Source organism: Perognathus longimembris, chromosome 16 (assembly GCF_023159225.1).
Source record: "Perognathus longimembris pacificus isolate PPM17 chromosome 16, ASM2315922v1, whole genome shotgun sequence".
NCBI classification, from domain to species: domain Eukaryota; kingdom Metazoa; phylum Chordata; class Mammalia; order Rodentia; family Heteromyidae; genus Perognathus; species Perognathus longimembris.
Window position 1 is genome coordinate 14771815 of NC_063176.1, and position 144179 is coordinate 14915993.

Consider the following 144179-nt stretch of genomic DNA (forward strand, 5'->3'; position numbering starts at 1 on the left):
ACTCCCAAGTGGAAAGCTTAAAAGAGAACACAGAAGAGGCATGCTATGGAAGTAAGGCCTAATTCTAATAATAAACCTATTTCTGTTAAGTAGATTCAGGATAAAAGTAAGATTTATTCTAATAATTCTGGGGTTTTTAGCCTCCCGCGCTCTCCTGACCTGCGGGAGAGACAGGAAAACATGCCCCAACCCGACAAGCCAAAAAGAGGGAAGGGCAGACAGACTGCCCACACCCAGCCCACCTTTCACCGGAGGACAGACAGTCCGGGAGCCAAGTCAGTGCTAAGACTCACTTTATTGGGAGAAGGGAGCAGCTCTAAAAACGGGTCAGAGAGCAGTGGAAGGGGAGGGGTATGTGCACCTATGTAGGGGCTGTGAAGGGAGGCCTGAGCTGTCCAACAAGGGCGGAGGGCCGAGGGACCAATCCTAAGAGGCGGCCTAATTCTACATCACAGCCCACAGGACTGCCTCCGGTTTTACCGCCAGGTGCCATTTTGGCCATGCTGGTCCCAAGGCGTGGGGGCGGGGCCAGCCAGGACTTCCTTCAAGGATGCAGCTTAATGGCCACATGTGACCCCAGTCCTGGGAAAACAGGCAGGGCCAACTAATTGCCTCTTAATGCAAGGCATCCGGGCGGGCATGCCCCACAATAATGAGCACAGAGTCAAATGTGAATTTTCATAATGTGATAATTACCAAATTTAGGGAACCGAAAGGAATAAGTAAATGTCTGAAAATTTTATCTGTGTTTTTCAAATCCTGGAATTCTGACGATGAAAAAATATGAAGAAAGCTGTCAGTCAACCCTTGCCTTCAGAGTTGTTCTACCAAACTCTCCATGATCAAAACCAAGTTGCTTTTCCTCCCACAAAAGCCACCTTCATGCTGCCTCCCCCTTTTTCCACCACTTACCCTTCAAAATAGAAATAGAGCATAACCTCGCATATCTGAACCAGAAGCTCACAAAGGGGAAACTAGTCACTCAATATGGAAACATGTCAAGAAAGAAATCTTGAGCCAAATCTAGATGGCAGCATGCCAGGAAAGACTAGCAGAACTCTTCATTTTCCACAGAGAGCAAGAACAGGCAGTGTTTCTAATGACGTGCTAACATCTGTCTGTGGATATCATCACCATGGCACCAAAGTGCCTCACCCAAACAAAGAAATCCACAGTGAAGGCAGAACTGTACCTTTTTTCCCCTTTACCTTAAGGAAGTAATTTGTGTTGAAACTGTCAAGGAATTACCATATACTTGACAGGCCTAATTACTGAACAGAGATGGGGTGACTTCCACACCATATTAGACATAAAATAGCAAAGAAGACACTGTGGAAGTTTTACTAAAGATTCTGTCTGACAGCCCACACTGGTTGGTGATAGGGGAAGGCAAGTACTTACTTGGATATTATATTTACAGAAGGTTTATCTTATATCCATCATTTCTTAGCCAAGCACTCCTGAGCAATTTATTCACCTTCTTTCAGCTTTCAAGTTCCTCTATACAATTGGAGAGTAATAAGCAACTCATTATAAGAATTAATAAAATCTGAAAGACTCCAGGCAAATTATTTACCTATTATGGGTATCTGTTAATAAATATTACTTTTCTTTCTGCTTTCCTTATAAATATTCCTTATTTTGTGGCCCTGACTTTGTAATTATTTGCCCATTCTAAATACTCCCCAGACAGTGGCCTTTTATGTCAGTCATATTCATAGGAATCCACTTTCCTATGTTTGATTTATCTTGGGCAGAACTCATAATTGCAGCAATATTCTTGTTGTTATTAGAATTGAATCCAGCCCAAGTTCAAATAGCTCTCTCATACCTGGCTCAATCTGTCCCTTCTGGGGACAGCTGTGCTTGTGAAATGACCTAAGGAACGAGACCAGGTCCTGCTCTTTGTCTTCCTAAGCGGTTGCAAACTTTATACACAGACCGATCATGACTCGGAGATGGGTTGGGGGAAGGGGAAGATGTCACCGTGATTTTCCACGGCTGCTGCTGGTCCTCGAGCTGACTCAACTGTCCGCCAGGCCTTCTACAAGCAGACACCTGCGCTGGCAAGGACACAGAACAACACATGCGAGATGCCCCAAGGGGCCCTCCACATGCTTCGTGCACAGTAGTCTGAAAGGTAGTACTCTGCCACTAGGCACCATCAGGGAGTGCAAACTCCTCTGGGACGTTTCCATTGGATTAAAGACAGACACACCTTCTGGCCATTCTAAACTAATGGATGTGGCCAGCCCTATTCTCCATTCTCTGTATCTTTTCTTTCTTGTGATGGGGATTAGAAATTAGAAAGGCAGTATTCCAAGAACATGCAACCAAACACAGATAAGAATGAAAGGTCCCCTTTAGGTTTCAGACAGCTTCTCCATCTTTAAAGCCCTCTGTTAATCCTGCTATTGTAACAAGCTGGAGGACTGGGACTGGAGTATAGTCTCTGCCACTGAGAACGGAGTTGGTTACAAACACTGCACTTCCCTGCAGGCTCCTGACTCGTCCCCTCCTCAGGCAGCTCCTCAGACACCAAAAGGGCAGGGTCCTCATCTCCACGCCACTGGGCCCTGGGTGTCTGACCATCATGATTCACTGGGCTCTTTCTAGTGTAGAAGATGCTTTTGTTAGGTTTTAGGCATGAATATGTGGCACCAGCTCTGGGGTAAAGGGAAAAGTAATGGTCGATGTGGGAGTATAGTAGCATCACATTGTAAAGTATGAGAAAGAAAGTCTAAGAAATGCTAAGAAACACAAATGTATACAGGTTGCTTTACCCTCTGGTGTGGTTACAGATTTCATCCTATCCCTGATTACTGATGTGTCATTCTCATTCTCTCTCTTCTCTCTCTGCCTCTGTCTGTTTGTCTGTCTGTCTTGTTTATGTTCAGGAAAGTGGAGTTTGAACTCAGGGCCTCGCATTCGTTACACAGGCATGCTCCCACTGAGCCATGCGCCCAGTCATGATCTAATGCTCTCCACAAGCTTCTGGGCAGGGAGGCAGCAGGAGCGCCATCTGCTCCTCAGGCTCCCACATCTGCGACTCTCGCACGGCCAGGGGACTTTCTGGAACAGTCAATGGGTTTAAAGTCTGTGCTCCATTCTCTTCAGGGCGCACAGACACTGCCTTCATCTCTGAGAATCAGGCTTGCATCTGTGGCACCTCAACGGTTTGCTAATCGGAGCTGTGTTAACCGTTGGCCCATTTGAGACCATCTACTTCTCCCTGCACTCTGCCTCTCCTTGCTATGCGTAGTAGTAGATCGCCCACATCCTCTCCTAGGTCCCCTGCCCCTGACAGCCTGGGGGGGGGGGGGGAGGGCAAGTTTACCTCTTTTTTACCTTGGTGGCTGCCATCAATGGATCAATTGTCACCATCCTAATTGTCACAGCCTCTCTGTCTTTTGTGGGATGCTTTTAAACAACAACGTGCTACTTATCCTTGTAAGGAATCTCTGTAGGTATACACTGTAGGACTTTACAGAAAATAAAAATGGTTTTCTTTAGTCTCTACAGGAAAATAAATTTTCTTTCACAGTTTATATTATTCTGTTCTTCTTTGGGGACAGGAACATTAATATCATTTAGATTCTGCAAATACATGGTCTGTAATTTGATAGCTGAAAAATGCAGTGGTCTTTAGCATGTAGGAATTGACACAGTTGAGCTGATGAAATTTCTTAAAGAAATTAAATTTCATCTATCATATAAATTAGTTTTACAGCTCTACTGCCATTATCTACACAGCCTTTTTCAATGATACTAATCATAAACACTGTAGTATAATTTTGAGAAGCCTCAGAACCAATACTTCAAAGTGGCAGCTGGATTAAATTTAAGAGAAACTTATTTCCTAGACTATCTTTGAAAGTACGTTTTTGTTTATAGCTAATTTGCTTTTCTTTGCAGGTCCCAAGGATTAAATTCAGAGCCTCAAGCTCACCCTGGGTTTTTCCACTCCAATTTAGTGTTCTAGCACTTGAGCCACACCTTCACTTCCAACCTCATGCTGCATAATTAGAGATGAAGTCTCACAGACATTTCTGCCCTGACTGGCTTCAAAACATGACCCTCAGATCTAAACTTCTTAAGTAACTAGGATTACAGTTGTGAGCTACTAGTCCCCATTATTTTTAATGTCACCTGATTATTATTTTTTTTTATTTTTTTTATTTTATTTTATTTTTTTTTTTTTTTGCCAGTCCTGGGCCTTGGACTCAGGGCCTGAGCACTGTCCCTGGCTTCTTCCCGCTCAAGGCTAGCACTCTGCCACTTGAGCCACAGCGCCGCTTCTGGCCGTTTGCTTTTTTTTTCTGTATATGTGGTGCTGGGGAATCGAACCTAGGGCCTCGTGTATCCGAGGCAGGCACTCTTGCCACTAGGCTATATCCCCAGCCCTCACCTGATTATTTTTAATGTCACTAACACTATTTTCAGGTTTGTGACAGTGAAAGTATATGAATAAGTTTTGTTTGACCAATTATTGATATGAGACAACATTACCTAGTAAGGCAATCTTATGAAGATGTCTCAGAATCTAGATGTTCTGAATATTCTCAGCAGTAAAATAATTTGTGTCTAATTCTGATGTCCTAGGTATTTTTTGTTGTTTTGTTTTTGCATGTTCCAGATAAAGCTTTCTTCAAAGTGTGATGTATACTCACTGCTTGTTTTAAACAGCAGTATTCACTAAGTCAAAACAATGATTATTCACTGGAAAAAATGAGAATTATTTGAAGAACCATTGGCTAGATCTATAATAGCACGGGAAGTGGAGAGAACAGGCAATTAGCAATTACTGAGTTCTCACTTTCCACAAACCTTCCTCAGATGTCCCACAGATAACATTAAAGAGATCAACGGTGTCTCACCTCAAGGTGTTGAAATTTGAAGAAGAAATTTAATGAAAAGCATCTATAGATGTGAACAAAAATCATAGAATTTGAAAACCATGACCATCCAAGCAGTTACAGCTTTTATCAACAGAACATTTATTTATAGAGATCAGACTACTACTGCCATTCTATTCTTGTTTGGAATAGACACAGACCGAGAATATAGTAGAAATAAAAACACCATTCTATGACAATACAGTATAATGACAAGCTTTCCACGTTAGAGGAATCAGCAGTTCCTTACCTATTTTGCACATAGGATACATGGGTGAGTTTCCCTGGAAAGACTGAGCTCTTTGAAAAAAACTCACTGGGAAAATTCAGCTTTATAATCACAATTTACAGGACTGGCACCCTGATATAATCAAATGATCTGCCCTTTCCTGATACAGAATCTCACCCCAAAATTGCTTTCTCATGAAGAAATGGAAGAGCATCACCAAGGCCAGCGTTGCCTGTTCAACTTGAGTTGTTTTTATACATTGTCCACATGGTCATCATATGCAGATCTTGCAGGCTGTTTACAATATACAGTGATATCTGTCATTTTCTAGTACTGGGAATCCAGGACCTGAACGTGTTAGGCAAGTACTCTAACAACTAAATTCATTTTATCCCCAGAACAGTGCAGGGTGTTTTTTAGATACATTGATGTTGTTTTCAATTCCTACAAGTATTTTTTTCCTATTAAGTCTTTTATCATCTGTTCAACGCCTTCAATGGTTTTTTTTAAATACGCAAGCATCCTTTTTCAATGTTTGCCTCACTTTAGTATACAGAACTTTCAGAAAGAAATTCCTAAATTTTCTAGAAAGATACCAAAAAATAACAGATAATGCATCTACTTTTGTGCATTAATGGATTCTTACATATATATATCTTAAAATTCCATATTAAAATAGGCTGATAATACAGCTTAGAGGTAGAGTGCCTGTTTAGCATGCATAAAGCCCTAGCTTCACAACCTAGTACTACTAAACAAATAAGCCTTCTGACAAATAAGCCTACAAATAAACTTCTAACAAATAAACCTACTTCAAATCAACTTACTTTCGAGAATTCCTCCCTCTTTTTATCTTGGTTCTGCTACTGGGATTTGAACTCAGGGCCTTGTACTACAGATTGGCACTTTTTGTCTATGCTACACTTCCACTGCCACACTTTGCTGGTTAATTGGAGGTATGAGTCTTACAGATCTATCTAGGCTAGCTTCAACTTGGAAGCCTCAGATATCAGCCACCTGAATAACTAAGATTACTAGCATGAGTCACCAGCACCCAGCCTTTGTTTTGTCTTTTTTACTTTAGTATCTCAGTTCTCAATGGTATTTATATATGAGTGAATCAATCAGGTTTCTTTTATAACATTACTGGGTAACTTACACCCATCCAAGTTCCATGGATCTGCAAACCACCTTTCCCATCCTGATGTTGGTGAGAAACCTCAAGCAGCTGAAGTGGGGTTGTTTGGGGCCTTCATTTCAGTATCCAAGCTGAAGAGGCTCTCTGGGGCTTCTTTCATGGTAAATGGCATAAGTTCCAGTCATCACAGCAATCACTGTAAGTCAGTACACTTTCCAGGCTTCTCTTTGGAACATGTATATCATCATTTCTGCCTACTATTTCACCACTTAAACCAAACACCAATGGAAGGAATGGGAGAGCAAGAAGAGTCATGGTCTCATTGCAATCTTAACCCCGTAATGAGTGAAAAGATGGATAATACACCTATCAGGGGATACTCTACAAAGAGTATCATGATTGCCAAAGAGGATGGGATGGAGCAAGTCTGCCCAGAACCAACTCCACCCCTTCCCCATCACCTCCTCTAGGCCCTGCGGGGAGATGCGGCCTTGACTTGGGTACATAGCACCTCTTTGGGGCTTTCATTTGCTTTGGATTTGCTAAACTTTTTGTGAGACCATCTCTGGCTTCTGTTTCACCTATTCCATCTTATCCACTTCTTTCCTTTTACTTATTCTTTCTCTTATTTCTTCAACCAGAATTGGGGTTCTAAGTATACTCAATTGGTACTAAGATCCTGAAAACTTGGATCTGCTTTGTACAATTAAATGATCCAAATTCTTAAGGATAATAACACAATTCTCAAAAAGACCAAAGTTACAAGTGAATGGGAAAGTTACAAATGTGGATTATTAATTCACTTAAGAAAAATAGAATTAGTCTTTAAATACTGCATTTGTGTGTCTGTGTGCATGTATGTATAAACTGGGGCTTGAATGCAAGGTCTCACATTCTTGATTTGCTTTTTCACTCAAAGTCAGTGCTCTACCACTTAACCAACATCTCAACTTCTGACTTTTTTTGGCAAATTAACTGGAGATAAGAATCTCCTTGATTTGTCTAGTATGGACAGCTTTGGATTGCAGCCCTGAATAGCTAAGATTACAGGTGTGTGCCACCAACTGTTCACTGCATTTTTATTTCAAACAAAAAGTGAACATAAGCTGGTAGTCTCCATAAATAACAGGAGAGTCATGAAATATAATAGATAAGCTTGCTGAAGCTTCCCTGACCATCATCAAGTTTGGCCATTTCCTTTCACATGACATGTGGCTTTGAATCTTATCTCAAAGTAACCTCATTCAAATGATTAACAGCATGAACTTTAAAGGTCTTATAGAATCCTTTTTGACTGCTACTAAATATTAGGAATAGCATCGCAATTTTTCCTTTGGAAATTCAAGACCTATATACTTTCATACAAAAGGGATCTCCATGTATTACATTCCCCACTTTTCCCGTTTGAAGGTATACACGTTTGCTACCAATGCAATAAATTTCAAGAACAATTCCAGTTTAGAAAGCACTAAAAAAAAAAATAGCCTCCGAAGTTTTCTAGTATTATTTGATCCTGAATCACATTTTCAGATGAGCCTAGCTCTTTCATATGCACGCACTGGGTCTTCAACTTCTTTTTTTTTTTTAAGTTTTTATTATCAAACTGATGTACAGAGAGGTTGGTCTTCAACTTCTTTAGTGCAGCAGCCAATCACTTCAGCCAACAATTCATCAGCTACTGTAAAAGAGACATTGGATTCAACAAGCACCAAGAATATAGACAACTTACATCTTGAATTCTCTAGTGTCATTTGCCACAGATACAGAAAAAAGAGCAAAATAAATTAGAAGAAAATACATGTTAAAATAAAAAACATTTAGGAAGAAACAGGAAAATAGGAAAGAAAATGAGTCACGGTGCATGGGCTAGTTGAAAGACAGATGATGGGAAAGATAACGGAAGCAAAGGGAGACAAAAAGTGCAGCAAAATGAAGGTGTGGGAGGAAAAAGTCTCCATACATGGCAGTAATACAAGAGAGGCTCTTCCATGGGAACGAATGTGTGGTGTTCTCTAAGCAATGGTGGAGCTAGTGGCACATGGCTCAGGCCTGTAATTCTAGCTTCTCACTGGACTGAAATCTGAGGATTAAAGTTCAAAGCCAGCCAGGGAAAGAAAATCCATGAGACTCTTATTTCCAATTAACCACCAACAAAGCTGGAAATGGAGCTGTGGCTCAAGTGCTAGAGTGCTAACATTGAGCTAAAAACCTAAGACATGGTGTCAAGCTTCTGAAGGGGGAGAGATAAAGAAGAGAGAAAGAAAATGGAAAGGAGAGACAGGACAATTATGCCCAGTGATCAATGCAAAGCGTGGTACTTGATGGATCTTGAACTGTACCAGACAGGGACGCATCCGTGGTGAAGCCCCAGTGGTGTCCAGCTGTGTTGTGTTTCCAGTTCCAGCTGTGAAATAAGGCACTTTGCCTTGAAGGAAGCAGTAGCCAGGACTGGTTTCTGCTGATCACTGTTCTAGTGGCTGAATGCAAATCTGTCAAACAAACCCGCCTTGCGGATCTCAGTTTTTCAATCTGCAAAATGTAAAAGTCTCTAATGTCAAAGGACTAGACTCTAATAGATTGAATTAAACAAAGAAAAAAACTTTTTGAGTGGAAAAATTCCTTCATGACTGAATACGTTAACGAAATACTAGCATTTACATTAAACCTTGTTATTTTAGGTTAATCATATTTGGGATCTGCTTCATCCTGTGACCTAAAATTACAATATATAGCTGGACCAAGTGGTATCCTAGCAACAAAATGATAAGCACTTTTTTTACAGTAAGCTAATAATCTTAATATGCTCACTCTTAGAGGAAAAGAATGGTGCCGGCACTCTGATAGGAACGAGAATTCTTTCACAAGTCAACTGAAAGAAATGATGTGTCCACACATTCAGCACAAACTTATTAGATGCTGAGCCCAACGAGGACCCTGAAGGACTCCATCTCAATGTCCCCTGGGAGGCTGAAGTTCCATATCTATTACATTATTTGTTAAAGGTAGATGTACTCAATTAATAAATTATTATAGTGATGAAACTGTGCTGTCAACTGAAAATCTTGAGGAAAATTTGAGTGTGTATTAGAGGTCTCTAGAGGAACAGGAATAGTAAGCTGTAGATACCCAGATCTATGTTTTAAAGGAACTATATAACTAGGAAAGCCAGCAAGTCAGCTGTGCTGGGAGAGGCAGTGGATAGAGACCCAGAAGAGCCCAGGATTTAGCCCAGTCAAAATTAAAAAGCCAGCAAACTGAAGACCTGGGGATAGAAGACCCTTTGCATCTGAGGGTAGGAATAAAAGCCAGTGTCCTTATTCCTAGACAATGAACCAGAACAAACTCTCTCATCTGGGGATAGGTCAGCCTTCTGTTTTATTTAGATCTTCCTGTGACTGCACAGAGCCTGCCAGAGTGTAGAGAGCCACCAATGGTCTTTATTCATTCTACCAGTGCGACCATCTTGTCCTAAGAGAGCCATACAGAAACACCTAGAATAATTTCTGACCAGTCTTCTTGGCATTACACGACCCAGTCCAGTTCCCACATGAACTGATCACCACAGGCCTGTTTTCCAAGGTTGATGGAGTGGTAGGGGTGAGTAATCACCACGGCAGACGACAAGGAAAGAACGGCAAGGAAGCAGAGTACATTGGACGAGGTACATTATATGGTAAACATTTCCTAACTTATGACTGAGACGTCTGGAAAAGGTGTCTAAGGAAAACTGGTAAAGTGCAGGCATCCCCTCCCCAAGCGGTCCTGCTCTGGTGTTGCTGTAGGTGAGCGGGCATTTATATGCAGAAAGCTGTGCATGAAAGCATTGGTGAGCTGTCTAATAGGGGTCTGGGTGATAAGAAAAACCAGTTTTTTTTAAAAAATGGGTAGAGGTGCTAACCTCTAACTTCTCTAATCTGAGTTACTCAGAAGCCTGAGATCTGAGAATCACAGGTCAAAACCAGGCCAGGTCAAAATGGCCATGAGAATCTTATACTCCACTTAATCATCAAAAAGCCAAAAGTGGAACTGGGATTTAAGTAGTATATACAAGCATTAAGCAAAAAAACATAAGGGACAGTGCCAGGTCCTGAGTTCAATCCCTACTACTGGAGGAAAGAAAGGCAGAGAGACAGGAAGGAAGGAACGAAGGAAGGAAGGAAGGAAGGGAGGGAGGGAGGGAAGGGAAGGAGGGAGGGAGGGAGGGAGGGAGGGAGGGAGGGAGGGAGGGAGGGAGGGAGGGAGGGAGGGAGGGAGAGAAAGAGATTAAATAAACAAGGGAAGAATGGATGGAAAGAGGGAGAGAGAAAAAGAAAGAAAGGAAGAGGGAGATAGAAAGGGACAAAAAGAGAGAAAGAAAGGAAAGAAAGAGAGAAATGTAAATTTCTAGGCAAAGTGATGACAAACCCTTCCCATCTGCTGATGTCTCTTGGAGATTGAAGACTGGAGGCAGCTCACATACAGTTGTGAAAAATATGAATGACAACCTTGAGAAGTCATACAATTAAGTCTTCTGCCTTCAAGGACTCTATGAAGTCTTTCCATAAATGAGATTTTATCATTTACTTTCTTTGCTTCTCCAGCAATGCACAGCTAATTCATTATTAGAAATATTCAATTTCATCCAAGATTTTGTCACACAAAATACTGACGCAGTTAAAAAAAAAGTCCCAATTAAAACACCTAGGCACTTCAGTAATGTAATCATTATTGCTGCTCTTAATATGGAATGGTTCTTGCTCTGTTCTTCAAGAGACATCTACTGTGTGACTGGATTTGCTAATTGGCCTCCTTGGACCTCAGTTCTTTCATTTGGAAAGTGAAAATTTGGCTAAGAGCATCATTATGGAGTCTTGTAGTTTTAATTTTGTATCCCTGATTTTTATGTGGCTTTAATAATACCAGATTGTCACACATACCAGATGTCATTTGTCTTTGAAAGTGCAACATTGCTCTCTTGTGGTCAGACTTGAAATTACATACAAATGTCACCACTAGTGAACACAGGTTTTGTTATATTTGAAGGAACAGTGAGTGATACTTCATAAATGGTAAATAATCAAATCAATCTGAAACATCTATCCAAAAATGCCAACATATTGTCTATTCTCAATGAAGAAAATGTTTTTCAGATAAATGCAATACAAATACAGATTTTAATAGTCATTAAAATTACGGAGCTCTATCTGTTATGTACTATAAGCATTTTACATATTTTGTTAACTTTTATTCCTTTTTCCACAACTACTGCTTTACAGGCAAGCAAATTAAACCACATCCAGGGAATGGATTCAGACGTCATAATAAATGGATGATGAGGCCCTCGGGCCGCAAGCCCACATATTATGACTCCATAGTTCCCAGTATGTTCACTAGATACTCAGCCATTCCAAATCGATCAGATCTCCTCATCCAACACATTTTCTTTTCTAGAAGATATTGATAATTAAATGCATATAAAATGCTTGAAAAGTTAAACGTGTGGCAATAATAGATGGGTAAACTATAACAACATAATGTCTATTACAAAAATATAGAGCACAACCATGCACACTTACGTTTTAATGTACTTGTTACTTTATTTTTATTATTAAATAATTTAACTTACTTTTAAGTTGATTTCATTATTGAGTAGTTAGCAGTTCTGAAGATGGAGCCCAGGGCATTAAGCATGCTGGTTAAGTGCTCTACCAGTGAGCTACATTCCTAGTCCCTTTCTGTGAAATGTTGAAAAAGTTTGTAATCAGGGGGAATAATTGTTTCACTTTTATAGCTATGTGGTATGATTTTATAAAACAGATGAACTGTAGATATGTGTTAAATTGCATAAAGAGTCTGAGGGTGTAGAGAAGAGGTGAGATGGATAGGAGAGAGAGATGGGAGGCATGAGTCTGATTAAGAATCACTGGAAACTTAAATGAACATGCTAAACTTGTAACCACCTTACACAGCCTTGTGTGAACAATTCAGGGAAAAAAATAATAGGAAGCTAAGTCAATTTTGGATGTCCAAACAAGATGGGCTTATCCACTCCCTGAGATGTTGGCATAAAGAATAAACAGAGGACCACATCAGTCCCTGGCTTTCCAGGTGGTGATTTGAGGAGCTCACCTTGCTGGAAAAATGCTCATCCAAATTGGGACTGGAGACTACAGGATTACATGTGTTCTGTTAGTTTCCACCTTATTTTCTCTGCAGTGGGTCTAAGTCCTGGATTCAGAACCACGTGCCTTCCTTGGTCCAGTTTCTTTAATCGTATCATGGCCACTGCCTGGCGGTGTGGGTTATGTTACAGAAAGCCCCCCGGTGGAGGGTATGTGTTTGGTTAAACTTTTGTTAAGTTTACTTTTGCCATATCTCCTCATCTCTGTGGGACTCGGTATTAAATACCTTATTACCTCTTTGCCCATAATAATGACTGAATGAAATTGCTCTCAGAGCCGTCATAAAGGATCCCAGAGACACAAGAAGCTAGCAGTTCAGTTCCCTCTCCTCAGACTTCACAACAGAAATCTCCCTTCCTACTCGGTTCTCCCTTCTGTTTCAAACCCTAAGATTTTATATACTTAAATATTTCAAATTGGAGAAATGGAAGCACAAACAAACCTTCTGTGACTTTGCTGAATCCGTGAGAATATCCAAGAGGAAATCATGGATGGGGAAGAATGACTGTATTTATAAAGCTTAAGTAATTTAAAGTCATTGGAAAATTGCCTTACTTCCTATTACTAAGAATAACTGGCCCTTACAATATATGCCTAGCAAGGCAGGGTTGGCACTAGCAAAGAAGATCATTACATTCAAAAGACAGGGAAAGGAGGGTTATAATCTTCAAATTTAAAATTCCCTTTGTCCAAGAACTTAAAAATAAAGGAAGTAAAGTATAATGTTAGCTCTGAATCTGGTTCCTCCCCAAAAATGTAGGCAAATGATGATTCTCCTACCATGAGCCAACGCTTCCGATTCACTTATAAGGATGGGCTCTGTCTACTACGGTATGCTGTTCATCACCTGGGTTCCAGGGAGCAACAATTGCCTTAGAATTGGTATGCAATCTGTGATGTTGAAAATAGTGATCAAAGAAGCCAGGTATTTACACCTGTAGTCCCAGCTACTCAGAAGGCTGGGAACTCACAAGCTGGGAGAACTATAGCTGTGGTTATCTCATCAGCAGAGAGCCTGTGCATGAGAATGTTTGCATTCAGGAGAGACCTTAAGATAAAACCACCTAGAGAAGCTGTTCCCAGTCTCTCTGCCCAGAGAAAATGTGGGAGCCAACAGCTAGTAGCATTGGAAGCCACTAAGTTTGAAGCTTACTTGTTTGTGCAGCAGCATACAACTAATTCAAACTTGAGGGAAGTGTATTGGGGCTTGAACTCAGGGCTTGAACACCTCTTCATCTTCTTCCCTCAAGACTAGCAAAAGGCCACTTGGGCCTCATTTTCACTTCTGTTTTTTTTTTGGGGGGGGGGTTGCTCTTTAATTGGAGATAAGTTTCACAGATTTTTCTGCCCAGATTCACACTGAACTGCAATCCTAAGAGCTCCGTCTCCTGGCATCCTAGCTAGGTGTGAGCCACTTGAGCTTGGCTATTTTGCAAATTGGGTGGACAAAATTACATCCTCCCTTGTAAGAATACATATAGTATTTCAGAATAAGCAGACACCTGTCATTTCTACTTTTGCACATGAACGCCTTTTCAAGGCACAATTTTAAATTGTGGGTGTTTCTATTACCTAATAACTAGTTCTGATATTCCTTTTCCATGACTCATAAAGACCTTTATGATGTGTGTGCTTGTTATCTCAGCTCCCATGACTCTTTTCCCTCCCCATCTCCATATTTGATTTCTCTTTTTTTCATGAGGTACTAAGTACACTTGCATTGCAAGGATATTGGCCACCATTCCTTCTCCAGGAGATTGCCATCTGCAGATATCTGCATATGCATGGTACTCGCTGTCTTCTCCCTGAAATCTGCTCCTCTGTGGCTAAGACCTACCCTGCGACTCCCACCACACTCTCACATTCCTGAGGCTCCTTATCCTCAACAGTATCCATTTCCAGGAATGCCAGCTTTGGGAGCATAAATCACGGCATCTCTAGCCCCTCATGAACCCATGACACATGAGGGACTCAGTATATATTGGGTTTGGTTGGTTGGTTTTGATTTTCTTTCTACTGAGGCTTGAACTCATGGCTTCATGCTTGGCTTTTTGATCAAGGTGACTGCTCTGAAACTTGAGCCATACTTCCACTTCTGGCTTTTTGTTGTTGTTCATTGGAGATAAGGATATTATCAATTTGTCTGCCTGGGCTCGGTTTGAATCACTGAACCTCTAGAGTAGCTAGTAGTAATGTTGAAATCACCAGTAGCCCACAGAATAAATATTGTTTATATGCATTTATGAGGAAAGTTAAGTTCAAATGGCTTTTGGAGTTTACCATACCATACCAATGATCATTACAAAAGAATGACTATGTTTGAATGTTCCCACTGATGAGCAAGAAACAGGAACCTGGAGAACAGTATGGAAGTTCCTCAAGAAACTCAGCATAGACATACCCTATGACCCAGCCATACCACTCCTAGGCACCTATCCTGAACAACAGGTCTCATGATATCAAAAAGACATCTGCACATCCATGGTTATCACTGCACAATTCACAATAGCCAAAATATGGAAACATCCCAGATGCCCCTCTTCAGATGAATGGATCCAAAAATTGTGGTACCTATACACAATGGAATATTATGTAGCTATTAGAAATGGTGAAATATTGGTATTCACAGGGAAATAGTCAGAACTTGAACAAATAATGTTGAGCGAGACAAGCCTAGAACACAGAGAACAAAGAGGCATGGTCTCCTTGATATATGACTGTTGGTGGGGGGTAGGGGGTAGGGGCGGGGGGGGGGGGGGACAGTAGAGACCAGGTCTGTGAAACAAAAATCTTCTTGTCAAATGGTATTTCCACAGGTTTGGGTCAGCAACCTTACATTGTGTATCTCAAACCAAACAACTACTAAACATAAGAAGGTCTAGAATAGACCTATCAGTGGATCACAATAGCTCAACAACTATGTACATATGATCATATAAGACAAGGATAAGCAAAAACAACTCCAAGAGAAGGACACAGGAGGACTCTATTGTTGATGTTACATTTAAAGTTCTAGGTGAATTTCCTTTTGGCGTACACTACATGGTTACTGTATATGATTTTGCTACACTGGGTGTTGTATATATGCCTACCTGATCTAAGGAAGGGAAATAAAAATGAGGGTGTAAGATATCACAAGATATCTCACTGCCTTCTTATGTAACTGTACCCCTTTTGCAAAACGCCTTGTCAATAAATTTTAATTTTAAAAAAAGAAACAGGAACAGTGATCTGATGGCCAATCTTTGTCTATAAAAAAGAATAAATGGTGCAAAAGTCTTGTTGTCTTGTTGATGTGAACTTGAAGAGGGTCTGTGTGGTTACATAAATAAAATCCATGTCACTGTACTTTCTGAGAGCAGTATGTCTCAAGGATGCATATAAACAAACTCCCATTTTCCATCACTATTCAGAGCAGACATGCATGCCATTTTTCCTGCAAATTTTGCGTCAGAACTAGTTATGTACTTCTCCTAGTAAAAATGGAGATATAAGTTGATGTTGGCTCCAAAAATCTAAGACATCAATTGTAAAGCTATCTGGAAGCCTTAGTTAAAATACACTGTAATAGAGAGAGACAGCCGACATGGCATCTGATCAGGATCAGGGGATTAGAAAGGCCCATCGTGTTGCATTAAAGCTTTTCTGTTGCCATCTTGGAACTCTTAATACTTTAGGGACAAGCGGCCTCTATTTCATTTTGCAGAGTCCCTGCAAATAATGTAGCCAGCCCTGAGGCTCAGAGAAGATAAGATCACTGCTCCATTTCACTTGAGTTCCTCTCACGGCCCAAGGACAAACAGATTTTTCTCTCAGATGGGTGACCAAGGTGTATGGCTGGCTTATCCACTCCTAGAACAAATATCCAAGGCAATTAACGTACAAAAACAAAAGATTCCTTTTGGCTCATGTTTCTGAACAAATTGTGATAGCCCCATTATTTTGCATTTTAGGTGGGAACAGAACACCATGTGAAGTGTGGAGCCGAGCAAACTTTGAGCCAGGAAGCTGGGAGCACCAGCTGAGGTCACCCAACACTGGTGCAATCACCTCACGTTGGGCTAGCTTTCCAAAGGTCCCTCCACCCCCAGCACTAGACTCCCACTTTTGAACACACATACCCTTTCAGAGATTCCCATATCCCCACTACCAAAGCAGAAAATGAGCTTCCAGTGCACACTTCAGCGTGAGAAGTAGCTGCATCTTGGGAGAGTCACCCATGATGTAAGGGTATGTAACATCAACCCTGGTTGAAAAGCTTCATCTGCTGCCTGGTCCACCAGAACATCCTTAACCTAAGATACTGGCAGGCTAGGGTGTTAACAGAACATTTTCCTCCTGTTTTCTCACATCCATTTGCTAAAGTTGAGGTCATAGGGAGTAAAATGGCATGACAAAAAAATTCAGATGAAAGCTAGAAGCCAGGCACTGATGGCTCATGCCAGCCAAGCTACCAGAAGGAATCTGAGATCTGAGGATCATGGGTAGAAGCCAACCTAGGCAGAAAAATCCATGGGACTCTTATTTCCATTTAATCAGCAAAAACCAGGAAGTGGAACTGTGGCTGGAGTAGTAGAGGGCTTAGTCTTGAAAGAACAAGCCATACAAGGGCGAGGGGTCTTAAGTTCAAGTCCCAGTATCAACAAAATAATAAATAATACATAAATACATGAATGCAAAGAGAGAAAAGCTTGATGAGTGAAGCCAACTAAATTATAATTACTTATAAAATATACAACGCTACCTGCTGGGAGCCAGTGGCCCACACCTGTTATTCTAGCTACTCAGGAGGCTGAGATCTGAGACGCAGCGCTGTCAGCCAGTAGGGGCAGGAAAAGCCCATGAGACTCTTATTTCCAACTGACTACCAAAAAAGCTGGTGGGGAGCTGTGACTCAGCCTTGAGTAAAATAGCTCCGGGCTAGCTCTCAGGCCCTGCATCCAAGCAGGGTTGAATACGAGCCCCCTCCGCCCCCCCTTGGTATACACAGACAAAAAGTGCTACCTAACAAAAAAGCAAACATAGCTGCAGCACTTTCAATGTACACCTGATAAGACCAGTTTGGTGTGGACTGCAGTAATTCAACCTTCTACAGTGAGGAAGTAAGTGGGCTGTCTATCCTTTTTTGCAGATGGGGACCTAACCACAGCATTACAGATGAGGAAACCTTAGTTTTTTTCACGGCTATCACATTTATAAACAACTTGTTTCCCACTTTTACAAGTTCACACATTGACACATGATCTGCTGAATGAATGTCAGCATCGATTTGTACAGTTTGCCTAGGGTATTGAACATTACTGATCATCCAGGAAGAGAACACAGTAAAACCTAAGTTCAAATCAACGGACTGAACCCATCCTCTCTCTTGAGGGGTAAAAAGGAGGAGAATTCTGGGAGAGCAGAAAACGGAGTAGTCCGGGTTTTTCGGGCTATGCACAAAGGCAAAGCCCTTGTCTGTCTCCTCACTTCTTGGTGAGGGCACCAAATGCATGGGATGCACATTTCCAGCAACCTAGCAGCTCGCACCGGGCAAAAGGAGCGGCGACCCCAGCGTGCAGCCCAGCCCACCTGAGCGGCCGGTGACCTGCCGCGACAGCCCCGCCCCCGCCCCGGCAAGCCCCGCCCACTTTCTAGACCCCGCCCCTCATCTTTCCCGTCCCTCCCCCAGCCTGGCCAGCTCCGCCCCTTCCCCGCCTAGTCCCCAGCCCTGACAACCCCGCCCACAGCCCGGACGGCCCCGCCCCCTTCCAGGCCAGCCCCCAGTCCGGCCAATCCGCGCCCCGGCCCGGCCTCACTCCCGCCCCCTCGTTCCCGTCCCCCTGTCCGCCCCGCCCCGTCCCGGCAGAAGGCGGAGCCGCGGTAGCGAAAGAGAAAGCGGACGGCTGCGGAGCGGGGTCGCCGGCATGGATGGGCGCGCGCCGCGGGGGCTGTGGCTGCTGAGCTGCTGCTATTGGTGCCTCGGTCTCGGGTCCGCGGATGCAGGACCCACCGTCACCCCGACCTGGCCACGGAGCCGCGGGAGAGACCCAGCAGCCGCCTTCCGGGTACCGCGCTCTTCCGAGCCCCCTGCGTGACGGGGCGGCTGGGGCTGGGACTCCCGAGGGCGGCGCCCGGCGCTGCGCTGGGGGCTCCGGAGCCGGGCGCGCGCGCCGTGCTCTCCCGGCTTCCCGCAGTCATGGGGGCGGCCGCTCCCGCCCCTTAGCCACCCAGAGATTGGCGCGGTGGTCCCGGGCGGCCGCTGCCGGTGCTCGGAGTCCGCTGCGGGGAGGAGGCGCCCCAGAGCCCCCTGGCCGGGCAGAGCCAACGCACTTGCGGACCCTGGAGTTGGGAGGCGGGGAGGATAAACCTGTGCGTTCCTCTGCCCGACGGGGCGGCCCTGCGCCCGCTCCCAGCCCGCCGAGAGCACGGGGGGTGCGAGGCGTCCTGCCCTGGAGCCCCGCAGCGCCCCCTCGTAAAGTCCTTTCTGACCTAGTGCGCACCGAGCTAGAATAGCCACAAGCCTTTTATTTCCTTCTGAGGTTTCCGCTTAGGGTGGTCTTCGCGGTATGCTTCGAATCCGGCTGCACACCCTGCAAGGGACCGGCTCGCTGAGTAGGAGATTTCCCGGCCCCGAGGAACTGCCCCCTTCCGATGGCCTCACCCCTTTCCTGGGATCAGCCCACTTAACGCGTGTTCTTAAAAATCTTAAAGCGATGATGTCCTTTTCGTGACCTTAGGAAAGATCGTTCTGCATTCAGCGGTGTGGCTCTTGGGAGGTCTGTGTGAGTCTTTCCCGGGGTTTCTCTGGAATTTCTCCTGGGATTCTGTAACTGTGCGGCCCTCATCCTCTCCTCCCTGGAGAGCAGCATGGGGTCCGGAGGCCAGCCCTCCCTGATTCCGCCTACTTGGTGGGACATGGTTATCTCCAAGTTATCTCCCTGGCCCAGTCCTAGCTTTCAAAGCGGAAGTAAGGCCAGGCCCAAGTGACTCACGCCTGTAATCCCAGCCACTCAGGAGGCTGAGAGCTGAGGACCCTGGCCCTAGTACTGACACCAAAACCCAACACCAGCCAGACCTAAAAAACAAAACAAAACCCGGAAACACTGCCGCACTCACATGAGAAAGAAGCTTCTGGTCTATGTTTGATGTGAGATGGCTTCCAGCCCCTGTGGGATTCACATACACACACTCACACACACACACACATACACCTACATGTACACATACACACAGACAACTACAACCTAAGAGCCATTCTGACATTTTAGTTCTTAGGATGGCTCCCAGAATCACTCTCTAAAGGACTGGATTGTAGGGTCAGAGTCTTAGGACAAAATAAGGTGCACAGGACAAATGTCCCCTTTTTGCAATCATAAGAAAATACCTTCAAGATCTTCAGTTTAAGTTGCCTAACAGGCAGGAAGCTGGATTCTCTCATCCATAACTCAAGGAAATCCATTTCTTTCAAGGACTGTTCTTCATTATTATCAGCTGTCCTTTTCCTTATGTACAGTCCACTTGACAGTCTAGCTTTTGCACCTCTCAAAGCTGAATTAATTAAAAGTTCCCTGCATGTTCCACAAATGTTTCCATGTACATGCTAAGCATTTACAAGACCCTAGATATGATCCTGAGCACCAAAAATCAAAACAGAATAATTATTTGAAAGGTTCAGGCCTTTCATTTCAGTGTTTCATTCGTCATTAGAGATGGTTATTACATAGTGCGTGTCCTCAAGTCCTCTAGCATGTCATGTTAGAAACATGTCCAGCAATCTTTACAGCTACTGTTTGTCCTAGCATAGGCGGCGTATAGGGTAGGGACAACAGCCTCACAGCCTGTGCTGCTGGCGGGAAATCCACTTCAAGGATTGAGGTGAGCCAGGAGATGCACTTGAAGAAACAGCTATTTCAAGAAACAAGAATCCACGCACCATTGAGTCATGCTTGGACTCCTAGTCTAAGCACATTGAGATCCAGAGGATCATGATTTGAAACTAGCCTGGATAGGAAAGTATACAATATGGTATCAACTAGCCAGCACAAAAGCAGAGCTGGAGGCTTGGCAATGTAAGGCCCAAGTCCAAAACCCAGTCCAGAGGAGCAAGGGAGACAGAGAAAAGCAACATGGGAATAAATTGAGGTAACGGGGAATTTTATTCTGCAAGTCTTGCACAATATACGAGACTGACTCATTGGGATTCATTATTGATACCGTAGGAGATAGCTTTTAATAAGGAAGTAGTCTTTACTGCCAATACTAGGAGAAATATTGGCTCTACTTTAACCCCAGTAAAACTGAGAGCATGATCTTTTAATGATATGTTCTAGAATCCAGGTGTTCTATGTTTAAACACAAAAGAAGATACACTTTTGTATGGAATTAGATTAGACATATCAGAAAAGTATGTGCTTTCTAAACATGGTCTTATTTCATTCTTATATTCACCTGATATTACTTCACTTGTCAATGTAGAAAATAAAGCTCAGACAGGCTGATAGCGTAGCCAAAGACTGCACAGCACTAGTATGCATTTCTGTCAGTCTGCTATAAAGTTAAATAACTTGTAGAAATCCACCCAAAGGGGTGCAGTGTGTGTGTGTGTGTGTGTGTGTGTGTGTGGTTGTAAGGGAATTGTGCTTTGTTCTTAATATAGAGGGACATGCTTCTACCATGCTTTGGTTGAAAGTCAAGAGGAGGGAGTAGGGATTGGTGGGAAGGCGACAGCAAAACTTCAGAGTTTTATGCTCTTGGCAAAATGCGTACCTAATATCACCCTGGCATGGACTGCAGGCAGCTATGAAAGGGCAAGGGGTACTTGCTCATAAGTGATATACAAGATGAGCAAATGAAATTTGTTGTAGTTGACCTCTGATGAACCAGGCAGAAGCAAGCAATGTTCCCATGAACACGGCCAATACTTGCATGGCTGACACCAGTGAGAGAACAGCAGCGGACAACTAGCAGTTGCAGAGTGGGGTTTCCTTCTGAAGCGCATGTGCAAATCCCAGAATGGGGTTTCCTTCCGATGCGCATGTGCAAAGCCAAATCAAACAGTGGTGCTGTAATCATTGCTGAAAACTCAGGATATGAATTTTTAAAATAGAAAAATTGTGACTTCCTTTCTTTATTAAGTTATTGCAACTACACTTAACAATCACAATTCCTATAGCAATGCTATCAAGAGATCTATGGAAACTCAGAACAAGAATATGTATAAATTTGTTTGTCTCTCAGTATATTTGGGTTTGATCGAACTGTGCAAACTCAGAGTGGTGATGTTTTGGATTTTGTTTCTACTAAGATTACAAAAAAAAAAAAAAAAAGAATCTAGGATGCCTTATATCCTCTAAGGATACTCAAAGAGTCTGGGGAGGGCTGGGGATATGGCCTAGTGGCAAGAGTGCCTGCCTCAGATACACGAGGCCCTAGGTTCGATTCCCCAGCACCACATATACAGAATACGGCCAGAAGCGGCGCTGTGGCTCAAGTGGCAGAGTGCTAGCCTTGAGCGGGAAGAAGCCAGGGACAGTGCTCAGGCCCTGAGTCCAAGGCCCAGGACTGGCCAAAAAAAAAAAAAAAGAGTCTGGGGAAATATTGCCTCCCTCACCTAGCATGCATGTCTATAAACCCCAATGCTTGGAGTTTCAGCATTGCTTCACCCATCAGGCTAAGGCTGGAGGGGAGCTCAGTGTTCAGCTCTATCTGGCTTAGGTTTCCAGTGCCACAAAAAGTGTTCCAGCCTCATGAGCACCTAGGACTACACACATTCACCACCACAGCCCAGATATAAGGAATAATTCTAAAACCAAAATGTTTATAAAGTGGATACAGATTTCTCATACAATATTTCATTATAGTTATGAAGGAAATAAATCTAGCTTTCACTTTGTACCTGAAAACACTGCCAAGTTATACACCCAGAGATTGCCTTAGCTGACAAATTAGATATAAAATACCATGGGTTTTTTGTTTGTTTGTTTTAGGAAAGTCTTCGTAGACATCAATTCTTGAATTCTTCTCCTTGGGAGAATGCCACTGCCTTCTATGGAGTAAATCAGTTTTCTTATTTGTTCCCTGAAGAGTTTAACGGTATGTTGTTTGATTTTCTGATTTATTTCATCTTTGCTGAGTTTTTGGACATATCTTTAACTTTACATCTGGTAAATTGAGTGATTGTTTATATTTATTCAATACTTATGGGTTATGTATCATGTACTATGTACTAGCTATAAGAACAGTAAATCCCCACCACTCTCTGAGAGCAATTGCTTAGGAATTGAATGTCATGATTACACACACTGCCATGTAAGTGTAGGGGGACAATCATTTCTTGGCTTCTGCAGTTTTGCACTACAGTTTCTATTCAGGACACTTGCAGTTTCTTAGATTACAATGAAAGAAATGATGTAAAAGAACCATGTGTGGCCTTGTGTGCCCACCTACAAAACAAGTTGAGATGAGAAGACCAAGGTTCAAGGCTCACTTAGACACCAAAGGAAATCCCTACTAAAAACAAGCTAGGCAGAAAGGCTCATGACTAATCCTTGCTACTAGAGGTAGAGGTGGGAAGACTGGCCCAAGCACAAAGCAAAAAGACCAGGTGTGTGGTTCAAGTGGCAGAGAATTTTCCCAGGAAGAATGAAAAAAGAAAGAGAAGATAGGGAAGAAAATAAGGAAGGAAGGAAGGAAGGAGAGAGAAGCAGGAGGAAGGAGAAAGGAAGGAAGAAGGGAAGGAGGGAGGGAGGGAGAAAAGAAGGATGGGAGGGAGGGAATTATATGCAGTTTTATTGTTGACCCGATTGTATCAAACATGTCATTTTATGGGTCAGCTCCAACTTGTGGAAGCAGTTGTATTATGTAGCCTTCAGTGAATGTGTTTCTTGTTGCAGAATAGCACAGGGGGACATTGGCTGGGCAGCTTTACCACGAGCTGCCTTTTCTGTTAGAAGAGATGCTCCAGAAAGAATTCCTAGGGGCCCTACTTGTAATAGGCTCTCGGTTGTCTTCATTTCCTGTTTTCACGCAGCCATCTATTTAAGGAGCAAACCTGCCGTGTTTCCCAGACAACCCACAGAAGTACACATGCCCATCCCGGATGTGTCCTTGCCACTGAGATTTGACTGGAGAGACAAGCATGTTGTCACGGAAGTGAGAAGCCAGCAGACGGTGAGCTCCATGTTCAGGGTTTCTTAATCTTCTAGCATTGGAAATTGCCAATGAGGTCTAGTGCTAGCAGTCATGTAATGAGACTCAACATTTTTTCCAGGTAAAAATCCCACTTCAGTCATGCAAAAATGATAATGCAGGGAGAATCTTTGAGGAATGAGAGGCAGATGGGAAACCTTTTATTCCTCTTCATCAGTCGTCTTTGCTGTGTTCATTCACCACTTCACACTAACTCAGGGATTTGCCCAGCAGCTGCACCGTAAGCACAGAGTCATCTGTAGAATCACACATGTTGAGCTGGAGAAGGGGATATGACCATTAACTGTTATGTAATTCAAATAGTAATTAAGCTGCCTGTCCATTTACCAATAATGTACTCTACTATGCCCATACAATAGTTCCATGAATATAGCCACTCCTATGTTCACTTTGTGATTCTTAAAAGTACAGTCAGCCTGGATACAGGTGGCTCACACTTGTAATCCTTGCTTCTCAGGAAGCTGAGGTCTGAGGATCATGGTTCAAAGCCAGCCCAAGCAGAAATGTGAGTGAAACTCAAATGAAACACCAGAACTGTCAGAAGTGGAGCTGAGATCCAAATGGTAGAACATTAGCTTTGAACACAAAAATCCATGGACAGTGCCCAGGCCCTCAGTTCATGCTCCACAATCAGCATACACACACACACACACACACACACACACACACACACACACACACACACACACACACACAAAGTACATGCAGCTGGGCATCCTAGATACTCAGAAGGCTGAGACTCCAAGCATCTTTGTTTTCAGATCTGCTTTTTTAAGGATCTTGCTTCATTGTGCCCTCCCTAATGCTACTCCCTCTGTCTCTTCTGTTCTTTTGGAATCAATCCTTTTACTCTATTCTCTTTTCAGTAGAAACCTGATGGTAGATCCACAATCAGCAATGATACAGGCGGTATTTGGGGAATACAATGCTCTGTTGGGACATAAGTGGCATACCCGTGATAGACACACTTAGTAGGTGCACAATAGCATCATGATAGCCCAAATTGTCCATTGGTGTACCAATCCATCGGTAGAAGTCAGCATGCAATCTCCAGTGGAGAATCCATTTACACAGAGAACTCATATGTTCAATGAACCATCTCCACTCCAAGTATCATCAGTTGTCCAAATGTATTAGTCACGGATCATTCACTTTACCCTGTGTTCCATAACTTAGGCTAGTGACTTTACTGATTCAGTCTTAATAAATAATTAGATAACCATGCTTCAAAGAGAATTTTGGTTTCTTTTTTTGTTTTTCACTTGGAAAAGTTAGGCAATGGGTATGCATAGTTGGGTAATTTCCAGATCTTGGAAAGATGGATAGACTTCATAACTTGGCCTATGGCACCATTGATATGTGTGATGTAACCACTGGTATGTTTGATGTCTGGTAGTCACTGTCATGCCTCCTGGCCTTCTGCTCTCTCACAGTGCGGAGGGTGCTGGGCCTTCAGCGTGGTGGGTGCTGTGGAGTCTGCACATGCCATTGGAGGGGAACGCTTGCAAGTCCTCAGCGTGCAGCAGGTGCTCGACTGCTCCTATAAGGACGAGGGCTGTGGGGGAGGCTCTCCGCTCAATGCTTTGAGATGGCTAAACAAGGTGACTACCTCTCAGCCCTTTATTCCTGGTCTCTCAGCTTCTTTATGAGAGTGCACAGTTCAGTTATTCTCACAAACTCCGCTGTTTTCAGCTGTCGAAATTTGAATGGCTGAATCAGGAGCGAATTACTTAGGTTTTAAAAGGAATGGCTTCCGAGTATATGGCTTCACCATAGATTATACAATGAAGAATCCTATCTGAGATCTGTTTTCGAAATGACACTGTATCAGCTGGGTGTTAATGACTTGCACCTGTAATCCTAGCGAATCAGGAGACAGGCATGGAGGATCTAGGTTGCAGACAGTTGGAGTAAATAAGTCCTTCTGACTCTTATTTTCAACATAACCAGCAAAATGGGGATCTGAAGCATTGCTCAAGCACATCAGTCCAAAGAGTAAGCAAGCTGAGTGAGAACATAAGATCCTGAACTCAAGACCTATATTAACACCAGAAAAACAGAAAGATCTTCATGATGTGAATGCTGGTTCCTTGACCGTAATAATGTTTGCACACACACATATACATATTACATAATATTCCAGAAAGGTTAGAGTATTAGCATTAGTTTTCATAGAATCTCCGAATGTTGAAGTCAAAGAAATGTCAGATATGAACTACTTTTGAAACTTTTTTCTCCTGCATTACTGGGGTTTGAATCCATTGCCTTGTGCTTGGTCTTCTGTGTAACCAATGACTCCAGCCCCTACGTTCATTCCTAGATTAAGAAGCGGGTTGCGGGAGCTGAGATCAAGGTGCTAACTCAGTCACTGACTGGGACCTGCCCCTCGTGTCCTCCTCCTTCCACGGAGGGCTTTACTCAGCCATTGAGTTCTCAGTTTTAAAAGACACTCTGGTGCTCTCTTTTCTGTTTTTTGAGCCAGCTGCAAGAAAGCAGGGTGCTACAGTGGTTTTGTAAGAGATGATCAAGGTGGGTTGCCAGAGTCCAGCTATCCAACTGCTGGACCTTTGCTGGGTCAGACACTTCCCTAAACACATGACAGACAGTAAATTGCCTGACATTCTCAATGACTGTAAGATACATGGCGTGTGCTGGATAAATGGTCTGAGCAGACACGGTATTGGTATGAATGACCTAATGGGCACGGGCTGTGCTATCCATGATTCTAGCTGAAAATGAGGGGAACCAAGTTCAAAATAAGCCTGGAGAAGAGCTCACCTGACAGACGCCCTTCTCAACCCATGGCTGGATGCAGTGGCACATTCCTGCCATCTCAAACTCCATGGAGACTGAGATGAGGCGGATGTGTGTACCAGCTGGCCTGGGCAGAAAAGTCCACCAGAGCCCATCTCCACAGAGGGAAGGCGGGCCTGGTGGTGTGTGTCAGCTGCCATGGAAGCCTAAAGTAGGCAGATGATGGAGCCAGCTTGTGTCCCGGGCTGCACCGCTGATGTTTTGTGCATAACCTGTGCAAAATAGGCCTGAAGGTGTGGTTCACGGGCACTGTGCCAGACAAGCGGAGGCCCTGAGTTCAAATGCAATGTGTGGGTTAGCCAGTGACTGGCTGGGGAAGCGTGTGCTGATCACATGCTTAGAAGCGAGGTAATTGGCTGTCTTTTGCGGCTTACATGTAAGAAAGAAAGGCATAGAAAGAACTGGAGCCAAAGAAAGGGGGATACTAACTATTGTAAGGATCTGATGAATCCCTTTTCCCCTGTGTAGGGATCTGATGGATCCCTTTCTCCCCAATTTTCCCGGGGAGAAGGTGTCAGGCCTCTGAGGACCCTTTCCCCTTCATCTCCCGGGGAAATGCCTGAGCCATTACCAGACTGCTCTAAGCTGGAGTGGGATGCCGAAATCCCCTTCCCCGCCAGCCCCTACTGACGCAGGAAGAAGACTTCAGGGAAACGCCACCGTGATGGTGGATGCGCATCAAAATCTTTAATAGGGAAAGGGACTTATATAGAGGTAATGGCAGGAAAGAAAGGGGGCTGGCCAAAGGGCTAGTCATAGGCTAAAGACCATGTCCATCAGGTGATGTCATGAAACTTCCTTTGTGGGCAGGACAACCCCATCATGGTGGCACGCATGTGTTAGAAAGCGGAGGCTTTCTTTTCCAGTTGAGGCCGGAAGGTGGGAGGGACTTCCTCCCACACTGCCCCAGAGCTGGGGGGAAGGGCAGCGTCTTGGGAGCTCTGTGCCCTTCCCCCTTCAAGGCTGAAACTGAATCCCCAACAAACTATACTTGGCTAGGAAGTCTTATTATAAGATTGAAGCCTTAACTTAACAACTTAACATCTGCCCACATGACAGTGAGGTGCAGTTTGGACAAACAAAGTTCTATTGAATTTTTAAACCAACTGACAGTGAAGGTCTCAGGTCACTGTTTTCTTGTAGACACAGGTGAAGCTGGTGGAGGAGTCTGAATACCCATTCAAAGCTGAGAATGGGCTGTGCCATTACTTCTCTTTGTCTCACTCTGGAGTGTCAATCAAAGGCTATACTTCATATGACTTCAGGTAAATACCTTATTCTCTTGTATTTGTCTGTCTACATTCCTAATTTATGATCTGCTGGGGTATTATACATGCTATTCTCCTTCCTTCTGTCTGTCTCTGTCTATCTGTCTGGGTTTTTTTTGTCTCTCTGTCTCTTTTTGCCAGTACTAGGGCTTATATTAAGGGCTCATGTTCTCACATGGCTTTCTTGCTCAGGACTTGTGCTCTACCACTTGAATACCTCCTCCCATCTGTCTTTTTGCTGAGTAATTGAGATGGAATCTGTGCTAGCTATCTTCAAACTGTGATCCTCAGATCTCAGCCTCCTGAGAAGCTGGGATTACAGACATGGGCCACGAGTACCTGACTGATGTTTCTTAAAAGTGGCTTTCTATTTTTTTGTGTGTCATTACACTGGAAATAAGAAATTGAAATTGATTAAATCAACTGTAAAGCAGAATTTCATATTTGTAACCTTCCTCTTATCAAATTCAGATGGTGTAGCACCATCAACTTGTTTTACCCTTAATGTTGACTCCATCCAAAACCTATAGACTTTCTGGCCAAGTAGAAGTTGGGAGCATTCTCCAAACAGGCATCAGCTGCAAAAAAAACTACAGACCAAGATTTTGAGAGTGACAATTAGTTATGTATTGCATAGGCACGGTGGAGACACGAATGGGAGGGGGAAAAGGACTGGAGTAGAAATCAAGATACCTTTGCATAGACCTTTATGCATTTACATATGCTTTAAAAGTAAACAAAAGACAGAAAGCTAAGCAGAGAATCATTGTTAACAAGTGATCAGGTGCAATAGGTGTCTGGGGATGATAAAGACCAAAGAAAACTCTCTACCCACTCCTGGCTTCATTGAATAAATATGGTGGAGAATTTGCACCACCTTTTTAAGCATAGAAAATAGAAGAACAGAACTAGATTTGGATAAGGAAACAGAATGTCCAGTGACCAAGACTGAACAGAGAAGAACATCTTCACCTAGACAGTAGCAGCCTAGAGGAGCCGAGGGTAGCCAAGGAGGAAAATTGATCTTGGATGAAATAGAGTTCTTAAATGAACATGTCTGCCTGGGACCAGAAGGTTGTCAAGCTAGGTTCCTTTTGCAGCCAGGGCTTGGGAAACCTAGAAACCACACACCAGAGAGCCGTGACCCCTGGCTGGCAGGCAGTGTGGGTTACGTGGTATGTGCAACAGCCCCGGAAATCGTTAATGCTCCTTTGCAGGTAAAGGCAATGTGCTTCCTAAAAAGAGGACTTGAGAAAGCACACCTTGTTCCTAGATGTGGGGTGTGCACAGAAGGAAGCATACTTCCATAATGTCATTAGGAATTCAGGCCAGCTGTTGATGGTTCATGCCTTTTATCATAGCTACTCAGGACGCTGAGATCTGAAGATCTCATTTGAAGCCAGACCTGGCAGGAAAGTCCCTAAGATTGCAATGTCCACCAAACTACCAAAAACTCTACAAGTGCAACTGTGACTCAAATGACACAGTGCTGGCCTTGACCAAAAAGCAAGGCCCTGAGTTCAAGCCCCAGGACCAGCCCCAACCAACAACTAAAATCACCTCAGGGATAGTAGTCCCAGGACTGACACATGTGCGCACACACACACACACACACACACACAGAGAGAGAGAGAGAGAGAATTCTATCTTTTGCTCCTCTGAAATTCATTTTTTACTTGTTTAAATCCAACATTTTAGAGAGTTTCACCTTTTTGCTGGGATTGACCTCAAATCTCCACTCTCTCTTCTCTGCCTTGTTTTTTTTTTTTTTTTTTGGCCAGTCCTGGGCCTTGGACTCAGGGCCTGAGCACTGTCCCTGGCTTCTTCCCGCTCAAGGCTAGCACTCTGCCACTTGAGCCACAGCGCCGCTTCTGGCCGTTTTCTGCATATGTGGTGCTGGGGAATCGAACCTAGGGCCTCGTGTATCCGAGGCAGGCACTCTTGCCACTAGGCTATATCCCCAGCCCTCTGCCTTGTTTTAATTAAATGAAAAAAACTATGCTATAGTAAGTGTAGAGATTGTCCTATGTGTCATGTTTAAATTGCAAAGTGTTTAAATAATTTAAAGACAATAGCATATACATTATATGCCAAACCCTGTGCTGCACAGAATTACTCTTCAATGATTTAAAAGTGAGGGAAAGAATTCTCATTAATTGGTTAGAACAGAACTCATCCTAGATATGCTGTCTAACCTATAGCTTATGACACTATAGTTTTAGGCTATGTTGATGCAGAAAAGTAGGAAGAACGACTATAATGTGTAATTAAAATTAGAATCCAGGTGTGGGGAAATTTAAAGCTTGCTTTCTTTCATGGTACCTTTGGAAATGTTTATTATACTTTTGGGTTTCTTTGGAATTATCCATTTCTAGAGCAAATGTTAGAATTGCCTGCATGCCATGTCCAAAAAACAAATTGTAGCTGCATAGTTCACATGAATCCTCTTGAAATTGCTGCCTCTCTTGTGTCTCCTAAAGCACACAGCTTATGAACTCAGCTGTGGTCAGAGTCTCCTTGCTAGAAACTGGCCCCGGGCTGGACACGGGATTATGTGCTTTCCCAGGCTGCTAAGCCACCCACGCGCGCTGCAGTAATTAACAGCCCGGTGCTCCTAATGGCTCCAACTCTCTGCACCTTAGGCTCTGCAGCTCCCACCCACAGAGCTGTCCTTTGGACCATGGACACCATGACGTGGTCACATACTTTTGTGATCCATGAAGGCCAAATGGCGAGTGTGTTCTCCAACATCATTGTGAAAGTCCTGTTTGCCCTCCTGGCAGTGTTCCGTGTCCCCGGGCAACGCCATAGTTCTTCCATTTTTATTGCTTTAGTTAGTTGCCTAGTGTATAATTTCGAGTGTGCAATTTCTGTATTTGAAATTAATTAACCTAATTCTCAATTCTCACATGGTGTGATGACAAAGGATTTCTGAATATCTAATCTTCACACTTTGGTTATTCAAGCAATTGCTATGTGTTAGCCTGAATACTTTGCCAGCCAAATATAACCTCTTTTTTCCATCTTGCTTTAAGCTAGACTGGGGCAGACACCTCTGCCCTGGCGGGAGAGAGCCAGACATGCAGAAGTACGTATTATTTCTTCTGATTCTTCTCAACCGAGATGTGGCACCACATTGCCTTTCATTTTCCTGCTGTCCAAAATACATGTTTAATGTCTGGAGACCTGCCAGCTGTCAGAGATCATGAGAAGATCTTGAGAATGGAGGCTGAGTTCTGGTATCTTGGGGCTCCATACATGACTGAGATGCCCATATCCCAGTCGTCTTTTACCCTTTTTGTTTGGGTTATTTGTCATTTTAACCAAACCTGTCCCTAACAATATGCAGACTTACCAGACTGTTTTGATTACCTTACCCAGGTACTAATTTTATGTCTTGGTAGTGACAAGGAAGACGCGATGGCAAGAGCACTTCTCACCTTCGGTCCTTTGGTTGTGGTGGTAGATGCAGTCAGCTGGCAGGATTACCTGGGAGGCATAATCCAGCACCACTGCTCTAGTGGAGAAGCGAACCATGCTGTCCTTGTAACTGGGTTTGATAAAACAGGTGAGTGATTACAACATGCCATCCTTACTTTCCAGGTTGAAGTTCTGCCAACAAGTCCAACCTGTAGAGCAATAAACTTTGGTGTCCTGTGCCTAAGAACTGACTGGTAGGTGATCTCTCCAATGTAAATATTCTCTGCATTATCCACTTATCAATTTTAGATGTTTCTGTTTGTGGAGAGCTGGATGATGCACACACAAAGCTAGTGCTTTGCTACTGATCCATCTCCCCAGCCTGATACTGATACATTAGTCAAATGATGAAGAAAAGAAAAAGAACTAAACCTTTTAGAGATCGGAGTCATGGTTTAGATGGTAGGGCTCCTACCAATGAGCAAAGGCTTGGAGTTTGAGTCCCAGTCTTGGACTAAGAGAAAAAATAATGCAGTCTTTCTTTGGAATATTTGGATTCAATGATGGGAAAAGATAAGTGTTTTCTAATTTACCACACATCTCTAATACTCCCTTTTTTCCCTCATGTACTGGAATTAGACACGTATTCTAATGAGTATGACACTAAATATAGCTGTCAGTTATGAAGCTTGTTTACATTTATGTAACATAATTTATGCAATACAAATGTAAATGTACGACACTTACAATCTTTTTTCAGAGCTACTAGATCTATTTGGGTCCCCAACTTTATAGGAAATCCATGCATTCCTACCAAATAGAAAGTATTAACATATTCTGTTTTTAGGAAGCATTCCATTTTGGACAGTTCGGAACTCCTGGGGCCATTCCTGGGGAGTAGACGGCTATGCACGTGTGAAAATGGGTGGTAATATTTGTGGTAAGTCATGGATTTGTGTTGCAAACTTCTGGCTAAGTATCAATTAATACTCTTTGGAAATATTAAAATTGCAAACATTTCTAGTTTAGAAAATGTTACCAATAAACTAGAGTACAAAGCAGTAATAAGCTTATCATTCAGTTGAAAATTTTAAAAAGAGGCACTGTTGAACATATTTATAGTTTCTGTTGTGCTGGTCCTGGAGCTTGAACTCATAATGCCAAAGGCACTGTCCCTGAATGCTTTGGCTCAAGGTTAGGATTCTACTGCTTGAGTCACAACTCTACTTCTAGCTTTTTAGAGGTTAATTGGAGATAAATGTCTCACAGACTTTCATGCCCTGGCTGTCTTCATATTATAATCTTCCGATCTCAGCCTCTTGAAAACATTAAGATTACCTGCATGAACCACCAGTGCCCAGACACATTCATGTTTTGAAGAAGGAAATTTAAATAGGTCATTCATTTATATTTCAAAACATTACCCAAAACAATTCATTACTGAAGTTAACTACTTTAAAGATCTGATGAACATTCAAGTGGCTGAACCACTCCAGAAATATCCTCCTGTTCCAAATTCACTTTTGCAACTGTGATTTTTTTCGTGATTTGTACAGTCTGATTCCTACTTAATGATAGCACTTCTCGATGCCGGGTGTATAGCATACTCAAGACTCTGGGTTTCATCCCCAGCACTAGGAAGACAACCAAAGTGAAAGAAAAAACAAGATTATCATGGTTCTGGTTTTCATTGTTTGAGGGTTTTTTCCCCTCTGGTAGTGCTAACCATTATAGTGGTTTTTTTAGTAGACACCAGCTGAATCCAAACCCAAATAAAAAGGAAGCATTAATTCACTGCTTGAAGACATCTGAAGAGCAAATGGGTAGTACTCATATTTCCTTTTTGTCTTAGGTATCGCTGATTCAGTGTCTGCTGTATTTGTGTGATTTCCCCGGAGATATCAAGAGACCATTGCAGAAAGAAAAAAGTTTACAGGAGGCAGGAAGAGTCATTCACTACTTCATTCTAAAACATGCTCCACTGCAAGCTTCGGCAGCGACCTGCACAAGCTTCTTGGATCTAGTAGCATTTACCAAAGTGGCATGTGGACTTTCAGAGGAAGCCCAGCCCCTCAGCCCACAGGGACACCTGTGAAACACGCCCTACTCCGGGAGGACATTTAGATTGCCATCACTTTGAAGGACCTCCAGCTTGAAGAAGCCATTTTTATGTTTTTGTCGTATTACCTTCTCCTTCAGTTTCTTTCTTTGCTTTTTAGTTTTTCTTTGATCAGATAGAATCAGAGGTGATGAGACTTCGTTTTCCTGTGGGATATAATCTCTAGACTAAAATGAGTTCTGTGAATACGAATGGCCCAACCTCACGGGATGCGTGCCTCTCCGCAGCAGCATTCTGAGAAGGATGCACTCCTTCAAGGAAATAAACTGACTTAAATTAAACACCAAATCTGGTACTAAGTATAATGGTACATACCTGTCATCCCAGCTGTGCAGGATGTATCCTAGGGACTGCTAGGCCAGTCTGGGTAAAAGGGAGATGCTATCTGAAAACTAACGCCAAAAGCTCGAGGGGCTTGGCTCAACGGATAAAGTACCTGCTAAGCAAGCACAAGGTCCTGAGTCCAAACACCTGCCTCCAAAATAAAGACCAGCATGACAGCCGTGAGAAACCTCAAAGCAGCATTGCATGAGGGCAAATTATTGGTGGGAAAATTTCTTTTCAATATGACTCTCTGATTTTACTCTTTCTCTACCCTGCAGCAAAGAAGAAAATATTTTTCCATGTGTTTTTTCTCTTTTCACTGCTTAATTTCCTATTTGTCCTAGAAGTGTGGTTTGGTGACTAAAGACTTCTCTAGCATGCTTGACACTGTCTTACTATTCCACCACTCCCTGTACTCCTTTAGGTCTCTATCAACATTTGAATCTCACCATCTTCCCTGAAGTTACATACATAAGTTAGAGAGTGTATATTTCTTGTCCTACTTGTTACCCCTCCTTTGTTTTTCTCCCATTGGTACTGGCCCTGTAACATCATATCTTAATCTATTGTCTCAGCCCAATAGGATCATCCTAGGTCATCTGACTATCAGGTCTAACATCTTCACATCTTATGATCATTCCTATCATGCTAATTCTGTGAAGGACTATACATGCTGTGACATTGATGTACATCTAATTGCATCCTAGACAGTGATCCTGACATGGTGAGTTCAGAATGAACAATATGCCTCTTACCCTACAAACAGCTCACAGGCCACTTCTTAAGTAAGAAACTGAGAGGAGCTGGTCTTCTGACTAAACATAAGGGCAACTGTATCAAAAGAGTTATATTGATAACATTTTCTCAAATTCATCACTGCTTCTAAGAAACACAAAAATGTGACTAAAATAAAACTTTAAAAAGGAGAATACCAAAATCAAGAGACAAGGAATAAAAAGACTAACCATTGCAATAGCGATACTTATAAAACCAATTGGTATAAACCAACTCTACAACTCACGGGGGGGGGGAGGGGACTGGAGAGAGGGGAGGTGGGGGAAATATGAGGGAGGAGGTAACAAGTTGGATAAGAAATGTACTTCCCTTACATATGAAATTGTAACCCCTCTGTACTTGACTTTGACAATGAAGAAAAAAACAGAAAATAGCAGTATCAACCACTAAAGAAATTATCTAAGACAGTTTTGCCCTTGTTTTTTTGTACTTTCTCTGTTTCTTTTATTAGAATTACATTTAATAAAGACTTGTTTGTATCAAGTAGAAGCAATCCTAAAGGAATATATATTGAATCATATGTAAATATGTTTGGGGAAGCCAAATATTGATATTTTACTAAAGAATATTTTAATTATTAAAACAGACTAGAAGAGAATCAAGTCCTAGTTTGTGTTACTGACATCATATATGATAAAAATGCTATTCAAACTCTTCTTCAAATGCTGAAGGATTTTTAAAAAATTTCACCCTGATTAGTATTTCTCAGCTGTTCTGGATTTTGTAAACATTTATAATAAACACCATATATGTGGCTTTGAGTTAAATAGAACTACTTCCTACCTGTGTGGCTTATATTGTATTGTAATGGTTTTAACTTACATTTGTGGAAAATACTCCATGGTGGTCTATTTTCAAGACAAAGTCTCTGGCCCTGAGAAAAAAGTTGCTTAGTCAGTGACTGAACAGCTTGCTGGTGTGAGAGTCAGAAAGTCCATGCACTTGGAAGTTCCCGAGCTAAGCAGAGTAGGCAAATCGAACATCAGAACCGGGATGCAACTAGAAGGGGAAAGGGTGGACCACAAGAAAATGAGGAAGTAAAACTTGCACATGCCAGTAAGTGCCAGGAGAGCCCTCCCCCCACAAGAGAACAAAGCAGGAGTGTTGGTGGAGATTAGACCCTCTTCTGTCATTCAGCTAACCACCAGACATAAATACATATATTAAAATTACCCAATAGAAAGTAATGAAACTTCTGGGAAGACTGTATGTCCCATAATGCTTAACCATTTAGGAATGTGGAAGGGATTTGCCCATTAGGGAATAAATTGCGCATTCTAACTCCAGGATGTGCCTGTCCATTAGACATCCAGTTGCGCAAGGCCGCAATAAAATCGGTTTTGCAGACTGCTTGTCTCCAAGTACGTATATCCAAGTGTTCTTTTCCTGGATAGACACTTGATCTTATGCTCTCCAAAATTCTACTCATCATCCTCTCTCAATCTACTACTCACAGTTCATTCCTTCTCAAGAGTGTCTGTTTTTTCATTTGCTAAGGTGTTTTTTTTTTGTCAACAACACCAATATTCTTCAATCACCTAATCAATAAATGTGACAGAAATCTTAGATCCTCAATCAGGCTACCCAAGCCTTGAGAATCCATCTCTTATTCGTTGGCCTGTCCATTTCTACTGAGGTGTGTCCTGTGGAAACACCCCCCCCCCCCAGTCCTCACTTGAATCATCTAAACTAAAAAGTGAACAGATAGTCTTCCAGGAGAATGAGTTTATTCTGAATGTCCATCATGAGATAAATATGAGGGGATATATCTAAGGCCACAGAGGGAGAGAAAGATATTTAAAGGTAAATGAAAAGTGTTAAGTTGCGTAGATCCTTGGCTATAGGGATCAGTACCAGGATGGGACCAGCTCAAGGCTTAGCGAGCAAGCAGGCTGTCAGTAGATCATATCACTGAAGTTTTTGTTGTTTTTGGTTTGTTTTCCAATCCTGGGCCTTGAACTCTGGGCCTAGGCTCTGTCCCTGGGCTTCTTTCCTCAGAGATAGTGCTTTACCACTTGAGTGCCAGTGCTACTTCTGGCTTTTTCTGAGTAGCTTATTGGAGATAGGAGTCTCGTGGACTTTCTTTCCCTGGCTGCTTTCTAACCAGGATCCTCAGATCTCAGCCTCCTGAGTAGCTAGGATTACAGGTATGAACCACCAGCATCCAGCTGAAGGTTTAGAATTTTTTCTGTATGAATTTATGGTATTTGTGTAATGCTGTGGTTTAACTGTCTTTGTGACAGTTTTTCCCCTCCCACATGTTTATGTAAAATCCTTAAAACTTTAGTGTTATTTACTAGGGCTAGACATCAGTTTACTGCATTTTGACTCTGACAACTTTCATCACTAACTAAACTCCATGGCCCTTAACCCAGTATTCTCAATGTAGATCAGGATTCAGATGATCCCGAAGTATCATATCCTGATTAGGTACTTAATCATCTAGGTGATCCTAGGTTATTGTAATCCATATTCTCCAAAGATTACACATTTTAATGTACTGGTATAAATTATTCAAGGCAGTCAGAGGCTTTCCAATACCCTATAAGCTGGTATGCAACTTCTTTTGATGAGCTGCATGGAGAAGGCCCCTCTACCTTCACATCCTGGGATTGTTTGATGCTCCAGCGAATAGATTACTTCCCTCAGAGCAGGGAATGTCCCGCCTCCCACTCTTGAATCCTAATGAGAATCAGCAGAATGTTGTTCTTAGTAGGTGCTCCAGGGCCTCAGGGTGAATTCTGACTTAGCCTTGCAGTAATTTTTTTTAGTGTTCTCCCCATATAGATTAGCAGAAGCAGAATTTGCTGATAGCAAAAAAAGGACCTCCATCCACCATGTTATTTGACTCGGTGTTTTCAGCTTAACACTGTGGACACTCTACATGTGGGCATGTGTATATACACACACACACACACACACACACACACGTGAAGCAGATTAAGACAATAAGACAATCATATTCATCCCTTCATGGGTGTGAGGCTTTTGTTCAAGGAGGGCATGCATACAGAAATATGTATAGGCTTAATCTTTTGGGTAAAATGGCATAATATTTACATATGGCTGTATTTACACATATTTTATACTATTATTTTGTTGGGCTTTGGCTTAGTTTTTTTAAGAGCTACACTAAAAAAAAAAAGGAGCTACACTATTTGCACTCTCCATCTAGTCTGTTAGACTTCAGTTAATTCATTTGTAACTCCTTGCTTGTCACCCACTGTACATACTTGTAGATTCAAGTGACAATGTGTTAAATTCATAGCTATTGACATTGGGTCTATTATACATGCAGTTAAGAGACAAACAAGATCATATCATACTTTATATATTTAAATTGAGACCAAAGAATAGTCCATTTCTTCAAAAACTTATTATCTGCTAGTCTAGTCAAAGGTGATATGCATTCTAGATCTTACCAATAACATTATATATGGCCTCCAAATTGAAAATATAAGTGAGAAACTCTGGCCATGCTGGAAAGAGAAAACTAAAACTCAGGCCTGATCTCAACTCCTCCCCCAATACTTTTGTATCTGGAATAAACATGATTGCTAGTTAGTCTATCTTTGCACTATTTTGGAGACAATTCTCTTCTTGTGGGCACTGTTACCCTTTTTGTCACCACGTGGTTTTGAACTCAAGATCTTGTTTATGCTAGCCAAATGTTCTACCATATAAGCCACAACCTAGCCTTTTGGCCTAGTTTTTCAGATAGGGTCTCACTTTTGCCCAGGGCCAGCACTCAATTGTGATTCTCTCACCTAAATGTGCCACCATGCCTGACTTATTCAAGATGAGGTCTTCCTTTATTTGTCTTTCTTTTCTCTTAAAATTTTTTTGTACCAGGTTCAAGGACTTGAACAGTGGCTCTTGAGATTTTACTTGACATTTTCATTCAAGACCAGCACTCAATGCTACTTGAGCCACACCTCTACTTCCAGCTTTTTGCTGGTTAATTGTAGATGAGAGTCTCAACTAGGGCTGGCTTTGAACTGCAATCTTCAGATATCATCTTTCTGACTAGCTAGCATAATTGCTTTATGCCACAGGCTTCACCTTGAAATGGTTTCTTTCTAAAATTTGCCACCCATCCTTCTTATCTCTGCCTGCCAGGTAACTGGAATTACAGGAATAACACACACACACACACACACACACACACACACACACACACGAATTTCTAATAGAAAACATGTACAATGTTACAATTAACTTACTTCTCATCTTGATGTTTAATTTTATATGATCACCAACTGATGTTAACAACACCAATTTTTTCGGAGTTGAATCAAAATAACACAGGTCTGAACTATATATATAAATACATCACATTAAGAATTTTTAGATGTTTATGAGAATTTAGAAAATAAAAAAGACGGAAAAATCAATATTGTTCAAAGAATTTTCAAAAGTTTAGTCTGATTCTTCACTGCTGAAGTAGGAGCTGTCACAGTACTCAGCTGTGTAGGTGAATTTGTGGATAATTGGGTTCATCTTCGGTATCCAGTGTCGAGGAACCAGGTATGTGGAAAGGTTAAATAAATCCACAAACACTTTGTACCTGTCACTGAAAGACATATAGATGAAGATGTGTTAGATCTGCTTACATAAAATGTCTAAACTTTTGTTCCCCAATCCCAGATAGTTTAATAAATATTTGATATTCAAAACTATACTATGCATCAGGGGCTGGGAATATGGCCTAGTGGCAAGAGTGCTTGCCTTGTATACATGAAGCCCTGGGTTCAATTCCCTAGTGCCACATATATAGAAAATGGCCAGAAGTGGCGCTGTGGCTCAAATGGCAGAGTGCTAGCCTTGAGCAAAAAAAAGCCAGGGACAGTGCTCAGGCCCTGAGTCCAAGCCCCAGGACTGGCAAAAAAAAAAAACCTATACTATGCATTCAAAATTGTATTATCTGCTATGAATAGCACACACATATATAACATATTTGTATGTATGTGTATATATATATATGTATATATGTATTGTCTATAGTTATACATATATACATAATATGGATACATATATTATTCTCTATGTTATGTAGCATTATTATTAAGATTGCTAGTTATTCATTCATAACTAAAGCTCATCTTACATGCTCCATGCTTTTATTTTCAATATAGCATTGTGAATTTGGAGCATCAAGCTTACTCAGTTTGTTTGCCTTGAGCCTTGTCTACAGCCAATCTCTTTGCTGCTTAATTGGAAAGGAGTCTTGTGGACTTTTCTGCCCAGGCTGGTTTTGAGCTATGATCTTAGCCACCTGAGTAGCTAGAATTGCACTATTACCTGGCTACGTTCATACTTTCTAAGATGCATTGTGTTAGGCTGGGTGCAATAGCTCATGCCTCTACTCAGGAGGCTGAGATCTGAAGATCATTAGTTTGAAGCCAGTCTGGGAAAGAAAGTCTGAGACTCTTATCTCCAAATAATTACTTAAAATAATGCCAGAAGTGAAGCTGTGGCTCAAGTGGTAAAGTCTTAGCACTAAGTGAAAACCTAAAGGACAGAGAGCACCAAGGCCCAGAGTTCAAAGCCCAGGACTCATACACCACACACACACACACACACACACACACACACACACACACACACATACACACACACTCACCACGCACACACACATACACACACGATAGTATTGCACTTGGTTGAGGTAGATCATGGAGCTAATGATTAAAACTTAGCACCCTTATTATCCTGCCATTTTCATAATGCTAATGGTGTATTCTTATTTTCACCAGATGGTGGGCAAACTATGAAAGGAGTTCATAGCTGTTCATTGGAGAATATTTCCCAACTGCAAACTAGCTACCATATAACTATGATGAAGGGACAAACTAATACATTGAAATACCATCTTTGATTAACTATAAATGTTTAAGAGGAGTTTTTACACTAGTGTTACTTTCTGTTTGTAAGTCACCTATTTCAATCTGTAGTACTTTTTCAGCTGATTTCGCTTTACAGAGGAAGAACATTTGCTTGAAGTCAAATAAATCTGGGCCTTAATTCTGTTTTAATCACAAAACCAACACACGGGCTCTTTGACATAGGGTTTGAACATCTGAGTTCCATTTTCTACCTCTGTAAATGAAAAACTCCAATTCCTCTCTCTAGTTGGCCTTTGTGAAGACAAGATACTTTTCTTTCTTTTTGGCAGTCCTGGGGCTTGAACTCAGAGCTTGAGCATTATCCTTGGTTTCTTTATGCTCAAGGCTAGCGCTCTGCCACTTGAGCCACAGCGCCACTTCTACCTTTTTGTATATATGTGGTGCTGAGGAATCGAGCCCAGGGCTTCAGGTATGTGAGGCAAGCACTCTACTACTAAGCCAGATTCCCCGCCCTGTAAAGACAAGATAAACACACACAGGAAATGCTGCCTGTGATGTTTGTATTTATTTAGTACAGTCATTGATTGCTTGGTAGATAGAGAACTTATTATCATGGAAAGTTAAAATATGTAACAATAACAATTCCAACCTGTGCATTTTATATGCCATCCAATCTGGTAGTAAGATTAAGTACAGGGACAGCTAAGGAATTTGGCAGACTAAATATGAATATTTAACTCATCATTGACGATTCTTCTTTTCCAAGGAGCCATGTGCCCCAGTTTTCACATGTATCCATCTACCTATAATCTTGGGAATGCTAAATAAAATAAGAATGTCCACGCTCTGGAATCTCCTTGAGCGTGTCTTAAGTCTGCAGTAAATGTTGACTTTGGGCCTTAAAAAAACACTATAAAAACAAACAGTACAAGAAAAGTATCCAATGCCCAACGTATGATACTGTAACCTCTCTGTACGTCAGTTTGATAATAAATATTTGAGAAAAAAAAAAGAAAAAAAAACACTATAAAGAATTCTCTTTTGATAGTTGAAACAGTTGAAAGTAGTTTTATAATATTAAATAGGCACATGAAATAAGACAATGTTTTAGCTGTGTTCTTGATCTGGCAAAGATGACGTTAGTACAACTTACGATGGTTGCAGGCTACTGAAAACCTAAGCTGAAACAAGTCTACAAAGACAGTTATTGCTTTCAGGTCCCTTCGCATCACACAAGCAAAATGCTGAAGTTCCACCATGGAGGACTGTCTATGACTGGCTCCAAAGGATCAGCAGGAGCGGTGCTATCTAACTGCTCGTGCACTTTTATCAGTTCAAATGTGCAGAAACAGACTTGGTGATCGCCACCCCAGTGAGGAGGAGAACTCCCCTCTTACCTCACGGTCGAGCGCAAGTAGTAGTAGCCTGAGGAGCCTCCTGTACCGGCTTTGCTGCCCAGCATCCTGTGCACCATACACACATGGTTATCTAGGCAAACACACGCATTTACTACATGGAGATTTGATGCCATTAGTTCCACACTATTCTAAAAACAAGGGTTTGGTAATGATGATTGCTTCTGATAAAAGGCTGACACCTTATCACTTCGCCAGATGGAAGGCTCATCTGTGAGCACCAGATGGGAACAGCAGGTTGCCTGGCACCCCACATCGTGTGGGCTCCCTCCAGCACTGCATTGAGTCTGTGAGCTCAGCAAGGGCAGGATGGTCACTTAATGACTTCTCCTGGACCCTTGCCAGGTTGGCATTTGGGAGACCAGTCCTCCAATGAAGAAAAAAAGAGAGACTGTAAAACTGTACTTTAAAATGCCTTGGTATTAAATGAACACATTTCGAATATATAATAAAAACCCTTCCTTTAACTTAAAGCTCATTTTCCTTCTGGTCCCAAATGGATTTAACTATTCTCAGGAGTCCTCAAAGGTGTTGAAGTAAAGGAAGAGGCGTGTGGGAGACGGAGTGTGGAGGCACAGGACGACTTACATCTCCATTTGGTCATGAGTGTGTCCATGTCCATAAGAGAGGTCAGCAACTGGAAAGGGACCTGGAATCGAGGTTCTTCCCTAAAGAAAAGCGTGAGCAGATACGTCTTCAGGAGAATCAGTGAATTGGGAAGAATATGAGTTTTAGAATTAGCCCTGGAATGAAATGTTCATTTGGCCACGTGGGAGCAGCGACAAGCTTGGATTCTTCTCAGTTTGTATTTCTTTACCTCAAAAATTCAAATAATACTTCCCAGAACTTGTGAGATATCTGTGTGGTTCTATAGGATATACAGGATATAACTAACCAAAGTTACTCCAAACAGGTTCTTAAAAGGATGATATATACTATTCCAAATCAAAACAAATGGAAAAGCTTCTAGATTAAACACACACACGCACACACACATACAACTATTTTTTTACTTTTTCTATTTTCCCAATTTTTCCTTAAGTTTTTCAATCTTCTCATTGCTTAATTTACTCAGGATAACTTAGCTTTAGTGGTATATATTTTAAGTACAGGAGGAACCAAGTCAAATATTTGGTTTCTATTGATACTCTGAAGAACCAGATTTGAAGGGTTTTAAAAAGTTCTTTTTTTTTTTTTTTTTTTTTTTAGAAAAACAACATCCTGTAAAAGTAGGTACTTGAGTAGGTGCTTGAGTCTTTTCTGCTCCTGGTGAAGGGCTCAGTGGTGTGAGCTCCCATCCCAAATGTCCTCCACCCCCATGAGGCAGGAGGAAGCGAACACTCCAGGGCCAGTGCACATTTCAGAGAGGGGAGGCAATTTTACTTGAACTTCATAACATAGATGGGGAGACATTATCTATGAGGAACCCTGCAATTCAAATGACAGAATACACTGCATGATGGAGTTTCTAAGAATCAGTGAGCTTCAGCCTATTAGGGCCCACACTACGTTGTAAGACTTAATAAAAAGGATTTTGACTAATCTGTGTGTGCACATCCATATAATCTGCTAAAAGAATAGAGTTACACTGTTGAAAAATGTTCAACCATCTTTTCTATTTTCTTAAATATTTAAATACTGTATTACATTTGATTTCAATATATAAGTAGCACACTTGGCATGTTATTTATATCTGATTCTAAGTTTGAACTGGCATCCTTGTATTCTGGTGAGTTTTACCTGTAAAAGTAAATCATCAGTGCTCCCTGCAGTGCTCTGTACGACAATCGTCTTTCACCTGCAAGACAAACAGCAAGATCTAAGCTCATGGGTAAGGTAGAGCAGCCAAATTAATTTGCTATCTCCTTAAAAATTATCAAGGAGATAATTTTTAAATATTTACACGGTGGGTATCGTTTTAGAAAACAATCTACCACATGAACCACACCATCACTTCCTAGTTTGTGAGTGGTTAATTGGAGATAAGAGTCTGATGAGGACATTGCTGCCAACGCTGACTTCAACCTGTGATCCTCAGGTCTCAGCCTCCTGAGGAGCTAAGATTTCAGGTATGAACCTCCAGAGCCTGGCCTTACATTCATTTTTTAAAATTCCTTAGTGTATGCGAGTGTAAGCACCCACACAAAAACATAACACACACATTATGGAGGATAGATAGATGAACTTTGTAATCCTTAAAACCTCCAGTGAGTGGTAGAGGGCATGAATTTGATCAAAGTAGAGCATGTACACGTGTGGAAATACCACAATAAACCCCTTTGTGCAATTAATATGCATTAACTTTGTTGTTCTTGTTGTTTAATTTATTTTTATTGTAAAGGCGATGATGTAAAGAGGGACTACAGCTGCATAGGCCAAGTGATGTGTACATTTCTTTTTGAACAGTGCCATCTCAACCTCTAAATAACATGTTAGGAAAATCTGATTATTTGGGGCTGGGGATATAGCCTAGTGGCAAGAGTGCCTGCCTCGGATACACAAGGCCCTAGGTTCGATTCCCCAGCACCACATATACAGAAAACGGCCAGAAGCGGAGCTGTGGCTCAAGTGGCAGAGGGCTAGCCTTGAGCGGGAAGAAGCCAGGGACAGTGCTCAGACCCTGAGTCCAAGGCCCAGGACTGGCCAAAAAAAAAAAAAAAAAAATCTGATTATTTAAAAATATATATATCTTCTATTAAAAGTAATTTTCTCTAGTTCACTTAAAATTTGCTTTCGTGGCCTTAAACTGCACAGAGATTAAATTCAATCGTGTGTGTGCTAGTAGAAAGCATTTCTCTGAACAGCAGGAAAATAAGGCTTGCCAATCATCACCAAAGATTTTGGAAACCTCACTGAAGTTAACAAATTTGAAGCTTATAGAACAAAAGTCATGCTAAGCTCATGTTTTGCCACATCTTGGACTTGTTACTTCTATCTTGCCTATTTCTCAAAAGTTTTAAGGCATATTATTTCTAAATCAAAGTGAACATAAGTCAAAATAGAGAGAAGATTTAAGTAATAAAGATCCTAATTATACTTGTTTATTGGTTTCAGGAAGTGATATCTCAATGTGAGTTGTATCGAAAGTCTACATAGAGGCATTTCCTGATCTCCTTAGGCAAGACTTCCTCCATTAAAACCTTCAGCCTCAAGGTTGTGCCTTCCTCCTCTTACCACTAACACAAGGTCCCCAATTGCAATGACTTCCTTTCCTCTCCTCAGTTAGGCTGGGAGCATGTTGAAAACCTCTAGTATTGCAAATGCAATTCTGTCTACACAGAAAGTTGAGATTTGGGAAAAGAGTTGAGGTCTGAGGATGAAACTGCAAAACTAACCCTGGAGATAAATCTGCGAGACTTTTATATTCAATCAACCACCAAAAACCTGGAGGGGAAGATGTGTCTCAGATGGTAGAGAGCTAGCTGTTAGCAAAATAGTCAAACGAGTTTAAGCCCTAGTTCTGTCACACACACACACACACACACACACACACACACACACACACACAAGAGCATGCAACAACAACAAAAATCCGCATTCCATTTACCCTTGTATCCCTGGCATGTAGCATCTCATAGGGAGGATTTTGCTTGTGTCTTAAATACAGTGGACATAGAGACATGTTCACAGAGGATTTATAGAGATGACATCCACCCAGTTCTTATTTCATCAAGTAAAATAGTAATTCTTATGTTATTCTTCCCATTTAGGTTTGATAGTATTATACAATTATATGGTTATACTCATATATTACATATGATACACCTATATTCCAGGGAAAGCATCTTTAGGAAAAAAAATTATATCTACCTTTACTAAGAAGATGGTCATGGTGTTTCTCGTCAAATAAGGACAGCAATACCTCTTTCTGCTTCTGAAATTCAGCCATCTGTTCCTCTTTGTCTTCAGATTCTTCTTTAGCCTTGAAGAAAAACATTTCGTGAAAATTCCCGAGCCAGAGAACAGATTCCTATTTTAGAATGCCTTACATAGGAGAAATATAGTCTCTGTTTGCTTAGAGTATGTACCTGGAATATTTATTGTTTAATATTACAATTGAGAAAATATTCCTTATGAGAAAAATCTTTGATGCACTGATTCTAGCCTTTCATTTCAATTGAAATAATTTGAAATTTTCAAATATTCTCATAAAAATTGTGTGAGTGGCTCACCCCTGTAATCTGAGCCACTCAGTAGACTGAGATCTGAGGATCATGGTTCTAAGCCGTGGTCAGGAAAGTCCATAAGACTCTTTTCTCCAGTTAACCACCTAAAAAGCCAGAAGTGAAGTTGTGGCTCAAGTAGTAGAGCAATAGCCTTGAGCAGAAAACCTCAGGAACAGAACCCAGAGCCTAAATTCAAGCCCCAGGACTGTCACCAAAAGAATAAAATAAAATAAAATTGTGAGAGATCAACTAAGGCAAATGAAAGAGGGGAAACAATATTGCCAATGTTGAGATAAATTGATTTTATCTTTTATTTAGTGAGATAATTTTAAATATCAATTGTTTAACACAGAAATAAATTCAACTGAGAGAATGTTGAAGATTCTTAGAAGAAACTACATAGTCTATTGAAATTCTGAACCAAAGCATTATTTAGCCAGGTGAACATCATCACTAATCTGTTTCTCCAGTGTTACTGGTGGGTGAAATAGATATCTGAGAACTACTTGAAAGCTAAATGTGGTCAGATTTGGTGACTGCTCAAAGAAGTGGTTGAAGAAAGTGAGAGCAAGACCTAATTCTGGGTTGCTAGACCATGGAAGACATAAAGGAGAAAATCATCCTTAACTCTGAAAGGAGGTCAGTGTGAGAGGCAGCAGGGAAAGTTTCTGCTCAGTTTTACTCATCTGTTTTAAGGAAGTACCAACTAGAATGCGAAGTGTGTAATCTGAAAATGAAGCAAATATTCAAGTCGGAGGTAAATGTTTGAGAATTACTGATGAGTAAGTACAGATAATGAAAAACACAGGACAGAAAGGCTTGAGTCAGTACATATGAAAGCTCTATTGTTCATTGGTCTGAGAGAGAAAGAAGTAAAGTAGTAAACAGAAGCAACCCATTGGATGCAGTTTACTAAAATCTCAGGGAAAATATGCTTAAGGAAGAAATATTGAGTGCTACCAAGAGAACAAATAAAATTAGGACTAAAAATGACTATTAGATTAAGCCATATGGATACTATTTGTGAGAGAGATGAGGCAGGGAAATTGGAGTGGATTTAAGGTGAGATGTAGCTTTTTTTCCTGAATGCTTTACAAGCATTTAATGCTCTTAAAAGACATTTAAGATGGACATCCTCATTTGCCATTTTACCTCATTTACCAATGTTAAAAGTGAAGCAAGGACAAGTTAAGTAATTTGTTTATGGTCACAGAGTTCCACAAGGGAAGTGAAGTTTGAGCCCATGCCCTGTGGCTGGAAAGTGCAGCATTAAGAATCATTAAGCATTACCCAATTCAGTTTTTCTCAAGTAAATGATTCTTTGAAGAACCATAGTGAAGAGAGAAGGAAACACCTGTGACTTAGGGAAAATGAGAACTCAATAGCATTATTTATACAATAACAACTTAGTGTTGTATACATTCAATAAAAAGGACCAAACTGATGTGTTAAAGCAAAAGAAATTTATGTGGCTTAAATAATATATTTGATTGAGCTGGGAATTAGTGACTCACACATAATCCTAGCTACTCAGGAGATTAAGATCTGAGCATCAAGATTCCAAGCCAGCCTGGACAGACAAATCTGAGGGACTCATCACTATTAACTAACAAGTCTGAGGGACAATTGTCACAACTGACTAGTGAAAAGAAGAAAGTGAAGCTGTGGCTCAAGTGTTAGAGCATAAGCCTTAAACAACAACAACAACAAAAGTGAGATCGCCATTACTGAGTTCAAGCCCCAGGATTGTCATTCTATTACTATTAATAAATTCATAATAACTCATGACATTATAAATACCTGAATTTGTATGAATTCCTCTTCCAGACCATTGATGATGTTCTTTTCAAACTTTCCCCAAAAGTTAAATCCATGAGGCTCTAAACCAGGTGTTCTTTCCAGCCATGCCTTAAGCAAGAATCATTTTTTTAGATAAAATACATGGAAAAGTTCAAACCATATAAAATATACTATTGTTATTTTTAGAAAATTGAAGAAAAAGTTTTCCTAAATTCAAAAATCTTGAAATTGATTTAATATTTTTACTTTAGTTTATTTAATTTATGAAATAGAAATTGATGTGTTTCAATTTCCTCGTCTTTTTTTTTTTTTTTTTTTTGACCTGGCCTGGGGCTTGGACTCAGGGCCTGAGCACTATCCCTGAGCTTCTTTTTGCTCAAGGCTAGCACTCCACCACTTGAGCCACAGTGCCACTTCTGGCTTTTTCTATGTATGTGGTGCTGAGGAATCGAACCTAGAGCTTCATGTATACGAGGTAAGCACTCTACCATTAGGCTATATTTCCAGCCCAATTTCCAAATCTTTAGGTAGTCATTATTAATAATATTTACTCTTTATTTCTTAAAAAGTACATGATTATAAGAGTCCCAGTTGGATTCGAGGTGGGAAGCTGTGCATAGCTACAAAAACACTGTTTTAATAATGTTCTTTTTCTCAAAAAATATTTTAGAAGCTAAGAAAAATATCAAGATATAAAATAACATCTCTTTTCATTTCATTATGCAATTTATTTTAAGATTATCCAATATTTAGAAGGAAAACTAAGTTCATACAGATCTGCCTGCATACATATTGATACTGGTATAAGCTGTAATTCATTTTAAAATTAGCTTTGTAATGTTTACCCTAGCATAATAAACAACTATAAAATAACATTTAAACTACAATAACCTAAGTTTATATTCATAACACTCAGAGACTGAAGAATATAGTATAACTCGCTGAAATAAACATTTAATTTGCATGTATAAAGGCTTTGTGAATGATGTACAAACAAAATACTCATTTCATAACTTACTAACAATAGAACTAGTAATCCTTGGAGACTACTTATAGATCCTAGAGAAATTGAGTATGGAAGGAAAGAATCCTAAAGTATTATAAAGAATTCTAAAGAAATTTGACTTAATTGAGGAATATATCAAAGGAAAATGTTTCAAATCAATTTTTTTCTGAATACATATTTATCAAATATATTTTATAGAAATAAAATTGAATACTTAATCACAGGAAGAGAATGGCTAAATGAACATTGCTTAGTTGAAATGTTAAAAATTGTATAAGTGGCATAATGAAATTTTTAAATATTAACATACAATCAATTACAGAAAATATCAAATGCTCTATATTTTTAATATGTTACAAGTTGAAAATACAAGATATGTATTTTCATAATTTTTTTCTCTCTTTATTAACTAGGAATGTATAACCCAACTCTTATATGAGATTTAAATTTTGGATCTAGCAGAAGCTAAATTAATAGCAGGTATCAAGTTTATTTGAAAAAAAAAACAGCAGGGCATGTACCTCCACGAGCTGCAGAAGGGTTTTCTCCTGCTCGGATATCAGTAGCAGTTTATCATCTTCTCCCTTGAAGTTATCACGATAATGCCTTCTGTTGTAAGGGACTCTGGAGCTCTGAAGAACACCAATCTTGTTTTCCAGTAGTCGGAATTGTAAACTCTGGAAGCCTGATGCAGGAGATAAATACTCTCTTTACGAGAAAGTAGAGGAAGGGAGAGGGAAGAAGAGAAATGAAGAGATGGGTTAGTATTGCCAATGCTTCTTCTCCCGTGAGGGCTGTCAGTATACCACAGAGAACAGACACACACAGCCTACTCCAACTCTATATGTGACTCCATCCTTACTGCAACTTAAGAGAACCATGAAAGGCTTAAGCATCATTATTGATGCCAAGCAATTTGAAGCTCCTCCTTGTGAAATCCCTAATGTATACATGTGTGCACATATGTATGTATATAATCCATAATTGTAAATATGAAGCTATGTATTATTATATTAATTTGCCATAAGTATACTTTGAACAAATGTATACACTTGTCCACATGTGTGTTAGGATACATATGTATGTATGGTAATTTTTTCTAAGGAAAAAATGACCATTGGGCAATTGTTTTTACCTCACAATATTAGAAGACTGCATGCAAATATTTTTATACTTCCAATACGTTACACTCTGGGATATGATCGATTATCTCACTACCTAGTATCTTTATAAACATCAGTGAGAGAATTTCTAAAAACATGATGCAGCTAATGCCAAATCCACAATCAAAAGACGGGCTTCAAACTTCAATCCTTACATCTCCTCCTAACTACTAGTTAGGATTACAGGCATGAGCCACCAGTACCCAGCTGTTCATACTATTTTTTATGTCAAAGCATCTCATGAAGTGCTGGTAACCTGCCATATACTTTCTGATTGAAGACCTCAACATCCTGTGTCAGTAGGCCAGAGTCCTATGTCCCATGCCTTATACAGTCTCCTGTTACCCACGTGAACAAGAAGACAAGCCCCACCGCACTTTCCTGGCCACAGGTGCTCACCTGAAGTCATTGAAGTCCAAGGCTGTCATGGTTTCCAGCACAGAGAACTGCTGCACCAGGAGCTTAAGGATCACGACGATTCGGTGCATGCGAGTCACCACCTTGAGCATGTTCCTTTCATCCCTGACCTGGTGGGCAGGGGAGGAAAAGTACTGAGTACCCAATACAGATTCTGACAGGATAAGATGTCTTACACTTTAAAAGGGAATTTCAGAGCAAAATTTTCTGTAAGTGCATGCCGGGCTAAGAGCTGTGGACAAAGAATGTTTGCCGGATCAGAATAGTAGGGAATAATTAGCACAGGTTTAGGCTAGTCACAGCAGAGGATCACAAGAGCCCAATAGCTATACCCTTATGAACACATAAAATGATGCTAAGTGAAATGAACTCCATGTTATGGAAACAACTGTTATATCACTGTTGTAATTACTTTCAACATGCCGTGTGAAACCGTAGCCTCTATTGTTGATGATCCTCTTGTATCCCCTTCCTGTGGTGGTACCTGCACTATCACTGTATCTTATCTGAGTGCACTGCAAACCGTGTATACTGGTATTAATTAGAACTAGGAAAGTGAATACCAAAATTGAGAGACACAGGGTAAAAAAGACAAACGATTACAAAAGCAATACTTGCAAAACTGTTTGGTGTAAATCAACTGAACAACTCATGGGAGGAGAGGTAAAAGGGGAGGGTGGAGGGGGGAATGGGGAGGAGTTAACAAACAGTACAAGAAATGGATCCAATGCCTAACCGTATGAAACTGTAACCTCTCTGTAAATCAGTTTGACAATAAAAAATTAAAATAAAATTAGAAAATTAGATGAACACAAGATAGATGTAAGTTCTAGAACATCACTCCTGCTGATTTCAAAACCAGTTTTTCAGTTTTGCTTCAGAGGAGAAAGGTCAACGTCCCATACAACTTTTAGGATTAAGCAAGACCTGGATAAATCGACCCTTCGACACTGCCATTGGCAAGCTTTGGAACTGCGCTGACACACATTAGCATGCGCATGTGGATATCTGGGCACCCTTCCACGACCCCAGGAAGCAGAACGGACCAGAAGACACATATTTGTTGAGGGGCTTGGGAAGAAGAAGACAAATGGAAATGGGAAGGCTCAGACGGAACTCTTTGTCATCATCTTCTTAGGCTCTGCTCTGCCTTCCTCTCTTCTTTTCTTTTCTATACTCCCCCTTTCCTTTCACTTGTTCTCCTCTTCCTTTTCTGTCTCTGGATTCACTCCTCTTTCTTTCTCATCTCACCCATTACTCTTCTAATCTCCACACAGCCACTACTCATTAGAAGTGCAGTTGTGTTACCTAAAGGGCCTCTCTGCAGCCTTATTTTAGAGAAAAATATTGAGTTCTACACAAATAGCTTGAAAATGAAAGAAGTCTCACAGCAAAGGCAGTGGGAAAATATAACTAAATGATCTGTTTAACACTTATTTTAATATTAGTTATTAATATTATTTTAATATTAGTTATTTCAATAGTTGATATTCAAATGTTTATGTTCATATTTTCTATTCCACGCCCCCCAAGCATGTTGTCAGTATTATAGTGTAATAACTTACATGGCCATTCAGGAAGATTTCTCGCACAGAATCTAACTCCCAGAGGATTTGTTTGAACCAGAGTTCATAAGCTGTAATAGAAAACCATTGTCAATTAGGTGCCTCTTTGGCCATAATTATATGAGAAATGTTTAACACACTGAATTTAAAAATTGAATATAAATTTTAAATCCACAAACAGAAAACAGATGCTCATTTTATGGCACACCTAAATGCTAGTATTACAATACCCTCCACCTGTCCAACGTGTGAGTGTACCAGGCCTTCACCTACATGATTACATTTGTTATTATTGTTCCCCTGATTCCAATGAGCAAACTTAGAGTAGGGCACACACCCCATTCACTTCCTGTGTGGGAGCTATTGGTATGTGCACAATAGCAGTAGTATTAAGCTTCAAGTATAAATAGAGAAATTAATAATCACTAGCCTAAATGCAAGATTACAAGCTTTTATGATTGAACATTTGGAGCTCAATTACTTAAAATACAGTAGATATTTGTTGTGGTTGTGGTTGTTTATTATAAAAACAAAACCCTAGCAACTCAGCGGCCAGGACAAATGACCCCACTTTGGCCAGATGTGGTAAAATAATAATGGCAAAGCTTCTAATTACCCTCATGGTTTATTCCCAAGAAAACCTTTACTGAAGTGGATTCAACATTATGTAGTACGTTTTCTTTTAGAATATCCATTTTTATACTATGGCTATTTGTTTAAGTATGAATTCTGTCACAGCATTTCTGCTGAAGGATTTGTGAAATTGTTTTTGCTTTTCACAGGGGATATCAAATGGTAAATCTGACATTAAAGGTTATAAAACTGCATTGATGCTATTGAAGGGGAAAGCTTTTACTGGTTAGATAAATTAACTTACAAGTGGAAGCTTAAGTATAACACATTTTGACTCCTTTATTAGATTATTTTGGCAAGCAAAATGTGTTCTTCATATCTGTATTATTTTCCCTTTCTACCAACAGTTTAACCTCGAGAAACAGGATTTGGTCATATATATCTATATTTGTTGCTTGAATATCAAGCAGAGTATTGGCTTAATGTAAACCCTGAGTTATTTTATGAAAAACATTAAATCGTCAACATAAGAATGAGATGAGCACAGGAAGCAAGGAGACTTAGCTCTTTCTGGTGTAGCCTATTTGATTCTATTTTGTAGATTATAGGCTATGGTTTTATGATAATTAAGATGATCTAATTACAATTTTAAATTATATTTAAAGAGGTTTTAGAGAGATCTAATTTTCATATTTGGGCCAAAAGAAAATCAAATATCTCTTGGTATACGTATCTCTTTTTCAGGTTTAACCTTATGTCACTAGTCTCATGGCTACTACTATGATAGAAGAATGGAAGGAAAATGTCCTCATTAAATAATGATACTGACTGTTAAAAGATTACTATTGGCTATATTCTGAGCTAAGTGCTTAATTCACACAACCTCATTTTATCCTCATGGGAAGTCTATTAAAAAGAAAGAGAAAAATTTATCCTCATTTTACAATGGTAAAAATGGGATTCTAAAGAGATTTTGAATACTCTGGTTTCTCTTCAGGTCATATAAATCTTTCACCTTTTACTAAACAGATTTTGAGTTCCTAGTGTGTCCGAGGCCACAATTCCTCTTCTATCAGTTTGCTTTTGTATCAGCCTACAACAAAAATGTAAACATAACACAGAAGTGTCATGTAAATTCGAATGACTTCCATCTTTAGTTACTTCCTGAGGAGTTTGCCATGTTCAGCAATCAGTGATGCAAGAAATCATTAGGAGAAAAGACACAAAGAATTGGAAGGGGTGGAGAATGTGTTTAGCCATGGAGGATGGATCAGTGATTGGGTCAAACTTGTGACACATGACAATCCTATTACACTGACAACTAAAGAAACAGTGTTCTTCCTATTGGGGAAGAGGGGGGGAGTCCCAGGTACACATTTATAAAACGTGTGCTCAGGAACCTCCAAATTCCTGTATTAATACATTTCTAGATTATAAGCCACTGCTCAGACATTGGAAATCTGCAGTTGATAAACGTATCTTGGGGCTGGGAATGTGGCTTAGCAGTAGAAGGCTTGCCTAGCATGCATGAAGCCCTGGGTTCCATTCCTCAGCACCACATACACAGAAGTTCCTGAAAAAAATGGCCAGAAGTGGTGCTGTGGCTCAAGAAGTAGACTGCTAGCCTTGAGCAAAAAGAAGCCAGGGACAGTGCTCAGGCCCTGAGTCCCAAGCCCCAGGACTGGCAAAATGAAACAAACAAACAAACAAAAAACGTATCTCAAAAATTATTTTTTGTTCAGTACTAGATTTTTACAAACTTAAGCAAATCTGCAATAAATTCAGATGTTTTGTTCCTTGCAAGTGGTATTGTTTTAGCATTGAGAAGTAGCCACATCTGAACTTGCAAGTTCTTAATGGAATGCTAAGAAATGAAAATCACCCTCTGAGCCAAGGACAAAGCTAAAAGTCGTTCATGTGACCTCATTCACATGAAGAAGACAGAGATGACTGATGTAAAATGCAGAAAAGGTCCTATGAGAATTTATCTCACATGGAAAAGAATTCTCCATCTTGTCACAAACACAATCCCTTGTTCTTCGCCATCTTTTAGATAAAAGATAGCAGCTGTCCTCATTTTTGATGATTAGCCACCTGGATTAGTTGTTCACCCCTTTACAACTTACCTTGATGAGTTATGATAAAAAGATGTTCGTCGTGAATTTTATTTCCTCTTATTTCACTCTGGAGGTCTTGTGCACTCAAAATTTTTTCCAACTTTAAATGAAAATATAGAGACACTGAATTTAAAACTGAATAACTTGTGTTATGGAATCAACTTTAAGATGAAGTGGAGGACAGTATGGAAATTGTAGGTCCCAAAGTCCTCAAAAAAAAAATCTATCTTGTTTTATACAACCAAGGAGTTGGGTTTTGTGAGTTCTTATTATTCTGAGATTTAGCAAATCACTCTTCTTCTGAGTCTAACAGATTTCCTTTTGAAGAATGGGGAGGAAGAGGAAGAAAAGGGGTGGGGGAAGGAGGAGGCAAACAGACTTCAAGTGAACCAGACAGCCTCCAGATACTTCATCTGTTGACATCTCTTTTACTTACAATTGATTTCACAAAAATACATAGTGTGCCTTTTACAGTTCCACTTTGTGATGAAAGATTCAAAAAAGTATGCAAAATGCATTTACACTTATCTAGGCTTAAAATTTATTGACTCTGTCTTATTTATACAAGTTGTGTAAAACTGACTGTTATTGACACTGTTTTATTGTTTATACTTTTCTGCCCAGAGTCTGGATTCTCTGGTTTTTATTACACCTCAACCAGAGAGCTGAATTTTTCCAAATGTTAGAAAAGACATAAATTGGTATGATATGGGTATCTTTAGATACAGAATGTTACTGATTATTGAGAAAATGGAAAGGAAAGGAAAGGAAAGGAAAGGAAGGAAGGAAGGAAGGAAGGAAGGAAGGAAGGAAGGAAGGAAGGAAGGAAGGAAGGAAAGAGACAGACAGAAGATACAGAGAGAAGGGATGAAAGAAAGGAAGAAAAATAAAGCAGAAGAGATGGAAGGAAAAAGACTTTAGTGTCTAAAAGAGCAGCCAGTCCCTGTGGCACTACTTACCTGTAGGTAATTCCCATAGATAAGCCCTCCTCTGCTGGCTCTATTCACACCTGTTTGTGAATTGTCTTCTCTGCTGTCTTCTAGAGATAGATTTTTAAAAGCATATCTACAGTTTGAATAAATAACAAAAAAGAGAGCATGAAAAAACACAGTTGACTAATTCTCTATTACTAATATTACTTAGATTATTAATGAAGGGCATCAATGTGGCAGGGCTGAACACTTTTTAATCTTACACATGAACATGCTCATGTTGTACAGTTTAAGGAGCCTAACTCCATTAGAAGTGAGGCAAATACTCACCCAAATTTGTTTCCTAAAAACGGGCACCCGCTCATGGTGAAGAGACACTGTGTTGGGAGCAAGCAGGTTGACTGTAGAACGGTAGCATTGACCTTCCCAGATGTCCCACAGCAGACTTTTTATGTATCCTTCTTACCACTGCTCAGCCAATCAGCACTCTTCTGGGTCTCTTAGATAAGTTCTCATTTCAACTGACTCAGAACTGAGCTTCTGTAAACTTTAAAGTGGATGGTCATTGGGCATACTTTGTTTGGTTAAGGAGATATTCTGTCAAATTAAACCATCTGACTTGCCAAAATCTGTTTGTATATCCAAAGTAACAAACATCAAATAAATCAATAGAGGCCAAGTTAAAAAAAGATAGCATTTATCTAGTCAAGTTCAATGGTACATTTCCAGAAAGATGAGCTTCTGAAATAACAAAGCAACTATACCACAAGAAAACTCACCATCACAAGGAAATCAGAAGCTACATCAAGAGACTGGATCATGGACACAGGGGAGACACAACATCACCCAAATAAATTGAAGAATTCTTTTTTCTAATTATATATATATATATATATATTTAATTTTTTCATCATTTTTCCTCTTGTTCCTGTTTTTTAAAAATTGCCTTTCTATTTTGCTGCTGTTCTGCTCACCCCTAGATACATACGTGGCAGTGTTCATTAGGCCTCCTCCTTCATTATATACATACATAATTGAGATTTTGATTATAGAAATCTCTATTTCTCAATCTTAGTACCTTTAATTTTAGGATTAATCTTTATACTTATATAATTGATAAGTTTTCTAGTTCCTTCCTTATATTTTTTCTAATTTTTACTTTTTTCTTCTTTCTCAGAATTTAGGTCTCAATTATCTTCCTTCTGTTCCTTTTCTTCCCTTCATTACTCTATCCTAATTGCCTCTTCCTGCTTTTCCTTATACATCTTAATTTCTGCTCAACCATCCTTTTCGATCTTCTTAGTCCATGGATCCCTAGTTGTTGGTTGTTGAGCTACACTGCATTTGTATTCATTTTGATTGTGTCAAAGTGGCTCATTGAGTTATCCTTTCAGTCCAGATTGTTTTAAACCAAATGACAGATTTGTTCAATGTTTACCACTATACATAATCCCCATTCCTGAATCACAAAATGCTTCCCTAGCAAAGAAAAGCAGAGATATTAAGTATTTATCATTTGAACCTCCAATATCAGTGCAATGACAAGTTTCAGGGGTGGGTTTTCATCTTAAAACTGTGTTCTATGATAGTATTGGATTTGTTTTTATATCCAAAAAGGAGAGAGTGGAAATACCTACCTATGATTGTGAACCTCTAAGGTCTGTGCAACTACAGTGCTCTGGGCTGGTTTTTCTCATGTCTTAAAAATTGTCTCCTGGTGTGCTATTGGATTTGCTTGTATTTCCAAATGGGGAGAAGAAACATAAGAAAAATGGTAAGTCAGGGAACCTCAACTCCCACTCAGAATAAACAGGCAACAAAGCAGTAAATGAAAAACATAGAAGATAGTCCTCAAAATGCTTTCCAAACAATACTGGCAATCATGATGAATGAATACACAAAGCCTGCATATGGCTATACATGAGCATGATGAGGCTAACCAAAGATTAATAGAGGAATTCATGGAAGCAACAAACAGAAAGCTGAAGGAAATCCATCAGAAGTAAAAGAAATCCAATGAAAGTATAGCCACTCAGCTAAAGGATTTGAGAGAAAGCACTCAAAACCAAGGAAGTAAAGAAGACCATACAAGACATAAAACAAAGCTTCAGTAGAGATATGGAAACCATCAAATATGACCAATTAGAAGGAAGGAAGAAAAAAGACAAAGTAGAAAGTCTTGATAGCAGGTTAGAAATTCAGAAGATCAAATTTCCAGAATTGAAGTTAGTCTAGACTTTATGAAGGAAGAACAGAAAAGTATTCAAAACAAATCCAAAAAAAAAAAAAAAAAAATCAAGAAAGCCCGCTTCAGAAGCTCCAAGATAAAAATCAGGAAGCCTAATTTAAGGCTAATAGGTATTGAGGAGGGCTTAGAGAAGGAAGATAATGGAATAGGAAATATATTTAACATAATCCTAGTAGAGAACTTCCCACATATCCAAAAGGTTAAGCCCATCCAGATACAACAAGTTTTTAGACCCCCCAAACAGACCAGACCAGAACAGAACAAAACATCCCACTGACACATTCTAATCCATACAGGATCAATAGAAACCAAGGAAGGGATCCTTAAAGCTTCCAGGGAGAGGAGAACAATCACCTATAAAGGAAAAAAATCCAAAAAACTACTGATATCTCAGCAGAGACCATGAAAGCAAGGAAAGGCTGGGACAAGGTATGCCATGCCCTGAAGACAAATAACTACCAACCAAGAACAATGTATACAGCTAGGCTCTCATTCATAGTTGAGGGACAAATAAAACCTTTCCACAGCAATGAAAAATGGAAACGACATATTTCCACGAAACCAGCAATGCAGAAAATTCTCAAAGATGTGCTACACATTGAAAACCAACAAGAAAATGACACTGGAAGAGAAATGGACCCTAAATAGAAAACCAGGTAAATATAGCAAGAGTTGACAAGGCACAGTCCTTAAAAAGATAGATATAATAACAGGTACTAACCAACACCTTTCAATTCTAACTCTCAATATTAATGGACTTAACTCTCCAATTAAATGACATAGGCTGACAAAGTGGATCAAAAAGCAAGATCCATCTTTCTGAAGTGTTCAAGAGACACATCTTGCCAACAAAAGCAAACATATTCTGAAAGTGAGAGGCTGCAATAAAATCTATCAAGTGAATGGTCCCAATAAACAGGGTGCAGTTGTAATCATAGTATCAGATAAAATTGACTTCAAATTAAAATTAGCAAGAAGAGACAAAGAAGGTTACTACATATGAATAAAGGGATCTCTCCATCGGGAGGATATAACCAACCTAAATATCTATACATCAAGTGCCACAGCACTCAACTTCATCAAACAAACACTACTGACTCTAAAAACACACATAGATCCAAACACATTTATCGATGATGACTTTACACACCACTGTCGCCTCTGGATAGATCAACACCACAACAGCTCAACAGAGACACCTCAAAACTAAACAGTTGGATAGGTCAATTAGACTGAACTGACATATAGAGACTATTTCACCCAGCAACACTAAAATATACGTGTTTCTGGGCAGCACATGGATCATTCTCCAAAACAGATGATATTATATAGCACAAAGCAAATCTGTGCAAATTCAGAAGTATTGAAATGTTTCCCTGCCTTTTCTCAGACTACAATGGAATAAAATTAGAGTTCAACACCAAAAGCCACCATAGAAAATCCTGTAACTCATGGAAACTGAACAACACATTCTTGAATCACCAGTGATTCATTGAAGAGATCAGATTGGAAATTCAAACATTTATGGTATTAAACAAAAACTAGCACACAAAATACCAGCTCCTCTGAGACAGAACGAATGCAAGCTTCAGAGAAGAATTTACAGCTCTGAGTGCCTACATAAATATATTGGAGAAATCTCAATCCAGCAATTTAATTATGTACCTTAAGTGCCTTGAAAAAGAGCAATCAGCCAAACCCCAATGCAATAGTAGATGGAAACAAATAAGCAAGATTAAATTAGAATTAAATGAATTAGAGTCCAAAAAAACCATAGAAAGAATCAACAAATTAAAAGCTGGTTCTTTGAAAAAATTAACAAAATTGACAGAACCTTAGCAAATCTTATGAGAGAGAGAGAGAGAGAGAGAGAGAGAGAGAGAGAGAGAGAGAGAGAGAGAGAGCGCACCCAAATAAACAAAATCAGACATGGGAATGGAAACATCAAGACAGAAAAATCAAGATTCAGAACATCATAAGAGAATTTTGCAAACCTATCGGCTAACAAATTTAAGAATCTACAAGTAATGGATGAATTTCTAAATACTGATGTACCCAAACTTATCCAAGAGGATATAAACCAACTAAATAGGCCCATATCAAGTAATGAAATAGAAATGGCAAGAAAAGCCAAGAAAAGCCCATGTCCAGATGGATTCACAGCTGAATTCTATATAAGGCCTTCAAAACAGAACTCACACCAATACCCCTCAAACTCTTCAATAAAAGTGAAAGTTCACTACCAAACTCATTCTATGAAGCCAGTATAACCTTTATCCCATAACAGACAGGAACTCATCAAAGAAAGAGAATTATTGTCCTATTTCTCTGATGAATATTGATACAAAACTTTCCATCAAAATTCTGGCCAATTGACTTCAACAACACATAAAAAATTATACACTATAAATAAACAGGATTCATTTCAGGGATGCAAAGCTGTTCATTATATACAAGTCAATTTATGTAATTCATTACATCAATAGGAGCAAAGACAAGAATCATATGATAAACTTCACAGATGCAAAAAAAAATTGACAACATCCAACATCTATTTATGATGAAAGCTCTGGAGAAAATAAGAATCCATGGACAACTCCTCAGTATAATAAACCTACAGCTAGCATTACACTTAATGGCAAAAAAATGAAGCCATTTCCTCTAACAACGGGAATGAGACAAGGATGTCTATTCTTTCCACTCCTCTTCAATATAGTATTACAATCCCTAGCTAGAGAAATAAGAAAATATGCAAATATAAAGGGGATCCAAACAGGGAAAGATGAAGTCAAATTCTCTCTTTGCAGATGACATGATCCTGTACTTAAAGAACCCCATAGACTCTACTGCCAGGTTACTTGAGCTGGTTTGAAACTTTGGAAAATTAGCAGAGTATAAAAATAACCCTCAAAAATAAATGGCTTTTCTGTGTGTGTGCACAATGGGAAGAGTAAGTCTGAAAGCAGAAAAGCAACTCCTTTTGTAATAACCTCAAAGAATATCTAGGAATACACTTAACCCAAAAAGTAAAAGACCTATATTATGAAAGCTTATAAACCCGAGAAAGGAAATTAAAGCAGAATTAAGGAAGTAGAAAAACTTGCCATGCTTCTGGATTGGGAGGATTAACATCATGAACATGGCAATAATACCAAAGCTATCTAGAAATTCAATGCAATATATCCCAACATCATTCTTTAATGAAATAGAGGAAGAAATCCAAAAAGTAAAATTGAATAATAAAAAACCCTGAATAGCAAAACCAATCCTTAGCAGGAAGAATAGTGCTAGAGGAATATTAATACCAAGCTTCAAACTCTATTACAGAGCTATAGTAACAAAAACATAATAATGGTGTGTTAGCAAAATTGGCTAAACACCTGTAGAAAACTAAAGCTAGATCTTTATATATCATCCTGCACCATAATTAATTCCTGATAAATCAAAGATCTCAAGGTAAAATCAGATACCCTGAAAACACTGAAGGCAGGAATAGGAGAAACATTAGGGCTACTTGGCACAGGTAGAAACTTTCTTAATAAAGACCCAGAAACATGAATCAAAGAAAGGTTGGACAAATGGGATTGCATCAAACTGCAGAGCTTCTGCACAGCAAAGGATATAGTTAGCCAGATAAATAGAAAGCCCATAGATTGGGAGATCTTCACTGACCATACAATAGACAAGGGCCTCATATCTAAAATATACTTAGAACTCAAAAAACGTCCCCTCAAAACAAATCCTCAAAGAAACAAGTGACCCCTTACTGTGGGCTAAAGACTTAAAAAGAGACTTCTCTGAAGAGGAAATAAGAATGACCAATAGACACATGAAGAAATGCTGAAGAAATGCAATCAAAAGAATACTGAGATTCCACCTCACCCCAGTTAGAATGGCCATTATCAAGAAAATTAATAATAACAGATGCTGGCAGGGATGTGGCAAAAAAGGGAACACTACTACTACCACTACTACTACTATTGGTAGGAGTGAAAACTTGTTCAACCACTCTGGAAAGAAGTATGAAGGTTCCTGAAAGGACTAAACATAGAGCTCCTCTATGACCCAGAAGCCCTATTTATGTACATTTACTCAAAGGATCACAGACAAGGACATACTAAAGCTACCAGCATAACCATGTTCTTTGCAGCATACTTATCATAGCTAAAATATGGAACCAATCCAGATGCCCCTCAGTAGATGAATGGATCAAGAGAATGTGGTATATATACACAATGGAATTCTATGCTTCCATCAGAAAGAATGACATTGCTCCATTCATTAGGAAATGGAAAGACTTGGAAAAAATATTAAATGAAGTCAGCCAGACCCAAAGAAACATAGATTCCAAGTTTCCCTCATTGGTAATAATTAGTAGCAGAGGATCACAATAGCTCAATGGCTATGTACATATGAGCATATAAGATGATGCTAAGTGAAATGAACTCCAAGATTTGGAAATCGTTGTTGTTATTTTTAATGTGCTATGTGAAATTATTTCTTTTTCTTTTGTTTTTCTCTCCTATGGTTTTTAGCTCCTGTTGTCACTGTATTGGATTTTGGTACCCTGGGTATTGTATATAAGTTTATCTGAATTTGGGAAGGAAAGGGACACATCAAAATGGGGAGACAAAGGTCAAAGGACAAACCAATGCAACAGCAATAACCACAAGACAATATGTTGGAGATTAACAGTACAACTCAGGGGAGGGGACTAGGGGGCAGGATGGTGGGAGAAAAATGAGGGAGGAGGTAGCTAATTTGATAAGGAATGTACTCACTACCTTACATATGTAATTGTAACCCCTCTGTACGTCGCCTTGACAAAATTAAATTTAAAAAGTGCAATTTGTAGTAAAATTCTAATGTAAATTATTGATATTTTAACATTCATATTTCCTATGACTAACATGATATATTGCCACTGAAAACTAGTGTGCAGAAGGGGAGGGGTGCGAGTTGGTATAGAGCTTGGCTTTTTCACTTAAAAATCGTATTCTACCACTTGACCCACTTATTCACTTCTACAGCACTGAAGCTTAATGGTAGAGCACTTGCCAAGTATGTTATAAGCCCTATGTTCCTAGTGCCAAATACAAACATAAATTTAATTAATTAAAAAATCTATCCATATATAATGCTTGTATTATATAATTTAGTAGCATTTTTAAAACAGTACTGATAATCATAAAACATTGTTAAAATTACCTATGCGATAAGTATTACATAAAAGTTTTTATGAGAAAGTTGTTTACCTAAAATTATGATGTGATGTATAATTTAAAATATCACCAAAATGCATTTATTATAAATCACATAAAACAATAAAATTATGCAATATTAAGTACGTTAGCCATACTCATGAAATTGGTGTTTTAAAGGTCAAAATTGTTGAATATCATGCATCTTACAAGCTTCCTCTTACCTTTAGTATGAAAATATTACTAAATACAAACACTAAAAACACTACTAAAAGCAAGTGCATGCTATGCCAAGCAAATTTACAAAATTCTCAAGTAGAACAGTCTATTCTGTAAAAAGGAAGGGGGTGGCATTTTCTGATGCTACCTTGATAACCTTATTTCTAGATGAGCAAACAAATCTATAAATAATTCCAGTGACCAAGAGAGAACCTAAGATTTGCTACTTTTAAGAGCAGACTGTACAATTTCCAATCCTATTTCCTATTACTTCCCACATCAGGACAAAGCCAGAACATGCATCATGAACTTTCCTAAATTCTCCTTCCCGTCTCACTCCTGAGTTCCCAGTACTTCTCTAATACATCTCATACAGTTGTCCACTGAGATACTTTCCAAAATGGCTGCTCAAAGAGCCATAGATTCCTCTCCAGAGATCTGACGGATGTTTTTATGATCCAAGTCTTAGCATTTAGGGCATTCTTAGTCAACATCTGTTTCCTGTGTGACTTGCTCACTCTGGCTCAGCCTTGAGTCACTGCTCTTCAGTCTTCTGAACTCAGCACACCTGATATCTAACGAAATCAAATCTTATCTCCTTACCACCACACCAGAGTCAGAGATGAATTTCGAATACCTCTTTTTGCAGTAGATAAATAGCCTCTACTGACAGTTGAAAGTCCGGGAAGGAACAAGCATAGGTAGCTTTGTAAGAAGAAAATAAGCTCCTATTACAGTTAACTTAATTGTAACATTACTTATAATTACAAATAATTGCAATTAGCATTCACTACAATTAATATTACAACTAATGCAGAATCTAATCCACATAGCAAGTTTCCTAGTGTGTAGATGAAGTAAGACATTTGTACAAGACGAAGTCTTTTAGGTGTAGCAGTGAAGTTGAATAATTCTAGTCCATGGGAGTAATACAGGAGACTCGTAAACTCGAGATCAGCCCTGGAAAATATTACTAATAGCTCTGGGATGACTGTCTTACATGGTAGAATGCCTGCCTAGAAATCTAAGTCCCCAAATTCAAGTTTCTAAAAAGGAAGAAACCGCACAAGTCACAAGTTATAAATTTGTTTCCACATACTTGGGAATACCTTAACCACCAAGTGAAAAGAAAGCCATAGAAAGCTGATAGGGTAAAATGTCAATAGGACACTAAGAGATTCGTGCCTCTAACCCAGCAACAGATGAAATGATTAATATTTCTACATGCTATTTTCTACTTTTTAAGTGTTTGAAACAGAGCAGGGTTTTCCATTAAAAATAATATTCTGTGAAAAGCCTGGAAGCTTCATCTCCCAATAACTGCCAAAAAAATCCAAACCACACACACACACACACACACACACACACACACACACACACACACAAAAGCCCCTCAAGTGGAAGAGCTCTAATCTTGAGCAAAGAAAGCTCAAGGACAGCGCCCAGGACCTGAGTTCAAGCCCCAGGATAGGCCAAGCATGAGTGAGTCATTCCTGTCACTCTAGAAACTCAGAAGGCTGAAATCTGAGGACCAAGTTCAGAGTCAGGTAAGGCAAGAATGTCTGTGAGCCTCTGTTCTCCGATTCACCTGAAGTGGAGGAGCGGCTCAAGTGGTAGAGTGCTGCCCTTGAACAAGAAAGGTAGCTACTCTGGAGCCTGAGATCTGAGTCAGATCATGGTTCAAAGGCACCCCAAGGAGAAAAGGCCATGAAACTCTTTCCTCTAGTTAATCACCTCCAAACCAGAAGTGGAGCTGTGGCTCGATGTGGTAGAGCACTAGCCTTGAGCAAAAATGCTCAGGGACAGTGCCTAAAGTTGGAGTTCAAGTCCCAGTACTCTCACACACACACACACACACACACACACACACAGAAGCACAGACACACACAAACATACACACACACATACACACAAATAAACAAAATAATATATTAAAATTGGGCCTGTAGCTCAATAGCAGTGTGCTTACCCAGCACATGTGCGTCTCTGGTTCACTCTTCACCACCACAGACAAGATGAAATAACGAACTAAAGTACAAGTGATCTGAAGTGCTGGTTTAGCCATATTATCAGGCTTTTTAGGTTTGTAATAAAAGCTTCCCTCAGTCAGTACACTAAAACTGCCTCTGTAACAAAGCAGGGTCTGAGATCCTGGGGTTGAATTAATCAACAAGACAGCAAAGCTATTTTCTCCTGGACCTAAGACTAATGCTGAGAGGGAAATGGCCACAAAAATTAAAACAAATTCCCAACAAAAATGGCAATTTTAAATCACAATAAAAGAGGGTAAAGAGATTAAAAACCACTACGGAAAGTGTTTTAAAATGACATGACCCAGAAATAGGATGAATCCGGTACTCATCTCAGTCTGGGCTTGCTTGTTTATTCCTTGCTGGGGATTTTTATAAAGTAGGGATGCCCTCTCCCATTAAGCTACTTCCCAGTCTTCAACACATGACATTTTGTTGAAGATTAAATATGCCAGATTTGCCTAGGAAAATGGTTTACACATCGATTACTGTTATTCATCACTCCAGACCAGGCTTTTGAACAATATTTCCTGCATGCCCTTAAACAGCGGTTACAGAAATTAAGGTTTCTGGAATCAAATGCTAGCTCTACATACAGATTTAGATTCTGAAAGGATTTGTAAAACCTTGAAAATTGCCAAAGTATCAAGTGAATCTTGATTGTAAAGTTTAAAGAAACTTGTCCATGCACTTTCACTGGACTCAACACAATTGGAGAAGTCCTATGTAGAATTCATCAACGTCATCTCCTTCACCTAAGAACTTGAACATCTTACCGGGGAATTCAGAATTTCCTGTACAGACATGTAAAACTGAAGCATGGGAAAAGGACCAGGATAATGTAACTAGTGGTGAACTGGTATCCATACTTCTCCCAAATGACAGTGAATCCAAATGTGACTGGAGTTTTCCATGAAGAAGGAGTTTCTGGTGTTCCCGGGCTGTGGTCTTCTTGCTGCACCGAGGGACAACCCCGGCCTCATATGAGCCCTTCATATGCTGCAATATAATACTAGCAAGCTGGAAGCCAGTGGCTCACTCCTGTAGTTTTAACTACTTAGGGGGCTGAAATCTGAGGACTGCTGTTCAAAGCCAGCCTGAGCAGGAAAGACCATGGTACTCTTCCCCACTTAACTACTAAAAAGCTAGAAGTGAAGCTGTAGCTTGAGTGGCAAGAGGGTGAGGCCTTGAGCAACAAATAGCTCAGGCCAAGTTCAAGTCCCAGCGTGTGCGCGTATGCGCGCGCACACACACACACACACACATACACACACACGGATGATCCATGACGGTTTTCACTTTACATCTTAGGGCTTCTCTGAGTGTTTTCCTCTTATGGTGCCTTTCAGGGGAATTTCTTTGATCTCAGTAGTGGATATTTGGTTTGCTCCACCTCCACAGAGGGGTTGGCTCCTGTCTCTTGGTAAAAGCTAGTGTTTGTATTCTATACAATGGACACTCAAAATTATTATTAACTATTAGGCCCTTTTGATTGTTCTTCCAGTTTTTATCTGATTGCTTGTTTAAAATACACACACACACACAGAGTAAACAATTTCATTCACCTAAAAATGCTTTAAACTACCGAGTGTTTCCTCCTAGGGAGAGGTGCTATGAAATTAAAAGATTTTAAAGAAAAATGGTCTTCAATATTTTTGCCTGAAGATTAACTATACGCATCATAACAAAATAGCTATATGAAAATACAGCACTCCTCACCACGTAATTTCATTTACCACCTCCAGGGAACAGCCGACGACTAGTTTGAACCATATCATCTCCAAATTGTTCCATACCTTGAAAAAAGTCAATAGTCCTAAATATAATTTTAGGCAAGATTTTCATTTCCAGTAGAAGTTGTTAATACATATTTATGATTCAATAACTCTTATTACATAGTTATACAAAATCCTAAAAATTCCTAAAAGCTGTGAGTCCTGTCTTAAATGGTTTTTCTTACTCCACTGAAAATCTCCCTGAAAATACTGATTTCTGGAAGATGGACAACATGATGTCTGTTCTAATCCCCCAGTCACTGAAGCATTGAGACCTAGAGATGAGTTCCAATTTTTCTTCTTTTATGAAAGATTGATTTGCTGTGTATTCTAGCTTGGCCTGAAACTGACTATGTAGACCCAGGGTGGCTGCGAACTCACAATCTTCCTTCTTTTCAAATACTGGGTTACAGGTAAACATTACCAAGCCTGGCTCTTACTCACATCTTAATGTCTTATTGTTTTACTCATTCATCCATTTACAACCCTGGGATTTGAACTCAAGGCCTTGCTCTTGCTAGGCAAGTGCTTTGCTACCGGAGCCACATCCCAGCCCTTTTTGCTTTAGTCATTTACCAGATTAGGTCTTCAGTTTTTGCCCAGGGATAATCTCAGACAAAGGTCCGCCTCGCTCTGCCTCCCTGGAGCTGGGGTACAGACACACACCGGGCCACTCAGCTTTATTTTGAAACCATTCTTTCTTTCTCCCTCAAAAACCCATTCTTCCTCCTTGTTGCTATTGTCCACACCTTGTCATCCTCCTCCCCCATGTTTACCCATCTTGTTTACAGTCATTTTCTTCATCTGTTCTTTTTGACTTCCTGGAATTTTCAATATCATGTGAGCGGGCCTTTCAACCTTTCTTAAAGATAACCCCTCAGCCGGGACTGTAGGAATTAGAGACTAGACTTGCACTTCCAATAGCTGATAGCCACATGGAGCTATTGATCATTTGAAGTATGGCTGGCCCAAACAAATTGAGATTTGATTATAAAATATACACCAGGTTACAATAAAAACAAACAAATGAAGGATACACAACACCTGAAAAATTGTTGCCTATACACTGAAATAACCTTTTACATCATTTGCTTAAATGAAGTTACTGGAATCCATTTCTTTTTTTCTTTTTACTTGTACAATGTATAATTTTCTTATTAAATCCTTTAAGTTTGAAGATATGGACATTCATTCTTATAGCAATAACTTGTTTAGTACATTTATTTTTTATTAATTATATCTTAATTGATAAGGTGATAAGCAGCAGGGTTATAGTTGCACAAGTAAGGTAATGATTACATTTGTTTTTAAACAATGTTACCCCACTCTTCATTTCCTCCTGCTTACCCCTCCCCTGTCCCCAGAGTTGTAAGGTTGATAATCCAGCATAGTGTCAAGTGAGTGTCCTAGTTGCGTCAGTTTGTCCTTTGCCCTACTGTTTCTGTGATTCCCTTTCCTTTCCCTGGTCAAATAATCTTATAACAAGACACAACATACAGAAAATTAAGAGTGATGAAAGAAAACATTAAAATTAAAAACCATGTACAGGACATAATAAGCACCTCTTGTTTCCATATCTTGGAGTTTATGTTGATATACTTCATTATATATGGCCCCATGTATTAAGCAATTGAGTTGTTGAGATTCCCTGTTAAGAACATTATATTATAGACATATAGAATCCATTTCTCACAGTTCAATAGGAGGATCTAAAATTGCCTGTGCCTTGTCATTTGTTTCTATTGGATATTAGCCTACACCTATCTACAGCAAACACCTGTTAACTTTTGTCATTTTAATTTCCTGCATATCTTTTCATGCTACCCTTTTGCATTTACCGATCACTCATTCTTCAATTTTGGTTCTACAATCTTCTTAATACCAAGACCGCTTTGAGCTAACTGATCTTTCCTTTTCCCTCTCCTCTTTTATGCCCCCACACCTTCCCATCTGGCTGCTCTTCGATGACCAGGCATTACAACAACTTCTTTCAGTTCAGCTTGGCTACATCTCATTCGATATTTGCTCTGAAAACTGCATGTGGCTTGAGGAAAGAAAGTCTATTAGAATATATTACACATTGCCAAAGCCATGCAGACATCCAGGTACAAAAGCACAAAGGAAAAGTTTATTGCCAGCAAAGGGACTGGCAAGACCCCTTCTCACTATTGTCTGGGGTGACGTATATAAAACCTAGGATGTCTTAGAGGGGGGACCACAGTGTGGATGTGCAGACCAGGAGTTTCATCATGGCGGGCTAGGATTTATGGCTGCTGCCCAAATGGTAGATAAGGGGTCCTGCAACTACCCAGGCCTGAAGGTCACTCGAAGGAGATTTTCTTGCCTTATATGGTCATAATTTCCCTAAAGAGATGCCATCTCAAGGAAGAGGGGGTGGAGGCTAATTATTTACTGCCAGTGGCTCACACTTGTAATCGTGGTTACTCTGGAGGCTGAGACCTGAGGGTAGCAGCAATATGAAGCCAGAGAAGGCAGGGAAGCCAGTGAGACCCTTACCACTAGTTAACTACCAAAAAGCCACAAGTGGAGCTATGATCCAAGTGGTAGAGCATTAGCTTTGAGCAAAAAAATCTTCAAGGACAGCACCCAAGCCCTGAGTTCAAGCCCCAGGACCAGCATTCCCTCCCCCGACCCAACCCGTGCCATCTGATTTTTGTTCGTGTTACCTATGATTTTTGTGCGTGTTACCTAAGGCTACTGTTTAAAAGGTGCAAGAGTTATACAACCTGAAGAAACCAGAATATGGGGCTACTGTGTAAATTACCACAAAACTGGTGGTCAGAAGTAAAAAAATCAAAGTGGCTGCAGAGGGAAAATCGACAGGGCTATACTCACTTCAAAGACTGCATGGCTCCCATCAGCAATAATCCCACCATCTGCTTCTATCTTTCACGTGACCTTCTTTTCAGTATAGCTCAATATCCACACCTCCTTCTCTCTAGCTCTTATAAGGACAACTCGAATTTAAGGAACTCATAAGCCAAAGATGATTTTATTCTGAGATCCTTAAATTGTGACATTTACAAAGACCCTATCCAAATAAGGTCAAAATTGTAAAATTCTGAGGAGACTTAAATTGGGAGCTACTATTTCTTCTACTATGCTATGTAACTCTAAAACTTCATACAATATGATGATCTGTGATGTTTGCAATGTTTTATTTTAAAATTTTTCATCTTTTTTGTTGTTATTTTACTTTGTGTTTCCACAAATAAATTAAGCACTTAACGGTTAACTTTCCATTAGAAGCACCTGCAAAGGTATGGAAATAACAATATATCTGTATTTTGCTTTTGAGTAGTTAGAAGGTAAATTTCTCCCGAATGTTCTATTGCACGATTATAACAGATAAGGAACATAAAAATACAGCACACTATCTAGAGACACCCTACCCAAGTAACCTTGACCCCGGGGCAGGCAGTGTGTGAACACACTGTTTTGCAAGCTTATGGGCTTACAAGTTAAGCATTAGTGGCATCCTTCCCCCTACCTTAACCAATAACTGTCACTTTCACAGAAAATCTAGAGGATGTTTAAACAGGAGCTGTGTCCCTTGTGGCATGGTCAGAGCTGAGTAACAAACAGAAACCTCCCACAGGCTGGGCCAATGGCAGAACGAGGCAGAGCACTGGAGTGAAAAGCCATCAGGTTCCCAGAGCCTTCCACTTTCCAAAGCTGGAGCACAGCAGCTAGTTAAGTGAACAAATAAATCGGAATAGTTCATGACGCTTTATTGTTTTTGTTTTGTTTTGCCAGTCCTGGGCTTGGACTCTGGGCTTGAGCACTATCTTGGGCTTCTTTTTTTCTCAAGGCTAACACTCTACCACTTTTGAGCCACAGCACCACTTCTGGCTTTTTCTATATGTGTAGTGCTGAGGAAACGAACCCAGGGCTTCATGTATGCAAGCCAAACACTCCACCACTAGGCCACATTCCCAACCCTCATGACACTTTAAATTAATATTTTTCAGTGATCAACACAGGCATGTAATATTTTTTCCTCAACATACAGCTCTTCTAAATGTTACAAAGAGTTTCTTCCTATATTTAAAGACATAAAGATGCACATTTTGTTGAATCAGTATATGCAAACAAAAGAATTCTGTTCAAGTGAAAAGTACAATATAATAAACATAGAAAAATAAATATAGAAAAAAGAACTGGAAAGGGTGAAGTTTTCTTTTTCTCCTGATCAAAAAAGTTAATAAGTATGGTTTATAGTATATCCAATAGAAACACACACACACACACACACACACACACACACACATACACACACAACATATATATATATATGAGAAATGCATATCATGGGTAACATTGAGTTATTTTTAAAAAGCATACAGAAGTCAGTATGTCTAAAACCATTCAAATATTTGGCAGCCAAGATAATCACAAACTTGTCTCCTTTTCTTGTGCATGATTGCTTTTAAAATCAGTTCATTAGAACCTAAAGCAATACAAGTTTGAATGCCCAAATTATTTTTCCTCTTCAATATATTTTCAGTGATTTTGCTATTAGTAAATGGTTATGGAAAGTTAGGTAAATGCACTAAGCTAGTTTTACTTAGTTCTTCCAGGAAGGGAGTCAATGTAAATAAATTCTTAAGTGACTAACGAGTGAGATAAAATTACAGTGAGTTGAAAAACTATCCATGAGTTGACAAGAACAATTTGTGTTATTTGAAGTCAGGAAGGTCAGAAGGGGAAGGTCAGTAAAGAATGCCAACAAATAAACCCAGAAAGCATGGTAGAAATATATATATATGATATTTTTTTCTTTGTCAAAAGATCATAGTTGTAATACTTCCCACAGAGATTCATCGATTTATACAAAAGTCATTGTACAACAGATTGGGAACAAGATATTCTTTTCTCAAATAATTGCCTCCACAGATTACTTATTAATTACGAAAGGGAGAAGGCATTTCACAAAGGAGAAACCTGGCAGGGATCTCCTTGCTGGAGAGGGAGCGCTCATCACACCGAGCACACAGGGGAAACTGAGGCCTCGTCCTTGCTGCCCAGATGCACGGTGGAGTGAACGTCAGGTCTCTGACTCCTACATAAATGTTGGACCTGAGCCCAATCATGAAGCTAGGCTGGACAACTGTGAATGGAGAGCTCTTCCACCAAGCATCTCACATGGATTATTTGAAAACAGCCATGAAATGAAAAGATAGAAAAAAAAATTACTACCTTGGGATCTCTTCTAGATTCAAGAAGGCTAAACAAATATATAAACAGAAAGCAATCTATGATCTTTGATTGGATTCTGTCTTGCAGAAATTAAATACTATAAAGTTAATTTGTAGAAGGATATTTGAATATAGATTGAATCTTAAATGGTAGTGTTGTGTAAAGGTAAGCTTTCCTGAGTGAGATCCTAATATTGCATTTATTCAGAAGATGTTTGCCACTTAAAAGGCAGAAGATGATACATTTAGGGGTGAGAACCAAACTAACGTGTGAAAAGGATAAAAATGGCTGCAGTAAAAAGTTCATGATTATTTATGTATTCATTTCTTCTGAGTAAAGACATATACATATATTCACAATAATCACAGTATGGGGAAAATTATGAGTGTGACTCTTCACATACTCATCAGAATTCAAAACCTTCTGTATCCCTTTCTTTCTAGAGAGGAGAGAAGAAAAGGGAAATTTGGATGAAAGGTAAATGCTTTTGGGGGCGGGGGGAGAATCCAGTCCTACTGTGGAACAGACAACAGCCTGGGCCAAAGTCTATCACACAAACCCCAAATCATCAGAGATTATAAAAGCTTATCTTTGGGATGGAAATAGAGGACAATGACATATGACAAAGTCTGTCTGGTGTATTGACATTCTTCAGTCTTCTGGAGATAAGAATTTGCTTCACGAAAGCTCACAGAAGGGACCAGACTCCAGGATTCTTTTCTTTGGTCGGTGTGGACTTGGACATTTACAGAGGCTTCTGCCTGGGCTGGGAGAGGAAGAACCGAGGGAAGGCATGTGGTCCTTGAATCTAGGGCAGGCCTTTGGCCTTAACGTTTCCTCTGTTTTAAAATGTTAGGACATGCCATCCTGTAGAGGGCTGCTAGCTTTCACTTGGGGTGTGTGTGTGTGTGTGTGTGTGTGTGTGTGTGTGTGTGTGTGTGTGTGTGTGTGTGTGTGTGTGTGTGTGTGTGTTTTAATCCAACCATACTTGTTTGCTCCCAATGGCTGGGAAGCAAAGTATGAGAATCGTTACGTGTGTGTGACCTTTGGGTCTAGTTTCTCTCCCATCTCTGAACAGAAAAAGTAAAAGGGTAAGGAACTGAACTGAACCTTGGAGCTTCCAAAATGACATGGAGGAAATAAATGGTCTGGACTACATTGTGGGGGTCAATGGAGACCCAAAATATGGTGCGTATGATGGGTTAGAGAGAAGGTGCTTAATGTATGGATTAGAACTACAAAGATAGGCAGGCACCTGTAAGAAGATGGGATTATACACATTTCTTGGGAAGGGGCAGAAGTGTGGTGATCATGTGTGCATTTCCTGGGAAGGAGTGGGATCTGGGTAGTATGTCACCATTTTCTGGGAAGAAGAGGAAATGTGTCAAGTTTTCCTGTGAAGGAGATGAAGTCAGGATGATAGATCTGCATTTCCTAAGGACACTCTTAACTCCACTCTGGGAAGCGCTGAGATGAAAGCGTCTTGATTTTTATCATGTTTCACTTCCTTGCATTTTGTTCTATGCTTCTTGAGGAAAACCTGGAGTAGTGTTGTTCATTTGTGAGGCTATTTTGTCTGTAAGGTTCAAGTCTGGGGATGAGATCTTTAAAAAGATATGGAAAATCCCCACTTGTTTCTCAGCAAATAAAGTTCTATTCCTTTCAAATGCTTTCAAATGCTTGTCCAGAGGAAAAAATTCAAAGCCTGAAATCTTCTAGCCCCCTTGTTCTTACCAACTGCATCACAAAGTTTCAGAACTTCATAAGGCTCATTTTACTGTAAGAATTAATGAATTGGTTAATAATTTTCTTATGTCACATGAGTGTCTATATAGTAAAGAGAGTACAAGGCTGGAACAATTTCTTCATCTTGCAACAGTATTATTGGTTGCCGTCGATCTAGTACATATATTGTTTAAAATTTCACATGGTATGTTGAAAATAGCAACAACAATGATAAACCACTTGTTTCTATAATTTGGAGTTAATTTCACTTAGTTTCATCATATGTGTTCTTATGGACATAGATAATTGAGCTAATGTGATCTTCTGCAATGAGGGAAACCACAGAGTCTATGTTTCTTTGGGTCTGGCTCTCTTCATTTAGTATGATTTTTTTCCAAGTCCTTCCATTTCCATTTATTTATTCACTTATTTATTTTGCCAGTCCTGAGTCTTGGACTCAGGGCCTGAGCACTGTCCCTGGCTTCTCTTTGCTCAAGGCTAGCAATCTACTACTTGAGCCACAGTGCCACTTCTGGCCATTTTCTATATATGTGGTGCTGAAGAATCGAACCCAGGGCTTCATGTACATGAAGCAAGCACTCTTGCCGCTAGGCCATATTCCCAGCTTTCCATTTCCTTATATGCAGTTGGATAGATAACAAAGAAGGCCAACAGGTACAGTGCCACATTTCTGGATCATTTGTTCTTTCTTCTTTTTGTCCAAGCTAACTGCTTGGTGAAGTGGATAATGGTACTTTGGTATTCCAAAGTCAAATCCTGCAATTCAGATCCATGAATTTCTTTGTTTTAAGTAGAAAGTATCATCAACTATTTTATCTGCTTAATGTCCTGTACAATAAGACTGTAACTAACCAATGCTTACACAAAGCCTATAGCAGAACATTATCTATGGATTCTACTTTAGATCTTACACACAAGTTAACATTTCAGGGAATTACTTATTTCTTTAAACATGCTAATCTGCAAATTTACTCTGGTTTTACTTTCCATTGCCATTCACTATAATAAATAATCAACATCAACTTTCAAGGAAAGGAAGAGTGCAGTAAGCTGGGCCCTATGCCTTATGCTTATGGTCCTACCTACTCAGGAAGCTGAGAGCTGAGACTCCACATTTGACTCAGAACAAGAAGATAAAGGAAAGTGGCAAGAGACTTCCTAACTATCCAAAAACCTGAAATAAAATTTCATGAAATCACTAATACAATAGCAGGAAGGAAGGAAGGTTATTTTACAACAGAATAGAACTACCTATGGCTCGTGGCTGTAATGGATTACACTCTATAGAGGGCAGATTGAGAGAATTGTGCAGGCCTCTGGGCAAAAAGCTAATGTGACTTCATCGTAACACATAGGCTCCATATGGTGGGATATATCTGTATTTCTAGGTATGTGGGAGACATAGGGGGGTAGATTATGGTCCAAGGATAGCCTGGGCCAAAAGCATGAGATATTGCCCAGAAAATAACCAAGGCAAAAATATACTGGCAGTGTGGCTTAAGTGTTAGAGTATAAAGTCCTGAATATAAACCCCAGGACCACTAAAACAGTGAACAAACAGAAAAAATTAAAAACAAAGCATAGAAAATTTCAGATCAGTTTAACAAAGATAAAATACTTTCATTGTTTTTAATATCATAGGAGAGATAAACAAGTTTGAGCAAGTAAATAATGATAATAAAGTAGCTTTCTTGGGAATAATCAATAAATGCATATGTAAATATATACAGGGTCACATATGCATGAATACAAACATATCATGGTATTTGTATGGGAGAATTCAAATGGTGTAACTGCTTTAAAAAGCTAACTTGTTGTCTAACAAAATAAATACCAGGGCTGGGTGTAGGTGGCTCATATCTGTAATCCTAGGAACTCAGGTGGCTGAGATCTGACAATACTGGTTCAAAGCTGGCCTGGGAAGGAAAGTCTGTGAGCCTGTTATCTCCAATTAACCACCAAAATGCTGGAAGTGGAGCTGTTGCTCACGTGATCGAGCATTAACTTTGAACATAAAATCTCAGGGACAGTGCCTAGACCCAGAGTCCAACTCGTAGGACCAGCACCAAAAATATAAACAAACAAACGTACAAAGAAGCTGGTACTTGAGGTGTGGGAGGGTTAGGGGAGAAAGTAGACAAATGAGGAAAGAAGGGGTTCGGGGAGAAAGCAGTAACAATCTTCAGGGCATAACCTATGAAAGTAGGAACACTGAGGAGTTGGGTAGAGTTGAGGGGTGTGGGAAAGACTCATGAAAGGGGTGATATAGATCTTCCATGACACGCTGAATTGTGCCCCCTTTGAACAATGACTTAAAGATAATAAGAATATAATTTTTAAAATAGGTTGTTTTCTTTTTGTAACTTCATTCTTTAATTTCTTGCCTTTCTTCCATGCTGACTTTCTTACCTCCTTTCTTCTGTTGTGCAGAAGAACTAGAGAAGGGCATGCAAGAGTTGTGGAAGAGAAGTAAAAGTAGTTAATGGACTTGCTGCACATTTGCACTAGTGACTTAGGTAGGCTATGTAGCTGAGGCTGGGCACTTTGGCCATTCTTCTCTTGCCTTTTCTTCCCACACTCTCTGCACAGGAGATCCATCTCTCACCGTCTTTCCTGAAGCCCCTCCAGCCTGGCCTGCTTTGTATAACCTCACTCCTCTTCTTACCAAGTAGGCCACAAACATAAAGCAACCTAGGGGCTTTTCCTTTTCCAGTTCAAACAATGACACAGAAAACGAGGCCTTACTTGGCACATGAATACATACTTGTCCACATCCTAAGTGCTCTGTGGTGAACGATGACAAAAGAACAAAGGCAGGGAGTTAGTTGTTATTCCTCTCAGTAGGACCAGAATTCTTAAAACTATACCTGAATTTGTAATTTAACTGAAAAAAAGATGTTTCACAAATAGATTCATATATCATATTACCACTGAATATCATTTATTTATTTGTTGGTTGGTTTGCCTGTTTCAATATTGGTATTTGAACATAGAATCTTGAATGTCTTAGTTGTCTCCCAGTGAGACTAGTTTGAACTTGCATGACTGAGCGTTCTCATGTTCCCAAATGTATGTAGAGGGCTGGGGATATAGCCTAGTGGCAAGAGTGCCTGCCTCAGATACACGAGGCCCTAGGTTCGATTCCCCAGCACCACATATACAGAAAACGGCCAGAAGCGGCGCTGTGGCTCAAGTGGCAGAGTGCTAGCCTTGAGCGGGAAGAAGCCAGGGACAGTGCTCAGGCCCTGAGTCCAAGGCCCAGGACTGGCCAAAAAAAAAAAACCCAAATGTATGTAGAATACACGTACTGTAGTTCTACTGATGGTAGATACTTATAAAATATTACCCTACCAACAGGCTGCAAGAAGAGATACATGCAATTCCTAGGTGCTAGCAACAGATGGCAGCATTGACACAATAATGCATTGCCTGCAGTTTACTGTTGAGTAATTGTAATTTCTCAAAAGAGATTGCCATAAAAATGAACAATTAGTCTTTTGTCTTTTTACCCTGTGTCTCTTGATTTTGGTATTCCCTTTCAGTTTCCTAGTTCTAATACCAGTATACACGGTTTCCAGTGTACTCAGATAAGATACAGAGATAGATAGTGCAGGTACAACCACAGGAAGGGGATACAGGAATATCATCAATAATAGAGGCTTACGGTTTCACATCGCTTGTTGAATGTAATTACAACAGTGATATAACAGTCGTTTCCATAACATGGAGTTCATTTCACTTAGCATCATCTTATGTGTTCATAAGGGCATAGCTATTAGGCTCTTGTGATCCTCTGCTGTGACTAGCCTAAACCTGTGCTAATTATTCCCTATGAGTAACCTCTCTGTACATCAGTTTGACAATAAAAAAGGAAAAAATGAACATTTATTATTTACTTTAATTTATTCTATCTTTGATAATCTAAGTTGATATTTTCTTGTTTTCCATTTTGTCATTGTTTTTTCTTGTTAGCAAGAAATTCTTTTCCCACAAAAACTCATTCTGACTTCATTTTGATTCCAAGCTGCATGAGGAGAAAGGTATCGCCCAAAGCTGAGCAGCCTGTCCCCAGTGGTCAATTCAGTGTCCTCTGCTTGTCAGAGCTGCACTCTGGTGGCTCAGGTCTGCAATTCTAGCTGCTCAGGAGGCTGAAATCTGAGGTTGGGGGTTCAAAGCCAGCCTGGGCAGGAAAGTCCTTGACATTCTTATCTCCTATAAGCTCCCCCTGAACTCGCAAGTAAAGTTGTGGCTCAAATGCTTGAGTGCTAGCCTCCAGCTAGTAAAGCTTAGGGACATCGCCCAGACCCTGAATCCAAGCCCAGGACCTGCCCCCAAAAGAATAAATAACTAAAATAAAATAAAAGCAGATGCTTGGCAGCATTTATCCTTGAACTTAAGACGTGGTTTCCTCATGGCACTTTCTGTTTTGCACTCTTAGGTAGCTTTGCATTAGCCCATGAATGCCAATAGCTGCTTCTGCCAACCTTTTTGGTTTGTAGATTATGTATGGGCTTTATGAGGCTAAACATAGCAACACAAATATTTAAATTGCTCCCACATTTTACAACCTCGATGGCCATATTTTATATAAAGGCCACCAAGTGAATACGGTTATGGAGGAAAACTGGCTATCACTGAGGGCTGGCGCTCACGCTCACCGCAGTCAGGATGGAGCAGGACAAGAAGTCACGCGTGTGTGCTGAGAAAGGTACGAAAGGCCTCCAGCCGGGAGTTTAGTTTTTGTTTATTTAGAATAGATGCAATTTCCATTACTGTGTTCAAATGCACACTGTATTATTCATTACTTAGGGAGAGTTATTTGTTCCAAGAACTAAAAGAATAGTTGGAAAAGTATTACTGCATTAGGATGGGATTTTGTTGTTTCATTTCATTTGGTTTCCAGTAGTTGTATTGTGTATGATTGACTTTTAAAACACAACACGACTCGTTGAGTGTGCCTAGAAACGTTCCTCGCGTGCACCATGCCGGGTGCTGAGCGCTTGCCTGGGGTCGCAGTGCCTGCTCTAGGGAGGAGCTTGGCTCTTGGCTGCTTTGCAGATGGCATGGCGGGCCGTTTCCTAAGTCAGTTCCACTCTTTCTGAGTGGCATGCAACCAACACCATGCTTCTTCATGTTCATCCGAAATGCTTCCTAACAAAACTTTATGAAGTCCGGCAAATACATATGAATTCCTCTGGAAGGCAGAGCAAATCACTCACCAGGGAGACAATCTTTTTTTTTTTGCCAGTTCTGTGGCTTGAACTCAGGGCCTGAGCACTGTCCCTGGCTTCTTTTTGCTCAAGGCTAGCACTCTGCCACTTGAGCCACAGTACCACTTCTGGCTGTTTTCTATATATGTGGTGCTATATATGTGGGGAATTGAACCCAGGGCTTCATGGATACAAGGGGAGCACTCTTGCCACTAGGCCATATCCCCAGCCCCAGGGAGCCAATCTTGACACTTGTGTTTCAGGACAATGCTTCCCACCACCATAGCCTGCTGGGTTGCCATGGGACAGGAGATTTTATTCTTCCTCACCAGGGACTTTGGCTCCTTTCAGAGGACAGAGTAATGCTGTCTAAAAACTCAGCTGGCTTTCTGGCAGGGTGCATTCGCCTTCACATGTATTTGTTAGCAATACTTCAGTTATACAGAAAAGGTCCTAGTCCAACTACTTTGCTACTGAATCAAAACAGTAACATTTCTATGCTACTACCATTTCCCTGGGGCTTGGCCAGATAAGTTATATATGTTGACATTAATTAATATTGGATAGTATTAGCACTTAAAAAAGTGTATTAACCTTATTGCGAGCACATTAAAAAGTCATTTATCTTTTCATTTTAATTTTATCTTTGAGAAGTTGTACAAAGGAATTGTCATTCAGTGAGGTAGTCTATACTGCAATGAGCTGATTCATGTTACCTCTCCAGTCTCCTCCATCCCTTCTCACCCTCCCTTTCCCTCAATATGCATTGCATTGTGTAACTGCATGCTCCTCTTCCCCTCTCTATTCATTTCCCTCATCCCTTTGATCCCAGCCCCCAAATCCCACCCTCAACCCATATACTTTTGACCACCCAATTCCTGATGTGCATTTTCTTGGACTGTGAGTCTTTCTAAGGAATCACATCATTTGAGGTATCCCTTGACTCAAACATATTTTGGGTAATTCATTTGTATAAGCTTGCATATCAGCCTGAAGTGTACACTTATATATTAATTCTAGCTTCCACATAGGAAAGAAAACATACATCGTTTTTCTCTCTGCACTTGACTTACTTCATCAACCATGCCTGTTCCCCCTACTCCATTCTTCCATTTCTTTGCAAATGATGCACTATAATTATTTTGACTTTTTATTTATTTTTCTGCCATTGTCAGCGCTTGAACACAGGGCCTCTTGCCACGCCTCCACTTCTAGAATTTTTTTTTCCTGGTTAAATAGAGATAAGAATCTCTCCACTTTGCCTGCCAGGTCTAGCTTCAACTGTGACTCTAGATAGCTAGGGCTATAGATATTAGCCACGGTGCTTGAAGTCTCAAATGAGACTTTGAAATTGTTTACAGAGAGCCTCACTAGGTTTCTTATTTTCAACATTACTTCTCACTTAGTAGAATACTGCCAATCTGCAATTCTGTTCAGTTTTCCTTGTGGCTAGGTTCTAGGGGATTAATTGTGTTATTCGGTACAATAAAACGCCAGGCAGCCTCTCTGGCTGAGCCGGGCAGAGGAGGTGGGAGGAGGAGGAAGAGCCTTGTCTGAGGTTGCACACAGCATAAGACCTGGGCCGGGACCAGGACTCGGGGTTTCCATTCAAAGCCCATCTCTCTCGGCTTGCCCTCTGCAACTCGATGCCTCCCACTTCCCACTGGCACACGAAGTTAAAGCAAGCTAGAAGAAAAATCCTCACAGGTTGGGTTTTGTGATACACTATGAACAAACATTATTTGATTATTGATAGGCACAAAAGGATCACTTCACCAACAAAGCTAAAATTTAGATTATTCCACTAATAATGAGACCAACTTTTTTTTTTTAATGGTACTGGGGTTTGAACTCAGAGAATCATACATACCTTCAGCCCTGATTTTTTCTGGTTATTTTAAAGGTATAGAAAACTTTTCTACCCTGGCTGGCCTCAAATAACATTCTTCCACACCTCAGCCTCCAAAGTAGGTGTGCATCATTGGTGCCAGAATTCTACTAATATCATTTTAGCTGTCAACATTCTGAGTAAATGCTTTATAGAGACATAAAATAGTTGAATATGAAAGTATACACGACATAAAAAGTTACACCAAACATACACTGTAACACCACAGAGCAAAGATGAATTGAAGAACGGGCTTCTCAGGGCCTCACTTGTGACTCTCAGAATAACCCTAAACAGATAATGGTGGCTCACACCTGTAATCCCAGCTACTTATGAGGCTGAGATCCAAGAATGAACACTTAAAGCCAGCCTGGTACAGGCAAATCCAGGAAAATCTTGTCTTCAACTAAACAGCAAAAAGCCAGAGTTGAAGGCTTGGCTGACGTGGTAGAGTGCTAGCCACGAGAGAACACAAGGTCTGGAGTTCAAACCTAGTACTGGCTTTAAAAAATTGACAAAGGAAAGGAAGACCCTGATTTTGTTCATGATAGATAAAGAATTTTGATTCTTTCAGGAGAAGAAATGATTTAAACATTAGTGCTAATTTTGATTTAGACTGTAGGTTGTTGTAAATAACCCATTCAAGGCAAGGTAAATTTGAAGCTGGAAATCATAAGTACATGCAATAACATTGTACTTTCATATTAACATTAGGCGTGTTCTGAATAGCTTTACCACAATCCCAGTAGAAGCATTTAAGAACACTTCGGCCTAGTGATTCCTCAATAAATCATCTAATGCAGAGTCAATTTTCATCTTGGATACACACAGAAAGAATATCAACGGTCTAATCATAGGGAAGTTGTGATTTCCCTAACTCATGACTTGTCTTTCTTTTAACTCTTTTATGGACAAAACCTTAGGACTCTTAGAAAAGATAAAGCTTTACCTTTCTAAGACACCACTGCCATCTCCCACTAACCGGAAGAAGTTTGACCAGGACTTTGCCAGCTCCACTTCCTTTCACGGGGTGCACAACATTGCTCAGAACCAGAACAAAGTGCGCAAGGTCATCTGGTTGGTGGTGGTGCTGGGCTCTGTGTCAGTGCTGATGTGGCAGGTCTACAGTCGTTTGGTCAACTACTTCACATGGCCAACCACTACCTCCATAGAGCTTCAGTATGTGGAGAAGATGGAGTTCCCGGCTGTTACATTTTGTAACTTAAACAGGTAAAAAAATTTACTCTTTAAATCATGAGTAAGCCTATGGATTTGCTAGTGAAATTTTAAGTAGATGATTGGCCTCACATTTTCTCACTTGTCATGTAATATATGTAAAACATTGATGCTTTTAATTGTACTGAAGGGAAGGAAATAGAATTACTCGCATTTTTTTTACTTTTTTTCTTGATTTCACAATTATATCTTAGTTAAATCTCAGATCGTATGGTTAAATGGATGAAAAAGTCTGGATTCCTGTATTTTGTGTTTGCGACTTAGTGAAAAAGGAGGAACACAGCCAACAAAATACAGTATGCTAATCGAGTCATAAAAGAAAGTTGTGGCTTATTCTTGTGGTCCTCAGGAGGCTGAGGAGAATGGAGGTTTGAAGCCAGTCCAGGCAGAAAAGTCCATGAGACTCTTATCTCCAAAAGCCACTAAAAAGACAGAAGTGGAGCTGGGGTGCAAGTAGTAGAACAACACCCGTGGGCAAAAAGACTAAATGAAAACACTCAGGCCCTAGTTCAAGCCCCACCCCATCCAGGGACCAAGAAAAAAGCAAGAAGGAATAGAAGAAAGAAGGAAAGCTGGGCCAGAAGTGATCTGAGAAGACAGAGAAGAAGGTAGCACTCTCTGTGTGGGTATTGTGGAAACCCGAGTATTGAACTTAACTTCCAAGGTCACCTGTGGCAGAGATGAGGAAGAAGTGGAAGACAAGGCACTTGTGCAAATGCCACAGCAATATGGAATACTCTAGTGAGTGTGTGGTATTTAACCTAGTAGAAGAAAGAGCAGTTCCATGGTGGGGTCACCTGGTCAGGTACACAGGGCCCTGAGAAAAGAAAAACATTACATTAGTTTAGTGATCTGTTGCCACTTCCTGAGTCCTTAATGACAAGTCACTCCAGAAAGTCTGCAATGAGAAGGTCACTTCCTCCCACAAAGCTGCACAGACAATGCCCCATGATTACCTAGTGATGGTCGAGAGTGACGCTGAAATGATCATAGAGCAGATTTTCACACAAAGGGGAGGATCTTCTTTAGAATTCTCCTTTGTCAGGTATGTGAATGAACAAATCACTTGCTTTTCATAGCTTTGATTTATACACACACTACATAAACCTTCTACTCATAGATTTCATTTTATATATGTTCACCATTAAATAACGTACTTCATTATATGCATATATTTTATCTACCACATACCTCACATGTATGTATATTATCTATGGTATAGCATTAATATATTTAAAATATAATTGTTATAGATATATTTTATTTTACGTTGGTTATTTATGACAGTATCACTCACACAAAAATATACAGGTATATATGTGTGTGTATATATGTATATACGTGTGTGTGTGTGTGTGTGTGTGTGTGTGTGTGTGTGGCTGGAGGAATGGCTCAAATGGTAGTACCTCTGCCTGCCTAGTCCTGAGTTCAAACCCCAGTACCATCCAATAAAAAGTAGTAATATCATCCACTTTACATATTTGTCACTACATCCGATAAGTAATATCTACTTCCATTTTCTTTCATTCTGAGGAAATTCTAAACCAGTTTCTTAAACTATTATTAAGAACCTGCACACAACACAGCAGGTTTGTATGGATGATGTTATTTCAAGAACTGAAGATCTCCTTCAGGGTCTCAGACAGCAAAGCTACATCACCCTCCCTTGCTGGGGAAAAAGTTTTCGGCCTGCCTTGCCTTCCACTCTAACATGACATGCATTCTAACGAAAGCGAAGGTTGGCGGCTGGTGCCCTTAATTCAAAGAAAACAAAGATACTACTTCCAGAAAGACACATGAACACTCTCCCCACCTCCCCCCAGACTTTGTCACCAAGGAAGAAATTGCAACTTGTGAAGATAATTTTCAAAAGCAATTCCTTAAAGTATATGGAAATTAATCCGGATTCTATAGAATGTTAGGAAACATTTATTCAGAACTTCCATTCCATGTAACAACATCTGCTGAGTTTGAACTACTTTACTTTTCCTCAGTCTTTTTTTGTGCCTCAGTGTGACAGAAGCCAGGGAGAGCTCCAGACAATGCCCCAGTGTGCCGTGGGGTACAGGCTTCCAGCACATTTCCATTACCCAGCTCCATGTGGCAGAGTCTCAGTATGCAGCTTAGAAGATGGCTATGCCTTCCTCCAAGTGACTCCTACTTCATTGTTTTCTTTTTCACTGACACTCCCTATGGTCTTTTTTTTTTTGCCAGTCCTGGGGCTTGGACTCAGGGCCTGAGCACTGTCCCTGGCTTCTCTTTACTCAAGGCTAGCACTCTGCCACTTGAGCCACGGCACCACTCCTGGCCTTTTCTATATACGTGGTGCTGAGGAATCCAACCCAGGACTTCATGTATAGGAGGCAAGCACTCTTGCCACTAGGCCATATTCCCAGTCCCTCCATGTGACTCCTACTTGTAGGATGGGGGCTGTACCCCAGACCCGGTAGTCTAAGGACATTGCATCATTCTCACCCCTGTTTGCTCACTAAGAGGAGATTTCACTTTGGGAGATGGAGGGTTTCAGTAGCAAGTCTACTGCAAGATTTTTCTCAGAACGAGAGCCGGGCTGTGTGATAGCTGTCACTGGGATGAATTTGAACTACAGTCCTCAGATCATAGAGTCCTGTGCAGCTACCACTACCGGCTGAGCCAGCAGACACCACTAAAAAGAGAGCTTTCTACTAAGTGTTAAAGCTGTGGAAAGAAGAGGGAAACAGAAAAATAGAAATAAAATACAACAAAGCTACTAAATGTATCTGTTTCATAAACAATCATTGAAACTCTATGTATTATACTACTGAGAATCCTATTTACTTTGTAATATACTGAATGAAAAATATGTATATACATATGTATATATGCAATATGTATATACAGCAACCTAACTTTCTTACAATATTCACTTCTAGGGAAAAGAGGAGATTGAGATTATAACAGGCCTGTGTGAAAACCCTGACATTGTATTTGAGTGCTTCTTCTGTTTCATTACAGTGAATCTGTTTTTGATTTATAGAACAATGCTATATAAAATGTTACTGATATAAGAAAAATATCCCAAGGGCACACATGAATGAATCACTTGCTCTGGATCAGGCTTGATGATTCTTCTTTGGTGGGTGGGAAGAATAGTAATCGTGTTCACCTCCTCATCATCCTTCTTTTTTCTCCTCTCCCTCAAATGGTCTCTGTAGAGTCATGTCTTTTGTTTTTGTTTTTTCTTTTGGTTGCTTGTATTTGTGTATCTAGAGTCTGAATATGAGAGAAGTCATGTTTTCTGAGTATGGCTCATTTCAGTGAACACATTTCCTCCACCTCCATCTGCATCCTATGAGGACAGTGAGGCTGGGACAATGTTTCCTGTGAGCAGGTGCAGAATAGTTAGGGCAGTGGCCGTGAATCTGGCTCCTGACTGCGTGTTCTTTAGGACACACTCCCAGGCTTGGGTTTGAAGGTTCCAATAGGACTCATCCAGAGCAGGTGTGGGAGACCTTCGAAGTAAATGAAACCGAATGTACAAATACAACAGCAATGACCTAATATCTTTTGATTATTCTTGAGATGTTGCACAAAGGGTTTTCAGTTCAGCATATCCATTTGAAGTACAATGCATCTTGATCAATGTTGCCCCTTTCATCATAGCTTGTGAATGAGAGAGTGTAGAAGATAAGAAGATGCTGATACTGATTCAGGATGTTGGTCTTCGTCTTCTAGCTAATTAAAGGTTGTATTCTTCTGACCATTCTTTTTATTTCTATTAATAGGTTCCAAACAGATGCTGTAGCCAAATTTGGTGTCATTTTTTTCTTATGGGACATAGTCTCCAAAGTTCTTCACCTCCAGGATACCAGAGTCAATTTCACCGGCTCTGATGAGGCTATTGACTTTGCTTTCAGTCACCAAAACTTCAGCATCACAGAGTTTGTCAAGAACAATGGTTTTTATCTCAATAATAGCACTTTGCTAGATTGTGACTTTTTTGGAATGCCATGCAGCCCAAAGGTAATGATTCTGAAATATCTCCAAATATCATCAGGATAATAAGGTTTTTTTTGCATTGTTTTGCACTGAAATAAAGTTCACTTCCTTGGGTAATTGACCTGAATTTACTCAACTATTACATTTGATAAGCTCTGTTAGTTACCTTTTGCTTTACAATATCAGGAGACACAAAATACTGGGAACCAACTTATTCTTTTCAAGCAGTTATACAAAGAAAGGCAGAGAACAGATGTTCTGATTGCCTTTCTTACAGCACAGCTCTTCCAAAAGAAAAGCAATTGTACACAAGAGAATATTTTAATCTTGATTATTTAGTATCCCATTGTATTTTTATTGGGAACCTATAACATTTCTAATATGATTAAGCAATCATTACTGGTTTTATACTATATTCTTTTATGAGACGATATAGAAGACAACTACCCCAGCATGAAACTTAGAAATATATGCAATGTACATAATGTCTATGACACATATTCACACACAACACCTGTAAAATTCTGGAGGTTTTATTTCTGCCAGTCCTGCAGCTTGAACTCTAAGCTTGGGCACTGTCCCTGAGCCTCTTGTGCTGAAGGCTAGTGCTCTACCACTTGAGCCGCAGTGCCACTTCTGGCTTTTTCTGTGATTAATTGGGGATAAGACTCTCACAGACATTCCTGCTCAGCCTGGCTTCAAACCGTAATACTCAGATGTCAGCCTTCTGAGCAGCTAGGATTACAGGTGTGAGCCACCTACACCCAGCTGTTCTTTTTTTGTTTGTTTGTTTAAGTAGTATCATAGTTTGAAATGAAGGTCCTCCTACTTGTTAGGCAAGTGCTCCATTGTGAGCCATGACTCCAGAACATTTTTGAATTAACATTATTGAGATAATTTCTCACTTTCTATCTCAGCCTTGAACAGAAACCCACCTGTTTTACACTTCCAATTGTAGCTTTTTCCATTGAGACAGAACTTTGTAGACTTTTCCTGTCCAACTGCCTTAGAACCAAATCTTACCAATCTTTTTTTTTTTTTTTTTTTTTTTTTTTTTTTTTTTTTTTTTACCAGTCCTGGGCCTTGGACTCAGGGCCTGAGCACTGTCCCTGGCTTCTTTTTTGCTCAAGGCTAGCACTCTGCCACTTGAGTCACAGCGCCACTTCTGGCCATTTTCTGTATATGTGGTGCTGGGGAATCAAACCCAGGGCTTCATGTATATGAGGCAAGCGCTCTTGCCACTAGGCTATATCCCCAGCCCAATCTTACCAATCTTGACTTTCCCAAATAGCTCAGATTGCGGATGTCAACTACCAGAGCTCAGGAAAAAGTCTGGCTTAATTTCTTACATAATTTATTTTTATTGAAGAGAAAGTGATGACACAGGGAATCTATTAATGAAACACATGTAGGCAATTGGTCCCACATTTCTAACATGAGGAATTTGGCACTCTGTGTTGAAAAGTAAACTTTGCAAACTCATGGGTCTAGAGTAGAATTCCATATCACTTTGACAACTCTAAGAAGGCACAAGGTAGAAAAAAATACTGACAGACAATTAATAGACCTGAAGATCAATGACAGAGATTCTCTAAACTCACCACTGGAAATTTGGGGGTGATGAAGAGTTTTACATCTGTGTTTTACAGAAACTCAGCTTTAGTAAGCTGAAAGTAAGGGGACTGCACTGGCTTAATTACCTAAGGAGGAGTGGCTTTCAATTACTGCATCAAAGGAGTTCAAGACCAGTGTTTACAGACTGCCTTTGTTTCTGCCTCATAAATCCTTGCTGGTTTCTTTCTGTATAAATTCGCTATACACAGAGCCAATAAAATTGCCAAGGCAACCCCAAACTTCCATTATCATCGGCTGGAAGTTCAATAGCCATATAAAATCCCATGGATTTGCAGGACACACCAATTTCTGAACCAGTCACAGAGGCAAGAGGGTGAGCTAGGCGGATCAGTGAGATCCTGTGGCATACACACCATCACGGAAGCCCGAAGAGGCTAGAGATGTTCAAAGGGGCAGGGGAGTGCGATTTCTCCATAGGGAACAAATAGGTGGGGGATGGGCAGCTCCTCAGCAATCAAACTACTGCACCTAAAAAGCATCTATATTCCCATGGCTCTTTACTGAAACCTAGAAAAAGTTAGTTTTTAAATGTCAATTTAATTTAAAGTTTTATTGTAAAGGTGATGTACAAAGGGGTTACAGTTAGGTAAGTCAGGTATTGAGTACATTTCTTTTTTAATGTTGTCACCTCTTCCTACATTTTCTCCCAGTATTTTTCCCTCCTGACCTCACTTCCCTCCCAAGTTATATTGTTCATTTTCAACATAATAGCTAGCAAGTATCACTGCTGAATTAGTTCTCATTGTAAAAATTATAATCACACTTCATTATATATGAAAAATTATCATGAAAAGATCATATGTAAATGGACACAAATTCAAAAATGAAAGTTATTATTATTATGTTTATACATATAGGTCCATAGACTCTGAGGTTTTTTTACTTACTTATTGTCAAAGTGATGTACAGAGAGGTGCTTATTTCTCCTTTAAATATCTGTAATTTTAGGGAAAAAAGTCAAACAATTTAAACTTTAGACTTAATATAAATGCTCAGCTAACTATGTTTCTTTAATTTATTTTGCTACTAAGGATTTTAAACATGTCTTCACTGAATATGGAAATTGTTTTACTTTTAATCATGGTGAAAATATCCAAGGAAAGAAAAAAGTGAGTGTTTCTGGAAGAGGCTTAAACTTGCTCTTCAATGTCAAGCAGGTATTGAACGTTCTTCAATCTAGACAGAGTTCATGATGAGCAAGAAAGGTACATGGGTATAAAGACAGGTGACCAGGACAGTTTCCATCACTGGGTACTATTTTACCTTTTGTTAGTTTTCCTAGGGTCCATGGATGTTACCTAACTATTGGTTTAGAGAATAAAAAGGCAATTTTTTGACTCACAATCTACAGAGTTTAGCTATCCTACTAATTTTCATTAGCCTGACTCTTGGAATTGTTCATGCCACAAAAGAAAGAAACAAATTATAATACTGTAGTATGTGTGATATTTTTGTATTATGTGTGATTAAGATAAAAGTATTTTCAGGTTTTGTTTTGTGTATTGCATTTACAATGGTTAGCCGTAGATGGCAAATGTTCAGAAGTGCCATCCTGATGAATACCTGCTAAATGACTTCTTCTCAAAGCTCATCTCCACTTCCTGTCTTGTACTACTGTGGTATTCTTGTTCATTTAAAAGCCTTCCACTCCATTACCAAGGTTTTATAAGAGTTCTGAAATGCTGACTTAATAAGTATCCAAAGCATACAATTCATAAGAGATGTGAGAGATAACTCTGGTTATGAATTCTACCCAACTATATCATTCTTGCTATTTACATTAATGAGGTCAATGGCTGCTGTTACTGAATTTCTACTAGCCAGGCTCCCATGTCATCTGTGGCCTAACTACTCAGGAGGCTCAGAGATGATCATCACATTTTGAAGCCAGCCTCTATGAAAGAAAAGTCCATGAGACTCTTATCTCCAACTAACCATCAAAAAGTCAGGAGTGGAGTGAGGCGTTGTGGGGAGCTCATGCCTGTAATCCTCACTTCTCAGAAGGCTGAGATCTGAGGTTTGAGGTTGGGAGCCAGCCCAGGCAGAAAAGGTCCCATGAGACTTTTATTTCCTATTAACCACTCAAAACTGGAAGTGGGGTTGTGGCTCAAAGTGGTAGAGTGCTAGCCTTGAGTGAATAGAGCTCAGGGACAGTGTCCAGGCGCTGAGTTCAAGCCCCTCAACTGACAAAAAAAAAAATGTTAAGAGTGGAAGTATGACTCAAACCTTGAGGAAAAACCTAAAAGATAGTGCTTAGAACCTGAATTTAAGCCCCAGTACCAACACACACACACACACACACACACACACACACACACACACACACACACATATTTCTACTAAAGTATTTTTTATTATTTTCTCTTATATCCATTCAGGATAATTTCGTTTACATACAAATACAACATTGCAAATATTTGACTAATATTTTAAGCCATTCAGATATTAGCCCCACTTACCAAAAATACTAATCACAATATTTTTACCCTAATACTGGGGTACTAGGATTTGAACACAAGGTCTTGGAAATGTCCTTTAGCTTTTTGGTCTAGGTTGACACTCTACCACTTCAGCCATTCTCCATGTCCCAATTTTTACTGGCTATTTGGAAATAAGAGTCTCATAGACTTTCTCACTCAGATTGGATTCAAATCAGATCCTCAGATCTCAACCTCCTTAGTAACTAGGATTACTGGAGTCAGCCGTTGGTGCCCAGATAAATACGAATCATAAATTTCCCAAGCTAGAATTTCCAAAACACTTTCTACTCCGGTTAAAATATGCAAATTAATTAATTTTTCCTGACATACTGCTAAGATCAGACCTCACACAAAAATTAGAGTTAATGCTAAGAAGACACAACATAATGGGAATAGTTCTGCAAAGATAATGAGCTGTCACCTCGCTGCCTTTCATCATTGATTTGAGAGCATCATTACAAGATTTCAAGTAACAAACTTGCAGGACTTATTTGGAAGTTATATGCTCTTTGGCAACTTTCTGGGAATGTTTTATGTAGTCATTCTTTTACGATTTTAGAAAAAGTTATAAAAATAGGAAAAAATGTTGCAAACAATGCCATGTTTCATAAATATATGACACTGAGCAATCTCACTAGACTGGGCTCTTGCTTCTTAGAGGCTTGTAACCAGTGGAGGGCAAAGCGGATGATGGCTTAAAAAGAGAATATCGGGCATGTTCATTAAAGGGGTAATCATGTATGTCGTTGACTCATTTGCTGAAAAGTCATATTCTCAAGGGCATTTCTTTAATTTATGTCCTGAAATTACAACCAAGTTCCCAGAGGCTTAGTACTGATATTGGTACAATATTGGTGTTCATGAAACAGTATAAAACTTTACAAGTTTGGGAAAACAAATTTGAAATAAGCATAGGGGTGTTACTTGGAAAGAGAGAGCTGCCATTATATTCTCAAAAGCACGTGCATTAAAGAGCCAAAGAGGAAGGAGACAAAAGACAACCTGGTGAAGGAAGAGAGGAAGTTGAGGCATGGAAAGGCCCCAGAGGCCCCTGGGTCCCCACCTGTGGACCGCTGAAGGGGTGTTGAGCTCTAGGTGTTGGATTCTCATACCATTCACACAAAAAGAGACTGAACCTAGTATTAAAGTGACGATATTGATTTTCGGGACGTCTAATGCTATGAGGACATGATGAAACCAAACGCTAAGCTTAAGCGTTTGAGGACATGGCTATTTGTGTTTCAGGAGGAGTTTACTGATAAGCCCTCCCTGGGCTTTGCTGATGCTGGGATCATCTTTGTTATCCACTCACCTAAGAAGGAGCCACATTTCGATGGCTTGGGCATGTCCTCACCAGTGGGCATGCACGCACGGGTGACAATCCGCCAACTCAAGGTAACTGCGAGAGAGGGGAGTCAGAGGGAATTAGATGAGGTAGTGAGGGCATTCAGACGACAAACAAAGCCCTTCTTCCCCATGCCTTAAAATAGGGCAGGAAACCCCAAAGTCTCATTTTAGATTCCTTTCCTTTTTCAGGAGGCACATGTTTGTTAAGTAAAGTATGAATTACTGTTGGCCCTTTCTTATGCAGACTCCCTCAGCATCAAAAGGCTGGAGGATGGGGGAAGGGAAGTTCTGAGAGGTGAAAAGGAGACAAGAATATTGCATACACAACCTATATATATGCAGCACACATACATACAGTAATATAAGCATACAGTCACATACACAAAGCATAAGGAAACATACCAGAATGTAAAAGGGAAGAGGGCCTGGTGCTAGTAGATTACACCTAGCTACTCAGGAGGCTGAGATCTGAAGATCTCAATCGGGGCTAGCCAGGGCAAGAAAGACCCTAAGACTCTAATCTCCAACAAACCACTCAGAAAAAGCTGGAAGTGGAGTTCTGGCTCAAGTGGTAGAGTGCTAGCCTTCAGCAAAAGAGTATCAGTGACAATACCCAGGCCCTGACTTCAAGGCCCGATAATGGCACAACAAAAGAAAAGAACAAGAAAAAGGGAGGGAGAAGGAAGCAAGGAAAGGGAATATGATAGAGGAGGTAGGTTTGTTCAAAGCACATTATGGAATTTATGGAATTCCCACAATGAGACTCCTTCTTATTACAAATTCAAAAATTTTAAAGCCAAAAGAAACAGTGAATTCATATATACAACCTGAGTACAAGCTGGGAAGCCATGCAATCCAAAGTAGCTTTCATTAGAAAGTCAGAAGTTGCTGAACCTGGCATTTTGTGTTCAGGGGTCATCTGGGAAGAGGAAAATTAAATGGTAAGAGTGCCAAGCAACAATGAGGCAAGTCCCACTTGTCTATATCATTCATCACTGACTCAGACATTATTTTTATGAACTTGCTCATTTTGTGTCTCCTCCCTATACAACTGGGGATGGGGAATATTCCGTTCCGAGCTAGTATGAAGTTTAGTCTAACCACATAAAGAAAGAATTTACTTTGTCCCTAAAACAGTGTATGTGTTCATAAAGGCTTATTTTAGGGTAATTTTGCTCCTTCTTTGTGAATTTTATATGAAACTTATTTATTTAGTTGGTCTACTGGGGTTTGGACTCAGAATTCTTTTGCTTAGCAGACTTGGGCCAAGCCCCTGTGCTATATAAATTAATTTTTAAAATTATTAGTCTGTTGGATTTTATTAACAATCATTTGAGATGAATGTAAAAAGACCACTCTAATACTTTCCTTTAGGGAGTTTCAGACTAATAGTGTAGGCAAAATAGACATTTATAGTCAAATTTTAAAACTAAAGTTCTCTGAGTGAAAACAAAACTATGTATTTTCCTCTTTGATGAAAAACATAGGTGGGTTGACATAGACAAATGTTTTGAAGCAGGCGTTTGTTTCGTCTTCAGACAGTCCACCAAGAATACCCCTGGGGGGAGTGCAATCCGGACATCAAGCTGCAGAATTTTCACACCTACAGTACTTACGGTTGTTTGAAGGAATGCAAAGCCCAGCACATTAAGAAGCAATGTGGATGTTTGCCCTTTCTGCTTCCAGGTAAACAAAGATTGACAGTTGCTCATTCTCAATTGCAGATTCTTAATTTGAAACATGGCAAAATAATTGTTTCTATTGTTCCAATTGTTTTCTAGTCTTATAAAATTCCATTCTGGAAATTGATTCATTCTCCAAATGTAACTCTACTGATACATTTGAAGTCATGAGGTCCTGTGGAACTTTCTATAAAAGACACCTGTGTTCTGAAGTTAAATCCTAAATTCATAGTTCCAAAGGTTGCAATTAGCTGCTCTCAGGTACTTGAAACTGCACATGAAGGTGTCCTTAATTCGAAAGAAAAACCAGGTCATGTGCATTCAGTCTTAGGAACAGTGAAGTTTGCACTTTGGGAAAATTCTGCACATTGTGACCTCAGGAGAATCAAGTCTCCTCTGCATGGAGTTTGAAACATTTCCACAGCCCGGATTTCTCCTGAGGCCAGCGATGAAGGAGGTGATAGAGCAGGGTGGGAAAGAGTGGGAAGTGACCTAGCCGCTCACAAGCACCGACCTGGGTGAACTCACACAAGTGGATTAACCTCTCTCTCTACTTTCTTCCCAGTGAGGAGATACTTGTGCTAACTTCCAGTGCTGTTACAAGGATTAAATGAGTTTGTAAGTGGTTTAAAAAGTGCCAGGCATGGAATCTATCTACCTACCTACCTATCCAGATTTCCTTAATTCCCCCTTTCCATAACATATTTATAAAGACATGTAAACCACGTTGAGGAAAAACTGGTTAGTCATTATTCTCCTTCTCCCCCGCCACACACACGACATACCCTTTGCCATCTCTTCCATAGGAGAAACTTCAAACCTACCTCTTCCCTTAACCAGTGCTATGTTTCTGAAGAACTACTTTTCAGATCCCGGCAAACTACCAACCTATGCAAATGCCAGCTCTGACTCTGATCTGCCCTCCATAGTTCTATTGGCAATGTTATTGGAAAGAACCATAAATTGAGTCATGTAGTGTAATGTTTACACTTTCTAGCATGCTCACTGCCTGGGGATTGATTCCTCAACATACCTTCACCCCCCACAAATATACTGGGAATTGTGATGCCTGTTATCCTCATTAAGACAGGGAGATCCCAAGTTTTAACCTGTCATAACGGATTTCAGGCCAGCCTAGGCTACATGGTAAGAGCCTATCCCCAAACCACCCAAACAGATTAAAACAACAACAAAACAACGGAAAGGAGCTTAACTATTTTATTAAGTACAAAGTTATTAATATGGACCAAAAGATAAGCAAGGCATTATATAAACTACAAAGACTATTACCTTTGGGTTAGATCCTCACACATCTATTTAATTTTATTTATAGATGAGGAAATAAAGATTTAAAAAATAATTAGCTAAAGTAACTACAATAATAACTTGAAGAAGCATATTTTCCAAATTGGTTATTCAGACTGTGGCATGGTTCCAAAATTTCATTATGTTTTAGAAGGCAGGGAGGCATCGTTTGGAAAAGTGAACTTTTCTATTAACAACGCTAAAGACAGGTCTTTTTTTCTGCCTTTTCCTTCTTGTAGTTCCTGTGCACAGAGCACCTTAGTGTATTCAGGCAAGCATTCCAGAAATTGTGCACAAATTCTAAGAGGAAAATCTCCTTTGCTTATTTGCCAAATTATTGACTATACATAGTAGCTAATATCAGAAACCACATGGGTATAATAATAAAGAAACAGATGAGATTCAAATAAGATTCAGAATCGGTCCTGGGGTTAAACTCCACTTTGACTAAATATTGGTTTTGTTGTTTCTCTCAGTGTTAATGAATATTGGTGCTTATCTGCATTCATTCTATCAACAGAGGCATCTAGTCATTGTGTGTGTGTGTGCGTGTGTGTGTGTGTGTGTGTGTGTGTGTGTTAGATAGCTGGGTAGGTAGACAGATAGATAGACAGAAATTATATGCATGGAGAGCTCAGGATTCAGAGCATGTGAAGGTTGAAGTGCTTAGCTTTGGCCAAGCTGCTTCATGAGGCTGTTTCCTCATTTGTTAAATGGAGCTCATCAGCTGAATCAAATAAGATGGTAACTGTAAGCTTTAAAGTTAAAAGACTACCAGCATTTGAAAACTTTTAGTAGAGGCAAAATTGAAAGAAATAGGAAATTAACATTCTGTTCTAGGTAGTTTCATTAGATCTATTTTAAAATTTATTTATTGTCAAAGTGATATACAGAGGGGTTACAGTTTCATATGTAAGGCAGTGGGTACATTTCTTATCACACTTGTTACCTCCTCAATTTCCTCCCCTCCCCAGGTGGACAGTTGGTTTACAGCATATTGTCTTCTAAGTGTTCCTGTTGCACTGGTTCACCTTTTACCCTTCGTCTCTCCATTTTGATGTTCCCCTTCCCTTCCCTAGTTCCGTTAAACTTATATACAATACCCAGGGTACCAAAATCAGTTACAGTGACATCAGGGGTGAAAACACGGGGAAGAAAGACAAAAGAAGAAGACATAATTTCCCACAGTGTGTTGAAAAAAGCAACAACAATGATAAACCATTTATTTCCATAACTTAGAGTTCATTTTGCTTAGCATCATCTTATGTGTTCATATGTATTAGCTATTGAGCTATTGTGATTTTCTGCTAGGACTATCCTAGACATGTCATTAGATCTTAATGTTTTATCATAGTTATTTTATAAAAGAATGAATGTCTGGATGGCTGGAGGGATGGATGGACAGATGAAATGTTGGTCATTAAGCTGCTGCTTGGGGCTTGCATGCAGCTCCGTTGTAAGGGATGTTCTGGGTCATAATGTCCTGGGTTCATTCCCTAGCACCAAAAAGCAAACAAACAAAAAGTAAATCATATCTTAAACCTATTGTGTTTAAGGAACTGGAATAGAATGTGACTTACAAAAATACTACAGCTGTGTTTCTCCTATCATTGGTAAGTGCCTTCATTTCTTTCTTTTGTCTTCAGGACTTGTAGAAACTTTCCTATGGCAAAATAAAACATTAAATCATACCATGATTTAATATATATTTAATATATATGATTTATTAAATCATATCATGATGAAGCAGAAAGTAAACTGTAAGAGGGGATTTCTTAATGTTCTTAAATGATAGCAAATAAATAGAGTAAAACAAAAACAAACAAAAATCCTCCATATTTCCATTCTTGGCCTAATTAAAAATGCACATTGACAGAGTAATATCAGGAGAATTCAAGTTTTTTTAAATCTGGATGCTATTTAAAATTTTGCTCTTTTAAATAATCAAAATAGCCTTCTTTACATATGTAAATGAACATATTTGTTGTGGATAGGTCAAATCGCAGATAAAGGAGAAAGTCATGAAAGTTAGTGAGCCATGTGAGAACCATCCTTCCAACCATTCAATTCATTATGCATCTATTTAACATATATAAATTCTTAAACAATTTGAATCATAAGGATGAATGCTTATGTTTTCTTTCTTTTCTTTAGTTTTAAGATAAGATCTGGGGCTGGGAATATGGCCTAGTGGCAAGAGTGCTTGCCTCCTACACATGAAGCTCTCGGTTCGATTCCCCAGCACCACATATATGGAAAACGGCCAGAAGGGGCGCTGTGGCAGAGTGCTAGCCTTGAGTGGGAAGAAGCCAGGGACAGTGCTCAGGCCCTGAGTCCAAGGCCCAGGACTGGCAAAAAAAAAAAAAAAAAAAGATAAGATCTGTGTGGTCCAGGATAATCTTAAATGCAAGATCCTGCCACATCCTCCTCCCAAGTGCTGGGCTTAAGCATAACCCTTGTTGGGTATATTGGGGGGACCTGCTTCTAGCTCACTTTATTTTTTGTTTGGGTCCTGGGGCTTGAACTCAGAGCCAAGGCACTGTCCCTGAGCACTTTTGCTCAACAGTAGTACTCTACCATTTAAGCCACAGCTCCACTTTCAGCTTTTAGGTGATTAAGAAGAAGTAAAAGCCTCATCAACTTTCCTGGCTGGGCTGACTTTGAACCCAGATCCTCAGATTTCAGCCTCTTGAGTATCTAGGATTATAGGCATGAGCCACTGGCATCTGGAGGGGATAACTTCTTATTTTTTTAATCTGATAGTGTAAATATGATATACAGAAGGGTTATAGTTACATAAGTCAGGTATTGAACATTTTTTTTTGAATAGTGTCACCTCTTCCTCATTTTCTACCAACTTTTTCTTCCATCCCTCCCCGACAAGTTGTATAGTTTCCACATAGTATCTAGTGAGGCTCATTGTTGCATTTGTCCATCCTTTGTCCCACCATTTCTGTGCGCTCCCCTGCCCTCTGCCAAACAGATAGACTTACATACAAGATGAAATGCACAACAATCACAAGTGTGACAAAGGAGATGAAAAGGAAAAAAAGCAAAATAATGCAAAGCCTCTTCTTTCTATTTCTTGCAGTTTATTTCGATAAACATGATTTTCTATGATCCTCTGCACTCAGCATACAGCTATGGCATCTTTATGGCCCTCTCCTAATCTCCTAAGGATAACTTCCTTTGGTCTCACTGGGTGAATGTAGTGTTGGTTCTTTGCTTACCTTTTTTTCTTAACCCTTAACCCCTAACCAATATGAATACGTTACTGTTTTTGGATTACATTGCAAATTTGTTCCTGATTGAGGATGGAGGGAGAGCTTGGGTAAGCAATGTTTCAGAGATAAGTGTAGGATGACAGGACTGCAGGGTCTGGGGTTGACATGTTCGTGTAAGAACATGGGAGGGTGTGAGACTCAGAGTACGTGCAAGGGATGTGTGAGTGTGAAAGCAGAGCTGTGAGGGTAGAGAAAGAGTGGTGATTTTTTTTACCAGTAGACTTCAAGAACAAGAGAATGTATGAAAACCTTATACCCTGATGGAGGTCAATGAAGAGAAGGAAAACAAGCCCAAACTTCAGACTTGGTCATTGAACAAGGAGCTTGGAGGAAAACTGAACCGAAAGAGCCAAGTTTTGGTATCAAACCATCAGGAACACAAGATTCTGAGGGTAGAAGGTAGTGGTGAAAGGGGTTCTGGGAGGGATAGCGAAGGAAAGCTGGGGACAGATGTGGTTTCCACAGGGCCTGTGTTTGTCTTACTGGAGCTAAAGGTGCTGAGGGGTCTGAAGAGAAGGAAGCAGAGAGGTTGATGGAGAACTTTCTAAGCTCACATAAGTAGGAGACTACTCATCACCAGCAAATTTCACTTCATTGAGATGAGTCTAACAAAAGTGTGATTTCTATCAGGTCACTGGCTTTCAGTATTACACTTGACACTGCCTCTCAAATTGACCTGGGATCACACACAACTTTCCATTCTCCCCAGTCCAAGTAGATAGTGTTTATGAAAACAGACACAGGATTTTCTTGAGAGTTTCTCATTTCTAATAAAGATCAGAACCAAGTGACTTAGTAAAAGATAACAATTCCTGTGGCTTTCTGTTCTTTCTTCCTGGCTCTATGCATAATGTTAAGAAAGTCATGGTAGAGTTTGTGAGCTACCTAAACACTGAAAGTGAAATGACAGCCTTTATTTAACACACTGTGCCCTCCTCACTGTGAGATAATCTCTGCATATTCTCTCCTGCTTCTCATTTCAGACTACATTGAATTGAAAGGATTGTGCACAATGGGAACCTATAATTCTAGTTGTCCTGTGTCTTGTGAAGAAACAGAATACCCCGCTACTATTTCCTATTCTACTTTTCCAAGTCAAAAAGCTTTGAGATCTCTTTCCAAGAAGTTGAATCAAAGCCAGGAATATATTGGGTAATCATATAACTAAATGAATTTGTCTTTATTGAGTGTTTAAAGTCTTAGGACATGATATGCTGATTAATCATAGGCGGCAATGTGTGTGTCACTGAATTACCATTGAGCGCACTGAGATGTACAGTGACAGGTCAGCTCTTTCTTCCCCTTCAAATCAACTGTCTGAACAATGAAATGATACTGAACTCGTTTCCTCACAATCTTCCCTCCACTGCCCAATCTGGGAAAAATATTTGTATAGGTTAAAATCAATTAATATTTCAAATATAAGCATTCCATACTTGCATATTATGTTGTTTGTGTTGGCTGAAATGATGTAAGGAGGTAGGATAAAATTATTGTTTTCATTTTGCAAAAAGGTAGTTGGAAACATACCTATTTAAAGTATTTTTTCCATATGTATTAATAGTAATTTTAGATACACACTATTTTTATTAACTGCTCCATAAAGGCAATCTACGGTACAAAGGGAAATTAGTTCATGACTGGATCTTTATGCAGAGACCTATGAGAACTAGATTAGTGCCCTTTCTGCTACAGCATGGTGCTGCTAAGAAACCATGCATCAAACCGCATAGAAAATTCTTGTATTTTTTTCTTTTGCCAGTACAGTGGCTTGAACTCATGAGGAAGCAAACAACAAAGGACTTGTTTTTATTTACATTTTAAGTATGAGACCTACATTAGCAGCGATCAAATATCGTATGTTCATATTTCGGCTTACATTTATTAAAATAAATATATTTACTAACATTAAGTTGATTTCTCTTTGCCCACTCAAGTACTTGGCTGAAAGTATGTTTTTATTCATTTTTTCCCCAGGATTTATTTCAACAAAAATTTCTTCCCATGTGAATACAGAGACAATAATGTAATATTTAAATTCTGGGTGAAGTGGAAGTGTTTTTACAGATAGACTCCTGGGGTATGATTTCAAACACTTAGCTCAAAGTATTTCTAATCAAACCCTTAATGAAAAGCCAGAGAATTAGAAACTGCTAATTATGTCTCTATTGATACCACTGACTTCAGCGAGGGCATCTTTGTGTTCCATTTTTAGCAGGGAACTTAATTTACTTGTGCCATTATGCCTATTATATTCAAATATGACTTAGAAAGGCACTTTATTTGACTTTACTTTTAGAGCTCTGTAGAATTTCAGAATTATTTAATTTGCATGTGATATGGGCATGAGATTACAGACGCCTTGGTGGATTAGAAAAGAAATCCATTCATTACATGATATAATCCCAGACATTATCATTTCTTTTTCTAAAACTTAGATGGCTATGAATAGTTTCTTATGCATTTCTGTCATACCTGCCACCTAGGGTTCTTTTCGGAGACGCTTACCAGGATGACCTAGGCAAGTTGCTGATCAAGTACACCGCCCCAGGGGCTTCCCAGACCCCAGACAGAGCTCCTTAGAAGTCTGTGTAGAATGGACTTATTTGTGCACTGGGAGCAGAAAGGAGGGAATGGTGAACCTGGAAATGCAAACACAGTGTGTTAAGGGAGCAGACATGAATCTTACTGACAATAGGTACAAAAAAGAAGCAACTTCAAATTTACTCATAGTTAACTGCATATGTTTATTTCTGGGGAAGACACCAACCCCCAAACAGTGATTCTGCCATATGCTGAACCTCTGGGCAGATGAGGAGAGTGTTAGATTAATTGAGCCAAGATCATGGGCATGAATCCCAGGGTCAATTGTAGTGACACTTAGGCAGATTTCATTAGTTGTATAAGTGAATTCTAAAAATTGTTCTACCTTAACAAATTTACAAAAAATATATAAAATGGTATATTAAATTATATATAAAATTGTTTTTATAAAAATCAGTTCTTCAATGCACAATGCAGCCCTTGGGAGCATTTTCTCAGTGTTCTGAAACATGATAAATGCTGGTTTACTCTCATTGCTTTGCCCTTATGAGAATCCACATTCTATTTTATAATTGTCCCTTTCCTAAGACAAGCATATGATTTAAGACTTTAGTGAAATAGTTCTGTGCCACCACAATGTAAAGACTAAGACCCAAAGGACTGGACAAATGACCTATGTGAGAGGAACTGAGCAAACACCACAGTATTGTAACACAGGAATTGCTCATCTCCCCAAAACACAAGTGGCTAATGCTTGGACATGACCATGAATGTTGTATCTGAGAAACTAAGGAATATTATCAGAATACATGTGAATTAGGACCACAGTGGAGAAAAAGAAGATCAAATCATTACTAAAATTTCTAAACTTCCAAGAAAACTTTATTATTTCTTATATTTTAGCAATTGTTTTATAAATTGTAAACATTTCTTTGACCCCCCCATTATCAGCTTAAACGTAATACATTCTTCTGTTACTCAGGGTTAAGCCAATGAACATTAAGTACACATATTAATGATACACTTTGAATTAAGCATATCAAGGAATATTGATTTTAAACAAACTGTAAACAACGGGAGAGAAATTTAGTCATGTTTCTTAGATATGATAAAGAACATCATATCATTCCAGGAAGCCTTGCAAATAGAATCCAATCATAATGGCAATTATTATTGCTATCTGAAAGTCTTGAGCTGGTCCGTTTATAGCATAAGCTAGTTACTATTTACCCACTCATTTACTGGCTTTAATTTATTATGATTTTTGCAAATAGACAATGAACACCTGGGATATATTAGGATCCAAGGAATATTCTAGTATCTAGGGAATCCTTTGTGTGTGAGACACTGAGGTATCACAGACAATGAGTACAGGCATTTGTGCCACATACTGGATCCTGTGGTAGCAAAGGCAGGTGAAAATGCTTCGAGAAGCCAGAGAAGGCTCTTGTCGAGGTTGTGTTCTATGGTCAGGAAAGCCCTTCCTGAAAAGGGAACGGCGAGCCAGGCCTCACAGTGGCGATTCTCAGAAGTCCATGCAAGAGGTTGACTAAGTACTCTGCAGTGTCTGTGAGCTTAGCACTGAGCACTGGTATTGTGATTCAGCAAGTTACACAAGTACATTGTGGTTCCTGTGTGTGGAACAGAAAGTACGCATTTTTGAGGTGGATGCTTTAAGATTAGAAGCACAAAGATCCATCAGAATGATACTGGGAAAATCTCCAGGGCATATTATAAAGTTTGGGCAGAGACAGGGGATGCCAGGACACAAGGTGGTGGCACGCTAGTACATACTGAAGGTATGAGAAATAGGATTTCCTACTGGTCGTGGATAGGGAATGCCATGCTTTACATTGTAAATGGAGGAAGTATCAAGAATTTCTCTGGGAATTTGTTAAATTGAGATACATCCAAGTTGAAATATCAAGAAACACTGAAGATACTATGGAAGTTCAGAGTAGAAGTCTAAGTAGAGCAGATAGAGCAAGAGACTCCAAGGCCTTATACAGAACTAATTTCAAAACAGTGTTTCAGGAAGTGGCACTGTGGCTCAAGTGGTAGATCACTAGCCTTGAGCTGAAGAGCTCAGGGATGGCACCAGGCCAGGAGTTCAAGCCCCACAACTGAAAAAACAAACAAACTAAAAAACAGTGTTTCAGCAGGACTATGGTCATGCACGCTTCCTAGCTACTCAGGAGGCTGAGATCTGAGGAACAAGCTTCAAAGACAGCTCATCTCTAATTAACCACCTAAAAGCCAAAAGTGGGGATGTGGCTAACGTAGTAGAGCTCCAGCTTTAAAAACCAAGTGAGAGCAAAAGGCTCTGAGTCCAAGCCGCCAATAAGGGAAAAAAAAAAAAAAACAACAACATTGTTTCATTACTCTGATTTCATGTAAAGACTTCTAGAATATATTAATAAAAGAGAGCATTTGCTCAAGTGTATCAGGGACTAAAGGTGAATAACATTGATTGAACACTTAACATAAAACAGTTTGTGGGCCAACTCTGTGTATACATTGTGTAATTTCTCCTTGAAATACCAGGATATTCAACTCTAAAATTTTGGCCACCCAGACATATGTAAATAAACTGATTTCTCCAAGGTCACATAAGTAACAACAGAAAGAAGCAGGATTTGAACTAAAATTTGTGAATACTTAAGTCTATTCAGTAGACATTTAATGTCTTCTGTTTATTCAAAAAAGAGGAAGGGGAAAATTGTTAGGTCTAGGGAAAAAAAGTTATTTCCCATAATTACTAAAATGCCAAGGGTGTTTTCTAAGTAATATACATTAAGATTAACATTGAGTATACATGCTAGGTCTAACTCAACAATAGGCATCATCTGACTCCAAAATGAAGATTACCTTTTTCAGCTGGTAATTAAAAACTATGCTGATAGACTTGAGCTAAGTTAACTGTTTCCATCACCAGGCAGAATCTTGTGAACATTGAAATAAACTATAGTGACCTCAACTACAAGATAACTCAGCAACAAAAAGCAGTGAGCGTGCCCGAGTTACTTGGTGAGTGTTATTTAGTTGTTTCTCAGTTCTCTTTCATTTTCTGTTAGGTTATTTTCCTGTCCTATTTAAAGCTTGAATCGGGTACAATCCGTACAATTCTTTTTGAACCATTCCGCTCTTCTCTTGCTCTCTCCCAGTCTTTCCCTCCTATCTCCACCCATAAGATATCCAGCTCCTTTTTCCACATAGTGTCTAGCCAGTATCACTATTGTATTTGTTCATCCTTGGTCCACCTTCTATATGCCCTCCATTGCCCTCCCAAATACACACTGACAAAAGGAAAAGAAAACAAACTGTCCTCTTTGCCACATTGCAGGCATTGATTAGGGAAGCTTAAACATTGGCTGCCCCAGACTGCCTGGAGATAATGTTTCTGGAAAATGACACAATCTACTACTTCCTTCCTAGTATTTCATTTCTACTGTTCATGTTATACATGGGAGTGAACTTGAAACAATGTAGACTCTCTTAGGTAGTTTGTATATTCTGGGAATCTGAGTTCAATGTTCAGAAAGAGATTGTGTGTTTACTGTGGCTCTTTCTGAGCTCATTTGTATGAATATTTTTGGCACATATTACCAGTTTGCAGTTACATTATATTAAATTTCTAAATAATGATAAAATGCCCTGGGTTCAATTCTCAGCATCTTCATATAATCTCAGTTGTGACTACCATGTTAGCTTTAAGTAATTTAACTGCTCATAATGTTTTAATTTTATTTTTATGAGAAAATAATGGCTTAGTTGCTGTATTGCTTTCTATCCCAGCAGATCTTGGTGGTCAGCTTGGTCTATTTTGTGGCGCCAGTATGATTACAATTATAGAGATTATTGAATATGTATTTACCAATTTCTACTGGATATGTATTTTCCTTTTGCTGAAGATACCTGAAGTGATCCAGCGTGCTACTCTATCTCAGAAGCAACCAGCCAAGAAAAGTGGAATTGAAATATGCTAATTTCTGATCAGAATAAAAATGAGTGTCATTCTCTTCAAAATACCTATAGATTTAGTATAGCTAATTCATTGTTATGTGATTATGTGTTACAGTGTGGAGAGTTTAACAAAAATCATTGAAAATATATTTCTTTAGATGTACATCTCTCTATTATCTATCTATTTTATCTCTAACAAATATTCACTACCTTTGTTTTAATTTTATTTCCAGCACCTAGAACAGTAAAGCGTACGTGGATGGCATTTCATATTTTTTAATAATTGAATGGGCCTTCTTTATTACTAAACATACAAATTATACCCAAAAAAACATTTAGAGTAGACAGGATAATTCCTTATGTAGGTAATAGTATATATAATCCATGCTTTATAAACTATGTGGCAATTTTCACTAAGTTTCAACATAATTTTTTTCATCTATCTGTATAATTGTCATGTACCTATCATTTGGAGAACCAGGGATCTATATTTTCTATATAGGTAGAAAATTGAAATGTATGCAATTGGAATAAAGTTGAATCTTTAATATTCTGTCAGTGAACATTATTTTAGCATGACTTTCCTAGTACTTTCATATAGTCATTTTTATTTAGAGAGAAAACTTCTCCAGAGTTCCAATGGTTACATCTTAGACAATCTTTCCTCCTCCCAGAATACCCAGTCAATGCTGAATTTATCCTGTCTTCTTTCACACATTCAAGAAATACTAATAAAATACAAGACTGTTATGCCCAGGGCTGGAGGTGTAGTCTATTGGTAGAGTTTATTCTTAGTATATGTGCATATGACATGTCCTAGGTTTAACCCCCAGTATCAAAAAAGTTACAATTCTGAAGTTGTTCTATATATGATCACTGCTTACAATTTCTTCTTGGCCACATGAAAATAATACCTTAAAAAGAATCTCAGGATGTTTATAAATGTAATTATGTACTCGTACATGTGCCTTGGGAATGAGACCAATGTGGTCTGGTGGCTCAATCGAGGTAGGAACATGTACATCTTGTGATTTAGTGGTCTCAATACTGATAAACACTTCACTAAATAAGACATGCTAAGACACCCATAATCTGTGTCTCTAGTCGATGGTGCATATGCACTCTATGGAAGACTACACAGCAAAGAAATGCTGTGGATAAATACTCTGCGAAACTAGTGCTAGATCCTAGAAATAAAGAAAGAAGTAGGAAAGAGCAAAAGACAATAAATACATAAGACAGCAGCTTCCATCTAAATTAAACACACACACTTTCAGACCAAGCACACACTTAGAAGAAAACACATTTATAATTTAAGGACTGGGGAAATAGTAAGGGCTTGGGAGACCCTATAAGAATGCAAATGTAATAACAATGCAAAGATCAAGGTAATAGATATGGATAGAGGGCACTGCAGACAAAGAAGGCAGTGGAAATAAAAAACAATAAGGGAAACTCAGTAGAATTAATCACAAGATCTACATGGCATAAAGAAACTAACAGAAAAAAACATTAAAAAAAACACAGGATAGCTATGGTTACTATGATATACAATATCGAAGAGCCTGAAAACACGTGGAATAATTACATTTAGTCTGTCATTATGGGGAAAGTTTATTCCAGAACACAAGTTGAGGCATCCATTACATATGACAAAAGTTGCCTTTATCAAACACAGGTATGAAACCTGCAGAACAGGGAATGAAGCACCGGTGTGAAGCCTGCAGAACAAGGATGAGGCAGTGGTGTGACTCCCATAGGAAGGAGCACGATGGCAGAGGCAGCACTCAGCAGTGCACCTGCACAGAACGGGGTCTGGGGCAGACAAGCCTCTAGCGCGGCCATGGAGGACTGTGGCGATGGGAGACTGCTCCAGTCTCCAAAATTTGAGCACTGAATGTAATAATGTCACACGGGGGAAGGAACCACATGATTAACTGGAATGCATGAGTAAGTATATCAAATCCATTCTCATTTTATTAATGAACAGACAAATAAACATCTTAAAAATGATACATGGTAGATAGATTTGAGAGATTGTTTGTGGTGGGAGGTGAAAGAGGAAGTGAAGAAAGATTACCAAGGAATAAATAAATAAGTCATTCAGGCTAATGGGAACAGGATAGAATGAATGGCTAGCTCATGCCTCTGCCCCAGGACCCTGAAAAGGAAATAAAACACAGAGCTGCAAAGCCATGGTTTGTTGACACTTGAGAAGAAATATGTGCCATGCTAATGTTACCACAGGCAACTATCAGGCTCTTTGGATTATATCTTCTCACGTCCCACACTAAAATGCCACTGCATATCCAAATAGTCTTAGCTACTGATTTTTCCTTGTTTTTATAATATATAGTGAAAAATCTTGAGACACTTTGAACTATTTACAGGAAAGAGACTCCATAAATATTGTTTGTGCCTATCATAGTAGTAAGAAGCAGAATATTCCAATTTTGGGGCTTGGTGAGGCTAACATTAAAAAAAATAATATTTTATATGATTCTTACTATTTCATCTTCCTATAGTGCTCTTCTATGAAAATAAAAAAGAATCAAAAAGAAAAATATTCAGTGGGATTAATTTCATGGAAGAGCTAGTTAAGAATGGAGATTCTTGGGGCTGGGGATATGGCCTAGTGGCAAGAGTGCCTGCCTCATATACATGAGGACCTGGGTTCGATTCCCCAGCACCACATATACAGAAAATGGCCAGAAGTGGCGCTGTGGCTCAAGTGGCAGAGTGCTAGCCTTGAGCAAAAAGAAGCCAGGGACAGTGCTCAGGCCCTGAGTCCAAGCCCCTGGACTGGCCAAAAAAAAAAAAGAAGAATGGAGATTCTTAGATTTAAGACCCACTTCCCTTAATCCAGAGAGAGGGGCTTTAGTCCTGGTGTCAGACCAACAACTCCAGCCAATTATAATAGATAGTGAAAAGTGGCATAAAAATGAGATTGAGCTAGGTACTTGGTGCCTCAATCCTGTAATCCCAGCTACTCAGGAGGCTGAGATGGGAGGATCCTAGGTGAAAGCCAACCCTGGCAGTAAAGTCTGTGAGACTCTTATCTCCAAGTAACTACCAGAAAATGGGAAGTGACACTGTGACTCAGGTTGCAGAGTGCTAGCCTTGAGCTGAAGAGCTCAGGGACAGTGCCCAGGCCCAGAGTTCAAGCCCCACAACTGACAAAAATAAATAAATAAATTAAAACCGAGACTGACTTCACACCTTCAAGTCATTATGGAAGAAGCACTTTGAGAAAAATATTAGTACTGATGATATTATGATAAGACTTCTGGTGCCAAACATCCACCCATAATTTGTGTTTAAAGGAGCAAATCATGAACAGAGATCACCAAACATAAATGGAGTCTGTAGGCTTTGTCTGATACAACTATGATATCAGAGCTACTGGAAAAATAGACTGAGATAGAGACAGAGACTGAAGGAGGAAATGCTCTAACTAGGAAACGCTTGGTTTTGTTGATCACTCTGGTGCCAGTGAAATCACTAAGGAGGGGAGAAGAGGGAAAATGAAGCACAAAACAATCTGAAATTAACATTGGTGTTCAAAGCAACAGAGTCCTGAAAGTCCTGGTATGAGGTTGGAAACATAGTGATTCCTTATGAGGTCACTACTTTATCACTTCTTACTACTATATATGCCATCTAAATATCCTAAAATGTTTCTGTTTGTCTGTAGCTTAAAATACCTAATTTGAGAGCATATAATTTTTGAAATATTTAACTTGAGAAATGCATTATACCATCCTTTCTTTCCGTGGAATTGTTTTTGTGTTCTAAGCCCTCGCATTAAAAAAGTATTTCAAAAAGAATTGAGAAAATCAATACATGCTTGAGTTTCCGAACGTTTATTGTAAAAAATAGAAGTTTATAGCAGGCAAGCTACTAGAATGGCAAGGAACTGACAGAACTGAATGCCTCAGTTTGTGTTTCTAGACATCCATTGGCAAATGTGGGTAGCTTGGATTTGTGTTTGCAGAGCATATTTGCAAACTAACAAAAAGACCCACTTCCAGTAACTTAGGGGAAAGTAAATTGAGAAATTGAAAATCATTTTGATGAAAAGACAATAACCATATGGTGGGAATCTTTGAATTATTTTGCAGGATCTTTACACTGGAGCCAATTGAGCAAAAGCCACAATTCTTAAATGAGACAATCTGATTGAGGTTGATGCAAATGGGATTAGTAGGCAACATAGTCCCAAGTATTGGTGAGGAATATGGGAGTGTGGAAATGTGAAAATCCTCACACACTGTGACAGTCATGCTGTCAACAGATACAACATCTAAAAATCAATATGACAGTATTGAGACACCAAATTAATACCCAGCAATTTTCCTCCTGAACAATATATGTATGCATGTACACACACATACAAACACACACATACACACACACACACACACACACACACACACACACACACACACACAGGGTGTGGAGACTTCAAGCCAGAAGATAGAGGAAGAAATTTCCACAAGAAGAGACCTGTAGTGAGTGCTAGACTCCCTGTGATTAAGTAGTTTTGAAATCTAGAAACTTGAAAGTAGTAGTAATAATTTTTCATGTCTATTGCCTTCTAAAGATCATTCTGATCTTTAATAATAATTATGACTTGGCATTAGCTATGAATTTGTATATGCATATGAAGGGAAGGGTTAAGAAATAAACTACAAAGAACAAACTGCCAAGTGGAAAACAGAGATACTTCACAAATTGTAAAAAGGCAGGGTGTCTGGAGTTCCTAAACTGCTCCTGAGTGGCGGGGCTCCACCCAGGATGCTTGGGACAAAAAGCTCATGAGCAGCCTTGAGCTGGCTCCTTTCACAGTCTACATGGCAAGAAGTCAGTCCTCACAATGATGAGCAGAGGGGTGATGATGATGGCCAATCAGGAAAATTCCCCTTATATTTCTGGAAGATCTTAGAAGCCTTAGAATTGGGGGCAGGGAGGACTCCTCCACTGGTCAGAAGTTTTATAAATATGATTAAAAGCCTGGGCTGTGATAGCAAGTGGCAGAAGACCATGTTCATAGACAACGATTTCCTCATCCTGAGAGTGCACAGCTTAGCACAAGCTTTAATGGAAGGCACGGTTCCTGACAGTCTTTCATTACTTACATTCCATCAGAGGTCACAGTTAGAGCTAAGCACTTGATCTAAAATCTCAAGTATGTAAACCCTTTATACTTAGACAGGAAGCTAGCATTAAGACCTCTCTCCTACTGCACGCCATGGCTGGTCACATGCTGTTCCTTGCACTTGCTGTCCTGTGACAACATACAGTTTTGTCATACTCTCCGTTAGTCATGTCTATGTCATGTGTGTGTCTGTGTCTCAGGCTCCAAATCCTGCTCTTCTGTGTTAGTCATAGATTTACAGAAAAAGTTCCAAAGGAGCTTTGTCCCTTTCCTGCTCTATTGAGTAGAACTTGGTGAACTGAAACATGTTGTCTAGTATCAAAACACAAACTAAGCATTCTTCTGTGCTACTCACTGCTGAATGGAGCAGCTTGATCATGTACAAGGTAGCCCGGGCAATTCCTCCAGTCACCTGCATTGGACACTTACTGTTTTACTTAGGCCAAGCTTTATGTGTCTTTTCCTTCGAGATGGCGATGATAAATACAGTTTCCGTGCAACAGATTGACACAAGGATGATGTCATATTGGACGATGGTGAATGTAATCTTGCTCCTTGGTTGCTGTATGACTGACTAGGTTTTCTTGAAGATTTGGAGAGCAGCACTGATTCTGATTACTCCTTACCTTGACTCTAATACCAGTCAAGCTTCATTATCAGTTACAATGTAGTGCAGTCGTTAAAAGGAGTTGTATAACATTTGTTATAGGGCAAAGTATTTCCTTAAAACAATCCTTTGTTAGGGACTTTACATATCAGTAATTTTGACTGTCAATGGTTGGCAAACCAGAAGATAACTATTGGTTCACAGAGAAGGATGTGTAGTGAGCAGAGTAGGGACTTTTGCTTGCCCTAAAGTCAGAAGGGTTACAACAATTCTGGAACATTCTGTTAAACTCAAGTCAAATAAAAAGTGTTCCTGTGCACAGAAGGGTGCAAGATTTCTGGAAGTCACCTTTGCATATGTCTTTTCCTTTTATACTTCAGTAATATTCCTGTCAAGTGCAGTAAGAATAGGTTGGTTTGACAGTAAAAGTACAACCCTTATCAGGAATACAAATAAAGAGGAAAAATAGAATGTGGGTGGCAATTGAGTGATGAGCTAGACCTTTATAAAGAGCCATGACTTTGTCAAAGATAAAAGGTGTCATTTAGTGCTTTTTAATTGCTCCTCATTAAAATAAAAATTTCAAAAGAATTATCAAGTTAAAAAAAACTGTGATCTTTTTATTACCTCTCAAAATACTAACTAGCTAAAACTAATAACTTATGAAAAGGTCTTCTTTTTCTTCAATCTTTTCCTAAAATTTACCCCTGTCAAACTGATTTTTCTTTATTCCTTTTCTTACCTCTGTTTCCATTATGCTTTGGTACATGGAATGTTAAGCTTCATATTAAAATGACATATTACGAATCAAAAGAAAAACAATAAATAAGTATATTTGCATTTTATTCTTTTTACTCTATCAAATCTAGTGTCTGTTGGAGAAGCTTTTACTTTTTTTTTATTTCTTGGATTTCAATTTGATCTTATTTTCTAATTCAATTTCTTTATTAAAATTTGTTTTGCTTTGACACTGAATGTTTACTTCACTTGTTTATGAATATTTTCTTTGAGTTCTTTACTGTTTAAATGTCTTTTCTTTTAGTTTATTTAGTAGATTGCATCGATATTCATTTGGCTTTCTATCTTCTCCTTAGATTACTTTGCTAGCTGTGTCTTCTTTGATTTTGTGAAGTTGCTTATAAACATCCCCTTTTCTTTTAATGAAAATCCCTACGATTTCTTTGAGATCAGTATGAGAAGTTTCCCTCAATTCACTGTCACTCTGATTCTTGACTGTGGTGTTAGTGGTATTTGATGATAGACACATTTCCTAATGTTCTCAACTTCCTCATATTTCTGAGATGGGTTTTGAAGGGAACTTGTGTACTGGGCCTTATTCATCAGAAGTCTTTCCATTGGGTAGTCTACATTTTCACAGGACTGGGTATTAACTAGTTAGATGTGTTGCTTCTCCCCTGCCCTTGCTTGGCTATCCCTCAATTCCAATGGATTTGTTAACTCAAACTCCAACCAGATTTTAACAAAGAGAAGATATGGTTATTAATGATACCAACACAACCAATCTTGTTATGCTTCCAGGAGTATAGGGTATTTTTATTGTACTGTTGGGAGGTTACAAACATAAGAATAGTAGATACAGGTGTAGAACTTAGCTATTGAGAGAAGCAAAAGTGAGAGCAGAGGATAGGATGGTAGCAGGTACCTAATACCCACATGTATATGAACCTGATTCAGATTTTGTGAGGCAGAGAGACATCAGAAATTACAGTAAAAATTGAGACTGATAGCCCAGATATGAAAATGCAGCCAGGTAACTTGAATGGCTGGATGAGATTGGAGGAAATGGAGGAAAATGATGAAAGGGGGAAACATTGATCAGAATGCATTGTAATTATAAACTGGCATGCTGAATTGAAACTTCTTTGTATACCCAGTTAAAGATAATAAAATTAAAACAAAACAGAATACTAAAGAGTCTAAAAACTGATAGCACAGATAAAGAGAGAATTAAAATAATCTTTTAGTGAAAGACAGGAGAAAATATAAGAAAAAAGAGAGGAGAAAATAAATAAAATCACCTCTCCCAGTTATCAAGGATGAGATTTGCTTTATCCTCCAAGAGGCTCAGCATTTCCTCAACCAGTTCCCACAGGAATCTGAGGTAAACAGGTGTAAATAGCAAACAGGGATTAGAGGGAGAAACGCGACTCTTGCTTTTTCCCTGTTCTGGTTACTCTAAGTGAGCCTTGGTGTATCTCTAGGATAAGTCTGAATGGAGATAAATCTCTAGCTTTTTTTTGCCTCTGAGGTCTCTTTAGTGATGGGAACTCACAAGGAGTAGCCCTCTTCTTGACTCTCAATGCTGACATTTTCTTTAGAGTTTGTGGGAAAGGTTTTCTTTGTTATGTAGTATTAGGAATCCCATTCCCCTCCCCCAAGAAATGCAATGTTTTTAGCTGGAGGAAAACACTTAGGATCCTTTAAGGATCTCCTTGAGATTGCTCCTGAGATCCCACCCTCTCAGCCTGGCCATGTGTGTTTTAGAGGGACTGTGTTTTATCCAATGTTGAGATGCAACACTGCACTTTGCTTGTGAGACCACAGGTCCTATGTCTCTTCCAGGCCAGGGCCTTTGCCTTGCCTCATCCCACTGATTCTCTCTTGTGACAGGGACATCTGCTAGGGTCTCCAGAGTCATTAATATACAAAACATTGAAGAATAGATCTAATCCTCTATAAATATTTCCAATGAGTAGAAATAGTCTTTGACATTCCTTTGAACATATTGGAGGGTACGAGTAAATTCAAAGTTATACACAGGTACTCAGTTGAAAGCAAGGTAAACTTTTCCTGAAAGAAACTGTATTTTCTTGAACTATGACTTAGCCTATCTAAGGAATTACACCATTTGAGTTCTCTCTTGAATCTACAATATTTCAGTTAATAGATTTGTATACAGTTGCATATCACTCAACATATTTACTTTTAAGTTTATATGATAATTTGGGCTTCCATTTATAAGAGAAAATATTCATTGTTTGTCTCTCTAGGTCTGACTTCCCTTAACATAAATTTTCCAAGTTTTTCGATTTCTTTATAAATTGTACAATATTATTCTTTCTAATGAATGGATTAATAAAATTCCATTGTGTATATATACCATATTTTTCTTGACCTATTTGTTCATTAAGGGGCATCTGGGCTTATTCCATACTCTGGCTATGGTGAATAGTGCTGCAAATAAATATGGTGGTGCTGATGGCTTTACTGCATCCTGGTTTGTAATCTTTTTGGATAAATGGCCAGGAGTAGAATTATTGGATCACAGGGTAGCACACAAAAATGGGTAATTGAACAGAGCACTATGGGGTCCAGGGGAGAGGGATAGATGAACAAAGAGAAGGGTAGAGAATGAAGCAAAGAATTCAAAATATATCCTACAAAATTAAGAAATGTCAAGGAAGGACTGGGGATCAGAATGGTGAAAGGGGCAACATTGATTAAGATGCACTGTATACATGAACTGCTTTGTGAAATGACAACTTCTTTGTACAACTTCCTAAAGATAATGCAATATGTATAAAGCCCAGAAAATGGAAAGAAAAGAAATGGTATTTTCCTATTGCTTTCAGTCGTTCGGGTCCAAGCAGGATTCCCTGCTGCCCTCTAGAGGGTCCTGAGCCATTGAAGAGGATGAGGCAAGCAGAGGAGAAATTATTTCCCTTTTTGTTTTTTTAATTTTAATTTTCAAGGTGATATACAGAGGGGTTACAGTTCCATATGTAAGGTAGTGGGTACATTTCTTGTCAAACTTGTTCACCCCTCCCTCATTTTTCTCCCACCTTCCTTCCTCCTCAATCCTCCCCCACCCTGTGAGTTGTACAGTTTGTTTACAACATATTGTCTTGTAAATATCATGGTTTCACTCGTTCACCTTTTACCCTTTGTCTCACCATCTTGACGTTCCCCTTCCCTTCCCTAATTCAGAAAAACATATATACATACAATACCCAGGGTACCAAAATCAAATGCAGTGACAACAGGGACTAAGTCGTAGGGAAGATGAAAAAGAAATAATTTCACATAGTATGTTAAAAACAAGAATAACAATGATAAACCATTTGTTTCCATATCTTGGAGTTCCAAGCATAGTGTTTGGTGACTGAATCATTGATTTAAACAAAATGAAATTAAAAGTCTTGAGATATATATATACTCATGTATCCTTATTCATTTATAAAAGGTTAAAGACATGTATGTGTTTTCTTAATTCAGTGTTACCTTTTAATTTTGCTTTAATTGCTGGAAGCAGCTTTTCATTTGGTTTGTTTCAAGATTCATAAAAGACAAAAATGTATTATCAGAATTTTCTTGTTGAGTCTCTTGGTTTTTCATGTGAGTTGTTCACAACTTAGCTTTAAGCTTATCTATTGCCAAAGATCTGCCAGTCCTCATTTTCTATCTGGCTAGTATTCCCAAAAGGCTGAAAACAAAGTTCCAACTCCTATTCCATTGTTGCAATTCACTTTTCCAAGCATTCTAGCAGCTGGCTATTATAATCCCATGTCTCTAATAAAAAGACCTGGCTGTGGAAAGGAGACTTGGGTTGTTTGGAAACTCAAGCTAGGTTGGCCAAACTTGCAGACAAACAAAAACAAAGTGCTACCCTTCCTACATACAGCATTCCATCACACCATCGTGTGACTTCTCCTTTAAACCTATTGACAAGAATGTAAGATCTGTTTAATATTCTTGCTTTTTCCATAAACTCCCCTTCTATGTCCTCCATTGTATTTAAGAATATCGGCTGGGGATATGGCCTAGTGGCAAAGAGTGCTTGCCTCCTATACATGAAGCCCTGGGTTCAATTCCCCAGCACCCCATATACAGAAAATGGCCAGAAGTGGCGCTGTGGCTCAAGTAGCAGAGTGCTAGCCTTGAGCAAAAAGAAGCCAGGGACAGTGCTCAGGCCCTGAGTCCAAGCCTCAGGACTGGCAAAAATAAATAAATAAACAAACAAATAAATAAATAAATAAGATAAAATATCGTCATCAACCACTAGCTAGTCATCACCCCTGTCCTTGGCTCTCATCTACTCCCCATTCACTTTGGCTCATCCATGACTCTGTACATTTAGTTTTGCTTCTGAATGGCTCTATAAGCCACTATGTTGCCCTTCATCAAACAAGTCCATGCGCCAAATACAAAAATACCAGTTTTAACTGGGCACCAGTAGTTCACGCTTGTGCAAGTCTTAGCTATCTAGGAGTCAGAGATCTGAGGATCCAGGTTTAATGCTAGCCTGGGCAGGAAAGTCCATGAGATTCTTACCTCCAATTAACCAGCAAAAAATGTCAGAAGTAGAGCTGTGGCTCAAGTGGTAGAGTGCTAGCTTTCAGCAACAGGAGCTCTGAGATAGCACCCAAGCCCTGAGTTCAAGCCCCAAGACTGGCACACACACACACACACACACACACACACACACACACACATCACCACCACCAACAACAACCCCTCCAGTCTTTCCTCCAAACACAAATTTTAAAATGACATTTTAAAAAGTCTGTAACCCCAAGCATTACCCTCTTTCCCTTCAAATCCACTTTCTAGAGATTTCATGCAAGAGACTGTCAGCTTCCCTTCATTCAACAAATATTCATCAAGTACTTGTTTTGTGATAAGTTCAAGCAATATCCAGAAAGAACTATTTTAATTTTAAGAAACTTCTAGTGTAAGAAGGAAGCAGACATACAAATGAAAATATACAATTTATTGCAAATATTGTGGTTTAATATGGGAGGCAAGGTATATCCAGGAATTTCCAGACTGAGATTTAAGAAGACAAATGAGAGCCTGCAAACAGTACTGGCCCAGAGCCTTCCACAGAGAGCAAGGTATAGAGTTACAAACATAGCACAACAGATTAGTGTGGTAAATGTGGCAGTACTTAAAAAATTGTCCTCACAATTTCTCCCCCTCATTTTTATTATTATATACTAATTACACAATGTGGGAAGATCTCATTTTATTTCCATACGTGCATCTGACTTGGGTCATATAATCCTACCCCTTTCTTTTACCCTCTTTCTAATCCCTTTATAAAACTCTCTTGCAATTTCAGATGGACTTATTATGATTTTTTCATTTTACACACAATGGACTTCCAGCATATGTGCCTTCCTCCCATGAACTCTCTTTTTCTCCTCCCTCAACCAGTGGTTCCCTCCTCAAATGATCTCCCACTAATGTTGCATTACATTTTTCTTTGATTTACCTTCTGCATAGGAAAGAAATCATGCAGCATTTGTTTTTCTAAGGGATACAGACAATGAATAGCAGTTATGTGAGTTTCTCATCAATAAATCAATTGGTATTTATGAAAGATCATTCTTGCAGTCATTTGTGAGTTTAGATGAGAAACAGACAGAGAGATTTAACAACTGTTCAATTCGGGGATGGTGAGTACCTGAACTAGCTAAAGTAGACATTTAGAAACAATGGAGGTGTGAAAACTGGAACCTACGTTCTCCAGAATCAGAAATCTTTTGCTCATTGATGTATCCTGAGTTAGTCACCTTTATGCTGCTCTCACAAATATATGAGACAATTAATGAGGGATCATAACTTTGAAGTTTTCAATTCACAGTCTACTGACCAGTTGCTTTTGCCACAGTCATGAGACAGCAGATGATGGAAGTACTATGTAGCAGATGGGAAATAATGATCATGAGAGGGAAAGGGCTCCAGTCCCAGAATCCAATGCAGGGACACACCCTGAATGACATAATGCTTCTACTAGGTCTCCCCCTCTTACACAGTACTAAGCCATTTGAGATCGTTGAGCAGTATGGATCCCAACTCTTAACATAGTCCTCAATCATGAGGACAGTGCCTACCAGGAATAAAGTCTTCATTCTGGGGGCTGATACAAGAGCATCCTAAGTTGGAGACAAGTCTGGGCCAACAAACCCAAGAGACTCTGATCTCCCACTAACTAACAAAAAAACTGAAAATGAAGTTGTGGCTTAAGTGCTAAAGTGCCAGTCTTAAAAGAAAAAAAAAAGATAAATGAAAGAATGAGGCTCTGAGTTCAAATCCCAGTAATGTCAAGCACGTGCACACGCATGTGCACACACACATACACAGAGTATCATTTAATAATGTTAATAGTTCCTAAACGGGACAACACACACTGTAACAGTAACAAATTAAAATTTCTAATATGTAAAATCATAACATACTTCTGCAATATGACATTAAGAAAATTTCAAATGCTAATATCATTGTATTGAAAAAATGGTCTAAAGACAAGTGGAAAAAATAATTTATTGTAGTTTGTTTCATACATCAACATGGAACATTTATACATGTGTTGAATGGGCTGATATGACAGACATTTTTACATATCATTAGTTGTACTATATTTTTTCTGAAGATAGATATTAATAAATTATTAGTGACATTATAAGAGCAACAGGCCTTTTATTCCAATAAGAATACATTCAATGTTGAAATTAAACTGACTTTCCTGAACATGATGTCCTGGATAGAAGCCCATTCTAAGCTAAGGAAAGGAAGCTCATTTCTGGAAATAGGGCAAAAGTGGCTCTACTGGTATTTTGGCAGTGCATTTCCAGCCTTGTTCCTGGCTATGGTTGGAGCCCTAACATCTACCCTAAGCTAATGCAATCACTCAACATGAGACAGTATATTTAAGTAAGAGCTGTGAGCAGCTAAGAAAATTGATTTCATTACTTTTTGTTGTTGTTGTTATAGTCCTGGGGCTTGAACTCAGGGTCTGGATCCAGTCCTTGTGCTTCTTTGCTCAAGTTTGGTGCTCTACCACTTGAGCCACAGCTCCATTTTTGGCATTTTTAGTGGTTAATTGAAGATAAGAGTCTCATAGACTTTCCTGCCTGAACTAGCTTCCAGCCACAATCCTCAGATATCAGCATATTGAGCAGCTAAGAGTTCAAACATGAGTCACCAGTGCCCAGTGAAATTTAAATTTTAATACAATAGAAATGATGGCACTTAAAAAATTATGATTGCTACATGATTTGAATCCAATGATTTAATAGTAATATGTATTATATTTTCAAAAGAACATTAGCATACCTCAAAATAGTCACTCTTTCCTTAGCATGGTATTAATTCTTACTTTGGAAGTCTGAAAATAAATTTCATCTTTTCCTAAAACTTAGACTCACTCCATTACAAAATGATTTCTATAATGATATACACCAAATATGATATAAAGTTTGTTCTAGGTTATAGTCATTAAAATATACATATACATATATATGGAGCATTAAACAGATTTGGTGAAGCATGATTACATACATAGACGCAAGGCAGAATACTCTTCTATTTTAGTTAAATTCAACAACTATTTTTTGGATGGCCAACTTGCAGATTGCCAGTTCAAGTAATGCTTGCAGTCGATTTTAAGACACATGAAGCTCACATCATCCACATCAAAAGCTAAACTTTACATAATATACTATGATCTTAAACATAATCAAGAGCAGTGCTACACTGAATAATGGACAGTATGAAATATATTTAGGAGTACAGGGAAAATCAAAGTGGACTGTTAACATGTCAGCATCTTCTCCTTGGCTTGGTCCGCATATCCTCGCCTCGCCTGCAGCCTCCACCCCAGGGGAAGGGCTTCAGTTATCATCCTGGTTTGTTTCCTTCAAAGAGTAGAAGGAATGTTTCATTGGCTAGGATCATGAAGTTTACAGTGTCCCCTACGTACAGATTTCTCTCACCATGCTATCTGTGACACACTGACAGCTTCTATAGATCATACCTATCAAAATTATGGGTGAAATTATTCTTAGGATCACCCAACTAACAAAGTCCATATTTACATCGCATTGGAAAACATGCCACGCTAATGGGTAAACTACTTAGAGTAAAAACCCACTGAAAGAAGACAAATATTTAAAAAGCTGGCATTCCATTCCCTTCAGGAATGAAAAGAAAAAAGTAAGATCTGGTCTCATTGCCTCTGAAGAACCAAGGGGCCAACAGGGGACCAAATGTCCCAGGCTTCGGTTATGACTCCCTCACCCCCATGGGGCACAGAATCCAGCCAGCCATGACCTTGGGGAAGAGGCCAGTCTGGGTGGGACAATGTCCTCAGGATAAAGGGTTCTGGCTGCAATTAGAGCCACAGTGTTCAAAGAATCTTCGGGGCTTCCTTCAGGAATTGTTTCAACTCTGTCAAATCATAAATCACTCATCTCTCTGGAAGGAACTCCCAAGGGACTTGGCTTTGCCTCTGTTCCCATGGGGAGACATTCCGCCCTAGGAAGTATCATAAGCTTGATGGCTAAGGAAATGCATGCTCTGCAGATCTCAGAACCAGTTCAGGGAGCGCAGCAGAGAGAAAAGGGTGGGCTGGTCCCTCTCAGTCTACTTTCCTCAGTCGTTTTTTGACCTGGGTTACAGAGGAAGAGCAAATCTCAAGTATGATCTATCCACTGGTTTGCTTTGAATTTCATTACAGGACCAAGACTGGCAGCCATAAAATGTTCCTTAAAAGTATGTCTTGTTCTAACTGGGGCATTCAAGCTTCAATTATTTCCACCAGATTAGTGAAGAGTTAATTTCTGAAAGAATTGTTTTCAAATGAAATCTGTTTTCATTGTGGATGATGGTGGAACTTCCTGTTTCCTATTCTCCTCTTAGAAATGAGAATTACACTTGGATTAGTCATACCTCTGTCCCTGTGTTTTTTCTGGAGAGGAACCAGACTTGCATTGGTTCTTTTTTGCCCTTCATGGATACAGGGCCTCTGTGCTCCAACTGGAACTGGGGATCTGAATTTTCTGGAGACATAAGGCACCTAAAAGATAGGATGGAAGTAGAGGCAGCAGTAAACCAGCGTTGTATAGAGACCGGCAACTGCAAAAACATAACGCAGTCCTACTTAAATGCATTAGTGCTTTAGAAAGAATGGTCATGCCATGTAGTGATTAACTATGAAATCATTTAAAACAGAAACAATGACAGTCTGAAAAAAAAAAAGCAGCCCTAAATGCAGAAGGAAGGAGTAAAGGTGAGAGGACTAGTTCTCTTACCTATATGTGTATTCAGACACATTGATCTTCCCCTTTTCCCCTGTGGTTTCTGTTCTGCTGGTGAGGTTGACAGTGTTTCCGAAGAGACAGTACCGAGGCATCCTCTGGCCTATGACGCCCGTCACCACCTCTCCCGTGTGAATCCCTATTGTTATCTGCAGGGATCAGAGCTCGGCTTCAGTTCGTGTCATCACGAACACCTGGCATCTTGCTGTCTTTATATTACAGAATAATGTAGATTCGATGCACAACAGAATACCTGTCTATGAATCATAAACCATAAGCCTACTCCAGACGACTCTCCACACCCTTACCAAAATTCTGTCTCCCAAGAGAGATATCCAAACGCTGTAGTTACTAATGACGTGACTAGGACATCTCATATGAGATTCAGGAAAGAGATTAATAAAAACAAACTGGGAACGAGGTTTTATCTTGTCTTTAGGGACATGGCGCGGGGTAATTTAAAATAGATATTTCCCATTTCTATGAAACAGTAAGCTCAATAAATTGTCTTGGGCTTTACTCTCAAAATCCACATCCTTGTTCATATGAATGGTTTTCCTGGGCAAGGATATGAATCAGTTCTCCACAAAGGATCTCTATTAGTATTATAATATCTTTTTTACATACAAACCTGAACAGATTCACCATCTACTTGAACCTGGCCAGCGATTTCCATCATGTCCAAGGCCAGGTGGCAAATGGACCGTGCATGGTGGATGCATGGCTCGGGCAAACCACTCACTGTCATGTACTTGTCACCCACGGTCTCCACCTAACACAACACACACATGTAGAAGTTCAATGGTTAGCATGCAAAGGATACTTTCATTTACCCCTTGAGTAAAAACTATCTTCCCAGGTTATTAGCAAGGTGAAACTCTCCTTCCTCTTAATTCTCTGCCAATCCTAATGCATTGAACTCTGACAGGACAAAACTTTACAAAATACACTTTACAAATTATACACTATGATCTATGAACATGGACAAGTAGAACTATAGATTTTCTTCCAATAAACATGTGTTTCCCACCTGTGAACCCCTAAAATTTAACAATAGTGGAACACTGCATTTGTCCCTCAAACAAATGGTATGAAACTCATTGGCTAAGCTGGGTGCCAATGACTCACACCTGTAATCCTAGCTACTCAGGAGGCTAAGATATGAGGTGAGGATTGTGGTTTGAAACCAGCACAGACAGGAAAGTCTAAGAGACTTTTATCTCCAAGTAAACAATGAAAAAGTCCAAAGCAGAGTTGTGGTTCAAATGGTTGGGTGGTAGCCTCGAGCACAACAGTTTGGGGAGGGCAGCCATGCCCTAAGTTCAAGACCCAGGACCAGCACACATACATACACACATAAAAAATGTCATGGGCCAAAACTCAGTGATTTCTCATGACTACTTACCATTTATTTTCATGAAATGCTCAGCAAGTGCTACATGTTACCTCAGAAAATGACCACAAAATAAGTTGTCCTATGAAATTCTATCACATGCCTAGAGACGGTTAACATTCTTGCCTTATGAAACAACATTCCACTGACTTCATTTTTCCAATATTATATTTGTTTCTACTTGAAACCAAGGGCAGAAAGACTTATAAATGTTTCTCTTCGAGTTGATGTTACTAAAAGCACACTTCAGTCCTAGGAGCTTTCTCAAGCTCCATGATTTCTTTCCAGTGCAAAACATTTATATATTTCAGTAAAAGTGTCTTTTGCAGGCACCCACATGAATGCCATGTTTATAGTAAATGTGATAAACAGCCTGCACAGATTGTGCAAAGAAACCGCTGAGCATTCTGCTTTAATCAGAGTCATCAGCTCCATGAGACGCTTGTTTGGGTTAAAAGGAGAAGAAGGTAATTATTTAAGGAAATGGTAAACCGTGATTCATGGGGACTCACTGTATGCAGATGCAGCTACAGTCTGCAAACCATGGTAGCAGAACTTGTAGAAGGAAAACACAATCTCAGACCCCAAATAGCATTGCTGTGGGTGTTCAAGAGGACTTGCCTTGTACACAAACGGATTTTTCCGTGAATCAGTCAGGGTATCAAATCTGGTGTAGAGGTCATTGAGAAGGTTGACAATCTTCATGGCTCCTTCCCCAGAGGCATGCTTGCTGCAGAACACGTTGAAGCCCACAATGCCACTGAAGAGGATGGTCACGTTGTCATACCTTTTGGCAGGCACTGGACGCTTATGTCTCAGCTCATTGGCAACAGATGGAGGAAGGACAGAATACAACAACCTGTGGGGATTGGGAGAAAGGTTCCGTAAGACATGCTGGGCAAACCTTGGGTGCTTTTGCTGTCCCTATCATACAGTGTCAGCGACATTGGCTCCTTCTAAACATCATCAAATATCATCTCTATGTGAGTAAAGGGAGACATGGATCACATAAATGATTTGTTCATTTTGATCATATGTGTCCTAGATTTAAGACAATCCAAACCGAGCCAAAATTAGTTAAACAAAGAAACAGAAAAATCAGGAAGGACTAGCAACAGAAAATAATGTCTGTACTTATAGCTGTGTTTTCCCATGCTATCAAGATAGTGGCCAATTGACAGTTGCCATTATATAAGCACCTGGAATGTAATGTGATATAGTGTAATCTTGGAAACTTCTGAGGACTGAAAAGAAATTATTTCAATTTTTATCAACTTGTAGTAAATGAATGGGATTGGTTTCCAGTCATTCCTACTTCATAGCTCCATGGGAAAGACAGATAGACTGGTGGAGAGTGGTCCAGATGAGAAAATACTTAATTTGTATTCATAGGCAGTACTAAAACTACCACCACGGCATGAGGGTCCAGCCAGGGGAATTGTTCAGTCCACACATGGAAAGAGGACAGCTCAGTAAATCAAAGGAGAATCAGAGATCACTTGGTTCAGCAAGAGGGATCAGGAGGAAATGGAGTCTTCTTGTTTGTTCCCTCCCTAAAGGCCAGAGGTAAAGTTTAGATCGTCGGGAAGGAGATGAGCTCACACTCTCTCCTAACCATAATGGAGTTTTTCTTAAAGTTTGAAGCAGAACACAGTTCATGAAATGTTGAAGCTACACTCGAATACCAAATGTAAATAATAAAACTACTCAGCTTTAGGTGAAACTATTAGTGCACCTTGAGAAACTATCTAGAAAAACCTCAACGCAAATCTATCCATATAAAGTTCATCGAGGACTTCCTAAAGCACAATATCTCTAAACCGAATGAGCAGACTCAGAAAGTCAAATCGACCCTGAGGAAACCCCAGTCCTGTGATGAGCCCTTCTCATCTACCAGATAAGCAAGGCTGGCCCAGCGTGCAGGCCTAGCAACTCCCAAGGCTGGACTGCTGGTCTAACCGGTGTGCATCCCCTGCTAGGTCCGCTGCCCAAGGGCACCGTACAGGGTGTGGACATCTTGACATGCAAGGCCCTAGAGCAGCTTCTGGCCCTAAACTTCCGCATCAAGGACCAGCTGCCCTGGGGACACCAAGCTTTTGCCGCCTCGCCAGCTTGGAGTGGAAGGCGACCTCTGAACTCCCAAGTGCCAGTGGATGGCCACCACCACTGCAGCTGAGACACGCAAGGAGCCGTTGGGCTGCAAGGCCTTCAGCAGAGACGAGGCTTCCGCCCAGCCTCCTCCCCGACCACCCCCGGAGGACAGCCAAAGGACCCTGTGCTGCACTTTCTGCACACCGCCACAGAGCTCAGGGCTGCCAAGGCTCTGGACACGGGAGGCCTACAAATCAGGCTCCCGCTGGATCCTTCAGCCCCTCAGCTCCAGGGAACCACGCTTCCCCTTTCTGCCCCCAGCCTCCAGCCGCAACGCTAGCCCTGTACTAAGCCTCTGGGCACCATGGTCTTCCAGGCTTCTGCCAGGCTTCCGCCAGGATGAACAGGGATCCCAGCTTGTGCCTGATACCCAGTGGACCTCCAGGGGCTGCCAGCTTCCTGTCCCAGCGACGTGGTTTACTTCATCTCCAACCAGAGCAAGATACTGAGTGACAAATGACAAAACCCGTATGACACTGAAGTTCTTAAATGTAGTCTCACAAGCTCCATGTAAAGCCTGATTTTTCCTGTGCCATGTAGCAATAAAATGTACACTTTCTTTTTCAAGCAATGGCAGATATCAAGCTGTCTGGTCTCATTTTTTCTAAAATCTGCCAAGTGCATGATGAACAGTTTAATCAGGTTGTAGCTTAGACTTATGGGGGTAACTAGGACCATCTCAAAGGAAGGAATTGGACAGGCTTTCAACTTAAGACTGAAAATTCCCAGTATGCGAATTAAGCAGTTAACAGACAAAGACAGGCATTTACTGTCTGTTGTCTTCTCTAATTTATTTATGCTATCAGGAAAGTTAATTCATGAGTTAACTTGTATGCACAGTACCTGCCCAGAGGCATCTACTTATGCATTAACGTTGGCCTTCAAATTAAATGGTATTAAAATTAAAAATGAGCACCCTAGGACCTAGATAAAACCTTTTAAGAAAGTCAGGAATTTACTGTCTTTGTTAATATTTGGAAGTTGGCCGAGTGATAGCAGAAGTGCAAGGAGTCAGAGATGCCTTTCTAGATTCAATGTCAGTCTTAGCGACCGGAGAGTTGTGCTGTCTTATGAATGGAAGCCAGGCCCCATCTTTAAGCACATTCTTACGTGTCTGTCTTTTTCTTTTCATCTTCCAGAGCTCGTAATGTGAGCTGCAGCCTATCCGTGAGGATTTCCAGTTCCTGTGTCAGTTTGTATTCCTCCCTAAACTGCTCTCCCAAAAGAACAAGGTCGCGCGTGGCGTCATGCAGAGGGATGTCACTCAGGTACAGGCCTCTCCTCGTCAGGTCGTCCAGGTTCATCACACTGCCCACACAGAGAAGGAGGCCAAGTCAGTCGTGATTGACCTGCGCGGCCAGTCCTGTCCTGCCTGCGGACAGCTCCTAGCACAGACTGAAGAGTCAATAATCAATTCATACAATGACTTTATTCCCTGACACACTTAAAAATGAATCAGAACACAGTAAAAGTTAAAATACACTTTTAGCAAGTTGTACTTTAAGGAGTCATTTACTTTAACTGAAAGATACAATTAGAAATTACCCCATGAAACCTGACCAGGTGTTTATTATGAGACTGTTAGTTTTCATTTTCTTATCAAAAAGAAAAAAATATGATTATTCTCTTAAGAGGAATAATACTGTTCTCTTGAAAAACCAGAATTTTTTCCTTATGCATTCCATGATTTTTATAATGGTTGTTTTTCCCATTTAGACATAATGATTACAAGTGTACAACGGGGCTCCAGTGGGGCTCAAGTGGTAGAATGCTTGGGCAGCATGCACAAAGCCCCAAGTTCATGCCACAACAGAACCACAGAGGGGGGCGGCGAGGGAGGTAGGGAAGGAAGGAAGGAAGGAAGGAAGGAAGGAAGGAAGGAAGGAAGGAAGGAAGGAAGGAAGGAAGGAAGGAAGGAAGGAAGGAAGGAAGGAAGGGTATTTAGGCACTGGTGTTAGTGGCTTATGACTTTGATCCTGGGAATCACCATTCAAAGCCAGCCCTGACAGAAAACTCTACAAGACTGCATCTCTAAAATAACCAGCAAAAATCAGGCTGGTGTCAACTCAGGTTGTAGAGTCCCAGTTGAGCAATAGTGAAACTCTCTGAATGGTAAAGAGCCTGTCTAGCTAACATGAGGCAAACCCAGTACCAAGAAAGAACATGAGGGTGTTGTTATTAACCATCTTTGAATAACTTCAATGGTATTTTGTATACTTGAGAGTTTCTGATGTATGTGTGAATTGTGAGTGTGAGCATGTGTATGTGTGTGTGCTCATGTATATGCATGCTATTCTTAATTCTAGCTCACAGCTGTCTATTCTTGTTCACTACATTTTCTTGGTGGCTTGATATGTTATTTGACCCAATGAATTCTATTCATCTTTGTAACTTAAATCACTCTGGAAATAAAATTATAATGCTTATTGTCTCTATGAAGTTCTGGCAAGTATAAAGTTGAGTGTAAAATATATACTTATTTGTTAAAACTTCTTAAAACTTCTTCAAGTTTGTCATTGATTTTTAATCCTTTAAGTTAAAACTAATAATTTAGTCATGATCCTACTAAAAAAAACTGTATTAGCAAAAGATTTCTATGCAAGATATTCTTATAAATGTTCATAAGTCAAAGCAAAATTAAAGATGTAAATATATAAAAATAAAATATTTGAAAACCTTATCAACAAAACACACTATTTTTTTTAGATTTTGTTAAAATAAACATGAAACTTAAGTTACTCTTGTAGGAATAAATCCATCTAGACAGAAGCAAGTTTCTTTGCTCAATTATAGGCAAGATGAGTTCACATGAAGAGAAAAACCAACAGATTTTTAAGAGCTTAAAATGGAAATAAGTAGTGAAAATTTTCATACTAGGTAAGAAACTTAATCAAACTATGAAAAATTTCCTCATATTTTAATAAAGTATGAGTATAATTCTGTTTTTGCTGGGTGGGATTTGAACTCAGGACCTAATACTTGCATGCTTGACTAGTTATCTACCACCTGAGCCAGGCCCCTAGTCCTGCTTTTTGTCTGGTTAATGAAGTCACACGGACTTTTCTGCCTCACTCAGTTTTAAACCAGGGTCTTCCACATCTCAGCCTTCTGAGTAGCTAGAATTACAGGCAGGAATTACTGGGCCCAGCTATTAGTCCGTCTTGATTTAAACTAATTATCTTGGAATTATTTTGTAAAGAAAACTTTTTTTACTTGCACTTTTGTATTATTTAACATGAGTTCAATCCTTTCTACAACCATAAGCAGACACTATGACAATCTATTGGCTCCTGTCTGCATGCAGCAAATGATAATGCACTCCAAACTCGCTTTCTCTCTCCCCAAAAAGCCTTTGTCAGGAATTGAATAGGAATTGTCCCTAATGGAGAGTTTTCACTCTACTGAAGCTCAACCTGAAAAGAGGAAGAAGAAAACATCTGATAGCGGAGGTATTTCTAGATTTTACAGAGTATTAATATTTAAAAACTTGTACAAGTCCTAATTTTGTTTCTATTATTTTCATAATACATTTACTAAGGAAATAAGTCATTTTTGTTCTTATATAAGGCAAATATTCCCTAATAATGGGTGCTACAGTTATCCTTTCCTATTATTCTAAAACAAATTTAGGTATATTTTCATATTCTGAATTCCCATTCATCTGTAGATAAAAGCCTTTCTGAAATTTGAAAAGTGTCAGCCATAGTTTGGCCCTATTTCAATTTTATAATATATTTTGAATACCATATCCTGATGAAAGTCTACACACACACACACACACACACACACACACACACCTTTTATATATATATATATATCAGAGCAGCCCAATCAACAGAGTTCTTCTTATAATTTTTTTCTCACATCTTATAGAAAAGTTCATTTCAGGGTACAAACTGTACACATGTATTTATGTTATCATTCTAGGTGTTTTATACAATTGCTTTTTTATTTGTTTTTTTTTTGGCCAGTCCTGGGCCTTGGACTCAGGGCCTGAGCACTGTCCCTGGCTTCTTCTTGCTCAAGGCTAGCACTCTGCCACTTGAGCCACAGCGCCCCTTCTGGCCGTTTTCTGTATATGTGGTGCTGGGGAATCGAACCCAGGGCCTCATGTTTACGAGGCAAGCTCTCTTGCCACTAGGCCATATCCCCAGCCCCACAATTGCTTTTTTAGACAATACTTCTTTTAAGATATAAAATTTTCAAATTGAGTAACTAGGTTAGTCATTCCTTATAAGTACTTCACAAACAGATTATGAGGTGGTGTATATGTGATTTCTCTTGAGTTTATGAACAAATGTTTGATAAGCTCTTTGCTGTCACGAAGGATTATATAGCAAGAGTTGGAAAACCAAATTTCCTATCAACATATGCAAGCCTAGGGAATAAAATTTTATTGTCAGGGCATTTAATATACATGTAGTAAATATCATACTAAACCCCATTACTATACACAATTAAAATATACAAATAAAAATATTAAAAAATTAGATGTTACTGAATTCATTACAATTAAGATGTATGCAAATGAATTCCAATTAACACCCACATGATTACCTTGGTGAACAAAGGAAAAGTATGCTATCTGCTTCCGGTAAGTAGATCATTTGACCTTTGAGTCGTAAGCAGCTGATCTCCGTCAGTTCACCCTCACATTCCAGTTTCTCTACATCCAGCAGTCCTTCCTTGGGAAGGTAAAACACAGTGTGAAATCAGTGCTTGCCTTTAGCTGACCATTGAGCAGAAAGAAAACCGAGGCTTGAAGTCAGTGCACCAATCGGACCAGGAGGGGGCGTTTCTCCAGTTAATTAGCACAGTGTCTCCCTTTCACTGGGGGGGGGGAAGGGGGAGGGGAGGGAAGAGGGGAGGAAAGGGATGATAAATATGCCAGGACCTGCTCCTTTCATCTCAGAAGGGCACCACTGTGCTTCTGGTCATGTATTTAAGTTTCTGTGCCCCCTGCCCACGACTATCCAGAAGGGCTGCAACATATATTAGTGGGTTCCAACAAAAATAAATAAATAAATAAATAAATAAATAAATAAATAAATAAATAAACTAGCTAACCTTCACAGAGCAGCTGACAGTAGGAATGAGGAAATTGTACACTTAGAAGATGGATTTTGCTAAAATCATCCTAGGAACACAAACTGTGAGATGAGGAAATGATCTAAATTACCACCAAGATGATTTTATCCCTCTTCTGATCCCACAAAGATGGCACTGAGAATAATAAACAATTCAAGGAAGGCTAAATCAGCAGCAAAGGGTCAAGTTTTTAAATGCCTTTGTTAGTTCTTCAAGTTCTAAAATAAGGCATTGTGGCCGCATCGGGAGTGGAAGGTGTTGGCTTTATTGTGTGAAACTCGCGTGTCCCAGCAAGACACGCTCTAAAACTCACTTTAGGTCCTTCTAACTCACTTGACTGAAGTCCAGGCTTCTCAGCAGGGCCACAAAGCCACAGCTTTGCGTTTTAAACAGTGGGTCTTTCTGAGGATCATTTGTCTCACAGAACGCGAGAGTTGATACTTTTTCCTCCTGTTCTTTTTGTAACTGCTAACATAGCTTACTCGTTCATATGAGTTTAAAAAGTGCCTCGATTACCTTGCTTCTCAACACAAACACGGTATTGATGTGTGAGAGGATCCCGTGGAAACTAATATCAATGTGAGGACGGACCAGGGAGAAGACAGAGAGCAGGCTGCAGTTCCCAGGCTGGAGCTAAAGTGGAGGTAAAGAATGAAGGGCACTTCATTAATTAAAGCGACTGTTACAATTGGAGGTTCATCATTAGGCTAAGCAAATTTATACTGAAATTTCCACACCTGGGGATGGCAATGCCATGTGCGACATCACCCGGAACACACTCAGAGGGTGCAGGTGTCAGGTGTGACAGAGTTGTCCGGTTCTGGGGAGGTGTGTCCTGGCTTACCTGGGGGAGCACTCTGAATATGGCGTTGCCACACTGAGTGACCACGAGGTCCCGGTCGAAGATGATGTGGAAAGGAAAGGCTTTGCAGAAGGTGTACGGGCTGATGCGGGACTCCTGAGTGCCATTCTCTTCAAATCTGTCAAGGTCTTCGTAAAAATCCTCTTCTTTTGACTCTTTTTCTTCAATTAAAAACTGAGTATGATCACATTCTTCGTTTCTCTGCTGAATAACCTGAATTTCAAAGGGAGGGAGTTATGCTAACTCTCTGTCTTTCAATTTACTTTAAATACCTAAATCTTCTGAGCACTGGTAGCTCACATTTGTAAACGCATGAGGAAGAAATCTGAGGATCGTGGTTCGAGGCCAGTCCAAGAGGAAAATCCATGAGACTCTTACCCCACAGCTAGGTGTGATGACTTGTGTACCTGTCGTTTCAATGGCTGGGTGTGATGACATGGACCTGTCATTCCAGCTACAGGGGAAGCCCAGAAGTGAGGTGGAGATGTGCCTGCCTATCTATCCAGTGACAAAGGGAAAGCAAAAATAAAAGGCCCTCCAAAACCCTCACTACTATCAAACAAACACCAATAAGAAAGTTCTGCCTCCTAGGTAGCCCCCAAATAGAGTTCTTTGCATCCCCTTTGTCACAAGACACTGCAAAATGGTACTTTGGGTTGAGCATACTAAACACATAAAGCAGCTGACTGGGAGATCATATGATCAAAGATGGAAAAACATGGTGATCCTCCTTGTTACACAACTACCATATATGAGGTCTCTGGCATTTGTTAAAATGCCACACTGAACTACTTTCACTAAACTAACTTGATTTTCTAAGACAGACTTTTTTTCATTGATTAAAAAAAAAAACACATTCAACTGCATTGCAGTGAAGACAAAAATATGCACGAAGATAGAAAAAGGAATCTGAAAAATCCGATCTGAGTCGACATTAACGTTCCGTTTGACTACACAAAGCATGGGTCTCTTGCATGCTGGAACCAGTCACATGCTCTTTAGCCTCCCAGCTGGTGAGTGCTCACCGGGAAAGCAAAGCAAATCTCTTGCCTCAGGCAATGTATAGTTAGAAGAAAACTCTGCTGCCTCATTGTAAAAAAATAAATACCCTTACATAGTACATTCCAACACCAAATACAAATGATTGCTCGGGATTTTACCAGTCTGGCTTATAGACACTTTTTGTGAAATCCACTAGCAGCCATAACTCCAGATAAATTTATGCAGTATCATTTGCAATATCAAGAATGTCATCAGTGTTCAAGGCAGCCTCCATCCTTGATCCTTACCTTCATGTCTATTTCAGTGCCATGTATTTGTTGAGCCACAGTTTTGATGATCCCAATGACAATATCTTGCAGTCCTTCCCTCTCTGAGTAGTAGTGCAGAATGAGTCCTTTGCCCTTCTCCGCATCGGTGCACCTAAAGGAGGGAGCACGCATGCCTGGGTAGATGGTAGCAAGGTGGTCATGCAGAGCATCAAGGTTCTGCAATGAAGAGGACAGAATGGTGAAGGAAAGACGCTTCCACTGTGATAGCACATTTCAGCAATGCAAGCTATGAAACACTCACTGGGTAGGTCAGCAGCGTAAACACATACATAGCACAGCCTCTACGGGGATCTGTCGGGCAAGTGCCATAAAGAAATTGAAAGAAAACTAGCAAAATGAAGACAGACATATATGGCTATTAGTGCTTAGAGCATTTGAAGAAAGGACAAACACGTGGCACATGAAAACAAATGCCTTCCACAGAACAAAGAAGATAGTTAAGTGTGACAGCAAAGGCAAGTACACGTATGTGTAGGTTGTGTTAAATGAAGAATGCCCAAAGTGACCTCCTATAACTCTTCTGTTTCCTCTACTACTATCAATTTATGTTTACTTTAAGTAACAACAAAAGCAGAAAGCACATTGAAATAAAAAAAAATTGGGGGTGAATTTTTTTTAAAACATGCTTTACAAATTAAAGTAGTAGAATCTCTTCCTTCATCGATAATCTCCAATCAAGATAAAGAGTTATGGAAAACCCAGGAAATAACTTTGTGAACTGAAGTGTTAGAAAAGCATACCACTCACTTAGAACATGCAAAGTACTTAGCATCTTTTACTATTCAATAAAATGTATAAAAAGGCCACAATAAGGATGTAAACTACATAGTTAACTTTGTAGTTTGTCAGCATGTCAGTATGGTCATGAAGGCTGATAGTGTGATTTAAATGCACGTTTCAGTGACCTTCTTAATTGGTACACCTGATTTCTTTTGCCTCTACCACACTTTCTGTTTTCTTTTTCCAAATTATGTGTCTCAAAGTCCAGTCAGGTTAGTCCCTAACAAAACTATCAACTCATCCTGATAGCATCTAGCAACTTCTATTACATGTAGATGTAATCCAATTGACACCAAGCACCGAGAGTTTATCTTATCCAGAGAGCTTATATTTCTTGTTACTTGTTTGATAAAATGAGGGTCTGTTCCTATGACAAGTTCTTCACTGAGAAGGAATAACTAAGGGCTGGCATTTACAAACTCCCAGATTACTTGTAATTCTACTGAAATGAGAAAAAATCTTGTGAGAGAAAATCTTTTGAGAAAAGAAGAGTTTTATTTTTGTTTATTTTTATTTATTTATTTATTTTTGGCCAGTCCTGGGCCTTGGACTCAGGGCCTGAGCACTGTCCCTGGCTTCTTCCTGCTCAAGGCTAGCAATCTGCCCCCTGAGCCACAGCGCCCCTTCTGGCCGTTTTCCATATATGTGGTGCTGGGGAATCGAACCAAGAGCTTCATGTGTAGGAGGCAAGCACTCTTGCCACTAGGCCATATTCCCAGCCCCAAGAGTTTTGTTTTTGTCTCTATTTTCCACAAAGTCAAAATCAACCTTGTGGCTACGTTAAGGACATTTTTTTCTATTATAGACTAGCCCAGGTGCTGCATTGTGTGTAGCTCATTAAAATTTCTCAAATAGTTATTTTTTTTCAGGATTTTTTTTGTTTAATGCTTAAATATTTGAAGGTGCCAATATGTCCATAAACATTTGTAGTGGTTTTCATTTTCTATCCATCATATTATCAGCCATGCAGTCAAGCCAGTGACATGCTCCAATGCTAAATGGCATCATTTGTGCTGGTGGTTACCTTGAGCTTAATGAAGGTCAAATACTGCAACTGGGGGCTGGGGATATAGCCTAGTGGCAAGAGTGCCTGCCTCGGATACACGAGGCCCTAGGTTCGATTCCCCAGCACCACATATACAGAAAACGGCCAGAAGCGGCGCTGTGGCTCAAGTGGCAGAGTGCTAGCCTTGAGCGGGAAGAAGCCAGGGACAGTGCTCAGGCCCTGAGTCCAAGCCCCAGGACTGGCCAAAATAATAATAAAAAAAAAATACTGCAACTGATCACTCAAATATGGTACACGCTGGATCATTAAAGATACAGGTACTATATCCAAGAAGTGGCTTGATCCTTTTTTTTTTTTTATGATTGAACTGAGGATTGAACTCGGGGCCTAAGTACTGCCACTTTTGTCATGACCCCAATTGATTTGCTTTTTGGTATTGGGATAGGGTCTCATTTACTTTGCCTAAACTATAATCCTTCTACCTCTGTCCTTTTGAGTAGCTAGGATTATAGCTGTGCACCACTCTGTCCAGCCTTAGAGTTATTTAATATGAATAAAAATGTAAATAGTGTTAGAATGCTAAAATCGATAATAAAATATTGCTTATATTTATTTGTAAAGGCAAGTGGGAAACTAAAAATGCTGAGTAAGAAATGTTCTAGTTTTGTCTTTTTGTGGTCACCAACTCTACAGAGATCTTCTGTTTCATTGAATTTTCTACTAATTAATTGGACAAGTAAAGTGCTTTCCTGAAGCATGAAAGATTTAGTACCACTTAATATCATATTGATTTTCTTTAGATAGTGGCTAACACAAAAGACACTCTTGGGGTTTCTCTAGTTACAGCTTCCCTCACTTGTTTTTACTGTCTCAAAATTAAAGCGATTGCCACAGCTTGCTTCTTCTAAGTAATGGGATTCATAATTCAAAATGAAATTATTTTTGTTTGAGTCAATTTAAATTGCTAATAAATTTGACATTTTCATATTTGGATTACAATTGTTGCAGCAACTTCAAAAAATCACAAACATGATTCTCAGAAAAGTAAGAGAAAAGTCATTTTCATACTGGATGGTGCTGCCTCAACAGTGTTGAGTGTTCACATGACTGTAGTTAACACATTCTGAGGAATCAAACCTTAATGTTAAAACTGATATTCTGGAGCTAGGTGCTGGTGGTTCATGCCCATAATCCTAGCTACTTGGGAGCTTGAGATCTGAGGACTGCAGCTCTAAATTAGTCCAGCAAGAAAGTCCAAGAGGCTCTGATTTCTAATTAACTATCCAAAAAGCTTGAAGTGGAGCTGTGGCTCAAGTAGGAGAGCACTAGTCTTGAACGAGAGGTTAGGGACAACACCCAGGCCCCAAGTTCAAGCTCCAGAGCTGGCACAAACCAACAAAAGCTCCTGATATTGTTTGACTTCTCTGAATGACCTTGGAAGCAATCTGCGAAAAATAGTGCTAAATGACCAGGTTTACAGAACTGTACATATGCATGGAAGCCGAGGAGAAATGAAAAAATGCCAATAAAAATGAAGCTTATCAATCACTTTGGCAAAGTAGCAGGACACAAAATTAACCCACAAAAATCTGCAAAACTGGAGATCCGTATGCAGAAAACTAAAAGTGGATCCCTGTTTGTCACCAGGGAATGATATCAACTTAAAGTGGATCAAAGATCTGAACATCAGACCTGAAACTTTGAAACTACTGTAAGAGGAAGTAGGAGAAACACCAGAACTCATAGGCATAGGTTGGAACTTTTTGAAAAGAGTCTCAGCAGCATAGCAAGTAGGAGAGAGACTTGACAATGGGATTACATCAAACTAAAAAGTTTCTGCACAGCAAAGGACATAGTCATTGAACTAGAAAGACAACCAATAGACTGGGAGATCTTTACCAGCAACACACCAGACAAAGGCCTAATATTCAAAATATACAAGTAGCTCAAGAAATTAGCCTCTCCCAAAGGTAATAAACCAATCACCAAATGAATAGAGGAGTTAAGGAGAGACTGCTCAGAAGAAGAGGTAAGAATGGCAAAGAAACACACGAGGAAATGCTCATCATCCCTGGCTATGAAAGGAATGTAAATCAAAACAATCCTGACATTCCATCTCACTAGTGAGATTGGCCAATATTGTGAATTCAAACAACAAATGTTGGCACAGATATAGGGAAAAATGAATCCTATTGCACTATTGGTGGGAATGTAAACTAAAACAACCATTCTGGAGAGCAGTCTGGAGGTTCCTCATAAAAACAAACATAGATCTTCCCTGTGAGCCAGTCATAGTACGCTGGGCATCTACCCAGAACATCACAAGCCAGGATACCATAAAGACACTTGCGCATCCATGGCCATTGCTGTACTATTCACAATTGCCAAGTCGTGGAAATAGCCCAGATACCCTACAATAGATGAGTGGATTCAAAAAGAGTGGTACCTATACACAATGGAATTTTACACAGCCATTAGAAAGAATAATATCATGTCATTTGCAGGGAAATGGATGGGCCTAGAACAAATCATGTTAAGTGAGGTAAGCCAAGCACAGAGAGAAAAAAAGGCACATTTTCTCTCATACGCAGATGGTAGATCTAAAATACATTGGGACATAATAAATTATACAAGTCTGTGGACATTCACACATAGTGAAACCAAAGGAAGAGACTTGTAGGAGAGGAACAGAAAGATACATGCCTATGTGCATCTGATTATACAAATTAATATTCATTGAAATGAACACTAGGAAATAGAAACAAGAGGTTTTTTTTATTTGTTGTTTTTTTTCTTTTCTTTTTGTCTTGTTTGTTTGCCTATATGTCTTCGGGATTATAAGGAGAGGCACAGAAATGGAGAGACAAGGATAAAAAAATGCAGCAGTAGTATTCCTTGGACACTATGTTGAGAATAAACTATACACATTGTGGGTAGGATAGGAAGGAAAAACTGGGAGAGAACAAGGGAAGAGGTGACTTCTCCAAAAGGCAACTTACTCTTTGCCTGACTTATGTAAATGTACCCTGTCTGTTTTCAGCATTTTCAAATAAAAAACATGAAGCAAACTTCAAATATGCTTTTACTTATTATCTATATGCTATTATTTTTAAAAGGATTCTTTAATTTGAGATGCCAATGTAAGATTAGTCAGAGGACATAATCCAAGACTATGATTCAAGCATTTGTAAATGTCTTGATATCATTTACTGTTTCTTTTTTCTATTAACCAAATGGATGTACTTTTTCTACACAGAAATTCTGTTACTTGTCCATTTTTCTTTGTCATTTTATACTTGTCATTTACAGAAGAAAAAGTAGTTCTGGTGAATAGGAAAGTGTGTTTGGGACCCAGGCTGAGTGTGTTCCTGAGATTTAAAGAGAAAAAGTCATTTTATTATTCCTTTGAGCAATTGTAAAGTTCTATATTTTTGAAGATCATGCAACACTTCAAAATAAACACAAATTTAATTTTTGTAATTGGCATGCCAAAAATAATCTTCATAATAAGGGAGACAAAATTTGTAGGAATCTCTAGGTAAACCCTAGGAATAGAAAAGTGTGAGCCATGCATGGAAAGTTTTAAGGAAAAGAGATTTTTAATTTCCAAGTCTGTCCTAGTGGGTGGAGGAGAGGAGTTCAATGTCGAGACCTCACCTCTGAAACTGAGATGTGAAAGGATCTGAAATCAGTCATTGGAAATTATCTGTCCCTCTGTCTCTCTTTCAATATTTTTTAAAGAAGATCGTGCAACATGGAAATATCTCATGCTTTCTAAGAAGTCATTTTAGTATTTGATGATTAAAAAATAGCAACTTCAATCCTAGATGATGTGAAGCACAAAATGGACATGAGGTATAAGATCAGAGCAAGTAATAAGTTATGCAGTTTTCTGCCTTTGCTTTTGGGAGCTATTCTCTAAATATAAATACCTTCCAAGTGAAATGTTCAGAGTCATTTAAAAAAAATAGAAAGCCCTATATGAAAAGAACTGTATCAGAGCCACCACTAAAATTACTGAAATAAGAACAGTTGTTCAGCTGAATATAGTTATCTCCCCATCTTCTCTGTTTGCTAGTCTAGAGGTTTGAACTCAGGATCTGAGTGAGTCCCTGAGCTTTCTTTGCTCAAGGCTAATGCTCTACCACTTGAGCCATTGTCTACTTCTTGATTTTATGGTACTTAATTGGAAATAAGAGTCTCACAGCCTTTCTTTTCCAGGGTGGCTTCGAATCACTATCCTCGTACCTTAATCTGAGTAGCTAGTGAAGGCCACCAATGCTCAGCTCTAGAGAAATATTTTAATCAAAAGAAAAAAGGAAATAAAGCAAAGAATTGTATCTCTAAAAATATATAAGCAGATTCTTGGGGTTTAGGCTCATATCTCATCCAAGTGCCCACCATGGCCCACACCTGTAATCCTGAAAAGACTAAGTAAGATTCAGAGCATTTCAGTTTGAGGCCAGAGTAGAAAGTTCTGGAGACTCCATTTTCAAAATAACTACCAAAAAGCTGGACTGGAGGTGATGTTCAAGTGGTAGAGAATAGGTTAGCAAAATAAATAAATAAAAGATCCCTCACATATAATTCCCATGCAATACCACAATTAATCCATGTTTTCTGAAATTATGAGACTATATTAAAAAAGATAAATCATCTGGTTTTAAAATATTTCTTACCATTTTTCACAAGTATCTTTAAAAAAAACCCTAAATCCTCACATGAAATTTTTTTGAATTGGAAATTTAAAAAATTGCCAGTTACGATGCTGAAAAAACTGTTTCTTTTGAAATTCCAAAGTTAAAAATAAAGTGAACTGTGCATTCTTTTCAAAGAAACATAAATAATTTAGGGAAGTATTAGAATTTTACAGCTGTTCAGGAAAATCCTCATTTTTCCCAAAATAACTCTTAGCACAAACATTTAAGAATTAGATAACTCATCAACCCCTTGCTGCTGGTAGGCTGGCCAAAGCACAAGGTTGTATTTTATAAGCCAAAACCTGGGGCCAACTGGAATTGAAGAGAGTCAGGTTGAACATAGACACTAGTTGAGGAGCATGAATTAACATAAATGGAGTGAATAAAGGAAATTACCACCATAACAGGATCAGCAGCTGGAGCTAATGGCTCCAGCAAACAATGTAAAAGTAGTGCGATATTCAAATGAGGTCCTTATCTGTATTTTAATGAGCTCATAATTTAATTCCTAATGGTTTTTTCTAAACATCATTTTGCTTATTTATTTTTCAGTAGTCAATATGACAGCATTTCATGTTCATTTAACTTCATTTACCTCTGTAAAATTCTGTGCTGATAAAGAATGTAGAATGTCATAATGTAATGTCACTGAAAATGGACAGATAGTTCTGCTGTGTAGCAACTTGGATCTCATTCCAAGAGGTCCTATATTATCCTATCCTTAGGATCGTATAAAAACTCGATTCATTGTATATGTATGCACATACATACTATGACAGACATAAAGGAAAAAAATTACTATTCCAATTATCCATTGCTCCATACTAGATGATGCCAAAATGTAATTGCTTACAATGATGATTTATTAGTGTCATTGACAATTCTATGGGTTGCCTGGCTAAATATGGAAGTTCTTCTGGAAATTGAAGTCACAGAGAAGCTGGGATAGAGGACTAGCCATAATAGACTAGCTTTCTAAGATGAACCATTCAAATGCCTAGGGGTTATAGTCATCTCTTTGCTCAAATCCTAACCAGCTCAGCTGTTTGAAAGTTCACACAGCCTTTCTGTGGGGGCTTCAGCTTCCCATTTTATGTATCTGGGTGCCTAGAGGGAAAACTGGAAACTCTTTTAAGGAACCCAGTAATAAATCTCAAGACTTCTTAGGCTGTACTCCAGGAAGTTTTGATGTTACTTCTGCCATGTCCCATTAGTCTAATAATTACTAAAGCCAACCAGGATTCAAGGTGAGGGGAATTGCATCTCGTGATAGGCTCTGGCAAAGTCATGTTATAGAACGCATATGAGCTGCAGGTATTGTTGCAGTGATCTCCAGAGAACATCACCTGCCATGGGAAGTGGTCAGGAGAATGGGCTATGGTAGAAATGCCTTCCATTCAGCCTTCATCCCTTTTTAGTATTTCTCCTGGAGTTCACACATGCTGTCTGTATTCTACAGTAGGGTAATCAGTATACTAAAAGCTTGGGTAGAAATTTACATAGCCGAAGCATGAAACCACATATTTCAATGTTGACTTAAAAACAATAGAAAATTCTGTGTATATCCTACAAAATTTAAGCAAAGTAGGGAAGTAGAGTCTTGGAAGGGATGAGTGACAATGTTGAAAGGGGTGACATTAATAATCAAGACACAGTGTACTCATAAATTGCCTTGTTGAGTGGCAGGTCCTTTGTACAACTAATTAAAGATAATAAAATATTTTAAAGTAAATTTAAAGAGAAAAAAAATCTTACTGTAAGTCTAGTGTTTAAAACAATACATCTAAACAATATATGTAAAACTCAGTCATAAGAAAAAATTCTTTATGATATTCAGGTAAATCATATTTTCAATTATACATTTCTTTTTACCAATAGTTTATGTGGTTTAACAGAAAATACAAGAAAAATCAGTTCCAAATTTCTACACAGAGAAATATAATGTTTGTAGAAAGTTTCTTCTGAAAACATTTCTCATATTGTATTGCTGCATCCAATTAGATTTCGAGCTACTTTTTGGTAGAAGCTCAAGAAGTTTTAAAATAGGTATAATGAAAAAAATAATTTAATAAAATGTACAAAAGAAATTATATAATCATATATAAAGCAAAATTTTCCAAAAATAAAAGGCGTACAAATATCAGTTATTTAAATCAACTAAGCAAATGATAACGTCAGTGGGAACAAAACATACTTTGGGGGAAGTAAACTACAGGCACCATGGACATTGTTCTTTCTTTTGTTTTTTCAGTTTTGTTTGTTTGTTCAGTGCCAGTGGTATGGCTTGAACTCAGGGCCTTGCACTACTGGATTTGTCACTCAAGGCTGGCACTCTACAACATGAGCCATATATCTACTTTTGGCTGTTTGTGGCTGTTTAGTTAGAAATAAGCATCTAATGGACTTTTCTGCCCAGGCTGGGTTTAAGCAGAGCTCAGCCTCCTGATAGCTAGGATTTCAGGAATGAACCACCCCACTGATGTCTGGTATACCCTATTTCCTTGAACTTTGAATATGAAATTGCAGTAAGGGCTGTTTATCACCTCTTCGGTAGCTAGGATTACAGGTGTGAGCCACGGGAGTGGGACATGATCAAGTAGCCTTCCACGCTGTTTTCACAAAACTCTGTGTTGCTCACTCCCAACTCACATAGAAATATTAGAACAACATTCAAAAAAGTATCACAGACACAAGCCATATACCTTGAATATGGGCTAATGAACAGGTGGAAAAGGACTAATCTACTTGGTGTTAGACTTCTGTTTCAATTTATATTTCATCTCCAAAGTTGTACTGGCATTTGTATGGATCATCCACAATAAAATAACTCCTCTGAGCTACTGCTGAGTTTGCTTTCTATTTGGTGCTTTTTTCTGTTTGTTCCATAGGGAATTGTGAATTCCTTCTTTAAAAAGATATTCACTCATCTAGACACAGTCCATGGATATACAGCCAGTAAGAGATTAGGCATGTCTTCTTGAAGTTTATATTCCAGTCCAACAAACAGGAAATGGTAATGTGACATGAGAACAACTGTGGCTGGGGAAACTGCTCTGAAAGCCTGAGAAAGGCTGATCCCCCATTCACGGGGAGTGGAGACTGGCGAGAGAAGAATCTTTGCAGAAGAGCCAGTGTGACCTGCAGTCGAACAGGATGTAGGGAGGTGAGAAGGAGCCAGAGGATGTTCCAGCGACAGAGTGTGCGCAAGAGAGAATTAAGAAGTTTAATCCACAACAGACTCCTACAGTCTCACTCCAGCTGCATTAGATCAAATGAGGGTGAGAGGCATGGAAATCTGCACGTAAGCAGGCTCTCTAGAGCTGACTTGAAGGTGTTCAGAGTTCAGAGAGGAGGGATGGAGGTCCTGATAGTTATACTGCCTGTTCCTGATGACACTGAAGAACAGCGTCCAGATGATGTGTCCGGGCAGTGAGGATGAGGCGGGAGTTGTGGGGTTTTGGCAGAGGCAGGGGTTTTAGAGCTCAGTGCAAAGAGCCTTATGCTGTGGAGTAGCTTCTCAGCCATGAGCCCCAAATAGAGCAGCCCTGGCTTTTGTCTGTTGCGTGCACTGAGATTCCTTCAGATTTGTCTCATCAAGGAGTTTTCCTACTTTTCATAATACTCAGTGTATATGTGCAGAAATGGAGCCAGATAATTGAGGGGATAAGTGCAATTAGGATAGATAGATGCTGGAAAGGGAGACATGGATCAAGTTTCATTGTCCTCGTACATTGACATGCTGAATAGAAACCCATCTGAACAACTCCTTAACAACAATGACATAAAGAGTTCTATTTCTTTTAATAAAAGAGAATCTGGGGGAATCAACATAGACACAAGGTACTAAAATGTGGTTAAGCGTGGGTAAAGTCAGAAAGAAGAGGTGGGATAAATACAGGATAAAAATAGCTTCCATTGTCTTAAATGTTTATTATTTCCAAGAACAAATGAAAAACGAATGAAAAGTTTAAGCAAGAAAATGCTATGTGAGATGTGTTTATATTTCAGACCAATCATTAGCATTTTAGAATGGATAAGAGACCAGAGATGTAAAGAAAAAAAAGGTGAGAGATGTGTATAATCTCCAGGTAACTTCTGGAGGAACTGTATGGGAAAAACACAAAACTCAAACGACTGAGTTCTCCAAATGCAGTACTTAGTAAATGCAGTTAAAAGATTTGATGATTAATTAAAACTAGGGAGTGGAAAAAATATGTAAAAGTTCTTAAAATATCTTCAAATGAAGTCCAGTTTACCTTACTCCTTACTGAATGGTTGAAGTGTTCAGTGAAGAACGACTGATTAATGCATGAGAAGAAAATGTCTGTTCTTATATGTGAGCTAGGATTTAAAAACAATGTATAAAAATCACTTGTTTTATTGTACAGCTCCTTATATCGAAAACAAATCTACTTAAATTTTGTTTAGCTTAATCATAATAAAAAGATATATATGCATTACAAAAAGATCTACTTTTAAGAAAAACATTTTTAGTACATTAGATTTGTGATTATATTAATCAGAAAAAACCAAGAGTGCAGAATATTGATGTTTGTGTGTATGTGTGTGTTTATGCGTGTGATTATGTGAGTGTATGTGTGTGTGTTTATGCGTGCGATTATGTGTGTGTGTGTGTGTGTGTGTGTGTGTGTGCGCGCGCGCGCATGCGCATGCAAGCTGGTTATTGGGGCTTCTCACTCTCATCTGGCTTTTCCAGCTCGTGACCAGTGCTCTACCATTTAACCCATCCCTTTACATCTTTAAAATTATGTAGTGGTCTAAACTAGTATTTTCCTCTTTACTGTAGTTTAAAACTCACATGGAATTTAAAGATGGATTTAAATTTTAACATACACTGATGTAAGAGCCATTCTGTAGTCTGTTTTGCTGCGTCGTGGGATTCAGGCAGATACAGGGAGGACACAGCTGCAGAGCTCAGGGTAAAATCACGCCTAGAATTGCTGCAGGCCTCCCTGCCAACACTCCAGATAGGTGGGCACAATGACCACAAGGGGGAAACTTCCTACAACTATTTTATGACTGGGCCTTTGATAGCAGGATCACGGAGAATGTGTCAGTGGTCAGTATTAACAAAACAAAACAGGAGAGGAGCTGGGTGCTGGTGGTTCATGCCTACCTGTAATCCTAGCGACTGAGGAGTGAATCTTGGTCTGAGGATCACAATTCCAGCCCGGCAGGAAAGTCCATCAGACTCTTATCGCCAGTTAACCACCAGAAAACTGGAAGTAGAGCTTTGGCTCAAGTTGGAGAGTTATAATTTGAGCACAAAAGCTCAGGGATAGCTCCCAGGCTCTGAGTTCAAGCCCCACAATCAACCAAAAACTCAAATAGGATAGGTACTTGAAAGTCTATGTAGAATTATCACAATGATGGCCCCTTGTATGTTGATATATGCAAATAAACATAGTAAAGTAAAATAAAATAGAATTTAAGACTACCCCCAAATCTAAATTCCCTCAATTAAAAAAAAATCACATACCTATCCATTCAAATAATCTCTTAAATACCACCTACTCCACTTTAATTTCAGAATATTCCAGTAGCAGCTTCATTAGAAAGAAGAAGGTTTTATATATTTTGTAGACACTAGTTTAGTAAATCCTTGGCATCAGATTGAAAACGAGTTTCCAACATGATTTAATACTGTTTTAAGTTTGTAAGAAAAATGTCCCTGTGTAAACAAGAGACATTTTGATTAAACATGAAAGTTCTTATTTTGGCTGTTAAATGAATAATGCAGCTGGCCTGCAAGTCGTTTACATTCCCCTAGCATTGGGCTTGCATTCAGCTGGTACTGGGCTGACATCATTTTCCAGCAAGAGCTGGCTGCTCTCTGCATCTGGCTTAGACATGTTCTTTGCAAACAGCTCCATAATTTTCATTGTTAAGACACTGCAGTAAGAGGGTCTCACAAATAGCAGCTTAAAATAGAACTATAATTCCAGAAATACTCTCTCATCTAATGTGTAAATTTCTAGTAGAATACATACATATAGAGGCTAGGGGATATGGCCTAGTGGCAAGAGTGCTTGCCTCGTATACATGAGGCCCAGGGGTTCAATTCCCCAGCACCACATATACAGAAAATGGCCAGAAGTGGCGCTGTGGCTCAAGTGGTAGAGTGCTAGCCTTGAGCAAAAAGAAGCCAGGGACAGTGCTCAGGCCCTGAGTTCAAGGCCCAAGACTGGCCAAAAAAAAAAAAAGAATACATACATATATATGTATATATGTGTATACACACACATACACACACACATCACACACACATATATTCTGTATGTCTGTACTGGGGCATGAACTCAGAGCTTGAACACTGTCCCTTAGCTCTTTCTGCTTAAAGCTGACCACTGTACCACCTGATCCACAGTTTCACTTCCAGACTTTTGGTGGTTTATTGAAGATAAGGATCTTATAGAGGCCTGGGAATGTGGCTTCGAGGTAGAGTGCTTGCCTAGCATGTATGAAGCCCTGGGTTCTAATCCTCAGTACCACATAAACAGAAAAGGCCAGTAGTGTTGCTGTGCTTCAAGTAACAGAGTGCTAGCCTTGAGCAAAAAGAAGCCAGGGACAGTGCTCAGTCCCTGAGTTCAAGCCCCAGGACTGACAAAAAAAAGAAAAAGAAAGAAAATAAAAGAAAGGAAGGAAGGAAGGAAGAAAGAAAGGAAGGAAGGAACGAA

The 144179-nt window shown here is 39.5% G+C and overlaps 4 protein-coding genes across 4 annotated transcripts in view; 2 read left to right on the forward strand and 2 right to left on the reverse strand.

Moving 5' to 3' along the window:
- The first annotated feature begins 18276 nt into the window (after positions 1-18276).
- On the forward strand, positions 18277-33848 carry Ctso (cathepsin O). The gene is made up of 8 exons (XM_048364417.1): positions 18277-18470; positions 22392-22497; positions 23435-23574; positions 25047-25214; positions 27571-27692; positions 31100-31263; positions 31963-32055; positions 32968-33848. Exons 1-8 carry the CDS (start codon positions 18330-18332, stop codon positions 33000-33002), a joined length of 969 nt encoding a protein of 322 aa, XP_048220374.1. The 5' UTR covers positions 18277-18329; the 3' UTR covers positions 33003-33848.
- A 4706-nt stretch (positions 33849-38554) lies between these two features.
- Tdo2 (tryptophan 2,3-dioxygenase) lies at positions 38555-71940 on the reverse strand. The gene is made up of 13 exons (XM_048364103.1): positions 71760-71940; positions 70431-70536; positions 55381-55486; positions 54431-54521; positions 51732-51802; positions 50149-50276; positions 49108-49294; positions 47581-47688; positions 45425-45536; positions 43355-43412; positions 42203-42282; positions 41597-41687; positions 38555-38926 (listed from the first exon to the last, which is right to left on the reverse strand). The coding sequence occupies exons 1-13, from the start codon at positions 71938-71940 to the stop codon at positions 38773-38775; spliced, it is 1473 nt and encodes a 490-aa protein (XP_048220060.1). The 3' UTR covers positions 38555-38772.
- Positions 71941-78460: 6520 nt separating this feature from the next.
- Asic5 (acid sensing ion channel subunit family member 5) lies at positions 78461-104384 on the forward strand. The gene is made up of 10 exons (XM_048364332.1): positions 78461-78500; positions 81814-82120; positions 85891-86128; positions 88771-88896; positions 91465-91614; positions 93105-93252; positions 96110-96166; positions 98821-98989; positions 103317-103408; positions 104177-104384. The coding sequence occupies exons 1-10, from the start codon at positions 78461-78463 to the stop codon at positions 104365-104367; spliced, it is 1518 nt and encodes a 505-aa protein (XP_048220289.1). The 3' UTR covers positions 104368-104384.
- A 13605-nt stretch (positions 104385-117989) lies between these two features.
- The window catches only part of Gucy1b1 (guanylate cyclase 1 soluble subunit beta 1), a 43743-nt gene continuing 17553 nt past the window's right edge, over positions 117990-144179 (reverse strand). Inside the window, exons 5-14 of the mRNA XM_048364324.1 lie at positions 130954-131151; positions 129647-129877; positions 129319-129435; positions 128272-128399; positions 124825-125022; positions 122185-122422; positions 120802-120942; positions 120165-120319; positions 119803-119929; positions 117990-118769 (exon numbers count right to left, since the gene is read on the reverse strand). Of these exons, the coding sequence (XP_048220281.1) occupies positions 118746-118769; positions 119803-119929; positions 120165-120319; positions 120802-120942; positions 122185-122422; positions 124825-125022; positions 128272-128399; positions 129319-129435; positions 129647-129877; positions 130954-131151 (1557 nt within the window). The 3' untranslated portion in view covers positions 117990-118745. The remainder of the gene's footprint in view (positions 118770-119802; positions 119930-120164; positions 120320-120801; positions 120943-122184; positions 122423-124824; positions 125023-128271; positions 128400-129318; positions 129436-129646; positions 129878-130953; positions 131152-144179) is intronic.

Excerpts from the sequence above, each read along its gene's own strand:
- Ctso (XM_048364417.1), top strand. The coding sequence starts at position 18,330 with ATGGATGGGCGCGCGCCGCGGGGGCTGTGGCTGCTGAGCTGCTGCTAT. Across the intron at positions 22,498-23,434 it reads GTTCCCTGAAGAGTTTAACG|CCATCTATTTAAGGAGCAAA; the intron begins GTATGTTGTTTG and ends GTTTTCACGCAG. Across the intron at positions 25,215-27,570 it reads CTTTGAGATGGCTAAACAAG|ACACAGGTGAAGCTGGTGGA; the intron begins GTGACTACCTCT and ends GTTTTCTTGTAG.
- Tdo2 (XM_048364103.1), bottom strand. The coding sequence starts at position 71,940 with ATGATTGGGCTCAGGTCCAACATTTATGTAGGAGTCAGAGACCTGACG. Across the intron at positions 50,277-51,731 it reads AAATCTTCCTGAATGGCCAT|GTCAGGGATGAAAGGAACAT; the intron begins GTAAGTTATTAC and ends CCTGCCCACCAG. Across the intron at positions 49,295-50,148 it reads TTGGACTTCAATGACTTCAG|AGAGTATTTATCTCCTGCAT; the intron begins GTGAGCACCTGT and ends TTTCTCGTAAAG.
- Asic5 (XM_048364332.1), top strand. The coding sequence starts at position 78,461 with ATGGAGCAGGACAAGAAGTCACGCGTGTGTGCTGAGAAAG. Across the intron at positions 82,121-85,890 it reads ACATTTTGTAACTTAAACAG|GTTCCAAACAGATGCTGTAG; the intron begins GTAAAAAAATTT and ends TTCTATTAATAG. Across the intron at positions 86,129-88,770 it reads GAATGCCATGCAGCCCAAAG|GATTTTAAACATGTCTTCAC; the intron begins GTAATGATTCTG and ends TTTGCTACTAAG.